The 136,600-nt window shown below is 53.6% G+C and overlaps 3 protein-coding genes across 4 annotated transcripts in view; 2 read left to right on the forward strand and 1 right to left on the reverse strand.

The window, feature by feature from the left end:
* Positions 1-56,350: 56,350 nt before the first annotated feature.
* Positions 56,351-64,776, reverse strand: LOC134346895 (claudin-7-like). The gene is made up of 4 exons (XM_063048719.1): positions 64,416-64,776; positions 60,218-60,382; positions 57,772-57,856; positions 56,351-57,369 (listed from the first exon to the last, which is right to left on the reverse strand). The coding sequence occupies exons 1-4, from the start codon at positions 64,636-64,638 to the stop codon at positions 57,201-57,203; spliced, it is 642 nt and encodes a 213-aa protein (XP_062904789.1). The 5' UTR covers positions 64,639-64,776; the 3' UTR covers positions 56,351-57,200.
* A 127-nt stretch (positions 64,777-64,903) lies between these two features.
* Positions 64,904-121,626, forward strand: elp5 (elongator acetyltransferase complex subunit 5). Of its 2 annotated transcripts, none has more exons than XM_063048718.1 (8): positions 64,904-65,321; positions 98,919-98,979; positions 101,276-101,356; positions 101,730-101,962; positions 102,617-102,816; positions 117,257-117,346; positions 120,362-120,462; positions 121,235-121,626. In XM_063048718.1, the coding sequence occupies exons 3-8, from the start codon at positions 101,313-101,315 to the stop codon at positions 121,338-121,340; spliced, it is 774 nt and encodes a 257-aa protein (XP_062904788.1). In that variant the 5' UTR covers positions 64,904-65,321; positions 98,919-98,979; positions 101,276-101,312; the 3' UTR covers positions 121,341-121,626. The 2 variants fall into 2 exon arrangements, with proteins under 2 accessions (XP_062904788.1, XP_062904787.1); XM_063048717.1 differs by lacking the exon at positions 64,904-65,321 and adding an exon at positions 91,920-92,023.
* Positions 121,627-129,975: 8,349 nt separating this feature from the next.
* The window catches only part of LOC134346249 (CTD nuclear envelope phosphatase 1), a 31,570-nt gene continuing 24,945 nt past the window's right edge, over positions 129,976-136,600 (forward strand). Inside the window, exon 1 of the mRNA XM_063047574.1 lies at positions 129,976-130,392. Within this exon, the coding sequence (XP_062903644.1) occupies positions 130,288-130,392 (105 nt within the window). The 5' untranslated portion in view covers positions 129,976-130,287. The remainder of the gene's footprint in view (positions 130,393-136,600) is intronic.

Raw genomic sequence — 136,600 nt, forward strand, 5'->3', positions numbered from 1 at the left:
TGGGATTTCCAGAGGGGGGAGGATCCCGGTTGGGTCAGGGATTTCGGGGGCAGGGTGGGTTGGGGTGCTGAGGTCCGAGGAGGGAAAAACAAAAACACAAGGGTTACTCTGGATTTCCAGCACCTGCAGTAAAACACACAGAAACGTTACTACAGGTCAGGCAGCATCTATGGAGGGGAGAAACGGTTGGTATTCAGTTCTGGTGGGGGAACTCGGCCCTGAAACATCGACTGTCTATTCCCCTCCATAGATGCTGCCTGACCTGCGTGTGTGTGTGTCTCTCTCTGTGTAGTGACGTGATGTTTTGCTGCAGTGGTACAGTGCAAGACATGAAAAAATAAGAATAGATATTGTAATAATATTAAGGGAGATTTGCCTCAATTATATTGATAATAAAATATATGTTTTATAATTTTACAAATACACTAGCTCTATGGGCCTGCCTGGGTGAGGGGTGGGTGGGGATGTGGGAGGGACGATGGTGTCGGGAGTGGGTTGTACCTACAGGAACCAGTGATTGCAAACACCCCACCCTCCTCCTCTGTGTCTCTCCTGGCAGTGGACATCGACGACAGTGTCCTGGAACAGTTCCTGGGCCGGGGGCCTGACAAGCCGACCTCTCACCTCTGACAGACCGGTGGTGGGAGGAGGAGGAGGTGCCTGGTCGAAGCCCGGGGACGTGGACGGGACGGTCCTGCCTGAAGACGCGGCGTGTGCGTGCACTGACAGGACCTCTGAGATCCTTGTGAGCTGGACTGCTCCCCTCTCCGCCCATCGGGACAGGACCGGTGGCTCTCCGCACCCGTGCACCTGGCTCCCGTTCAGCGATCGCGTGGCCCTGCCCTCTGCTTGCCGTTACCTGTGAACATTTTTACTGTTGGGGAACACTTTCTGCCGCTCCGGATGGGATTTAGGCCCCCTGACCCACCCCGACTCTGTGCTGCATGGTGTTGTTGATCGCATTCAGGGTAAATGGGAGGGGGGCAGTCTGCTTGTTGTTCTCCCCCACTGTTCCCTCGTTCCCTCCCACTGCAGCTGCGTCCCCCCACCCCTCCCAGTGAGACCCCGGCGGCTCCCGCTGCTCGGCGGACGGTCCCAGGGAGCCTGGACTGGCGGATTGTATGAACGTGGCTGCCTCTCCCCACGGGGCCAATAAATGGCTGCACGCTGAGGTGGTGTTCTGTTTGTGTTTGTTTTTGCTAGGGGACGGGTCACGGGCACGCTCACCCTCACTGGGGGTCGCAGACACACACGCGTCCCCTCCCTCCCTCCCTACACGCACACACCTCCACTCGCACCAGGGGACACTCCAAACTCCTCAGGACATAGAGCCGACGACATGACCAGGACGGGTCTTCAGAGCTGTTGATGCTGCTCTGCAGTTTGACCCTGTTCACCCTTTCTGCTACTGACCCCTCAGTGAGGACGGGAAGGGGAGAGACTGTCATCAATTCCTCACTCTTGCTGACATTGAGGGCAAAGTTGGTGTTGTGACCCCACTCAACCAGCTGATCCACCTTGCCCCCGTAGAAATTTGCTCGAGTTCCTCAAGTTTCCTCAAACTGGTAATGAAATATTGCTTCCGATGTGCCTTCTTTGTAATTGCACCAGCATGATAAACCATTCTGCCCATCGAGTCTGTGCCATTCCATCATGGCTGATTTATTCTCCCTCTCAACCCCATTCTCCTGCCTTCTCCCCGTTACCTTTGACACCCTGTCTAATCAAGAACTGATTAACCTCTGCTTTAAATACACCCAGTGACCTGTCCTCCACAGCCGTCTGTGGCAATGAATTTTGCAGATTCCCATCCTCTGGCGAAAGAAATTCCTCCTCATCTCTGCTCTAAAGGACAGTCCTTCTATTCTGAGGCTGAGCCATCCGGACTCTCCCACCATTGCAAACATCTTTCAATACTCAGTGGATTTCAGTGAGAATCTCCCCTTCATCCTGTAACCTCCAGCCAGTACCAGCACTTCTCCACCCCCACCCCACCCGTCACCAGACCCCTCGGCTGCAGAAGGAACAGGCAGAAACTCCGCAGCACTTGATCACCAGGATACAGGGGAGTGGGGTAGGTGGCTGGCATTGACCTGCTGGGCTGAAGGGCCTCAGCCAGTTTATTGTCATGTGCACAGGTACCCTGGGCGTAAATGCCAGGAAAGGCACCGCCCAGCAGCACTCTACGAATTAATTAACATTATTTAACATAAATTATGCATAATTTACATGGACTGCATCAAGAGATAAAAGTACATCTCTGGTTAGACCACAACCGAATGTTGTGCTCAGTCTGGTTGCTTTGTTACAGGAAGGTTTAGAGAGGTTGCAGAGGAGAGTTACAAGATGATACGAGGTACAGATCGAGAGCCTTTTTCCCTGGGTGGAAACTACGGCATCTTAAGATGTTTGGAGGGAAGTTTAGGGGTAGTTTTTTTTATACCGAGAGTGGAGGGTGTGTGGAACGCCCTGCCAGGGGTGGTGGTAGAGGCAGGTACATTAGGGTCTTAGGTAGGAGACACATGGATGATAGAAAAATGGAGGGCTATGTGGGAGGGAAGGGTTGGATGTATTATGAAGTCTCAGCATTATATCCTCTGTCTCCCTTCAGAACCCAGCAGCCCAGCTTGAGAGGCTAAATTTGTCATGATGTACACTGGCAATATCGGGACCCAAGTGTGGAGGAAAGGCAGGCTTCGATGTAGAGATAGTGATGAGGGTTTATTCATAACAATTCCAAAAGAGCATCAGTGGCTTGGCCAAGTGAAACCACGAGGTGTAACACTCTTCAAACAAGTACCCCGTGATTACTGCTAATCAGGCCTCCACTTAAATGATACAAGTAACACGGAGTCCCCAAGCCTATCAAAATAAACTTGTAACAGAAAGCACCAGGAGAGCGGATTAAAAAGAGTGAGTCGCTCAATGAGAACACAGGGAACTCAAAATGGTTTATTGCTGTTGTTAAACAACAGTTAACAAATTTGTGTTCTCTAAAAAGCTCGGACCCAATGCTCTCCGGTGCCCCACCAAGCCCAGAGAGCTCATTACAAAATTGGCTTCTGACTGCCCCAGCAGATGCCAGTGTTTCAGTATAAAATATATTCTTTCCCAAGAGTGTGGCAGGATACTACTAGGATTTTTTAGGTCTATCCTATATTGTCTCTGGTGCTCTCAGTACAGGAATCGAACAGATGCTAAAACAAAACCTGCAAGGTTTAAGCAGAACGCTAAAGATTTGTAGATTAGAACACTGGACAACAAATTGTTTCAGAAATGTTGCTTACTCAGAATCATTTTTGTTGTTACGATAGACCACTTGAAACTAAACACAAATATAATTTCACGCTACTTGTATCACATATGAATTTGAAAAAACAAGACGTTAACTTTGACTATAATGGGTTTCATTGCATAATGGTGTTGACACTTTGCAATAGTTCAACTAAGCTAAAAATGTTTAGTTGGTGATTTTCATTTGTACTCAGTGTCTGAGGCTTCTCACTTAAATGTCCAACAATAATCAGCCAGCATTAGTGGATTCCAGTTGCCCTGATACAGTTTCTCCATGACCACAAAGTCCTGGTGAAACCTTTCACAGACAGCACCAAGATTTGCAGGGAAGAAGTCTAAATGGGAATGCAGAAAATGAACCTTCAGTGATATGTGCGCTTCATGGTTTTATATGCTTGAAGCATGTTGTCAGCTGGCTGCACGTAGTTTGGTGATCTGTAGTTGCCAAGAAAATTTTGTACAACATCCTTGAATTTCTTCCATGTGATTTTCTCTGGTCCTACTAGAAATTCTTCAAATTGCCTGTTATTGATGACCTGTTTGAATTGTGGACCAACAGAAATGCCTTCCTTAATCTTGACCTCGGTTATTCTGACTTGAATTATGAATTGAAATAACAAATACAGGTGATTTTTAAAGCAATAGTAGTGTTAGGGAAATTTCACGGGGATTTTCATGATCAGTTGCCCAAACTCCATAAAATAGTAATCCAAAAATAATCAAGAATCAGAATCTTTGTTCCCAGTGCTATTTGTACAGAAACACCAAACCACACAGTGAAAAGCATCATTTACGTCAACGACCAGCACAGTCTGAGGGCGTGTCGGGGGGCAGCCCACAAGTGTCACAGTCTGAGGGCGTGTCAGAGGGGCAGCCCACAAGTGTCACAATCTGAGGGCGAGTCGGGGGGCAGCCCACAAGTGTCACAGTCTGAGGGCGAGTCAGGGGGCAGCCAACAAGTGTCACAGTCTGAGGGCGTGTTGGGGGGCAGCCCACAAGTGTCACAGTCTGAGAGCGTGTCGGGGGGCAGCCCACAAGTGTCACAAGGCTTCCATTGCCCACAACTTACTAACCGCAAGCCGCACATCTTTGGAATATGGAGGAAACCAGCGCCCCTGGGGAAAACCAGAGTGCCTGGGGGAAAGCAGAGCACCCAGAGGAAACCAGAACGCCCAGGTAAAACAAGAGCATCTGGGGGGGGGGGCAGAGAGCCCGGCGGAAACCAGAGCACCCAGAGGAAACCACTGCGTCCGGGGGAGAGCAGAGTGCCCGGAAGGAAACCAGAGCATCCGGGGGAAACCAGAGCACCAAGAGGAAAGCAGAGCGCTGGGGGGGGGGGATACCAGAGCCCCCGGGGGACACCAGAGCGTCCAGGGGAAACCATAGCCCCGGGAGAAAGCAGAGCGCTGTGGCGGGGGGGTGGGAATACTAGAGCCCCCGGGGGGAAACAAATCGCTGGGGGGGGGCGATGCCAGAGCCCCCGGGGGCAAGCAGAGCACCCAGTGGAAAGCAGAGCACCGGGGGTGGGATACCAGAGCCCCCGGGCGGAAGCAGAGCACCGGGGGCGGGATACCGGAGCGCCCGAGGGAAACCAGAGCACCGGGAGGAAAGCAGAGCTCCCGCGGGAAAGCAGAACATCCCAGGGAAACCAGAGCACTGGGGGGGGGGGGAAGCAGAGCACCGGGGGAAAGCAGAGCGTCGGGGGGGGTACCAGAGCCCCTGGGAGAAACCAGAGCATCCAGAGGAAACCACTGCGTCTGGGGGAAAGCAGAGTGCCCAGAGGAAAGCAGAGCCCCCGGGGGAATCCAGAGCCCCCGGGGAAAAGCAGAGCCCCCGGGGGAAAGCAGAGCACCCGGGGGAAAGCAGAGCATCCTGGGGAAACCAGAGCACCCAGAGGAAAGCAGAGCACCGGGGGGGATACCGGAGCCGCCGGGGGAAAGCAGAGCACCAGGAGGAAGCAGAGCGCCCGGGGGAAAGCAGAGCGTCCGGGGAGGGGGCAGAGAGCCCGGGGGAAACCAGAGCGTCGGGGGGGATACCAGAGCCCCTGGGAGAAACCAGAGCACCCAGAGGAAACCACTGCATCCGGGGGAAAGCAGAGCCCCCCGGAGGAATCCAGAGCCCCCCCGGGGGAAACCAGAGCTCCCGGGGGAAAGCAGAGCGCCCGCGGGAAAGCAGAGCACCCAGAGGAAAGCAGAGCGCCGGGGGGAGGAGGGGATACCAGAGTCCCCGGGGGAAAGCAGAGCGCCTGGGGGAAACCAGAGCACCCGGGGGAAAGCAGAGCGTCTGGGGGGGGGGGCAGAGAGCCCGGGGGAAAGCAGTGCGCCCGGGGGAAAGCAGAGCACCGGGAGGAAATCAGAGCGCCCGAGGGAAAGCAGAGCGCCCGGGGGAAAGCAGAGCACCTGGGGGAAACCAGAGCACCCAGAGGAAAGCAGAGCACCGGGGTGAGGGGTATACCAGAGGACCCGGGGGAAAGCAGAGCGCCCGGGGGAAACCAGAGCACCGGGAGGAAAGCAGAGCCCCCGGGAGAAAGCAGTGACCCCAGGGGAAAGCAGAGCGCCCGGGGGATAGCAGAGCATCGGGAAGAAAGCAGAGCCCCGGGTTGAGGGGTATACCAGAGGACCCGGGGGAAAGCAGAGCGCCCGGGGGATAGCAGAGCATCGGGAAGAAAGCAGAGCCCCGGGGTGAGGGGTATACCAGAGGACCCGGGGGAAAGCAGAGCGCCCGGGGGAAACCAGAGCACCGGGAGGAAAGCAGAGCCCCCGGGAGAAAGCAGTGACCCCGGGGGAAAGCAGAGCGCCCGGGGGATAGCAGAGCATCGGGAAGAAAGCAGAGCCCCGGGGGAAAGCAGAGAACCCAGAGGAAAGCAGAGCGCTCGGGGGAAACCAGAGCACCTGGGGGATAGCAGAGCACCGGGAGGAAAGCAGAGCATCTGGGGGAAACCAGAGCACCCAGAGGAAAGCAGAGCGCCGGGGTGAGGCGTATACCAGAGGACCCGGGGGAAAGCAGAGCGCCCGGGGGAAGCCAGAGCACCGGGAGGAAAGAAGAGCACCCGGGGGAAAGCAGAGATCCTGGGAGGAAAGCAGAGATCCCGGGAGGAAAGCAGAGCACCCGGGGGAAAGTAGAGCACCCAGAGGAAATCAGAGCCCCGGGAGGAAGAGGGGATACCAGAGTCCCCGGGGGAAAGCAGAGCGCCCGGGGGAAAGCAGAACACCGGGAGGAAAGCAGAACGCCCGGAGGAAACCAGAGCATCCGGGGTAAAACAGAGCACCCGGGGTAAGCAGAGCCCCCGGGTTAAACCAGAGCACCCGGGGGAAAGCAGAGCACCGGGAGGAAAGCAGAGCGCCCGGGGGAAACCAGAGCGCCCGGAGGAAAGCAGAGCCCCCGGGGGAAAGCAGTGACCCCGAGGGAAAGCAGAGCGCCTGGGGGAAAGCTGAGCCCCCGGGGGAAAGCAGAGCGCCCGGGGGAAACCAGAGCATCCAGGGGAAACCAGAGCACCCAGAGGAAAGCAGAACCCCCGGGAGAAGCAGTGCCCCCAGAGGAAAGCCGAGCGCCCAGGGGAAAGCAGAACACCGGGAGGAAAGCAGAGCGCCCAGAGGAAACCAGAGCATCCGGGGGAAAACAGAGCACCCGGGGTAAGCAGAGCCCCCGGGTTAAACCAGAGCACCCGGGGGAAAGCAGAGCGTCCGGGGGAAAGCAGAGCACCGGGAGGAAAGCAGAGCGCCCGGGGGAAAGCAGAGCACCGGGAGGAAAGCAGAGCACTTGGAGGAAACCAGAGCGTCCGGGGGAAACCAGAGCACCCGGGGGAAAGCAGAACGCCCGGGGGAAACCAGAGTACCCAGAGGAAAGCAGTGACCCCGGGGGAAAGCAGAGCGCCCGGGGGATAGCAGAGAATCCGGGGGAAACCAGAGCACCCATAGAAAAGCAGAGCGCCGGGGTGGGGGGTATACCAGACGACCCGGGGGAAAGCAGAGCACCGGGAGGAAAGAAGAGCACCCGGGGGAAAGCAGAGATCCCAGGAGGAAAGCAGAGAGCCCGGGAGGAAAACAGAGCACCCGGGGGAAAGCAGAGCACCCAGAGGAAATCAGAGCCCCGGGGGAAAGCAGAGCACCGGGTGGGGATACCAGAGCCCCCGGGGGAAAGCTGTGCACCGGGAGGAAAGAAGAGCACCCGGGGGAAAGCAGAGATCCCAGGAGGAAAGCAGAGCGCCCGGGGGAAAGCAGAGCATCCAGGGGAAACCAGAGCACCCAGAGGAAAGCAGAACCCCCGGGAGAAGCAGTGCCCCCAGAGGAAAGCAGAGCGCCCAGGGGAAAGCTGAGCAGCAGGAGGAAAGCAGACCGCCCGGGGGAAACCAGAGCACCCGGGCGAAAGCAGAGCGTCCGGGGAGGGGGCAGAGAGCCCGGGGGAAACCAGAGCGTCGGGGGGGATACCAGAGCCCCTGGGAGAAACCAGAGCACCCAGAGGAAACCACTGCATCCGGGGGAAAGCAGAGTGCCCGGAGGAAAGCAGAGCCCCCCGGAGGAATCCAGAGCCCCCCGGGGGAAACCAGAGCTCCCGGGGGAAAGCAGAGCGCCCGCGGGAAAGCAGAGCACCCAGAGGAAAGCAGAGCGCCTGGGGGAAGAGGGGATACCAGAGTCCCCAGGGGAAAGCATAGTGCCTGGGGGAAAGCAGAGCACCGGGAGTAAAGCAGAGCGATCGGGGGAAACCAGAGCACCCGGGGGAAAGCAGAGCACCGGGAGGAAACCAGAGCACCCAGAGTAAAGCAGAACCCCCGGGGGAAAGCAGTGACCCCGAGGGAAAGCAGAGCGCCTGGGGGAAAGCAGAGCGCCCGGGGGAAGCAGTGCCCCCGGGGGAAAGCAGAGCACCTGGGGGAAAGCAAAGCCCCCGGGGGAAGCAGTGCCCCCGGGGGAAAGCAGAGCGCCCTGGGGAAAGCAGAGCAGCGGGAGGAAAGCAGAGCGCCCGGGGGAAACCAGAGCATCCAGGGGAAACCAGAGCACCCAGAGGAAAGCAGAACCCCCGGGAGAAGCAGTGCCCCCAGAGGAAAGCAGAGCGCCCAGGGGAAAGCAGAGCAGCAGGAGGAAAGCATAGCGCCCGGGGGAAATCAGAGCATCCGGCGGAAAACAGAGCACCCAGTGGAAAGCAGAGCGCCCAGGGGAAAGCAGAGCAGCAGGAGGAAAGAGGAACACCCGGGTTAAAGCAGAGCGTCCGGGGGAAAGCAGAGCGTCCGGGGGAAAGCAGAGCACCGGGAGGAAAGCAGAGCGCCCGGGGGAAAGCAGAGCACCGGGAGGAAAGCAGAGCACTTGGAGGAAACCAGAGCGTCCGGGGGAAACCAGAGTACCCAGAGGAAAGCAGTGACCCCAGGGGAAAGCAGAGCGCCCGGGGGATAGCAGAGCACCGGGAAGAAAGCAGAGCGCCCGGGGGAAAGCAGAGCATCCGGGGGAAACCAGAGCACCCATAGAAAAGCAGAGCGCCGGGGTGGGGGGTATACCAGACGACCCGGGGGAAAGCAGAGCTCCCAGAGGAAAGCAGAGCCCCGGGGGAAAGCAGAGCCCCCGGGGGAAAGCAGAGCTCCCAGAGGAAAGCAGAGCCCCCGGGGGAAAGCAGAGCACCCGGGGGAAACCAGAGCACCCATAGAAAAGCAGAGCGCCGGGGTGGGGGGTATACCAGACGACCCGGGGGAAAGCAGAGCACCGGGAGGAAAGCAGAGCGCCCGGGGGCAACCAGAGCACCCAGAGGAAAGCAGAGCCCCGGGGGAAAGCAGAGCCCCCGGGTTAAACCAGAGCACCCGGGGGAAACCAGAGCACCGGGGGGAAAGCAGAACGCCCGGGGGAAACCAGAGTACCCAGAGGAAAGCAGAGCCCCCGGGAGAAAGCAGAGCACCCGGGGGAAAGCAGAGCACCCGGGGGATAGCAGAGCACCGGGAGGAAAGCAGAGCGCCGGGGGGAAAGCAGAGCATCCGGGGGAAACCAGAGCACCCAGAGGAAAGCAGAGCGCCGGGGTGAGGGGTATACCAGAGGACCCGGGGGAAACCAGAGCCCCCAGGGGGAAGCAGAGCACCGGGTGGGGATACCAGAGCCTCCGGGGGAAAGCAGAGCGCCCGGGGGAAACCAGAGCACCGGGAGGAAAGAAGAGCACCCGGGGGAAAGCAGAGATCCTGGGAGGAAAGCAGAGATCCCGGGAGGAAAGCAGAGCACCCGGGGGAAAGCAGAGCACCCAGAGGAAATCAGAGCCCCGGGGGAAAGCAGAGCCCCCGGGGGAAAGCAGAGCGCCCGGGGGAAAGCAGAGCATCCTGGGGAAACCAGAGCACCCAGAGGAAACCACTGCATCCGGGGGAAAGCAGAGTGCCCGTAGGAAAGCAGAGCCCCCCGGGGGAAACTAGAGCTCCCGGGGGAAAGCAGAGCGCCCGCGGCAAAGCAGAGCACCCAGAGGAAAGCAGAGCGCCGGGGGGAAGAGGGGATACCAGAGTCCCCGGGGGAAAGCAGAGCGCCCGGGGGAAAGCAGAGCCCCCCGAGGGAATCCAGAGACCCCCGGGGGAAACCAGAGCTCACGGGGGAAAGCAGAGCGCCCGCGGGAAAGCAGAGCACCCAGAGGAAAGGAGAGCGCCGGGGGAGGAGGGGATACCAGAGCCCCCGGGGGAAAGCAGAGCGCCCGGGGGAAATCAGAGCGTCCGGGGGGGGGGAGCAGAGAGCCCGGGGGAAACCAGAGCGTCGGGGGGGATACCAGAGCCCCTGGGAGAAATCAGAGCACCTAGAGGAAACCACTGCGTCCGGGGGAAAGCAGAGTGCCCGGCGGAAAGCAGAGCCCCCCGGGGAAATCCAGAGCCCCCTGGGGGAAACCAGAGCTCCCGGGGGGAAGCAGAGCGCCCGGGGGAAAGCAGAGCACCAGGAGGAAAGCAGAGCGCTCGGTGGAAACCAGAGCACCCAAGGGAAAGCTGAGCACCGGGGGCGGGGGATACCAGAGCCCGCGGGGGACAGCAGAGCGCCCGGGGGAAAGCAGAGCACCAGGAGGAAAGCAGAGCGCTCGGGGAAACCAGAGCACCCGGGGGAAAGCTGAACACCGGGGGCGGGGGATACCAGAGCCCGCGGGGGAATGCAGAGCGCCCGGGGGAAACCAGAGCACCCGGGGGAAACCAGAGAGCCCGGGAGGAAAGCAGAGCCTCCGGGGGAAACCAGAGCATCGGGGGGGGATACCAGAGCCCCTGGGAGAAACCAGAGCACCCAGAGGAAACCACTGCATCCGGGGGAAAGCAGAGTGCCCCTAGGAAAGCAGAGCCCCCCGGGGGAAACCAGAGCTCCCGGGGGAAAGCAGAGCACCCGCGGGAAAGCAGAGCACCCAGAGGAAAGGAGAGCGCCGGGGGGAGAAGGGGATACCAGAGCCCCCGGGGGAAAGCAGAGCGTCCGGGGGGGGGGGACAGAGAGCCCGGGGGAAACCAGAGCGTCGGGGGGGGGGATACCAGAGCCCCTGGGAGAAACCAGAGCACCCAGAGGAAACCACTGCGTCCGGGGGAAAGCAGAGTGCCCGGAGGAAAGCAGAGCCCCCCCGAGGGAATCCAGAGCCCCCCGGGGGAAAGCAGAGCATCCAGAGGAAAGGAGAGCGCCAGGGGGAGGAGGGGTTACCAGAGCCCCCGGGGGAAAGCAGAGCGCCCGGGGGAAAGCAGAGCACCGGGAGGAAAGCAGAGCGCCCGGGGGAAAGCAGAGCGCCCGGGGGAAACCAGAGCGCCCGGAGGAAAGCAGAGCCCCCGGGGGAAAGCAGTGACCCCGAGGGAAAGCAGAGCGCCTGGGGGAAAGCTGAGCCCCCGGGGGAAGCTGTGTCCCCGGGGGAAAGCAGTGTCCCCGGGGGAAAGCAGAGCACCAGGGGGAAACCAGAGCCTCCAGGGGAAACCAGAGCACCCAGAGGAAAGCAGAACCCCCGAGAGAAGCAGTGCCCCCAGAGGAAAGCAGAGCGCCCAGGGGAAAGCAGAACACCGGGAGGAAAGCAGAGCGCCCGGAGGAAACCAGAGCATCCGGGGGAAAACAGAGCACCCGGGGTAAGCAGAGCCCCCGGGTTAAACCAGAGCACCCGGGAGAAAGTAGAGCACCGGGAGGAAAGCAGAGCGCCCGGGGGAAAGCAGAGCGCCCGGGGGAAACCATAGCGCCCGGAGGAAAGCAGAGCCCCCGGGGGAAAGCAGTGACCCCGAGGGAAAGCAGAGCGCCTGGGGGAAAGCTGAGCCCCCGGGGGAAAGCAGAGCGCCCGGGGGAAACCAGAGCATCCAGGGGAAACCAGAGCACCCAGAGGAAAGCAGAACCCCGGGAGAAGCAGTGCCCCCAGAGGAAAGCAGAGCAGCAGGAGGAAAACAGAGCGCCCGGGGGAAATCAGAGCATCCGGGGGAAAACAGAGCACACAGCGGAAAGCAGAGCGCCGGGCGGGGGGGTGATGCCAGAGCCCCCAGGGGAAAGCAGACCACCCGGGGAAAGCAGAGCCCCCGGGTTAAACCAGAGCACCCGGGGGAAACCAGAGCATCCAGGGGAAACCAGAGCACCCAGAGGAAAGCAGAAACCCCGGGAGAAGCAGTGCCCCCAGAGGAAAGCAGAGCGCCCAGGGGAAAGCAGAGCAGCAGGAGGAAAGCAGAGAGACCGGGCGAAATCAGAGCATCCGGGGGAAAACAGAGCACCCAGCGGAAAGCAGAGCGCCGGCGGGGGGGGGGGGGTGATGCCAGAGCCCCGGGGGGAAAGCAGACCACCCGGGGAAAGCAGAGCCCCCGGGTTAAACCAGAGCACCCGGGGGAAACCAGAGCACCGGGGGGAAAGCAGAACGCCCGGGGGAAACCAGAGTACCCAGAGGAAAGCAGAGCCCCCGGGAGAAAGCAGTGACCCCGGGGGAAAGCAGAGCACCCGGGGGAAATCAGAGCACCGGGAGGAAAGCAGAGCGCCGGGGTGAGGGGTATACCAGAGGACCCGGGGGGAACCAGAGCCCCCAGGGGGAAGCAGAGCACCGGGTGGGGATACCAGAGCCCCCGGGGGAAAGCAGAGCGCCTGGGGGAAACCAGAGCACCGGGAGGAAAGAAGAGCACCCGGGGGAAAGCAGAGATCCTGGGAGGAAAGCAGAGATCCCGGGAGGAAAGCAGAGCACCCGGGGGAAAGCAGAGCACCCAGAGGAAATCAGAGCCCCCGGGGGAAAGCAGAGCGCCCGGGGGAAAGCAGAGCGCCCGGGGGAAAGCAGAGCATCCTGGGGAAACCAGAGCACCCAGAGGAAACCACTGCATCCGGGGGAAAGCAGAGTGCCCGTAGGAAAGCAGAGCCCCCCGGGGGAAACTAGAGCTCCCGGGGGAAAGCAGAGCGCCCGCGGCAAAGCAGAGCACCCAGAGGAAAGCAGAGCGCCGGGGGGAAGAGGGGATACCAGAGTCCCCGGGGGAAAGCAGAGCGCCCGGGGGAAAGCAGAGCCCCCCGAGGGAATCCAGAGACCCCCGGGGGAAACCAGAGCGCCCGCGGGAAAGCAGAGCACCCAGAGGAAAGGAGAGCGCCGGGGGAGGAGGGGATACCAGAGCCCCCGGGGGAAAGCAGTGCACCGGGAGGAAAGAAGAGCACCCGGGGGAAAGCAGAGATCCCAGGAGGAAAGCAGAGTGCCCGGGAGGAAAACAGAGCACCCGGGGGAAAGCAGAGCACCCAGAGGAAAGCAGAGCGCCCGGGGGAAAGCAGAGCATCCTGGGGAAACCAGAGCACCCAGAGGAAAGCAGAGCGCCGGGGGGGATACCGCAGCCGCCGGGGGAAAGCAGAGCACCAGGAGGAAGCAGAGCGCCCGGGAGGAAAGCAGAGCACCCGGGGGAAAGCAGAGCACCCAGAGGAAAGCAGAGCCCCGGGGGAAAGCAGAGCCCCCGGGGGAAAGCAGAGCTCCGGGAGGAAAGCAGAGCGCCCGGGCGAAAGCAGAGCGTCCGGGGAGGGGGCAGAGAGCCCGGGGAAAAGCAGAGAGCCGGGGGGGATACCGCAGCCGCCGGGGGAAAGCAGAGCACCAGGAGGAAGCAGAGCGCCCGGGAGGAAAGCAGAGCACCCGGGGGAAAGCAGAGCACCCAAAGGAAAGCAGAGCGCCTGGGGGAAAGCAGAGCCCCCGGGGGAAGCAGTGCCCCCGGGGGAAAGCAGAGCGCCCGGGGGAAACCAGAGCATCCAGGGGAAACCAGAGCACCCAGAGGAAAGCAGAACCCCCGGGAGAAGCAGTGCCCCCAGAGGAAAGCAGAGCAGCAGGAGGAAAGCAGAGCGCCCGGGGGAAATCAGAGCATCCGGGGGAAAACAGAGCACCCAGCGGAAAGCAGAGCGCCCAGGGGAAAGCAGAGCAGCAGGAGGAAACCAGAACACCCGGGTTAAACCAGAGCACCCAGGGGAAAAAAGAGAGTCCAGGGGAAAGCAGAGCACCGGGAGTAAACCAGAGCGTCCGGGGGAAACCAGAGCACCCGGGGGAAAGCAGAACGCCCGGGGGAAACCAGAGTACTCAGAGGAAAGCAGTGACCCCGGGGGAAAGCAGAGCGCCCGGGGGATAGCAGAGCATCCGGGGGAAACCAGAGCACCCATTGAAAAGCAGAGCGCCGGGGTGGGGGGTATACCAGACGACCCGGGGGAAAGCAGAGCACCGGGAGGAAAGAAGAGCACCCGGGGGAAAGCAGAAATCCCAGGAAGAAAGCAGAGAGCCCGGGAGGAAAACAGGGCACCCGGGGGAAAGCAGAGCACCCAGAGGAAAGCAGAGCGCCCGGGGGAAAGCAGAGCGCCCGGGGGATAGCAGAGCATCCGGGGGAAACCAGAGCACCCATAGAAAAGCAGAGCGCCGGTGTGGGGGGTATACCAGACGACCCGGGGGAAAGCAGAGCACCGGGAGGAAAGAAGAGCACCCGGGGGAAAGCAGAGATCCCAGGAGGAAAGCAGAGAGCCCGGGAGGAAAACAGAGCACCCGGGGTAAAGCAGAGCACCCAGAGGAAAGCAGAGCGCCCGGGGGAAAGCAGAGCATCCTGGGGAAACCAGAGCACCCATAGAAAAGCAGAGCGCCGGGGTGGGGGGTATACCAGACGACCCGGGGGAAAGCAGAGCACCGGGAGGAAAGAAGAGCACCCGGGGGAAAGCAGAGCTCCCAGAGGAAAGCAGAGCCCCCGGGGGAAACCAGAGTACTCAGAGGAAAACAGTGACCCCGGGGGAAAGCAGAGCGCCCGGGGGATAGCAGAGCATCCGGGGGAAACCAGAGCACCCATAGAAAAGCAGAGCGCCGGGGTGGGGGGTATACCAGACGACCCGGGGGAAAGCAGAGCACCGGGAGGAAAGAAGAGCACCCGGGGGAAAGCAGAAATCCCAGGAGGAAAGCAGAGAGCCCGGGAGGAAAACAGAGCACCCGGGGGAAAGCAGAGCACCCAGAGGAAAGCAGAGCGCCCGGGGGAAAGCAGAGCGCCCGGGGGATAGCAGAGCATCCGGGGGAAACCAGAGCACCCATAGAAAAGCAGAGCGCCGGGGTGGGGGGTATACCAGACGACCCGGGGGAAAGCAGAGCACCGGGAGGAAAGAAGAGCACCCGGGGGAAAGCAGAGATCCCAGGAGGAAAGCAGAGAGCCCGGGAGGAAAACAGAGCACCCGGGGTAAAGGAGAGCACCCAGAGGAAAGCAGAGCGCCCGGGGGAAAGCAGAGCATCCTGGGGAAACCAGAGCACCCATGGAAAAGCAGAGCGCCGGGGTGGGGGGTATACCAGACGACCCGGGGGAAAGCAGAGCACCGGGAGGAAAGAAGAGCACCCGGGGGAAAGCAGAGCTCCCAGAGGAAAGCAGAGCCCCGGGGGAAAGCAGAGCTCCCGGGGGAAAGCAGAGCTCTGGGAGGAAAGCAGAGCGCCCGGGCGAAAGCAAAGCGTCTGGGGAGGGGGCAGAGAGCCCGGGGGAAACCAGAGCGTCGGGGGGGATACCAGAGCCCCTGGGAGAAACCAGAGCACCCAGAGGAAACCACTGCATCCGGGGGAAAGCAGAGTGCCCGGAGGAAAGCAAAGCCCCCCGGAGGAATCCAGAGCCCCCCGGGGGAAACCAGAGCTCCCGGGGGAAAGCAGAGCGCCCGCGGGAAAGCAGAGCACCCAGAGGAAAGCAGAGCGCCTGGGGGAAGAGGGGATACCAGAGTCCCCAGGGGAAAGCAGAGCGCCCGGGGAAAAGCAGAGCACCGGGAGTAAAGCAGAGCGATCGGGGGAAAGCAGAGCACCGGGAGTAAAGCAGAGCGATCGGGGGAAACCAGAGCACCCGGGGGAAAGCTGAGCATCCGGGGGGGCAGGGAGCCCGGGGGAAAGCAGTGCACCCGGGGGAAAGCAGAGCACCGGGAGGAAATCAGAGCGCCCGAGGGAAAGCAGAGCGTCGGGGAGAAACCAGAGCACCCGGGGGAAAGCAGAGCGCCTGGGGGAAACCAGAGCACCCAGAGGAAAGCAGAACCCCCGGGGGAAAGCAGTGACCCCGAGGGAAAGCAGAGCGCCTGGGGGTAGGAGAGCCCCCGGGGGAAGCAGTGCCCCCGGGGGAAAGCAGAGCGCCTGGGGGAAAGCAGAGCCCCCGGGGGAAGCAGTGTCCCCGGGGGAAAGCAGATCGCCCTGGGGAAAGCAGAGCAGCAGGAGGAAAGCAGAGCGCCCGGGGGAAACCAGAGCATCGAGGGGAAACCAGAGCACCCAGAGGAAAGCAGAACCCCCAGGAGAAGCAGTGCCCCCAGAGGAAAGCAGAGCGCCCAGGGGAAAGCAGAGCAGCAGGAGGAAAGCAGAGCGCCGGGGGGAAAGCAGAGCATCCGGGGGAAACCAGAGCACCCAGAGGAAAGCAGAGCGCCCGGGGGATAGCAGAGCATCCGGGGGAAACCAGAGCACCCTTAGAAAAGCAGAGCCCCCGGGGGAAAGCAGTGACCCCGAGGGAAAGCAGAGCACCTGGGGGTAGGAGAGCCCCCGGGGGAAGCAGTGCCCCCGGGGGAAAGCAGAGCGCCTGGGGGAAAGCAGAGCCCCCGGGGGAAGCAGTGCCCCCGGGGGAAAGCAGAGCGCCCGGGGGAAACAAGAGCAGCAGGAGGAAAGCAGTGCGCCCGGGGGAAATCAGAGCATCCGGGGGAAAACAGAGCACCCAGCGGAAAGCAGAGCGCCCAGGGGAAAGCAGAGCAGCAGGAGGAAAGCAGAACACCCGGGTTAAACCAGAACACCCAGGGGAAAGCAGAGCACCGGGAGGAAAGCAGAGCGCCCGGGGGAAAGCAGAGCACCGGGAGGAAAGCAGAGCACTTGGAGGAAACCAGAGCGTCCGGGGGAAACCAGAGCACCCGGGGGAAAGCAGAACGCCCGGGGGAAACCAGAATACCCAGAGGAAAGCAGTGACCCCGGGGGAAAGCAGAGCACCCGGGGGATAGCAGAGCATCCGGGGGAAACCAGAGCACCCATAGAAAAGCAGAGCGCCGGGGTGGGGGGTATACCAGACGACCCGGGGGAAAGCAGAGCACCGGGAGGAAAGAAGAGCACCCGGGGGAAAGCAGAGATCCCAGGAGGAAAGCAGAGAGCCCGGGAGGAAAACAGAGCACCCGGGGGAAAGCAGAGCACCCAGAGGAAAGCAGAGCGCCCGGGGGATAGCAGAGCATCCGGGGGAAACCAGAGCACCCATAGAAAAGCAGAGGGCCGGGGTGGGGGGTATACCAGACGACCCGGGGGAAAGCAGAGCACCGGGAGGAAAGAAGAGCACCCGGGGGAAAGCAGAGATCCCAGGAGGAAAGCAGAGAGCCCGGGAGGAAAACAGAGCACCCGGGGGAAAGCAGAGCACCCAGAGGAAAGCAGAGCGCCCAGGGGAAAGCAGAGCATCCTGGGGAAACCAGAGCACCCAGAGGAAAGCAGAGCGCCCGGGGGAAAGCAGAGCGCCCGGGGGATAGCAGAGCGTCCGGGAGAAACCAGAGCACCCGAGGGAAAGCAGAGCGCCTGGGGGTAGGAGAGCCCCCGGGGGAATCAGTGCCCCCGGGGGAAAGCAGAGCGCCTGGGGGAAAGCAGAGCCCCCGGGGAAAGCAGTGCCCCCGGGGGAAACCAGAGCATCCAGGGGAAACCAGAGCGCCTGGGGGAAACCAGAGCACCCAGAGGAAAGCAGAACCCCCGGGGGAAAGCAGTGACCCCGAGGGAAAGCAGAGCGCCCGGGGGAAACCAGAGCATCAAGGGGAAACCAGAGCGCCTGGGGGAAACCAGAGCACCCAGAGGAAAGCAGAACCCCCGGGGGAAAGCAGTGACCCCGAGGGAAAGCAGAGCGCCTGGGGGTAGGAGAGCCCCCGGGGGAAGCAGTGCCCCCGGGGGAAAGCAGAGCGCCTGGGGGAAAGCAGAGCCCCCGGGGGAAGCAGTGTCCCCGGGGGAAAGCAGAGCCCTGGGGAGCAGAGCAGCGGGAGGAAAGCAGAGCGCCCGGGGGAAACCAGAGCATCCAGGGGAAACCAGAGCACCCAGAGGAAAGCAGAACCCCCAGGAGAAGCAGTGCCCCCAGAGGAAAGCAGAGCGCCCAGGGGAAAGCAGAGCAGCAGGAGGAAAGCAGAGCGCCGGGGGGAAAGCAGAGCATCCGGGGGAAACCAGAGCACCCAGAGGAAAGCAGATCCGGGGGAAAGCAGAGTGCCCGTAGGAAAGCAGAGCCCCCCGGGGGAAACTAGAGCTCCCGGGGGAAAGCAGAGCTCCCGCGGCAAAGCCGGGGTGAGGGGTATACCAGAGGACCCGGGGGGAACCAGAGCCCCCAGGGGGAAGCAGAGCCTCCGGGGGAAAGCAGAGCACTGGGAGGAAAGAAGAGCACCCGGGGGAAAGCAGAGATCCTGGGAGGAAAGCAGAGATCCCGGGAGGAAAGCAGAGCACCCGGGGGAAGGCAGAGCACCCAGAGGAAATCAGAGCCCCGGGGGAAAGCAGAGACCCCGGGGGAAAAATGAGCGCCCGGGGGAAAGCAGAGCATCCTGGGGAAACCAGAGCACCCAGAGGAAACCACTGCATCCGGGGGAAAGCAGAGCCCCCCGGGGGAAACTAGAGCTCCCGGGGGAAAGCAGAGCGCCCGCGGCAAAGCAGAGCACCCAGAGGAAAGCAGAGCGCCGGGGGGAAGAGGGGATACCAGAGTCCCCGGGGGAAAGCAGAGCGCCCGGGGGAAAGCAGAGCCCCCCGAGGGAATCCAGAGACCCCCGGGGGAAACCAGAGCTCACGGGGGAAAGCAGAGCGCCCGCGGGAAAGCAGAGCACCCAGAGGAAAGGAGAGCGCCGGGGGAGGAGGGGATACCAGAGCCCCCGGGGGAAAGCAGTGCACCGGGAGGAATGAAGAGCACCCGGGGGAAAGCAGAGATCCCAGGAGGAAAGCAGAGTGCCCGGGAGGAAAACAGAGCACCCGGGGGAAAGCAGAGCACCCAGAGGAAAGCAGAGCGCCCGGGGGAAAGCAGAGCATCCTGGGGATACCAGAGCACCCAGAGGAAAGCAGAGCGCCTGGGGGAAGAGGGGATACCAGAGTCCCCAGGGGAAAGCAGAGCGCCCGGGGAAAAGCAGAGCACCGGGAGTAAAGCAGAGCGATCGGGGGAAAGCAGAGCACCGGGAGTAAAGCAGAGCGATCGGGGGAAACCAGAGCACCCGGAGGAAAGCAGAACGTCCGGGGGGGGGGCAGAGAGCCCGGGGGAAAGCAGTGCACCCGGGGGAAAGCAGAGCACCGGGAGGAAATCAGAGCGCCCGAGGGAAAGCAGAGCGTCCGGGAGAAACCAGAGAACCCGGGGGAAAGCAGAGCGCCTGGGGGAAACCAGAGCACCCAGAGGAAAGCAGAACCCCCGGGGGAAAGCAGTGACCCCGAGGGAAAGCAGAGCGCCTGGGGGTAGGAGAGCCCCCGGGGAAAGCAGTGCCCCCGGGGGAAAGCAGAGCGCCTGGGGGAAAGCAGAGCCCCCGGGGGAAGCAGTGCCCCCGGGGGAAAGCAGAGCGCCCGGGGGAAACAAGAGCAGCAGGAGGAAAGCAGAGCGCCCGGGGGAAATCAGAGCATCCGGGGGAAAACAGAGCACCCAGCGGAAAGCAGAGCGCCCAGGGGAAAGCAGAGCAGCAGGAGGAAAGCAGAACACCCGGGTTAAACCAGAACACCTAGGGGAAAGCAGAGCACTTGGAGGAAACCAGAGCGTCCGGGGGAAACCAGAGCACCCGGGGGAAAGCAGAACGCCCGGGGGAAACCAGAGTACCCAGAGGAAAGCAGTGACCCCGGGGGAAAGCAGAGCGCCCGGGGGATAGCAGAGCATCCGGGGGAAACCAGAGCACCCATAGAAAAGCAGAGCGCCGGGGTGGGGGGTATACCAGACGACCCGGGGGAAAGCAGAGCACCGTGAGGAAAGAAGAGCACCCGGGGGAAAGCAGAGATCCCAGGAGGAAAGCAGAGAGCCCGGGAGGAAAACAGAGCACCCGGGGGAAAGCAGAGCACCCAGAGGAAAGCAGAGCGCCGGGGTGGGGGGTATACCAGACGACCCGGGGGAAAGCAGAGCACCGGGTGGAAAGAAGAGCACCCGGGGGAAAGCAGAGATCCCAGGAGGAAAGCAGAGCCCCCGGGGGAAGCAGTGCCCCCGGGGGAAAGCAGAGCGCCCTGGGGAAAGCAGAGCAGCGGGAGGAAAGCAGAGCGCCCGGGGGAAATCAGAGCATCCGGGGGAAAACAGAGCACCCAGCGGAAAGCAGAGCGCCCAGGGGACAGCAGAGCAGCAGGAGGAAAGCAGAACACCCGGGTTAAACCAGAGCACCCAGGGGAAAGCAGAGCGTCCAGGGGAAAGCAGAGCACCGGGAGGAAAGCAGAGCGCCCGGGGGAAAGCAGAGCACCGGGAGGAAAGCAGAGCACTTGGAGGAAACCAGAGCGTCCGGGGGAAACCAGAGCACCCGGGGGAAAGCAGAACGCCCGGGGGAAACCAGAATACCCAGAGGAAAGCAGTGACCCCGGGGGAAAGCAGAGCGCACGGGGGATAGCAGAGCATCCGGGGGAAACCAGAGCACCCATAGAAAAGCAGAGCGCCGGGGTGGGGGGTATACCAGACGACCCGGGGGAAAGCAGAGCACCAGGAGGAAAGAAGAGCACCCGGGGGAAAGCAGAGATCCCAGGAGGAAAGCAGAGAGCCCGGGAGGAAAACAGAGCACCCGGGGGAAAGCAGAGCACCCAGAGGAAAGCAGAGCGCCCGGGGGAAAGCAGAGCGCCCATAGAAAAGCAGAGCGCCGGGGTGGGGGGTATACCAGACGACCCGGGGGAAAGCAGAGCACCGGGAGGAAAGAAGAGCACCCGGGGGAAAGCAGAGCCCCCGGGGGAAAGCAGAGCACCCGGGGGAAAGCAGAGCTCCGGGAGGAAAGCAGAGCGCCCGGGCGAAAGCAGAGCGTCTGGGGAGGGGGCAGAGAGCCCGGGGGAAACCAGAGCGTCGGGGGGGATACCAGAGCCCCTGGGAGAAACCAGAGCACCCAGAGGAAACCACTGCATCCGGGGGAAAGCAGAGTGCCAGGAGGAAAGCAGAACCCCCCGGAGGAATCCAGAGCCCCCCGGGGGAAACCAGAGCTCCCGGGGGAAAGCAGAGCGCCCGCGGGAAAGCAGAGCACCCAGAGGAAAGCAGAGCGCCTGGGGGAAGAGGGGATACCAGAGTCCCCAGGGGAAAGCAGAGCGCCCGGGGAAAAGCAGAGCACCGGGAGTAAAGCAGAGCGATCGGGGGAAAGCAGAGCACCGGGAGTAAAGCAGAGCGATCGGGGGAAACCAGAGCACCCGGGGGAAAGCAGAGCATCCGGGGGGGGCAGAGAGCCCGGGGGAAAACAGTGCACCCGGGGGAAAGCAGAGCATCGGGAGGAAATCAGAGCGCCCGAGGGAAAGCAGAGCGTCCGGGAGAAACCAAAGCACCCGGGGGAAAGCAGAGCGCCTGGGGGAAACCAGAGCACCCAGAGGAAAGCAGAACCCCCGGGGGAAAGCAGTGACCCCGAGGGAAAGCAGAGCGCCTGGGGGTAGGAGAGCCCCCGGGGGAAGCAGTGCCCCCGGGGGAAAGCAGAGCGCCTGGGGGAAAGCAGAGCCCCCGGGGGAAGCAGTGCCCCCGGGGGAAAGCAGAGCGCCCTCGGGAACGCAGAGCAGCGGGAGGAAAGCAGAGCGCCCGGGGGAAATCAGAGCATCCGGGGGAAAACAGAGCACCCAGCGGAAAGCAGAGCGCCCAGGGGACAGCAGAGCAGCAGGAGGAAAGCAGAACACCCGGGTTAAACCAGAGCACCCAGGGGAAAGCAGAGCGTCCAGGGGAAAGCAGAGCACCGGGAGGATAGCAGAGCGCCCGGGGGAAAGCAGAGCACCGGGAGGAAAGCAGAGCACTTGGAGGAAACCAGAGCGTCCGGGGGAAACCAGAGCACCCGGGGGAAAGCAGAACGCCCGGGGGAAACCAGAATACCCAGAGGAAAGCAGTGACCCCGGGGGAAAGCAGAGCGCCCGGGGGATAGCAGAGCATCCGGGGGAAACCAGAGCACCCATAGAAAAGCAGAGCGCCGGGGAGGGGGGTATACCAGACGACCCGGGGGAAAGCAGAGCACCGGGAGGAAAGAAGAGCACCCGGGGGAAAGCAGAGATCCCAGGAGGAAAGCAGAGAGCCCGGGAGGAAAACAGAGCACCCGGGGGAAAGCAGAGCACCCAGAGGAAAGCAGAGCGCCCGGGGGAAAGCAGAGCATCCTGGGGAAACCAGAGCACCCATAGAAAAGCAGAGCGCCGGGGTGGGGGGTATACCAGACGACCCGGCGGAAAGCAGAGCACCGGGAGGAAAGAAGAGCACCCGGGGGAAAGCAGAGCCCCCGGGGGAAAGCAGAGCACCCGGGGGGAAAGCAGAGCTCCGGGAGGAAAGCAGAGCGCCCGGGCGAAAGCAGAGCGTCTGGGGAGGGGGCAGAGAGCCCGGGGGAAACCAGAGCGTCGGGGGGGATACCAGAGCCCCTGGGAGAAACCAGAGCACCCAGAGGAAACCACTGCATCCGGGGGAAAGCAGAGTGCCCGGAGGAAAGCAGAGCCCCCCGGAGGAATCCAGAGCCCCCCGGGGGAAACCAGAGCTCCCGGGGGAAAGCAGAGCGCCCGCGGGAAAGCAGAGCACCCAGAGGAAAGCAGAGCGCCTGGGGGAAGAGGGGATACCAGAGTCCCCAGGGGAAAGCAGAGCGCCCGGGGAAAAGCAGAGCACCGGGAGTAAAGCAGAGCGATCGGGGGAAAGCAGAGCACCGGGAGTAAAGCAGAGCGATCGGGGGAAACCAGAGCACCCGGGGGAAAGCAGAGCATCCGGGGGGGGCAGAGAGCCCGGGGGAAAACAGTGCACCCGGGGGAAAGCAGAGCATCGGGAGGAAATCAGAGCGCCCGAGGGAAAGCAGAGCGTCCGGGAGAAACCAGAGCACCCGGGGGAAAGCAGAGCGCCTGGGGGAAACCAGAGCACCCAGAGGAAAGCAGAACCCCCGGGGGAAAGCAGTGACCCCGAGGGAAAGCAGAGCGCCTGGGGGTAGGAGAGCCCCCGGGGGAAGCAGTGCCCCCGGGGGAAAGCAGAGCGCCTGGGGGAAAGCAGAGCCCCCGGGGGAAGCAGTGCCCCCGGGGGAAAGCAGAGCGCCCTGGGGAAAGCAGAGCAGCGGGAGGAAAGCAGAGCGCCCGGGGGAAACCGGAGCATCCAGGGGAAACCAGAGCACCCAGAAGAAAGCAGAACCCCCGGGAGAAGCAGTGCCCCCAGAGGAAAGCAGAGCGCCCAGGGGAAAGCAGAGCAGCAGGAGGAAAGCAGAGCGCCCGGGGGAAAGCAGAGCCCCCCGAGGGAATCCAGAGACCCCCGGGGGAAACCAGAGCTCACGGGGGAAAGCAGAGCGCCCGCGGGAAAGCAGAGCACCCAGAGGAAAGGAGAGCGCCGGGGGAGGAGGGGATACCAGAGCCCCCGGGGGAAAGCAGTGCACCGGGAGGAAAGAAGAGCACCCGGGGGAAAGCAGAGATCCCAGGAGGAAAGCAGAGTGCCCGGGAGGAAAACAGAGCACCCGGGGGAAAGCAGAGCACCCAGAGGAAAGCAGAGCGCCCGGGGGAAAGCAGAGCATCCTGGGGAAACCAGAGCACCCAGAGGAAAGCAGAGCGCCGGGGGGATACCGCAGCCGCCGGGGGAAAGCAGAGCACCAGGAGGAAGCAGAGCGCCCGGGAGGAAAGCAGAGCACCCGGGGGAAAGCAGAGCACCCAGAGGAAAGCAGAGCCCCGGGGGAAAGCAGAGCCCCCGGGGGAAAGCAGAGCTCCGGGAGGAAAGCAGAGCGCCCGGGCGAAAGCAGAGCGTCCGGGGAGGGGGCAGAGAGCCCGGGGGAAACCAGAGCGTCGGGGGGGATACCAGAGCCCCTGGGAGAAACCAGAGCACCCAGAGGAAACCACTGCATCCGGGGGAAAGCAGAGTGCCCGGAGGAAAGCAGTGCCCCGCGGGGGAAACCAGAGCTCCCGGGGGAAAGCAGAGCGCCCGCGGGAAAGCAGAGCACCCAGAGGAAAGCAGAGCGCCTGGGGGAAGAGGGGATACCAGAGTCCCCAGGGGAAAGCAGAGCGCCCGGGGAAAAGCAGAGCACCGGGAGTAAAGCACAGCGATCGGGGGAAAGCAGAGCACCGGGAGTAAAGCAGAGCGATCGGGGGAAACCAGAGCACCCGGGGGAAAGCAGAACGTCCGGGGGGGGGCAGAGTGCCCGGGGGAAAGCAGTGAACCCGGGGGAAAGCAGAGCACCGGGAGGAAATCAGAGCGCCCGAGGGAAAGCAGAGCGTCCGGGAGAAATCAGAGCACCCGGGGGAAAGCAGAGCGCCTGGGGGAAACCAGAGCACCCAGAGGAAAGCAGAACCCCCGGGGAAAAGCAGTGACACCGAGGGAAAGCAGAGCGCCTGGGGGTAGGAGAGCCCCCGGGGGAAGCAGTGCCCCCGAGGGAAAGCAGAGCGCCCGGGGGAAAGCAGAGCCCCCGGGGGAAGCAGTGTCCCCCGGGGGAAAGCAGAGCGCCCAGAGGAAAGCAGAACCCCCGGTAGAAGCAGTGCCCCCAGAGGAAAGCAGAGCGCACAGGGGAAAGCAGAGCAGCAGGAGGAAAGCAGAACACCCGGGTTAAACCAGAGCACCCAGGGGAAAGCAGAGCGTCCAGGGGAAAGCAGAGCACCGGGAGGAAAGCAGAGCGTCCGGGGGAAAGCAGAGCACCGGGAGGATAGCAGAGCACTTGGAGGAAACCAGAGCGTCCGGGGGAAACCAGAGCACCCGGGGGAAAGCAGAACGCCCGGGGGAAACCAGAATACCCAGAGGAAAGCAGTGACCCCGGGGGAAAGCAGAGCGCCCGGGGGATAGCAGAGCATCCGGGGGAAACCAGAGCACCCATAGAAAAGCAGAGCGCCGGGGTGGGGGGTATACCAGACGACCCGGGGGAAAGCAGAGCACAGGGAGGAAAGAAGAGCACCCGGGGGAAAGCAGAGATCCCAGGAGGAAAGCAGAGAGCCCGGGAGGAAAACAGAGCACCCGGGGGAAAGCAGAGCACCCAGAGGAAAGCAGAGCGCCCGGGGGAAAGCAGAGCATCCTGGGGAAACCAGAGCACCCATAGAAAAGCAGAGCGCCGGGGTGGGGGGTATACCAGACGACCCGGGGGAAAGCAGAGCACCGGGAGGAAAGAAGAGCACCCGGGGGAAAGCAGAGCTCCCAGAGGAAAGCAGAGCCCCGGGGGAAAGCAGAGCTCCCGGGGGAAAGCAGAGCCCCGGGGGAAAGCAGAGCCCCCGGGGGAAAGCAGAGCACCCGGGGGAAAGCAGCGCTCCGGGAGGAAAGCAGAGCGCCCGGGGGCAACCAGAGCACCCAGAGGAAAGCAGAGCCCCGGGGGAAAGCAGAGCCCCCGGAGGAAAGCAGAGCGCCCGGGCGAAAGCAGAGCGTCTGGGGAGGGGGCAGAGAGCCCGGGGGAAACCAGAGCGTCGGGGGGGGATACCAGAGACCCTGGGAGAAACCAGAGCACCCAGAGGAAACCACTGCATCCGGGGGAAAGCAGAGTGCCCGGAGGAAAGCAAAGCCCCCCGGAGGAATCCAGAGCCCCCCGGGGGAAACCAGAGCTCCCGGGGGAAAGCAGAGCGCCCGCGGGAAAGCAGAGCACCCAGAGGAAAGCAGAGCGCCTGGGGGAAGAGGGGATACCAGAGTCCCCAGGGGAAAGCAGAGCGCCCGGGGAAAAGCAGAGCACCGGGAGTAAAGCAGAGCGATCGGGGGAAAGCAGAGCACCGGGAGTAAAGCAGAGCGATCGGGGGAAACCAGAGCACCCGGGGGAAAGCAGAGCATCCGGGGGCGGGGGCAGAGAGCCCGGGGGAAAGCAGTGCACCCGGGGGAAAGCAGAGCACCGGGAGGAAATCAGAGCGCCCGAGGGAAAGCAGAGCGTCCGGGAGAAACCAGAGCACCCGGGGGAAAGCAGAGCGCCTGGGGGAAACCAGAGCACCCAGAGGAAAGCAGAACCCCCGGGGGAAAGCAGTGACCCCGAGGGAAAGCAGAGCGCCTGGGGGTAGGGGAGCCCCCGGGGGAAGCAGTGCCCCCGGGGGAAAGCAGAGCGCCTGGGGGAAAGCAGAGCCCCCGGGGGAAGCAGTGCCCCCGGGGGAAAGCAGAGCGCCCTGGGGAAAGCAGAGCAGCGGGAGGAAAGCAGAGCGCCCGGGGGAAACCGGAGCATCCAGGGGAAACCAGAGCACCCAGAGGAAAGCAGAACCCCCGGGAGAAGCAGTGCCCCCAGAGGAAAGCAGAGCGCCCAGGGGAAAGCAGAGCAGCAGGAGGAAAGCAGAGCGCCCGGGGGAAATCAGAGCATCCGGGGGAAAACAGAGCACCCAGCGGAAAGCAGAGCGCCCAGGCGAAAGCAGAGCAGCAGGAGGAAAGCAGAGCACCCGGGGGAAATCAGAGCATCCGGGGGAAAACAGAGCACCGGGGGGAAAGCAGAACGCCCGGGGGAAACCAGAGTACCCAGAGGAAAGCAGAACCCCCGGGAGAAAGCAGTGACCCCGGGGGAAAGCAGAGCACCCGGGGGATAGCAGAGCACCGGGAGGAAAGCAGAGCGCCGGGGGGAAAGCAGAGCATCCGGGGGAAACCAGAGCACCCAGAGGAAAGGAGAGCGCCGGGGTGAGGGGTATACCAGAGGACCCGGGGGAAACCAGAGCCCCCAGGGGGAAGCAGAGCACCGGGTGGGGATACCAGAGCCCCCGGGGGAAAGCAGAGCGCCCGGGTGAAACCAGAGCACCGGGAGGAAAGAAGAGCACCCGGAGGAAAGCAGAGATCCTGGGAGGAAAGCAGAGATCCCGGGAGGAAAGCAGAGCACCCGGGGGAAAGCAGAGCACCCAGAGGAAATCAGAGCCCCGGGGGAAAGCAGAGTCCCCGGGGGAAAGCAGAGCGCCCGGGGGAAAGCAGAGCATCCTGGGGAAACCAGAGCACCCAGAGGAAACTACTGCATCCGGGGGAAAGCAGAGTGCCCATAGGAAAGCAGAGCCCCCCGGGGGAATCTAGAGCTCCCGGGGGAAAGCAGAGCGCCCGCGGCAAAGCAGAGCACCCAGAGGAAAGCAGAGCGCCGGGGGGAAGAGGGGATACCAGAGTCCCCGGGGGAAAGCAGAGCGCCCGGGGGAAAGCAGAGCCCCCCGAGGGAACCAGAGACCCCCGGGGGAAACCAGAGCTCACGGGGGAAAGCAGAGCGCCCGCGGGAAAGCAGAGCACCCAGAGGAAAGGAGAGCGCCGGGGGAGGAGGGGATACCAGAGCCCCCGGGGGAAAGCAGAGCGCCCGGGGGAAATCAGAGCGTCTGGGGTGGGGCAGAGAGCCCAGAGGAAACCAGAGCGTCGGGAGGGATACCAGAGCCCCTGGGAGAAACCAGAGCACCTAGAGGAAACCACTGCATCCGGGGGAAAGCAGAGTGCCCGGCGGAAAGCAGAGCCCCCTGGGGGAATCCAGAGCCCCCTGGGGGAAACCAGTGCTCCCGGCGGGAAACAGAGCTCCCGGGGGAAAGCAGAGCACCAGGAGGAAAGCAGAGCGCTCGGGGGAAACCAGAGCACCCGGGGGAAAGCTGAGCACCGGGGGCGGGGGATACCAGAGCCCGCGGGGGACAGCAGAGCGCCCGGGGGAAAGCAGAGCACCAGGAGGAAAGCAGAGCGCTCGGGGGAAACCAGAGCACCCGGGGGAAAGCTGAGCACCGGGGGCGGGGGATACCAGAGCCCGCGGAGGAAAGCAGAGCGCCCGGGGGAAACCAGAGCACCCGGGGGAAACAAGAGAGCCCGGGAGGAAAGCAGAGCCTCCGGGGGAAACCAGAGCACCCGGGGGAAAGCAAAGTGCCCGGGGGAATGCAGAGCGTCCGGGGGAAACCAGAGCACCGGGGGAAAAGCAGAGCACCGGGGGGAAAGCAGAGCGCCCGGGGGAAACCAGATCACCCAGAGGAAAGCAGAGCCCCTGGGGGAAAGCGAGCCCCCGGGGGAAAGCAGAGCACCAGGAGGGAAGCAGAGCGCCCGGGGGAATCCAGAGCACCCAGGGAAAGCAGAGCATCCGGGGGGTGGAGGGATACCAGAGCCCCTGGGAGAAACCAGAGCACTCAGAGGAAACCACTGCGTCCGGGGGAAGGCAGTGCGCCGGGAGGGGGGGTACCAGAGCCCCCGGGGGTAAGCAGAGCGCCGGGGGGGAGCCAGAGCCCCCGGGGGTAGGCAGAGTGCACGGGGGAATCCTGAGCATCCGGGGGAAGGCAGAGAGCCCGGGGGAAACCAGAGCACTGGGGGGGATACCAGAGCCCCTGGGAGAAACCAGAGCACCCAGAGGAAACCACTGCGTCCAGGGGAGGCAGAGTGCCTGGAGGAAAGCAGAGCCCCCCGGGGGAATCCAGATCCCCCGGGGGAAACCAGAGCTCCCGGGGGAAAGCAGAGCACCCGTGGGAAAACAGAGTACCCAGAGGAAAGGAGAGCGCCGGTGGGGGGGCGGGGTGAGGGGATACCAGAGCACCCGGGGGAAAGCAGAGAGCCCAGGGGATAGCAGAGCACCGGGAGGAAAGCAGAGCACCCGGGGGAAAGCAGAGCACCCAGAGGAAAGCAGAGCGCTGGGGTGGGGGGTATACCAGAGGACCTGGGGGAAACCAAAGCCCCCGGGGGGAAGCAGAGCACCGGGTGGGGATACCAGAGCCCCCGGGAGATAGCAGAGCGCCCGGGGGAAACCAGAGCACCGGGAGGAAAGAAGAGCACCCGGGGAAAAGCAGAGATCCCGGGAGGAAAGCAGAGCACCAAGAGGAAATCAGAGCCCCGGGGGAAAGCAGAGCACCGGGAGGAAAGCAGAGCGCCTGGGGGTAAGCAGAGCATCCTGGGGAAACCAGAGCACCCAGCGGAAAGCAGAGCGCCGGGGGGGATACCGGAGCCCCCGGGAGAAAGCAGAGCGCCCGGGGGAAGAGGGGATACCAGAGCCCCCGGGAGAAACCAGAGCACCCAGAGGAAACCACTGCGTCCGGGGGAGGCACAGTGCCCAGAGGAATCCAGAGCCCCTGGGGGAAAGCAGAGCACCCGCGGGAAAGCAGAGCACCCAGAGGAAAGCAGAGCGCCGGGGGGAAGAGGGGATACCAGAGTCCCCGGGGGAAAGCAGAGCACGGGAGGAAAGCAGAGCACCGGGGTGGGGGGTATACCAGAGGACCCGGGGGAAACCAGAGCCCCCGGGGGGAAGCAGAGCACCAGGAGGAAAGCAGAGCGCCCGGGGAAGAGGGGATACCAGAGTCCCCGGGGGAAAGCAGAGCGCCCGGGGGAAAGCAGAGCGTCGGGGGGGGACACCAGAGCCCCTGGGAGAAACCAGAGCACCCAGAGGAAACCACTGCGTCCGGGGGAAAGCAGAGTGCCCGGAGGAAAGCAGAGCCCCCCGGGGGAATCCAGAGCCCCCTGGGGGAAACCAGAGCTCCCGGGGGAAACCAGAGCACCCGCGGGAAACCAGAGCACCCAGAGGAAAGCAGAGCACCGGGGGGAGGTGGAATACCAGAGCCCCCGGGGGAAAGCAGAGTGCCTGGGGGAAAGCAGAGCGCCCGGGGGAAACCAGAGCACCCAGAGGAAAGCAGAGCGCCGGCGGGGGGTGGAATACCAGAGCCCCGGGGGAAACCAGAGCATCCAGAGGAAAGCAGAGCGCCGGGGGAGCGATACCAGAGCCCCCGGGGAAAAGCAGAGCACCCAGAGGAAAGCAGAGCGCCGGGGGTGGGGCGGGATACCAGAGCCACTGAGGGGAAGCAGAGAGCCCGGGAGGAAAGCAGAGCCCCCGGGGGAAAGCAGAGCACCGGGGGGAAAGCAGAGCACCGGGGGGAAAGCAGAGCACCGGGGGGGTGTGGGATACCAGAGTGCCCGGGGGAAACCAGAGCACCCGGGGGAAAGCAGAGCGCCCGGGGGGGCGGTGCCAGAGTCCCCGGGGGAAAGCAGAGCACCAGGAGGAAAGCAGAGTGCTCGGGGGAAACCAGAGCAACCGGGGGAAAGCAGTACGTCCGGGAGGAAAGCAGAGCACCCGGGGGAGAGCAGAGCGCCCGGGGGAAACCAGAGCACCCAGCGGAAAGCAGAGCCCCGGGGGGAAAGCAGAGCCCCCTGGATAAACCAGAGCACCCGGGGGAGAGCAGAGCGCCCGGGGGAAAGCAGAGCCCCCGGGGGAAAGCAGAGCCCCCTGGATAAACCAGAGCACCCGGGGGAGAGCAGAGCGCCCGGGGGAAAGCAGAGCCCCCGGGGGACACCAGAGCACCAGGAGGAAAGCAGAGCCCCGGGGGGAAAGCAGAGCCCCCTGGATAAACCAGAGCACCCGGGGGAGAGCAGAGCGCCCGGGGGAAAGCAGAGCCCCCAGGGGACACCAGAGCACCAGGAGGAAAGCAGAGCCCCGGGGGGAAAGCAGAGCCCCCTGGATAAACCAGAGCACCCGGGGGAGAGCAGAGCGCCCGGGGGAAAGCAGAACGCCCGGGGGAAACCAGAGCACCCAGAGGAAAGCAGAGCCCCGGGGGGAAAGCAGAGCCCCCGGGGGAAAGCCGAGCGCCCAGGGGAAACCAGAGCATCCGGGGGGTTTGTAGATTAGAACACTGAACAACAAATTGTTTCAGAAATGTTGCTTACTCAGAATTATTTTTTGTTGTTACGATAGACCACTTGAAACTAAACACAAATATAATTTCACGCTACTTGTATCACATAGGAATTTGAAAAAAAAACAAGACATTAACTTTGACTATAATGGGTTTCATTGCATAATGGTGTTGACACTTTGCAATAGTTCAACTAAGCTAAAAATTGTTTAGTTGGTGATTTTCATTTGTACTCAGTGTCTGAGGCTTCTCACTTAAATGTCCAACAATAATCAGCCAGCATTAATGAATTCCAGTTGCCCTGATACAGTTTCTCCATGACCACAAAGTCCTGGTGAAACCTTTCACAGACAGCACCAAGATTTGCAGGGAAGAAGTCTAAATGGGAATGCAGAAAATGAACCTTCAGTGATATGTGCGCTTCATGGTTTTATATGCTTGAAGCATGTTGTCAGCTGGCTGCACGTAGTTTGGTGATCTGTAGTTGCCAAAAAAATTTTGTACAACATCCTTGAATTTCTTCCATGTGATTTTCTCTGGTCCTACTAGAAATTCTTCAAATTGCCTGTTATTGATGACCTGTTTGAATTGTGGACCAACAGAAATGCCTTCCTTAATCTTGGCCTCAGTTATTCTGACTTGAATTATGAATTGAAATAAGAAATACAGGTGATTTTTAAAGCAATAGTAGCGGTAGGGAAATTTCACGGGGATTTTCATGATCAGTTGCCCAAACTCCATAAAATAGTAATCCAAAAGTAATCAAGAATCAGAATCTTTGTTCCCAGTGCTATTTGTACAGAAACACCAAAACACACAGTGAAAAGCATCATTTATGTCAACGACCAGCACAGTCTGAGGGCGTGTCGGGGGGCAGCCCAGAAGTGTCACAGTCTGAGGGCATGTCAGAGGGGCAGCCCAGAAGTGTCACAGTCTGAGGGCGAGTCGGGGGGCAGCCCACAAGTGTCACAGTCTGAGGGCGTGTCAGAGGGGCAGCCCAGAAGTGTCACAGTCTGAGGGCGTGTCGGGGGGCAGCCCACAACTGTCACAAGGCTTCCATTGCCCACAACTTACCAACCGTAAGCCGCACATCTTTGGAATATGGAGGAAACATATGGAGGTGTATGATCTTGTCGTACAGCTACAGATTGGCAGGTATGATATTGTGGCCATCACTGAGACCTGGCTAAAGGATGCATGTCTCTGGGAGCTGAACGTCCAAGGATACACGGTGTATCGGAAGGATAGGAAGGTAGGCAGAGGGGGAGGCGTGGCTTTATTGGTAAGAAATGATATTAAATCATTAGAAAGAGGTGATATAGGATCGGAAGGTGCAGAATCTTTATGGGTTGAGCTAAGGAATAGCAGGGGTAAAAGGACCCTGATGGCAGTTATATACAGGCCTCCAAACAGCTGCAGGGATGTGGACTACAAATTACAACTGGAAATAGAAAAGGCTTGTCAGAAGGGCAGTGTTATGATAATTGTGGGGGATTTTAACATGCGAGTGGATTGGGAAAATCAGGTCGGCACTGGATCTCAAGAGAGAGAATTTGTAGAATGTCTGCGAGATGGCTTTTTAGAACAGCTTGTTGTTGAGCCCACTAGGGGATCGGCTATACTGGATTGGGTATTGTGTAATGAACCGGAGGTGATTAGAGAGATTGAGGTGAAGGAACCCTTAGGAGGCAGTGATCATAACATGATTGAGTTCACTGTGAAATTTGAAAAAGAGAAGCCGAAATCTGATGTGTCGGTATTTCAGTGGAGTAAAGGAAACTACAGTGGCATGAGAGAGGAACTGGCCAAAGTTGACTGGAAAGAGGCACTGGCGGGAAGGACGGCAGAGCAGCAGTAGCTGGAGTTTATGTGAGAAGTGAGGAAGGTGCAAGACAGGTATATTCCAAAAAAGAAGAAATTTTCGAGTGGAAAAAGGATGCAACCGTGGTTGACAAGAGAAGTCAAAGCCAAAGTTAAAGCTAAGGAGAGGGCATACAAGGAAGCAAAAATTAGTGGGAAGGCAGAGGATTGGGAAGTCTTTAAAGCCTTACAAAAGGAAACCAAGAAGGTCATTAAGAGAGAAAAGATTAACTATGGATAGAAACTAGCAAATAATATCAAGGAGGATACTAAAAGCTTTTTCAAGTATATAAAGAGTAAAAGACAGGTGAGAGTAGATATAGGACCGATAGAAAATGATACTGGAGAAATTGTAATGGGAGATGAGGAGATGGCAGAGGAACTGAACAAGTATTTTGCATCAGTCTTCACTGAGGAAGACAGCAGGATATGGACACTCAAGGGTGGCAGGGAAGAGAAGTGTGTGCAGTCACAATTACACAGAGAAAGTACTCAGGAAGCTGAATAGTCTAAAGGTAGATAAATTTCCTGGACCAGATGGAATGCACCCGCGTGTTCTGAAGGAAGTAGCTGTGGAGATTGCGGAGGCATTAGCGATGATCTTTCAAAAGTCGATAGATTCTGGCATGGTTCTGGAGGACTGGAAGATTGTAAATGTCACTCCGCTATTTAAGGAGGGGGCAAGGAAGCAAAAAGGAAATTATAGACCTGTTAGCTTGACATCGGTGGTTGGGAAGTTGTTGGAGTTGATTGTCAAGGATGAGGTTACAGAGTACCTGGAGGCATATGACAAGATAGGCAGAACTCAGCATGGATTCCTTAAAGGAAAATCCTGCCTGACAAACCTATTACAATTATTTGAGGAAATTACCAGTAGGCTAGACAAGGGAGATGCAGTGGATGTTGTATATTTGGATTTTCAGAAGGCCTTTGACAAGGTGCCACACGAGGCTACTTAACAAGATAAGAGCCCATGGAATTACAGGAAAGTTATATACGTGGATAGAGCGTTGGCTGATTGGCAGGAAACAGAGAGTGGGAATAAAGGGATCCTATTCTGGTTGGCTGCCGGTTACCAGTGGTGTTCCACAGGGATCAGTGTTGGGGGCCGCTTCTTTTTACATTGTACATCAACAATTTGGATTATGGAATAGATGGCTTTGTGGCTAAGTTTGCTGACGATATGAAGATAGGTGGAGGGGCCGGTAGTGCTGAGGAAATGGAGAGTCTGTAGAGAGACTTGGATAGATTGGAAGAATGGGCAGAGAAGTGGCAAATGAAATACAGTGTTGGAAAGTGTATGGTTATACACTTTGGCAGAAAAAATAAACGGGCAGACTATTATTTAAATGGGGAAAGAATTCAAAGTTCTGAGATGCAACGGGACTTGGGAGTCCTCGTACAGGATTCCCTTAAAGTTAACCTCCAGGTTGAGTCAGTAGTGAAGAAGGCGAATGCAATGTTGGCATTCATTTCTAGAGGAATAGAGTATAGGAGCAGGGATGTAATGTTGAGGCTCTATAAGGCGCTGGTGAGACCTCACTTGGAGTACTGTGGGCAGTTTTGGTCTCCTTATTTAAGAAAGGATGTGCTGACGTTGGAGAGGGTACAGAGAAGATTCACTAGAATGATTCCGGGAATGAGAGGGTTAACATATGAGGAACATTTGTCCGCTCTTGGACTGTATTCCTTGGAGTTTAGAAGAATGAGGGGAGACCTCATAGAAACATTTCGAATGTTAAAAGGCATGGACAGAGTGGATGTGGCAAAATTGTTTCCCATGATGGGGGAGTCTAGTATGAGAGGGCATGACTTCAGGATTGAGGGCGCCCTTTCAGAACAGAAATGCGAAAAATATTTTTTAGTCAGAGGGTGATGAATCTATGGAATTTGTTGCCACGGGCAGCAGTGGAGGCCAAGTCATTGGGCGTATTTAAGGCAGAGATTGATAGGTATCTGAGTAGCCAGGGCATCAAAGGTTATGGTGAGAAGGCGGGGCAGTGGGACAAAATACGATAAAATGGATCAGCTCATGATAAAATGGCGGAGAACACTCGATGGGCCGAATGGCCTACTTCTGCTCCTTTGTCTTATGGTCTTATGGAAACCAGCGCACCTGGGGAAAACCAGGGTGCCCGGGGGAAAGCAGAGCACCCAGAGAACACCAGAGAGTCCAGGGGAAACCAGAACAGCCGGGGGGGGCGGCGGGGCAGAGAGCCCGGGGGAAACCAGAGCACCCAGAGTAAACCACTGCGTCTGGGGGAAGCAGAGTGCCCGGGAGGAAACCAGAGCATCCGGGGGAAACCAGAGCACCCACAACAAAGCAGAGCGCCGGGGGGGGGGGAGAACACCAGTGCCACCGGGAGATACCAGAGCTCCCAGAGGAAAGCAGAGCGCTAGGGGTGGGATACCAGAGCCCCTGGGGGAAAGCAGAGCACCCAGAGGAAAGCAGAGAGCCGGGGAGGTGGGATACCGGAGCCCCCGGGGGAAACCAGAGCACCAGGAGGAGAGCAGAGCGCCTGGGGGAAACCAGAGCACCTGGGGGAAAGCAGAGTGTCCGGGAGGGCGTCAGACAGCCCGGAGAAAATCAGAGCGCCGGGGGAGATACCAGAGCCCCTGGCAGAAACCAGAGCACCCAGAGGAAACCACTGCGTCCGGGGAAAGCAAAGCACTGGGGGGAAAGCAGAGCACCCGGGGGAAAGCAGAGCCCCCGGGGGAAAGCAGAGCACCCGAGGGAAAGCAGAGAGCCCGGGAGGAAAGCAGAGCCCCTGGGGGAAACCAGAGCACCCAGAGAAAAGCAGAGCGCCGTGGGGGTTGATACCAGAGCCCCCAGGGGAAAGCAGAGCACCAGGAGGAAAGCAGAATACCTGGGGGAAACCAGAGCACCCAGAGGAAAGCAGAGCCCCCGGGGGAAACCAGAGTGCCCAGGGGAAACCAGAGCATCCGGGGGGTTTGTAGATTAGAACACCGGACAACAAATTGTTTCAGAAATGTTGCTTACTCAGAATTATTTTTTGTTGTTACGATAGACCACTTGAAACTAAACACAAATATAATTTCACGCTACTTGTATCACATAGGAATTTAAAAAAAACGACATTAACTTTGACTATAATGGGTTTCATTGCATAATGGTGTTGACACTTTGCAATGGTTCAACTAAGCTAAAAATGTTTAGTTGGTGATTTTCATTTGTACTCAGTGTCTGAGGCTTCTCACTTAAATGTCCAACAATAATCAGCCAGCATTAGTGGATTCCAGTTGCCCTGATACAGTTTCTCCATGACTGCAAAGTCCTGGTGAAACCTTTCACAGACAGCACCAAGATTTGCAGGGAAGAAGTCTAAATGGGAATGCAGAAAATGAACCTTCAGTGATATGTGCGCCTCATGGTTTTATATGCTTGAAGCATGTTGTCAGCTGGCTGCACGTAGTTTGGTGATCTGTAGTTGCCAAGAAAATTTTGTACAACATCCTTGAATTTCTTCCATGTGATTTTCTCTGGTCCTACTAGAAATTCTTCAAATTGCCTGTTATTGATGACCTGTTTGAATTGTGGACCAACAGAAATGCCTTCCTTAATCTTGGCCTCAGTTATTCTGACTTGAATTATGAATTGAAATAACAAATACAGGTGATTTTTAAAGCAATAGTAGCGGTAGGGAAATTTCACGGGGATTTTCATGATCAGCTGCCCAACCTCCATAAAATAGTAATCCAAAAGTAATCAAGAATCAGAATCTTTGTTCCCAGTGCTATTTGTACAGAAACACCAAACCACACAGTGAAAAGCATCATTTACGTCAACGACCAGCACAGTCTGAGGGCGTGTCGGGGGGCAGCCCACAAGTGTCACAGTCTGAGGGCGAGTCGGGGGGCAGCCCACAAGTGTCACAGTCTGAGGGCGAGTCGGGAGGCAGCCAACAAGTGTCACAGTCTGAGGGCGTGTCGGGGGGCAGCTCACAAGTGTCACAGTCTGAGAGCGTGTCGGGGGGCAGCCCACAAGTGTCACAAGGCTTCCATTGCCCACAACTTACTAACCGTAAGCCACACATCTTTGGAATATGGAGGAAACCAGCGCACCTGGGGAAAACCAGAGTGCCCAGGGGAAAGCAGAGCACCCAGAGGAAACCAGAGCGCCCAGGGAAAGCAGAGTGTCCGGGAGGAAATCAGAGCATCTGGGGGAAACCAGAGCACCCAGAGGAAAGCAGAGCACTGTTTTGGGGGACACCAGAGCACCAGGAGGAAACCAGAGTGTCCGGGGAAAACCAGAGCCCCAGGGGAAAGCAGAATGCCGTGGTGGAGGGGATACCAGAGCTCCCGGGGGAAAGCGGAGTGCCGGGGGGGGGCGATACCAGAGCCCCCGGGGGAAAGCAGAGCACCCAGAGGAAAGCAGAGCGCCGGGGGTGGGATACCAGAGCCCCCGGGGGAAAGCAGAGCACCAGGAGGAAAGCAGAGTGCCCGGGGGAAACCAGAGCACCCGGGGGAAAGCAGAGCACCCGGGGGAAACCAGAGCACCCAGAGGAAAGCATAGCCCCCGGGGGAAAGCAGAGCACCAGGAGGAAAACAGAGCACCCGGGGGAAAGCAGAGCGTCCAGGGGAAAGCAGAGAGCCCGGGAGGAAAGCAGAGCCCCTGGGGGAAACCAGAGCACCCAGAGAAAAGCAGAGCACCGCGGGGGTTAATACCAGAGCCCCCGGGGGAAAGCAGAGCACCAGGAGGAAAGCAGAGCACCCGGGGGAAAGCAGAGCATCCAGGGGAAACCAGAGCACCCAGAGGAAAGCAGAGCACCGGGCGAGGGGGAATGCCAGAGCCCCCGGGGAAAGCAGAGCACCAGGAGGAAAGCAGAGTGCCCGGGGGAAACCAGAGCACCCGGGGGAAAGCAGAGCGCCTGGGAGGAAAGCAGAGCCCCCGGGGGAATCCAGAGCACCCGGGGGAAAGCAGAGCACCTGGGGGAAAGCAGAGCACCCAGAGGAAAGCAGAGCCCCCGGGGGAAACCAGAGCACCTGGGGGAAAGCAGAGCACCCGGGAGGAAAGCAGAGCCCCCGGGGGAAACCAGAGCACCCAGAGGAAAGCAGAGTCCCTGGGGGAAAGCAGAGCACCCAGAGGAAAGCAGAGCCCCTGGGGGAAAACAGAGCACCCAGGGGAAAGCAGAGTGCCCAGGGGAAATCAGAGCATCCGGGGGGTTTGTAGATTAGAACACTGGACAATAAATTGTTTCAGAAATGTTGCTTACTCAGAATTATTTTTTGTTGTTACGATAGACCACTTGAAACTAGACACAAATATAATTTCACGCTACTTGTATCACATAGGAATTTGAAAAAAACAAGACATTAACTTTGACTATAATGGGTTTCATTGCATAATGGTGTTGACACTTTGCAATAGTTCAACTAAGCTAAAAATTGTTTAGTTGGTGATTTTCATTTGTACTCAGTGTCTGAGGCTTCTCACTTAAATGTCCAACAATAATCAGCCAGCATTAATGAATTCCAGTTGCCCTGATACAGTTTCTCCATGACCACAAAGTCCTGGTGAAACCTTTCACAGACAGCACCAAGATTTGCAGGGAAGAAGTCTAAATGGGAATGCAGAAAATGAACCTTTAGTGATATGTGCGCTTCATGGTTTTATATGCTTGAAGCATGTTGTCAGCTGGCTGCACGTAGTTTGGTGATCTGTAGTTGCCAAAAAAATTTTGTACAACATCCTTGAATTTCTTCCAACAAACATACATCAAAGTTGCTGGTGAACGCAGCAGGCCAGGCAGCATCTATAGGAAGAGGCGCAGTCGACGTTTCAGGCCGAGACCCTTCGTCAGGACTAACTGAAGGAAGAGTGAGTAAGGGATTTGAAAGCTGAAGGGGGAGGGGGAGATGCAAAATGATAGGAGAAGACAGGAGGGGGAGGGATGGAGCCGAGAGCTGGACAGGTGATAGGCAGAAGGGGATACGAGAGGATCATGGGACAGGAGGTCCGGGAAGAAAGACGGGGGGGGGGTGACCCAGAGGATGGGCAAGAGGTATATTCAGAGGGACAGAGGGAGAAAAAGGAGAGTGAGAGAAAGAATGTGTGCATTAAAAAGAGTAACAGATGGGGTACGAGGGGGAGGTGGGGCCTAGCGGAAGTTAGAGAAGTCAATGTTCATGCCATCAGGTTGGAGGCTACCCAGACGGAATATAAGGTGTTGTTCCTCCAACCTGAGTGTGGCTTCATCTTTACAGTAGAGGAGGCCGTGGATAGACATGTCAGAATGGGAATGGGATGTGGAATTAAAATGTGTGGCCACTGGGAGATCCTGCTTTCTCTGGCGGACAGAGCGTAGATGTTCAGCAAAGCGGTCTCCCAGTCTGCGTCGGGTCTCACCAATATATAAAAGGCCACATTGGGAGCACCGGACGCAGTATATCACCCCAGTCGACTCACAGGTGAAGTGATGCCTCACCTGGAAGGACTGTTTGGGGCCCTGAATGGTGGTAAGGGAGGAAGTGTAATTTCTTCCATGTGATTTTCTCTGGTCCTACTAGAAATTCTTCAAATTGCCTGTTATTGATGACCTGTTTGAATTGTGGACCAACAGAAATGCCTTCCTTAATCTTGGCCTCAGTTATTCTGACTTGAATTATGAATTGAAATAACAAATACAGGTGATTTTTAAAGCAATAGTAGTGGTAGGGAAATTTCACGGGGATTTTCATGATCAGCTGCCCAAACTCCATAAAATAGTAATCCAAAAGTAATCAAGAATCAGAATCTTTGTTGCCCAGTGCTATTTGTACAGAAACACCGAGCCACACAGTGAAAAGCATCATTTACGTCAATGACCAGCACAGTCTGAGGGCGTGTCGAGGGACAGCCCACAAGTGTCACAGTCTGGGAGTGTGTCGGGGGGTGGCCCACAAGTGTCACAGTCTGAGGGTGTGTCGGGGGGGCAGCCCACAAGTGTCACAGTCTGAGGGTGTGTCGAGGGGCAGCCCACAAGTGTCACCAGACTTCCGTTGCCCACAACTTACTAACCAGGGGAAAACCAGAGCATCCAGGGGAAGCCAGAGAGCCCGGGGGAAACCAGAGCATCCAGGAGAAACCAGAGCATCCGGGGAAACCAGAGAGCCCGGGGGGAAACAGAGCGTCTGGGAGAAAGCAGAGTGCCCGGGGGAAACGAGAGAGCCCGGGGAAAACCAGAGAGCCCGGGGGAAACCAGAGCACCTGGGGGAAATGAGAGAGCCCAGGGGAAACCAGAGCAGCCAGAGGAAACCAGAGCATCCAGAGGAAACCAGAGCAGCCCGGTGGAAATGAGAGAGCCCTGGGGGGGGGAACGGAGCAGCCCAGGGTGGAAACCAGAGCATCCGGGGGAAACCAGAGAGCCCGGGGGAAAGCAGAGCACCCGGGGGAAACCAGAGGACCTGGGGGAAACCAAGCATCCGGGGAAACCAGAGAGCCCGGGGGAAACCAGAGCGTCCGGGGGAAAGCAGAGTGCCCGGGGGAAAGCAGAGCGCCCGGGGAAACCAGAGCGTCCGGGGAAACCAGAGAGCCTGGGGGAAAGCAGAGCGTCCGGGGGAAAGCAGAGCGCACGGGGGAAATGAGAGAGCCCGGTGGAAACCAGAGCAGTCAGTGGAAACCAGAGCGCCCGGGGGGGGGAACCACAGCCCCTGGGTGTGTCCAGAGCACCTAGGGGAAAGCAGAGCACCCAGGGGAAAGCTGTGCACTCTCTGGGAGAGCGTGCAAACTCCTCAGAGGCAGTATCGGGAATTGAACCCTGGTGGCTCATCGCTGGTGCTGCAAAGTGCCCGGTTAACTGTGACGCCACTGTTGCACACTGCCGGACAGCATGGTGCAAACAGAAAGGACTCGTGCCAAGCCAATTCAACATCCACCGAAACCAGTCCCATCTGACTGCAGGGTACGAGGGGAGAGATTTAACAGCGATCTGAGAGGTTGCTTCTTCACACAGAGGGTGGTGAGCACCTGGAATGAAACGCAGGACAAAACTGGGTACGGTGGCATTCGGATAGGTAAATGGAGGGGAGGGGCTTGGGCAATGGGCCAGCAGGGATGTGTAGGGCAGAATGTCCATTTCCATGCTGTGAGACTCCGACTGATGTCCAGATCCCTTTACTCCTGTGTACTGAAGAGCCCAATGGAGAGCCTCTTCGGTTTCTGGTTCCTCCACCTCCCGAATCAGGTAGCCTGCACTCTCTGTGTGGGGGAGAAATTGCCCCGTAAATGTCCTATAAATGTACCCCTCACACCTTTAATGCACACCGCCTGTTATTAAGTATTTCGACCCCGGTTGTTTGTCCTGGCCAAGGCCTGTCAGTCAGTCAGCATTCGCGATGCCCATGGAGGAACCCCGCTGAGCGGCACAGGAGGAGGGGCTGCAGCTCGGTGCTGACCACAGCACGGGGTTTGTCCACTACCACAGAAGGAGGGGCTGGGTTGGTGAGGGAGCCCCTCCCTATTGATTTATTTTATTGAGATAGACCGCAGAGTAAACCCTTCGAGCTGCACCACCCATAAATCGCCCAATTTAATCCGATCCTATACAGTGACCTACCAACCTACCAGCCAGGACTGTGGGAGGAAACCCAGGCGGTCACGGGGAGAATGTACAAACTCCTCGCAGACAGTGACAGAAATTGAACCTGGATCGCTGTGCTAACCACTACACTACCTTGCCACTCGAGCTGTGGTGTCTTTGTCGCAGTGTACCACCCCAGTGGCAACAGCCCTGCTGGTTTGAAGGAATGTTTCTGGGATCGAAAGGCTTGTCATATGACGAGTGTTTGATGGCTCTTGGCCAGTGCTCACTGGAATTCAGAAGAATGAGGAGTGACCGCACTGTGACCTATCGAATGGTGAAAGGCAGAGGCAGAGAGGATGTTCCCTACTGTGGGAGAGTCTAAGACCAGAGGACACAGCCTCTGATTGGAGTGACGTCCATTCAGAACGGGGATGAGGAGAAATTCCTTTAGCCAGAGGGTGGTGAATCTGTGGAATTCATTGCTATGGACAGCCCTGCAGGCCAGGTCATTGGATCTATTTAACAGAGAGATCGATAGGTTCTTGATTAACGAGGGCATCAAATGTTATGGGGAGAAGGCAGGAGAATGGGGTTGAGAGGGAAAATTGATCAGCCATGATGTTGGCGGCGTCAATGAGTCAAGTGGCCAAATTGTGCTGCTATGTTACGGTCCTATCAGGCCTAACCAGAGTCTTAAAGCCACCGTCAAGGCTGACGTCCCTTCTCCCACCCAAACCAGTTGGGTGAGTTTTATGTTCAAACACTGTGAACTATTTCTTTATAACCTACACTTCTGTTTACTCTGTGGCATTCAAACAAGTGAGGAATTTATTACCTTGTGTACAGAACAATAAACTAATCTAATCATAAAGATAACGTGTTTGATGATAAGATACAGAGTAAACGTTACTTTTTATTAGAATGTTAGTTTGAAATTTCTGTGTCTATACATTTTTGAACTTCTTATGAATAACTTGGAGTTAATATGATCAGACACAAAGTGAATCTCCCTCCACACTGTCCCATCACACACTCCTGGGTTCAGACACAGAGTGAATCTCCCTCCACACTGTCCCATCACACACTCCCGGGGTCAGACAGAGTGAATCTCCCTCCACACTGTCCCATCACACACTCCCGGGGTCAGACACAGAGTGAAGCTCCCTCCACACCGTCCCATCACACACTCCCAGGGTCAGATACAGAGTGAAGCTCCCTCCACACCGTCCCATCACACACTCCTGGGTTCAGACACAGAGTGATCGGAAGTGTCAGTATTACAGTTGAACAAAGGGGACTATGGACCCATGAGGGAGGAGCTGGCCAAAGTTGACTGGAAAGATACCCTAGCAGGGATGACAGTGGAACAACAATGGCAGGTATTTCTGGGAATAATACAGAAGGTGCAGGATCAGTTCATTCCAAAGAGGGAGAAAGATTCTAAGGGGAGTAAGGGGCGACCATGGATGACAAGGGAAGTCAAGTTCAGTATAAAAATAAAAGAGAGGAAGTATAACATAGCAAGGATGAATGGGAAGCCAGAGGATGGCAGACTTTTAAGGAGCAACAGAAGATAACTAAAAAGGCAATACGGGGGGAAAAGATGAGATACGAAGGTAAGCTAGCCAAGAATATAAAGGAGGAGAGTAAAAGCTTCTTTAGGTATGTGAAGAGGAAAAAATTAGTTAAGACCAAAGTTGGGCCCTTGAAGACTGAAAAGGGTGAAATTATTATGGGGAACAAGGAAATGGCAGACAAGCTGAACAGGTACTTTGGATCTGTCTTCACACAAACAATCTCTCAGATGTAATAGTGGCCAGAGGACCTAGGGTAACAGAGGAACTGAAGGCACAAAATGGTGTTGGGTGAACTGATGGGACTGAAGGTTGATAAATCCCCAGGGCCTGATGGTCTGCATCCCAGGGTACTGAAGGAGGTGGCTCTAGAAATCGTGGACACATTGGTAATCATTTTCCAATGTTCTATAGATTCAGGATCAGATCCTGTGAGGGTAGCTAATGTTATCCCACTCTTTAAGAAAGGAGGGAGAGAGAAAACAGGGAATTATAGACCAGTTAGTCTGACATCAGTGGTGGGGAAGATGCTGGAATCAATTATAAAAGATGAAATAGCAGCATATTTGGATAGCAGTGGCAGGATAGGTCCGAGTCAGCATGGATTTACGAAGGGGAAATCATGCTTGACTAATTTTCTGGAATTTTTTGAAAAAGTAACTATGAAAATGGACATGGGAAAGCCAGTGGATGTAATGTACCTGGACTTTCAGAAAGCCTTTGATAAGGTCCCATAGGAGGTTAGTGTGCAAAATTAGAGCAACTGGTATTGGGAGTAGGGTACTGACATGGATAGAAAATTGGTTGGCAGACAGGAAACAACGAGTAGGGATTAATGGGTCCTTTTCAGAATGGCAGGCAGTCACTAGTAGGGTACCGCAAGGCTCGGTGCTGCAATCGCAGCTATTTACAATATACATTAATGATTTAGATGAAAGGATTAAAAGTAACATTAGCAAATTTGCAGATGACACAAAGCTGGGTGGCAGTGTGAAATGTGAGGAGGATGTTATGAGAATGTAAGGTGACTTGGACAGGTTGGGTGAGTGGGCAGATGCATGGCAGATGCAGTTTAATGTGGATAAATGTGAGGTTATCCACTTCGGTGGCAAGAACAGGAAGGCAGATTACTATCTGAATGATGTCAAGTTAGGAAAAGTGGAAGTACAATGAGATCTAGGTGTCCTTGTTCATCAGTCACTGAAAGTAAGCATACAGGTACAGCAGGCAGTGAAGAAAGCTAATGGCATGCTGGCCTTCATAACAAGGGGAATTGAGTATAGGAGCAAAGAGGTCCTTCTGCAGCTGTACAGGGCCCTGGTGAGACCACACCTGGAGTACTGTGTGCAGTTTTGGTCTCCAAATTTGAGGAAGGACATTCTAGCTATTGAGGGAGTGCAGCGTAGGTTCACGAGATTAATTCCCGGGATGGCGGGACTGTCATATATTGAAAGATTGGAGCAACTGGGGTTGTATACACTGGAATTTAGAAGAATGAGAGAGGATCTGATTGAAACATATAAGATTATTAAGGGATTGGACACGCTAGATGCAGGGAACATACTCCCGATGTTGGGGAAGTCCAGAACCAGAGGCCACAGTTTAAGAATAAGGGGTAGACAATATAGAAACATAGAAAATAGGTGCAGGAGTAGGCCATTCGGCCCTTCGAGCCTGCACCGCCATTCAGTATGATCATGGCTGATCATCCAACTCAGAACCCTGTACCAGCCTTCCCCCGAGACCCCCTGATCCCCATAGCCACAAGGGCCATATCTAACTCCCTCTTAAATATAGCCAATGAACTGGCCGCAACTGTTTCCTGTGGCAGAGAATTCCACAGATTCACCAGTCTCTGTGTGAAGAAGTTTTTCCTAATCTCGGTCCTAAAAGGCTTCCCCTTTATCCTCAAACTGTGACCCCTCGTTCTGGACTTCCCCAACATCGGGAACAATCTTCCTGCATCTAGCCTGTCCAATCCCTCTAGAATTTTACATGTTTCAATAAGATCCCCCCTCAATCTTCTAAATTCCAACGAGTACAAGCCTAGTTGATGCAGTCTTTCATCATATGAAAGTCCTGCCATCCCAGGAGTCAATCTGGTGAACCTTCTTTGTACTCCCTCCATGGCAAGGCTGTCTTTCCTCAGATTAGGGGACCAAAACTGCACACAATACTCCAGGTGTGGTCTCACCAAGGCCTTGTACATCTGCAGTAGTATCTCCCTGCTCCTGTACTCGAATCCTCTTGCTATGAATGCCAGCATACCATTTGCCTTTTTCACCGCCTGCTGTACCTGCATGCCCACTTTCAATGACTGGTGTATAATGACACCCAGGTCTTGTTGCACCTCCCCTTTTCCTAATCGGCCACCATTCAGATAATAATCTGTTTTCCTGTTCTTGCCACCAAAGTGGATAACCTCACATTTATCGACATTAAATTGCATCTGCCATGAATTTGCCCACTCACCTAACCTATCCAAGTCACCCTGCATCCTCTTAGCATCCTCTTCACAGCTAACACTGCCGCCCAGCTTCGTGTCATCCGCAAACTTGGAGATGCTGCATTTAATTCCCTCATCCAAGTCATTAATATATATTGTAAACAACTGGGGTCCCAGCACTGAGCCTTGCGGTACCCCACTAGTCACCGCCTGCCATTCTGAAAAGGTCCCGTTTATTCCCACTCTTTGCTTCCTGTCTGCCAACCAATTCTCCATCCACATCAATACCATACCCCCAATACAGTGTGCTGTAAGTTTGCACACTAATCTCCTGTGTGGGACCTTGTCAAAAGCCTTATGAAAATCCAAATATACTACATCCACTGGTTCTCCCCTATCCATTCTACTAGTTACATCCTCAAAAAATTCTATGAGATTCATCAGACATGATTTTCCTTTCACAAATCCATGCTGATTTTGTCCGATGATTTCACCACTTTCCAAATGTGCTGTTATCACATCTTTGATAACTGACTCTAGCATTTTCCCCACCACCGATGTCAGGCTAACCAGTCTATAATTCCCCGGTTTCTCTCTCCCTCCTTTTTTAAAAAGTGGGGTTACATTAGCCACCCTCCAATCCTCAGGAACTAGTCCAGAATCTAAAGAGTTTTGAAAAATTATCACTAATGCATCCACTATTTCTTGGGCTACTTCCTTAAGCACTCTGGGATGCAGACCATCTGGCCCTGGGGATTTATCTGCCTTTAATCCCTTCAATTTACCTAACACCACTTCCCCACTAACATGTATTTCCATCAGTTCCTCCATCTCACTGGACCCTCTGTCCCCTACTATTTCCAGAAGATTATTTGTGTCCTCCTTAGTGAAGACAAAACCAAAGTAGTTATTCAATTGGTCTGCCATGTCCTTGCTCCCCATAATCAATTCACCTGTTTCTGTCTGTAGGGGACCTACATTTGTCTTAACCAATCTTGTTCTTTTCACATATCTGTAAAAGCTTTTACAGTCAGTTTTTATGTTCCCTGCCAGTTTTCTCTCATGATCTTTCTTCCCCTTCCTAATTAAGCCCTTTGTCCTCCTCTGCTGGACTCTGAATTTCTCCCAGTCCTCAGGTGAGCCACTTTTTCTGGCTAATTTGTATGCTTCTTCTTTGGAATTGATACTATCCCTAATTTCCCTTGTCAGCCACGGGTGCACTACCTTCCTTGATTTATTCTTTTGCCAAACTGGGATGAACAATTGTTGTAGTTCATCCATGCGATCTTTAAGTGCTTGCCATTGCATATCCACTGTCAACCCTTTAAGTATCATTTGACAGTCTATCTTAGCTAATTCACGTTTCATACCTTCAAAGTTACCCTTCTTAAAGTTCAGAACCTTTGTTTCTGAATTAACTATGTCACTCTCCAACTTAATGAAGAATTCCACCAATTATGGTCACTCTTACCCAAGGAGCCTCTCACAACGATCGCTAATTAACCCTTCCTCATTGCTCAAAACCCAGTCCAGAATAGCCTGCTCTCTAGTTGGTTCCTTGACATGTAGGTTCAAAAAACCATCCCGCATACATTCCAAGAAATCCTCTTCCTCAGCACCCTTACCAATTTGGTTCACCCAATCTATATGTAGATTGAAGTCACCCATTATAAACTGCTGTTCCTTTATTGCACACATTTCTAATTTCCTGTTTAATACCATCCCCAACCTCACTACTACTGTTAGGTGGCCTGTACACAACTCCCACCAGCGATTTCTGCCCCTTAGTGTTATGCAGCTCTACCCATATCGATTCCACATCTTCCCAGCTTATGTCCTTCCTTTCTATTGCATTAATCTCCTCTCTAACCAGCAATGCTACCCCACCTCCTTTTCTTTCATGTCTATCCCTCCTGAATATTGAATATCCCTGAATGTTGAGCTCCCATCCCTGGTCACCCTGGAGCCATGTGTCTGTGATCCCAACTATATCATAATCATTAATAACAATCTGCACTTTTAATTCATCCACTTTGTTACGAATGCTCCTTGCATTGACACACAAAGCCTTCAGGCTCACTTTGACAACACTCTTAACCCTTATACAATTATGTTGAAAAGTGGCCCTTTTTGATTTTTCCCTGGATTTGCCAGCCTGCCACTTTTACTTTTCACCTTACTACTTTTTGCTTCTACCCTCATTTTACACCCCTCTGTCTCTCTGCATTTGTTCCCATCCCTCTGTTGTGAACTAACCTCCTCTCTCCTAGTGTCTTTAATTTGATTCCCACCCCCCACAACCATTCTAGTTTAAAGTCTCCTCAGTAGCCCTCGCAAATCTCCCCGCCAGGATATTGGTCCCCCTAGGATTCAAGTGTAACCCATCCTTTTTGTACAGGTCACGCCTGTGCCAAAAGAGATCCCAATGATCCAAAAACTTGAATCCCTGCCCCCTGCTCCAATCCCTCAGCCACGCATTTATTCTCCACCTCATTGCATTCCTACTCTCACTGTCACATGGCACAGGCAGTAATCCTGAGATTACTACCTTTGCGGTCCTTTTTCTCAACTCCCTTCCTAGCTCTCTATATTCTCCTTTCAGGACCTCATCCCTTTTCCTACCTATGTCATTGGTACCTATATGTACCACGACCTCTGGCTCCTCACCCTCCCACTTCAGGATATCTTGGGCGCGATCAGAAATATCCCAGACCCTGGCACCAGGGAGGCAAACTACCATCCGGGTCTCTGGACTGCGTCCACAGAATCGCCTATCTGACCCCCTTACTATCGAGTCCCCTATCACAACTGCCCTCCTCTTCCTTTCCCTACCCTTCTGAGCTACAGGGCCAGACTCTGTGCCGGAGGCACGGCCATTGTCGCTTCCCCCGGGTAAGCTGTCCCCCCCAACAGTACTCAAACAGGAGTACCTATTGTCAAGGGGCAGAGCCACAGGGGTACTCTCTATTACCTGTCTCTTCCTCTTCCCCCTCCTAACCGTGACCCACTGGTCTGCCTCCCGTGGCCCCGGTGTGACCACCTGCCTGTAACTCCTCGCTATCAACTCCTCACTCTCCCTGATCAGACGAAGGTCATCGAGCTGCAGCTCCAGTTCCGTAACGCGGTCCCTTAGGAGCTGTATCTTGGCGCACCTGGCGCAGATGTGGACGTCCGGGAGGCCTGGAGACTCCAGGACCTCCCACATCCGACACCGAGAACAACAAGCTGCCCTCACACTCATACTTCTCCTCTCCTCAAATAACAACAAAAAATGAATACCAAACCCTCTTTGCCTCGCCCGTTTATGCCTAAGCCCTATTCCTATTTAGAACGGAGTTGAGGAAAAACTTTTTCACCCAGAGAATTGTGGATCTGTGGAATGCTCTGCCTCAGAAGGCAGTGGAGGCCAATTCTCTGGATTCTTTCAAAAAAGAGTTAGAGCTCTTAAAGATAGCGGAGTGAAGGGATATGGGGAGAAGGCAGGAACTGGATACTGATTGTGGATGATCAGCCATGATCACAGTGAATGGCGGTGCTGGCTCGAAGGGCCGAATGGCCTACTCCTGCACCTATTGTCTATTGAAGCTCCCTCTACACCATCCCATCACACACTCTCGGGGTCAGATACAGAGTGAAACTCCCTCTACACCGTCCCATCACACACTCTCGGGGTCAGATACAGAGTGAAACTCCCTCTACACCGTCCCATCACACACTCTCGGGGTCAGACACAGAGTGATCCTCCCTCCACACTGTCCCATCACACACTCCCGGGGTCAGACACAGAGTGATCCTCCCTCCACACTGTCCCATCACACACTCCCGGGGTCAGACACAGAGTGAAGCTCCCTCCACACTGTCCCATCACACACTCCCGGGGTCAGACACAGAGTGAAGCTCCCTCCACACTGTCCCATCACACACTCCCGGGGTCAGATACAGAGTGAAGCTCCCTCCACACTGTCCCATCACACACTCCCGGGGTCAGATACAGAGTGAAGCTCCCTCTACATCGTCCCATCACACCCTCCCTGGGTCAGATACAGAGTGAAGCTCCCTCTACACCGTCCCATCTCACACTCTCGGGATCAGATACAGAGTGAAGCTCCCTCCACACCGTCCCATCACACACTCTCGGGGTCAGATACAGAGTGAAACTCCCTCCACACCGTCCCATCACACACTCTCGGGGTCAGACACAGAGTGAAGCTCCCTCTACACCATCCCATCACACACTCCCGGGGTCAGACACAGAGTGAATCTCCCTCCACACCATCCCATCACACACTCCCGGGGTCAGATACAGAGTGAAGCTCCCTCTACATCGTCCCATCACACACTCTCGGGGTCAGATACAGAGTGAAGCTCCCTCTACATCGTCCCATCTCACACTCTCGGGGTCAGATACAGAGTGAAGCTCCCTCTACACCATCCCATCACACACTCTCGGGGTCAGATACAGAGTGAAGCTCCCTCTACATCGTCCCATCTCACATCCTCGGGGTCAGATACAGAGTGAAGCTCCCTCTACATCGTCCCATCTCACATCCTCGGGGTCAGATACAGAGGGGCGCTCCCTCACCACCCCATCACACACTCCCGGAAAGGGTTTGGATCGCTCAGCAATTCCCGTTGTCTGTTGGTGAAGAGTGAGAGATAACATGGCTCTGTGTCCTGGGCAGCTTTTTCTACCCACCTCTGTCCCCGGGAGAGTGACTGTGACTCGGGGAGCGGGTTCAGACCTGTTCCTTCTCCTCTAGCTCTCATTACCCCTACCCTGTCCCATTTCCACACCCTCACACCCTCCCCCTCCCTCCTTCCATGTCCCAACTTCTGTCTCACTGGAGCGCGGTATTAATCGCCCCTGACACGGGCAGGTTGAGTAGTCTACTGTGTAGTCCTGTGGGACATGCGGGTGAGCAGGATTTTGACCCAATGACCATTTCCACACTTCCCTGTACCTACCCCAGTGTTTCCTTCCTCCTCAGTCTTTTTCTCTCTGACTCTCTCCCTCTATGTGTCTCTTTTCTTTCTCTTGTACTGTCTCTGTCCATCTAGCCCTGTGTTTTCTCTCTCCTCTCTCTCACTTTCTCTCTATTTCTCTCTCTGTCTCACTCTGTCACTATTTTTCTCACTCTATATCTTGCTCTTTCCCGCTCTCACACCTCCTCACTCTCTCCCTCCCTCGCATGCACACACATACCCACACCGTTCAGTTCCCCACAGCCCCTCACCCCTGTCTCACGCACATGCCCACACGCCCACCCACACACACACACACCCACCCACACACACACACACTCACAGATACACACACACACACACACACACACACACACACAAACACACACACACTCACAGATACACACACACACTGTCAATTCCCCACAGCCTTCTCCCTCTCACACACCCGCACACTGCCAGCCACACCTGATTGTTCTCTCTACTGTCTATTTGCCAAGCTCTGACTAATGGGGATTTAAACTGCCGCTCCCAAAGTTTCTGAATGTGAAAGCACTGATGGGAAAGGGGCGTTTTTTCCGAGCAGGGGAACAAGCCAGGCCTGTTCCGGCAGCCGCCATGAGTTACTGCATGGCTTGGAACACTTGCAGTGAGACTCAGGATGGGAAAACCAGGTCAGGTAGGAACAATTGACCTGGTAGGTCAATGGTGAGTGAGCAGGGTGGCTCTTTCACATCAGTCGGTGGCCCAGGCTTCCAGCCCCAATCTCTTTGCTCTGTCTTCCCCGGTTCCAGTATCCAGCACAGTACACAGAGAACAGGAATTCTGCAGATGCTGGAAATTCAAGCAACATACATCAAAGTTGTTGGTGAACGCAGCAGGCCAGGCAGCATCTATAGGAAGAGGCGCAGTCGACGTTTCAGGCTTCCTATAGATGCTGCCTGGCCTGCTGCGTTCACCAGCAACTTTGATGTACAGTACACAGAGACCGCTCGGCCCCTCTTTATGCACCCTCCGTCACTGGGACTTGAGAGGTCTCCCGTGATGGGTCTCAGCACCAAACTTGCTTTTGATGTCAACAATATGTGCAGGAGAAACATAACGACCATATCCGAGCAGAATTAGGCCGTTTGGCCCATTTAGTCTCACCTTCCCAATCAGGAACCTATTTACCTCTGGTTTAAATATACCAATGTTTTGTACTGTCTGTGGCAACGAATTCCACAGATTCACCACCCTCTGGCTAAAGAAATTCCTCATCTTTGTTCTAAATGCATTCTGAGGTTATGACCTCAGATCCTACATGCTCCCACTATAGGGAACATCCTCTCCGCATCCACTCTATCTGTGTCCTCAGATCCGAGACACCCCCACTACAGGAAACATCCACTCTATCTAAGCCTTTCAGTATTCCATAGATTTCAACGTGATCCCCCCACCCTCCATTCTTCTGAACTCCAGCAAGTACAGGCCTAGAAACATCATACGCTAACCCTGTCATTCCCAGAGTCATTCTCCTCTGGATCCTCTCCATTGCCAGCACAACCCTTCTTGGATGAGGAATCCCAGTCTGCTCACAATGCAGTACTCCCAAGTGTGTTCTGACATTACATCCTTGCCTTTATAGTCTAGTCCTGTGGAAATGAATGCTAACATTCAATTTGTCTTCCTCACCACCCACTCAAGCTGCAGGTTGAAAAATCATGGAACAGGAGAGGCCCTTCAGTCCAAGATGTTATACTGACCCTTTAACCTACCCCAAGATCAGCCTAACCATCCCTCCCACATTGCCTCCATTTTTCTCTCATCCATGTGCCTAGCTAAGAGTCTCTTAAATGCATCAGCCTCTGCCACCACCCCTGGCAGTGACTGCCACACACCCATCACCCTCTGCGTAAAAAACCTACCTCTGACACTCCTCCAAACATCTTAAAAGCATGCCCTCTTGTATTGGCAATTTCCATCCTGGGGAATGTTCACTCAAGCCTCTAATCTTGTACACCTCTATCAAGTCACCTCTCACCCTCCTTCGCTCCAGAGAGAAAAGGCCTAACTCACTCAACCTTTCCTCATCAGACATGCTCTCTAATCCAGGCAGCATCCTGGTAAAACTCCTCTGCACGCTCTCTAAAGCTTCCACATCCCTCCTGTAATGAAGTGACCGGAACTGAACACAATACTCTTTAAGGGAATCCTCTACTAGGACTCCCAAGTCTATTTGGCCTCTGATCTCTGAATTGAGATACAGTGTGGAACAGGCCCTTCTGACCCTGAGCCGCATCGCCTGGCAACCCCAGTTTAATCCTAGCCTAATCACAGGACAACTTACAATGACTAATTAACCAGTACACCTTTGGGCTGTGGGAGGAAACTGGAGCACCCGGAGGAAACCCACGCAGTCACGGGGAGAACGTATGGGCTCGTTACAGACAGCGGCAGGAACTGAACTGGAAATGTGAAGCATTGTGTTAACCACTACGCTACTGTGCTGCCACAATCCCAAGAATTTTTGGGGCAGGGTGGGAGTATTTCCTGATGCAGCCTGAAACATCGACAATTCCTATCCCCCTAGGGATTAACACGCAAACGGGAAAAAAAAACAAGTGAATATCACAGAGAATATTAAACACCAAACTGTAGAGCCCTTGAAGCAGTCTAGGAATGTTCAGTTTAAATTGAACTGAACTGAACTGAACTGAACTAGACTGTTTCAAGGACTCTGCGGTTTAATGTTTTATAGTCTGTGTGTTATTCGCTCGCCTTTTGTCATTTGCACACATATCTCTGTGGAGATTTGTTCTTTTGCCCATTGTGGGATTTTTTGTGTGTTGGGTGTTTGATGTTTTCTTTGAATTAGTTCCATGGTGTTTCTTTGTCTGCTGGCTGTCTGTGGGAAGATGATTTTCAGGGTTACATACAGCACGTGGCCAAGTGGTTAAGGCATTGGACTAGCGACCCAAAGGTCGTGAGTTTGAGCCCCAGCCGAGGGAACGTGTTGTGTCCCTGAGCAAGGCACTTAATCACACATTGCTCTGTGACGACACTGGTGCCAAGCTGTATGGGTCCTAATGCCCTTCCCTTGGACAACACGGGTGTCGTGGAGAGGGGAGACTTTCCAGGAGCAGATCCACGGTCTCGCAAGACTAACGGATGCCTTTATTATTTATTTATACTGCAAACATGCTCTGATAATACATGTACTGTACTTCGAATTGTTACTCGGCCCGCTGAGTTCCCACAATAGATTGTTGCTCCGGATTCCAGCATCTGCTGTTCCTTTGTCCAACACCATATAAGTTACGGCAAAGCAGTGACAGAACGAACAGGGCTCAGGAATTTATTCCACTAGAAAGAGTGTGCAGAAGATTACTTACCAGGATGCTGCCTGACTTACAAGGAGTTATGAGGGTGAGGGCTTTGCTCCGTGGAATGTAGGAGACTGAGACCGGTGGGGTGCTCTGATACAGGTATACAGGGAGAGAGCACAAAGTCTTTTATCCCCCCAGCAAGGGGGCACAGGTTGAAGATCACCAGTGAAGGATTTATAAGGGACATTGGGGCAGATCCTTCATGCAGAGTCTGGTGTGAGTTTGTAATGAGCTGATGGAGGTAGGGGTCCAGACAGGCATGTTAACAATATTAAAAGCCCTTTAGACAAGTACACATCTAGAGAGTCTCCCACCCTCTCTCTTTCTCGTTAGAGTCTCCAACTGTTCTGTCTAGAATCCTCTCTCTCTCTGAGTCTCCCATGTTCGGTCTCTTTGTCTCAAGTCTCCCCCTCTCTCTCTCCAGTCTCCCTTTCTCTGTCTCCCTGTCAAGTGAGCCTCTCCCTCGTCTCTCTTCTCTGTCTAGTCACCCACCCTCTCTCTCTCTCTCTGTGGATACTCCTTCTCTGTCTCCCTCCACCTCTCTCTGTCTGTCTCTAGAATCTTCTCTGTCTAATGTCTCCCCCTCTCTGATTAGTCTCCCCCCTGTCCAGTCTCTCTCTCTCTCTCCTTCCTCTCCCCCTCGAGTCTGCCCCTCACTCTCTCTGCTCTCGAGTCTCCCCTTTGCCTCCTCTCCATCTCCAGAGTGTCTGCCTTTCTCTATCTGTCTAGAGAGTCACCCTGTCTGTCTGATGTGTCTGCCTCTCTGTGCAGGGTCTCCCTCTCTCTCTCGCTCTCTATCCAGAGAATCTACCCATCTCTCTGCTTCAAGAGCCTCCCTCTCCCTCTCGTTCTCCCTCTGTCTGTCTGAGAGTCTCCACCCTCTCTCTCTGTCGAGTATCCATGTTTCTCATCTAGAGTCTACTCTTTTCTCTGTCTAGAGACCCTCCCCCACTCTCTCTCCATCTTGAGATTTTCTGCTTCTCTGTCTGTTTAATGTGTCTCCCTCTGTCTAGTCTCCCCCCATCTATCTAAAGACTACCCATCTCTCCCCCTAGAGAGTTTTCCACCCTCTCTCTATTGAGAATCTTGATGTTTTGCTCTCTGTCTAGTCTCCCCCACTCTCTCCCTCCATCACCAGACTCTCCCCCTCTCCCTGACTGCCTCAAAAATTTCACTCTCTCTCTGTCCAGAGGGTCCTCCTGTCTAGAATTTACACCCTCTGTCTTGAGAGACTTCCCCCTTTCTCCCCATCTCAAGAGTCTCCCCATTTCTCCCTCTCCCTGCCTAGTGTCTCCCACTTTATCTCCAGGCTCTTGCCAACTCTGTCTCTGTCTCATCAGTCTCCTGCTCTCTATCTGGTCTACCCATCTCAGTTTCACTGGTTTCCTCCTGTCTGTCTCGAGAGACTCCCCCTCTCCCTTGAGTCTGCCCCCTCTCTTACACCTCTCTCTTCCCAACTCAAGTTTCCCCTTTTCTCTATCCATCTCCCTCTCGGTCTTCAGTCTCTTTATCTAGAGAGTCTCACTCCCTTCTCAGGTCTGTGTCTCCCCCCCCCCAAGAGCTCCCCTTCACTCTTGCTCTGTTTTGAGAGTGTCCCCCCTTTCTCTAATCCCCTCCCCCTCTCTGACCAATGTGTCTCCTTATCAGAGTCTCTCCCCTCCCCCTCTGTGGCCAGGGTGTCAGAGTATGTGAGTGTGTCTCTGTCTAAAGAGTATCCCACCATCTTTCTCTCCCCATCTAGAATTTCCCATCTCTCACTGTTTAGAATCTCTGTGACAGGAGTCTCTCTCGCTCTAGCCTTTCCCTCTCTTTGTCTGGATCTCTCTGTGTCCATCTAGATACCCTCTCACTCTCTGTCTCAAGAGCCTACCAGTCAAGAGCCTCCTAATATCTCTCCCTCTCGAGTCTGCCCCCTCTGCTCCCCTTTGTCCTCTCTGCTTTGAGTCTCCCCCTCTCTCTATGCATTTAGAGTCTCTCTGTAAGAGTATCCCACTTTCTTTGTCTCACCATCTCGCTCTGTTCCGAGACTGTCCATCTCTATCTCCTGAGCCTACCCAACTGTTTCAAAAGTCTCCCCCTCTTTGTCTCAGAAGTCTCTCTCTAGTCTCCCTCTTTCTGTCTACGGTCTACCCTCTGTCAGGAAAATCTCCCTCACTCTTCTCCCTTCCAGTCTCCTCCTCTCTCTATCTAGAGTCTCTCTCTCCCTCTAAAAAGTATTCCACTTTCTGTCTAGAGTCTCACCATCTGTCTCAAGAGACTCCATCCCTCTTTGTCTCAAGTCTCTCTCCCTCCATCTGTCTAATCACTTTCTCTCCCTCTGTCCAGAGTCTCACTGTCTACAGAACCTCTCTCTATCTCAAGACATTCCATTCCTCTGTCTCGTCTCTATCTGGAGTCTACCCATCTGTTTCACAAGTATCCCCCATCTCAGCACTCTCTATCCCTGTCTGGAAAGTCTCCCTCACTCTCTCCCATCTCAAGAATCTCCTCCTCTCTATATCCGTCTGGTCTCCCCTCACTCTCTCTGTCCAGAAAATATCTCTGTGTCTAGAGACTGCCCCCACTCTGTCTCGAGTCCCCACCCATTCTCTTGCCATCTATCCATCTCTCTAGTCACTCTCTCTGCTCAGAGTACCACCCCACCCCCCGTCCATGGTGTGTCTGTGTGCGATAGTCCCCCAGTGACAATCTCTCTTGAGCCTGGCTCCGTCTCTAGTCTCCCTGTCTCCCTCCATCTGTCGAGTCTTTCTGCCCCATCTCTCCATCTGTCTTGAGTCTCTCCCCCCCCCAATTGAAAGTCTGCCTCTCCTCCTCTCTCTCTGCCAAGAGTCTCTCTCTCTGAAGTCTAACACAACCTCCCCCCCCCCACTGTCTCAGGTGTGTACCCTGTGTCTGTCTTGAGTCTCTAACTCTCTTCTCCCCCCCCCCACCTCAATGGTCTCCCTCTCCATCCATTGCAAGAGTCTCTCTCTGACCCCCTCCTTGTCTCTCCTACTGTCTAGAGTCCCCTCCCCTCTGTCTCTGCCAAGAGTATCCCTCTTCCCCCCCACCCCCTAATCTGACTGGAGAGTCCCCTGTGTCTTCAGTCTATTTCTCTCCCCCCTCCACTGGTCATGAGAGAGCACAACTCTTGAGACTATCTTGACCATCTCTCCCTCTGACACAAAAGTCTCTCTCCCTCTGTCAACATGGAGAGGATCTCCAGAGAACACAAGTCTTTCTGTCCCCCCCCCCATCTCTCCTCCTCCACCCTCCTCCCCATCTATCGAGAGATGAGCAGCAACTCAAACCCCAACATCTGCCTGTCAGTGCCAACAGCAGACCCACCCCTGCCCAGGGCACGCAGAGAACTCAAAACATCACACCATCAGCAGATTATGAACTTTATTTAAGAAAAGAAATGTACATGCACATATATTAAATAAAACCGGATAACTCTTTAAAACCCCTCAAGTATAGGCGGGAGTATTGACAAGATACACCCCGCCTTCCACTGAAGGAATCTGACCCCACCCGGGATGTCACAGGCCACGAACTGTAACCTTTCAGAGAAGCGGGAGTGGGCGGGGAGAAAGAATGCGGTCCCCACTCTCAAAGTGGACCCACCATTATCCCCGGGAGCGATTCTCTCCCTCAGCAGAGTGGATAATGGACTGTATTATTCCATCTTGGAGGTGCTGAGGGCAGGATAGGGGTATCAGAGACGATCGAAACAGTTTGGTGAGAGTAGCTGGTTGCCAGTTCCAAGATAATGGAATCAGGATTAGTCCATCTTTTTTCCTAGCATGAAGAGCGGCCCCACCTCCTTCCAAAGATACATTCAGACACGGCATGGTGCCAAGGCCTGAGTCTTCTCAGGCCAAGCTAGCTTGCCAAGTCTCTCAGTTTGAAACTTGTCCCTCAAGTACCCTTGCCAAACACATCATTATTTTTTTTAAATCGCAGAATCAAATCTCATCCGGAGCCATCCGAAGCACAAAAATTAAATCCTGCACAAACTGTCAAAAACCCAGTCCCTCCCCTAAGTTTAAAAAAAACCTCTAAACAAAAAAAAAATCCGCAAGGTAAATGCTTAAAATAAACCAAAGCACAAAATGTACAACGTTCCGTTTAAATTCACAAACATTCCTTCTTCATTCAGCACGTCACAGAGAATCTTTGATCAACAGTTCCCGGAGATGCTCCTTTTCACAAATGACCCCCGACCTGCGACACCGACTGGTCCTCACACAAACTCCTTGTTGCTGGAGGCCTTGGAGCGAGCCTTGGATTTCGGGTAGGACGCGGGGTAGCCACCACCCTTACCGGGACAGGAGCAACTCAACATCCCACCGCCGATCAGCACCAGAGCCGCCCCAGCCCAGTTGACAAAGATCGCAGACCCAAACTCGTACCTGAAAGGAAACGATGTTACAGCACCGGTCAGAGTCAGAGGCACAGGACGAGGTTACACACACCACAATCCCATTGTGGGGAGCCCCAGATCGCTCAGACCCCAGAGCCTTCCCATTTCCCCAATATTCACCCTCTGCTTGCGCTAGCCTGGAAACACACAGCTCAGGCTCCCACTGTTATCAGACTAGCCCCCTCCCACCCTGGGAAACATTCTTCCCCATCTCCTGCACCTACAGCCCAAGCCCTCGGTGGGACAGGCACCAGGTACCAAGCACAAACCAGCCTGGCACTGAGGAGTTTTGCAAGAGGCTGCCAGTCCCACCGGGAGGTGCCCAACCCCTGCCACCTCAAGCCTCCCTTCCCCTCCCCTCCCCACCATGCAGTCATCGGGAAGGACTTACTTTGTGTTGACAGGAGTGAATGGGTTGTAGAAGTCTTTCACAATCTGATTGCCATACCAGGAGGCGCCAATCAGTACACAGAGACCTGTGGAGGAGAGGCAAGAAGTTACAGGGGGTTTAAGACAGAAACATCCTTACCCCAAGAAGTGACAATTTCTCTTAATTATGGAGTTAAAGCCCTCAATTTCCTTCCCACAGGGAGTAGAAGGGCCAAATGGCACACAAGACACTCAAAGTATAAACAGGAACATGGGGTGGGGGCAGACTGGAGGAGAGAGGGAGGGAGGGAGAGGGAAACAGATCAGATCAGAGTCAACCTCAGGACTTTGTGACCTCTCTAAACACAGGCAATATCTGTGTGACCTCTCTAGACACAGGCAAGGTCCAGGAGAACTGGAGTAGCCAGCGTTGTTCCTTTATTCAAGTGAACCAGGGTTAATCCTGGAAACCAGGGATCTTCACAACAGTGGTGGAGAGGAATCTTAAGGATACAAGCATTTGGAAACCCATAGTCTAATTATGGCGAGCCAGCATGGCTTTGCTCATCCAGAAGATTAAGAAGAATGGATTCCACAGCAAATGGATGGTTTAGATTCAGAACTGGCTTACGCAGACCACAATCCCATCGTGGGGAGCCATTCAGCCCATACAAGACAGAGGGTCTTGGGTGAGGGACTAATCCGAGCTGCGGGTCTCTGATTAGTGGAGTTCCGCAGGGATGTGTGCTGGGACATCACAAACACGTAAATGACCCAGGTGAAAATGCAGATGGGCGGGTTAGTTTGTAGATTTTAGCAAGATTGGAGCTGTAAATAGTGTAGAAGACTGGCAAAGAATACAGCACACTATAGATCAGTTGTATACATAGGCTGAGAAATGGCGGATGGAGTTTAGCCCAGGTAAGTGTGAGGTGTTGCACTTTGCAAGGTCAGATGCAAGGAGACGGTACACTGTTAGGGGCAAGATTCTTGATTCTACACAGGTAGATAAGGTGGTTAAGACTTGTGGAATGCTTGTTTTTATTAGTCAAAGCACCGAGTTCAAGGGTCAGGAGGTTGTGTTGCAACTTTATAAACTCTAGTTAGGCCATATCTGGAGTATTGTGTACAGTCCTGTTGCCCCCTTTATAGGGAGAACGTTGAGACTTTGGAGAGGGTGCAGAAGAGGCTGAGGGGAGATCTGGTTGAGGTTTACAAGATTGAGAGGCATAGATAGAGTAGACAGGGAGCATCTTTTCCCTCCCAAGCATGGAAATGCCTAATACCAGAGGGTATTTAAGGCAAGAGGGGGCAATTTTAAAGGAGATGTAAGGGGCAAGTTTGTTTGTTTGTTTTTTTTATATATAAAAGGTGGTGGGTGCCTGGGTGGTGGTAGAGGGTTTTAACAGACATTTAGATAGGCACATGAATGTGCAGGAAATGGAAGGATGTGGCAGAAGGGATTAGTTTAGTTGGCCAGTTGAATTGGTTCAGCACAGCACTGTGGGCCGAAGGGCCTGTCCTGTGTGTTCTATTGTGCACGTGCTCTCTCAGTGCAGGACCGTGTGGTGACTCTTGTAGGCCAACTCTGCACATCCATAGGCTGCATTCGTTTCAACACACTCCATATTTCCATGTCCACGAAATGAACCCAAGGGCAGGGGAAGTCTTTCAGTGAAAGGGAAATTTATTCTCCCAGGTTGTGCAGCTGAACTGGAGTTCAGAAGATTGACGAGGGATCTCATTGAAACCAACTGAATAGTGAAAGTCTTGGATAGAGGGGATATCTCCTATAGTGGACAGTCTAGGACCAGAGGGCACAGACTCGCAATAGATGGATGTCCTTTAGAACAGATGAGGAGGAATTTCTCAATCCAGAGGGTGGTGAATCTGTGGAATTCATTACCACAGATGGCTGTGGAGGCCAAGTCGTTGGGTATATTTAAAATGGAGGTTGTTGGCTTCTTGATTAGTCAGAGCACCAAGGGTTATGGAGAGAAGGTAGGAGAATGGGGTTGAGGGGCATAATAAATTGGCCATGATGGAATGGTGGAGCAGACTCAATGGGCCGAATGGCCTGATTCTGCTATGACTTAAGGTCTATGGATATGATAGGTCAAGGCACACAGACTGCAAAGAGGGGGCCCAATTACCCTTCTTCCCCCCCCCACTTGGTTTGGAGCCGAGGTGGAGGTCCGTGCGGGCAGGAGGCACAAGGCCTGGAGACCAAAGCAAAGTCATTGCGTCCTGAGGTCGAAACACATCCCTGGGGCGTTTGGTAGCCAACACAGACTGTACATATCACTATAGGGCACGACAGCAAAAAAATCATTCAGCCCATCTCATTCAACAAACAAACAACTATGAATCTGAACTATTTGGGGGGTGTAAATTGCACCCTCTCCCACACCCCCCAACTCTGTCTGGGAGGCTCCCCCCGCTGGGTGGGGGACAGGAGCAGTGCTCACCTGCCAGGATGAAGGCGATGCCCCCGCCCATGGCGATGCGGGCTTTCCGGGTCTTGTCGTCACTCCCACACTTGGTGCACTTCATGCCCACAGTGCTGATGCCAAGGGCCAGGACACCCACCACGATACCCACCACCATTAACGCTCGGGTTGCCTGCAGCGATGCTGGAAGAGAAGGAGAACTTGTTAGAACCCAGACCAGAGATCACCGGGTGCACGGGGGGGGGGGGGTGTAATGGAGTCTTGTGGGCCATAAAGGAAAGGAAAAAACAGGCTGTTTGGCCTCTCAAGTCCTTTCTGTCATTCTGATTTATCATGGCTAATTTATTTTCCCTCTCAACCCCATTCTCCACCCTCACTCAAGAACCTCTGAACCTCTACTTTAAATATACCCAATAACGTCCTCCACAGCCACCTGTGGCAATGAATTCCAGATTCAGGCTAAAGAAATCCCTCCTCAGCTCTGTTCTAAAAGGACGTCCCTCTATTCTGGGGCTGTACTCTCTGGTTCTACTACAGGGAGCATCCTCTCCCTCTCGGCCTTTCAACATGCAGTAGTTTTCAATGAGATTTCATCACCCCCACCCCCCCAACCACCTTTCATTTTTCTAAACTCCAGTGAGTACGGGCCCAGCGATATCAAACACTCCTCATACATTAACCTTTCCAGTCCTGGGATCATCCTCAGGAACCTCCTGCCAGCACAAGAGGACCAAAACAGCCCACAAAATCTGCTCACACCCATTACCCAGTACCCCATGTCTGTTTGGACCTCCATCCCCAAATCCAGAAAGCACATGCCTGTGGTATCTTGGTGCCCACTTACAGCCCTTCCCCCAAGAGGATTGCAGGAGATGGTCCCTATACCCAACTCCCCCCATTCTGAGGTTGGGCAGGATTACGACTCGGAGCTATAGGTCAAGGATGAAAGGTGAAATATTTAAGGGGAGCCTGTGATTGAACTTCTCCACTCAGAAGCTGGTGCAAGCATGGAATTAGCTGCCAGCAGTAGTGGTGGACGTGGGTTTGATTGCAACATTTAAGAGAACTGTGGATGGGAGGGTGGTGCAAGCATGGACTAGATGGGCCAAAGGGCCTCTGTCATTGCCCTCCAACCAATGGTTCAACTCCATGAATCAGCCCATAGCCCTGGCCCCAGCCCCTTTGCAGAAGGAAGGCAGATCAGTGGTGGCACATCAAAACCTACAGTAAAAGGAGACTTGCATCAATGACCAGCGATGACAGTTGAGATTGTGCTGGGGGCAGCCTGCCCGTGACGCCATTCTTCTGGCAATAGAGCAATATGTCTTCAAAATGTGGGAGGAAACCAGAGCACCCAGAGGAAACCTACATCGTCACAAGGAGATCGTGGGGAGAATGTACATACCAGCAGGAATTGAACTCCAATCGCTGATGCTGTAAAGCACCTCACTACCCGTGCTGGTATTCTACTATATTAAATACAATCTGCTGCCCCATTTCTGGGAAAGAACAGAATTAGTCTTCCAAGAGATGGTCCACAGGGGAACTACATACCACATCAATGAGGAAAAGTGTACCCACATCTGTCTAGTACAAGAGTTAGAGCAGCCTTTGTCTAACCAGGCAACTCTATAAATAGAAGGTGACACAGTGCCTTTGGAAAAGTAACCAAAGGCAAGACTGATCTAGAGAACAATTCAAATCACACCCCATGCAAATTAAACCCAGTCAACTAAAAAAAACAGGAAACTAAAAACCAAACCATAAGGCCATTGGATTATCCCTCAAAATTCAGGGCGGGAAGTAACTGCATTCTCTTCCCAATCTCACTCCAAGCACTGCAGCAACTCCAGATGCCTCTGTTAGACATGCTGCAAGTGGGTGAATGTTGGAGCTGATTACCTGCGGTTGGAGGGGAAGTGGAACCAAGGCAAGGGGAACAGTGTGGTCACAGTCTAACTACCAGTTTATACTTTACTGGATTTCAACACTCCTGGTTAACCAGTTAACCTTCCACAGTCAGCATGAAGCAAGCAAGACAGTGGGGGAAGTAATTGGCTGGTACAAACATCCAGCTCTTCACACAACTGGAATGGGCACTTTGCAATCAAACAAAATGCCAGAGGAACTCGGCAAGTCAGGCAGCATCTATGGAGAATGACATCTCAACGTAAAATGTTGACCGTTGACCCCCCCCCCATTAATGCTGCCCAAGCTGTGGAGTTCCTCCCGTGTTTTTATGGGCAGCTCAAGACTTCCAGCACCTGAGCCCGAGCCAGGGACAGGAGGACAAAGGCCCCAGCTCTGAGACACACTTTCCTGTTTCCATGTATGCACCGCAGATAATCTGAATGTGATCATTTCAGAGATTAACCTCGTGTCTTGTTCATGTACAGCTGCAAAGTGTTATCAGAGGGGGAAGAAAATAGAGGCGGGGGGGTGCTCAGAACATTACAGCACAGTACAGGCCCTTCGGCCCACAATGTGCTGGCCTTTTAACCTACTGCAAGACCAATCTAACCCTTTCCTCCACCTTCCGATCGAAATGCCCCCGATGTATCCACCTCCTCCACAACCCGTTGTCAGTGCGTTCCATGAACCCACCAAATTTGGTGTAAAAAAAACCCTCTAAATTTCACTCACCCCCCCCCCACACTTTCCTCCAATCATTTTAAAACAATGCCTCCCTCGGATTAGCCATTTCTGCCCTGACGGGAAAAAAAGTGTCTGGCTATCTAATTGATCTACACCTCTTATCGCCTTAGACATCTCAATCTAGAAATACTTGAAATTTCTTTCCAGAAACCTGCAATACTGGGAAGTGACTTCTCTCCTTGTTCCGCACTGGGAGAGAGCGCTCCCCGCCTTGCGGGGGCCGGAGAACCGCTCAGCTGGCCGCAGTTCCCCCGCGGGTCACCGCCTTAACCCTTCTCCACCTCCGTAAAGGATCTTCACTGAAACCGCCCGCAAGGTGGCGGGGTGGGCTCCGCTGCGCACCTGGGGCGCCACGTCCTGGGTCTAAACCCTCCCTCCTCCCCACCGCATAATTGGCCATGTCCGCTCGGGTATTTCCTCGTTCAAATCGGACTCAGCATCCCCCCCCATCCCCTCCCGCTCCCTCTCAAAACAGGAACTCTCTCCAACAGTTCAGGAGACACAGCAAGAGGGTCCAGGGCTGGGGTAGGGGCAGCTTACATGAAGGCTCGCAGTTACGGGGCAAACTAGCTTGGGGGGGTTCACAGGACCCCCAAATCAAACAGGAAACGAGGAGATATTCCTCTCTCCCTAAACACCTACCCTCCGGGGGGGGGGGAAGAGAAGAGGAGAAAGAAACTCAGTCGGAGAGAAGTGAGGATCATTTTCCGCGGGTGGGGACGCGAAGGGAACCGAGGAACGGACGGGAGACCGGAATCTCGCTCCGATCTACCTGTCGGAGACGCACCCAGAGCCCCAGGAAAGCGGAGGGTGGAGGTTAAGCGGCTCCGGAACGAACGCACAACAGCCAGGACCCTCTCAGTACATAGTTCACCCCCCAAAACCAAATCCTTAAAGGGACAGGTAACACCACCACCCATCGGCCACGAGAAGATCCTCTCCACGGCCAGCTCTGGTCTCCCGCGAACGCCCGTTAAGGACCTGTGGTATCATTTTCATTCCTAATCTGGCCCCAAGCGCTTTTATCAACAGTTGTGTAAGTTTAACCAACGCGATAAGACAAAATAAATAGGAAAAATGCCTCAACGGAACGAGTCTGCAAAAATCAGAGCGCTTTCCCAATTTCTAAACAATCGGATTCCGCGACGCAGACGGGACGGGTCCGGGACAGAATAGGTGCCTGCCCCCGACCCCAGATTCCTTTGTTTTATTCCCAGACTCGGGGGGGGGGGAAGAGAACTCCAGTAAAGTAGATCACACCGGGGGTAGGGAATGGGCCTTAAAACACGTTTGATAACTTGCCACCTTCAATGTAGAGGATTAACAATTTATGGAGTGTTTGGGTAAAATAACACCGGGGGAGGGAGGTGAAGAGAGCTGCTTAACCGCCAGGGGGATCTTGTTCAAACAAACAGAAACCCGCTTCATTGTTTACCCCTCCCGCCCATGACCACTACAAACCCCAGCACAGACCCACGTAAACGGGTCCAAACCGGTTCTAACCGTATCACTGACCCTAGTAACACAGCCCAGAGGTCTAACACCTGCGCCACTCGCTCACCTCCCAGCGCTAGGATGGAGTCGTACACCTTGCACTGCATTTGTCCGGTGCTCTGAAACACGCAGTTCATCCACAGTCCCTGGTACACCGCCTGCGCCGTGATAATGTTATCACCAGCGTAACTCGACATTTTCCACTGAGGCATGATGGTGCTGGCCACCACGGCGATCCAGCCGAGCAAGGCGAGGACAAACCCCAACATCTGAAGCCCCGCGTTCGCCATCGGTTCCCTCTCTCTCGCTACCGGCGCCGAAATTAACCTGAAATCAACGAGCTGACGAAAAGTTGTGGAGTGCTGGAGCCGACCCTTTTCTGATCTGTTCCGTACCAACGCCGCTTTCTTCTACCTGCAATAGCCCCACCTTCACCTGTTTTTAACTGGAGGAGCCGCGGGGGCGCGCCCCGCCTCCTCGGGGACGCGCGTCGGGTTTCGGTTGGGAAACCGCCCGAGTTTCGGCACGGAAGGCATCCACTGCGCGCTCCCGTGGTTTCAGCCAACGTAACAGACAAAACAACCGTAAAAAACACACACACACAGACATGCTGCCGACATTTCCTTCATAATATTAAGGATTTGTTGAACTTTAGACTCCGCCACTGTTTAGAGCCCGGAGGAACGGCAAGATCCCACGGGGTGTCAGCCACGTGACGATGACCCCAATCACCTGGTTTCGCCGATGATTCAGGGGTTGGAGGAGGGGTCCGGCGGAGAGGGTTCTCCTTCAGCGCAGGAAGGCGCCTCTCGCCTCCGACCGAATTTTATCGAGACCACAGGAGCTCGATGAGAGTCCCGGACACACTCCACTCTCCCCCCGACCCCGAATAAGCTGGCTTCCTCAAACCCATCCCTTCACCTCCCGGGTGAGGAGGGGAGGGGTCACCGACACCCTAACTTCACTCTGACCGGTGAGTTTCAAGTTAACTTAGTTTGGGGACAAGTTTGGATTGTTTGTAGGAACCAGGTGCAATCTCATGAAACTGAGTGGCGGCGGTGTGCAAATAATTGCAGGGTTGGGTCCAGTTTAGAGAGCGGATGAATGAAGGGAGAGAGGAGGAGAGTCACCTGTCAGATTTCACTGAAACCTACTCAGTGTTGAAAGGCCCACACGTAGGTGGGAGTGAGGAGGTTTCTTGAGTTGCAGAACACAACAGCACAGAAACTGCCATAGTGCCCTAGGCACCAAATTGTTATTCTGGCTGGTCCTATTGATTCACATCTAGACCATAGCTCTCCCTGACCCTCCTGGCCATGTACTTATCCAGACTTCTCTTAAACGTTGCAATCAAACCCACAACTGCCACTTCCGCTGGCAGCTCGTTCCACACTCTCACAACCCTCTGAGTGAGAAAGTTCCCTCTCTGATTCCCCTTAAATATTTCAGCTTCCCCCTTAACCTATGAGTTCAGGCCTCTGCCATTCTCAGTGAAAAATACCTGCTTGCATTTACCCAATCGATACCCCTCATAATTTTGTATACCTCTATCAAATCTCCTCTCATTCTCAACATTCCAGAGAATGAAGTCCTAATCTATTCAACTTTTCCCTGGAACTTATGTTTTCAAGTGTTGTGGGGGAGTCTAAGCCCAGAGGGCACAGCCCCAGAATAGAAGGACGTCCCTTTATAACAGAGATGAGGAGAAATTTCTTTTAGCAGAGGGTGTTGAATCTGCGAAATTCATTGCCATGGACGGCTGTGGAGGCCAAGTCATTCGGTGTATTTAAAGCAGAAGTTGATAGGTTCTTGATTAGTTGGGGTGTCAAAGGTTACTTTATACTTTATTGTCGCCAAACAATTGATACTAGAACACACAATCATCACGGCGATACTTGATTCTGTGCTTCACACTCCCTGGAGTACAAGTCGATAGTAAATATTAAATTATAAATCATAAATAGAAAATGGAAAGTAAGGTAGTGCAAAAAAACCGAGATGCAGGTCCGGATATTGGAGGGTATGGCCCAGATCAAGGTCAGGATCCGTTCAGCAGTCTTATCACAGTTGGAAAGAAGCTGTTCCCAAATCTGGCCGTACAAGTCTTTAAGCTCCTGAGCCTTCCTGGCTGGATGGGTCGTGTCCTTGATTATCCTGGCAGCACTGCTCCAACAGCGTGCGGTGTAAAGTGAGTCCAAGGACGGAAGATTGGTTTGTGTGATGTATTGCGCCATGTTCACAATCTTCTGCAGCTTCTTCTGGTCTTGGACAGGACAACTTCCATACCAGGTTGTGATGCACCCTAGAAGAATACTTCCTACGGTGCATCTATAAGAATTAGTGAGGGTTTTAGGGGACAGGCCAAATTTCTTTAGTTACGGGTAGAAGGCAGGAGAATGGGGCTGAAGGGGAAAATAAATCAGCCATATTAGAATACAGTAGTGGAGCAGGCTCAATGGGCTGAATGGCCTAGTTCTGCTCCCATGTTTTATGGTCTTTCCTCAGTCTGGAACGGTGAATTGACAAGAGTTTGATGGTGGGGAGGGGGAAGGAATCATGGGGTCATATGGCATGGAATCAGGTCTTCAAACCAGGTCATCTCTGCTGACTGAGTTCCTAGTCTACGTTTAGCCCATAATCCTTCAAAACCTTTCCAATCCGTGTAATCGTCCAAGTACCTTTGAAATGCTGTTCTTGTTCCTGTCTCAACCACTTCCTCTGGCACTCGTTGCACACACCTAGCTTCCTCTGTCCCTCAGATTCCCCTAAACCTCTCCCCGCGAAAGGTGAAACATTCAAGGGGAGTGTGGAATGAGCTGCTGGTGGAGGTGGTTCAGTTTCAACATTTAAGAGACATTTGGTTAAGTACAGGGATGGCAGGGGTGTGCAGGGCTATGGTACTAGTGCCGGTTGACAGGACTAATGGCTAGTATAGACTGGATGGGCTGAATGGCCTGTTTCTGTGCTGTAGTGCTCTTTCACTCACACAAACCTGTGCCCTCTAATTGTCTCCATCCAACTTATCTATGCCAGAGAAGAAGATGAAGAAAGCCCTTAACTCTGAGTGAAGTCATTGGGACACTGTCGTGATGGCATTTTTTTTTAGCAGGCTTTCTAATTTTTACGAGGCCGAGTTACTAGCTCGATGCTCAACCCAGCACAGATGGAAAGCATGCAAGGGAGCCGGCTGGATTTGAACTCGGGAGCCTTCGCTCCGAGGTCCGACGCTGATGCCACTATGCCACCAGCCGGCTTATCTATACCCATAAGGACCTTATAAACCTGCGTAAAGCCACCCTTCAGCCTCCTTCACTCAGAGGAAACAGTCCCAACCTGTCTGGTCTCCCATTATAATCCATTTATTCACTACATGAAACATACAGTGAAATGCATTGTTTGCGTTATCAGCTAGACACTTGCAAATTGCTACCGATGTACTGTGGAGGGCGTTCTCACTGGCTGTATCACCGCCTGGTGTTGGGGGGCCTCTGCAGGGGGTTGCAAACTCAGCTGGCTCCCTCATGGGCACGAGCCTCCCCAGCACAGCGAACATCTTCAGAAGGGATGCCCCAAAAAGCTGGCATCCATCATGAAAAACCCTCAACCACCCAGGACGTGCCCTCTTCTCATTGCTACCATCAGGATGAGGTACAGGAGCCTGAAGGCACACACTCAGCGATTCAGGAACAGCTTCTCCTCTGCCATCCGATTCCTGAATGGACATTGAACCCATGAACACCACCTCACCAGTTTTCCTCTCTTTTTGCACTAGTTATTTAATTACATATATGTGTACACTTACTAGAATTTATAGTTTTTTTATTGTGTGTGGCAATGTACCGCTGCCATAAAACCACAAATTTCACGACATATTGCCAGTGATATTAAACCTAATCCTGGAACCTTAAGATGTGCTGAGGGCAGCCCTGCAAGTGTCAATGTACGTCCTCAAGTGTTTGGCAGAACAACAACAGCAGAACAAGCCCCTTCCTTTCTTCCTGTCCATCCACCCACCCACGCACAGGCCACTTCCGGGCTCCAGCCTCCAGTGAAGCTGTGATAAATGGGAATTCTCCTGCTTTCTCTCCATAAGCTTTCAATTGCCCTGGAACATAAACTCTCTCCCGTCCCCGCAGATGCTGCTTGACCTGTTGCGTGTTTCTGACTTTATTCTGGTTCCGATCCAGGTGTTTGTGGCCACGGGGGGTGGTGTTTGCCAGCCACTCTGGGCATGCCCTCTGGCACTCTTGCACATCTGTCCAGCTGTGTGGCCTCGTCAGGGCAGCTTGGAGCCACCAGGTCCTTCGGTTTTATTATTGTCACAGTGAAGAACCTTTCCACGCCACCCATACAGATTGGCCGTCACAGTAGCGTAGTGGTTAGCACAACGCTTTACGGTACCAGTGACCCGGGTTCAATTCCCACCACCGTCAGTAAGGAGTTTGTATGTGCTCCCCGTGATTCATAGTAAGTCAATAGAATATGCGAACCTGGGTTCTGTATATAGCCATACCAAATTCGTATGCAAGTGCATGATGTCAAATGTTTTGGGGGAAAACAAACAGCAATTGAAATTCAAATTCAAATTCAAGGTTCAAAGTAAATTTATTATCAAAGTAACTATTTTTCTATCAAAAGAGACTTTTTTCCCCAGGGCTAAAGGCTAATGTTGGGGGGGGGGAATGATTTGAAGGTGATTGGAGGAAAGTATAGGGGAAGATGTTTGGTGAAAATTTTCTTACACAGAGAGTGCAGAGCATGTGGAACATGCTGCCGTGGGCGGTGGTAGACGTAGGTATTTATTTATTTTCTTGACTGTTTATTGAGATAGGGTGCAGAATACTCCCTTCGAGCTGCTCTACCCAGAAACCCTCCGATTCAACCCTAACCTAATCACAGGACCAATTAAGCTACTAACCCATGTGTCTTTGGACTGTGGGAGGACTCTGGACCGCCCAGAGGAACCCCACAGGGTTACGGAGAACACACAAATTCCTTACGGGCAGCAGCGGGAAACATTTAAGAAACTCTTAGATAGGCACGTAGATAACAGGTAAATGGAAGGGAAGGATTAGATGGATTTTAGAGTAGATTAAAAGGTTGGCACAGCTTCGTGGACCCAAGGGCCTGTGCTGCTCTCTGTTCTATCTGTATATTACTGTTCACAATACTCTGCCTAATATGCAATTTATTGTGTTCCAGTTGTGTTTGTCCCTGTAAAAATTATCTATGATTTACAGTTAATTTACGTTTTTCTTGTGAATGGCTGCTTATCTGATGTTCTATGCCTGAGATGCTGCAGCAAATAGGTTTTTCACTTGTGCTGACATGTACTTGTTCAGATGATGGCAAATTTGAATTTGGCTTCGGTTTGCTGCATATTTCTGCCTCTCTCTCTCTCTCTCTTTACTGTTCTTTCTTGTTTTCCATCTCTTTCTCCGTCTCTCCCTCATCCTGCCAAGATGTTTCACCCCCCCACCCCCACACGCATGTGACTGACGCGTAACTGAAACTGTAGTGTGTGTAAACAGAAAGGCGCTCTTCCCCACGACGTCAGCAGATTCCCTGTGGAGAGCACCCTGAGTCACTCCCTCTGGGTGACGGTGCAGTGTTCTCAGAGTGATGTCACCAGGATCCCTCACCATTGGCCAAGGCTTCTCGTCACCTCCAAGATCACCCTCTGTCACCTTCTTCCCCCACCCCTCAACCCCCCGTGATCTCTTCTACCATCGCAGCACGATCACGTAGCGGCCAGTGCCAGTTCAATTCTCACCGCTGCCCGCAAGGGGTTTGTACGTTCTCCCGGTGACCGTGTGGGTTTCCTCCAGGTGCTCCGGTTTCCTCCCACAGGCCAAAGACCTATGGTCAATTGGTCACAGGGGTGTAATCGGGCGGCGCGGACTCGTTGGGCCGTATCTCCGTAAAAAATACTGGGAATTGTAAACAAGAAACTCTGCAGTTGTGGGCGGGCTACGTTAGCTCCGGAAGTTTGACAACACTTGCTGGGCTCTCCCCGGCACAATCCTCGGACTGTGTTGATCAGTGACACAGTATGTTTCGAAGGAGATGAAACAAATAAAGCCAATGGTAAATCAGCAACTCCCGCCCCCCCCCCCGCCAGTTCCCGTTGCTCTGACACTGGCAATCCTCAAACCCCTGGGTCCTCGGCTCCAGAATTTTTCCACCTGCTGGGATATGTTGGGGATTCTGCCCCCGTCCCATGATTGTGTGCTGGACTCTTCCCAGCGTATTGACTGCCCGCCCCCGGGATGAGCTTAACGTGGCGATTTGACAAACAAGCATTGAGAGGGACTCAGAGTTTCCAAGCGAGCCAATCTGTATACAGGTACATCAAAAGGTTCCGGAAGGTTGGTCAGAACTGGGAGAACCGGACCTTCCACATTGACACTGGTTTTTCACCTGCATGATCTTATCCAGGCTGCAAGTGGGTGGGAATAGGAAACCATGGTAACCGGGGCCGTCCCACCAGTCGAACCATAGCAACCAGCAGGCTCTGCGTCTGAGTGGCAATGGCCGGCCTGTAATCAAACCGAGGATTGTAATCAAAACATAACAATCAGAGCCTGTAATCAAACCGAGGATTGTAATCAAAACATAACAATCAGAGCCTGTAATCAAACCGAGGATTGTAATCAAAACATAACAATCAGAGCCTGTAATCAAACCGAGGATTGTAATCAAAACATAACAATCAGAGCCTGTAATCAAACCGAGGATTGTAATCAAAACATAACAATCAGAGCCTGTAATCAAACCGAGGATTGTAATCAAAACATAACAATCAGAGCCTGTAATCAAACCGAGGATTGTAATCAAAACATAACAATCAGAGCCTATAATCAAGTCAGGGACAGTAATAAAACTATAATCAGCCTGTAAATGTCATAATCATGCCTGAGACTCGTATTAAGCTGTAACAACCATGGTCCGTCATTAAGCCTAATCAGTCAGCTCCATCATGGGTACTGGCCTCCCCAGCATCCAGGACATCTTCAAGGAGCGATGCCTCAAAATGGCGGCATCCATCATTAAGGCCCCCATCACCCAGGACATGCCCTCTTCTCATTGTTACCAACAGGAACCTGAAGGCCCACTCAACGATTCCTTAGCCAGAAGGTGGTGAATCTGTGGAATTTGTTTCCACAGGTGGCTGTGGAGGCCAAGTCATTGGGTATATTTAAGGCAGAGGTTGATAGATCCTTGATTAGTCAGGGCACGAAGGGATACTGGGGGAGAAGGCAGGAGATCGGGGCTGAGAGAGAAATGGAGCAGCCATGACAATCTGGTGGAGCAGACTCGATGGGCCAGATGGCCTATTGCTCTATGGATTCAGGAACAGCATCTTCCCCTCTGCCATCCGATTTCTGAATGGACAATTAACCCATGAACACTACCTCACTGCATTTTTTGTCTTTTTGAGTTACTTACTTAATTTGACTTTTTTAATATACACAGTATATACATATGTATATACTTGTCACTGTAATTTACAGTTTTTAATATTGTACTTGGCAAAGTTGCTTAACAACAAATTCCATGATATATGCTTTTGGTGTTAAACCTGAGTCTGATTCAATCAGAGATTGTGACCAAGTTCTATCAACTTGTGTCTCTAATGAAGTCAAGAACCTTGATCCTCTGATTGAATCGTTGCTTGTAATTGATCTTGGCTCTGTAACTGAACACAACTTGTAATTGTATTTCTGCTCTTGACACGACGCCAAGCTCTTCTCCCATCTTCTCCTACTCCAAGCTCAGCTCTCTGGCAAGAATCCCCCACCCCACACCAATGACCTCTTCACCCACTTCCAACCCTCCTCATCACCTTGGATAGCCCGCTCTGGTTCTCCACCTGTGCTGGACCTGTTCACCTCAGATTGCCAACAATACATCAACCATCTCAACATCAGCTCTCCTCTCTCCTTACCCTCTCTGCACCATCCCAACTTCGCCATTGGACCCGCAGACAAAGTTGCAGTGTGATGCACTGACCTCTACTTGCTGAGGCCAGGCGACATCTCTCAGACACTCCTAAGTCCTACCACTTGAAAAGGACCCCACTCCACACCATCGGAAAACTGTTTCCGACACCATCACTAACCTCAACCACTCTGGAGAACTCCCAACCACTGCCATCAAACACATCATTTCATTACCCTGTGCTGCTCGCTTCTAACCAAGATCCACAAACTTAACTGTCCAGCTAGGCCTACTGTCTCTGCCTGCTCCTGCCCCACTGAACTCGTGTCCTCATGTCTCGATTTGATTCTATCCCCCGGTTCAGTCCCTTCACACCTACACCTACGATGTTTCACATCCCCTCAGTCTCCTCAGTTACTTACAATTCCCTGTCCCTGACCACCTCATCTTCACCATGGATGTTCAGTCCCTGTACACTTCTGTCCCCTGTCAAGAAGGCCTCAAATTTCTCCACTTCTTTCTCAACAAATGACCCAACCAGTTCCTCTGCACCGCCACCCTCTTCCATCTGGCAGAACTGGTCCACACCTTCAGCAATTCCACCTTTGGTTCCTCAACCTCAACAATTTCTCCTTTGGTTCCTCTCCCTCAGCAGTTCCTCCTTCCGTTCCTCCCACTTTCCCCAGGCTTGTGGGGTTACCCACATGGGCCACAGCTATGCTGCATAGAACAGTGCATGTTCCAAGCCTTCCCTGATGATAATCCACTACTGTGCTACATTGATGTCTGCATTGGTGCTGCTTCATGCACCCGTGCTAAGCTCATCAATTTCTGCCTCCAACTTCCACCCTGTCCTTAAATTCATTCAGTCCATTTCTGACACCTTTCTGGATCTCTCTACCTCCATCTCTGGAGGCAAACTGTCTACCAACGTTTTATATAAACTTACTGATTCCCATGGCTATATTGACTGTACCTCTTCCCACCCTGTCTCCTGTAAAAAATGCTAGTCCCTTTTCTCAGTTCCTCCTTCTGCGCTGCATTGGTTCCCAGGATGAGGCTTTCCTTTCCAGGACACTTGAGGTGTCCTCATTGTTCAAAGTTCAGGGTTTCCCTTTCCCCACCATTGTTGTTGCCCTCACCTGCATCTCCTCCATTTCCCGAACATCCATGCTCACTCCATCTTCCTAATGCCTTAACAGGGATAGAGTTCCGCTTGTCCTCACCCACCACCCCATCAGCCTCTGTATTCCATGTATCTTTCCCCACAACTAATGCCATCTTCAACGGGACCCTACCACCAAATACTTTATTTCCCCCTCACCCCCACCAACTCTTCACTTTCTGTAGGGGTATCTCCCCTACCTGATTTCCTTCTGTTCGTCCCTTCCCACTAATCTCCCTCCCAGCATGTATCCCTGCTAGTGACAGAAATGTCACACCTGCCCGTTCACCTCCACTCAGGACTCCAAACAGTCCTTCCAGGTGAGACAACTCGTCACCTGCGAATCTGCTGGGGTTCTCTGTTGCATCTGGTGCTCGCGATGTAAATTGGGGGATGGCTTTGTCGAGCAACTTGCCCCAGCCGGGAAAAGCGAAACTTCCCACCAATCAACCACTTTAATTCCGCTTTCCGTTCCGACATGTCGGTCCATGGCCTTCAATGCCACCCTCCGGGTGGAGGAGCAGCACCCCATATTCCATCTGGGTAGCCTCCATCCTGATGACACGAGTATCGATTTCTCCTTCCAGCAATTTTCTTCTCTTCTTTTCCTTTGCCCTCCCTCTTCCTCCTTCTTTCATTCCCCACTTGACCTCATACCTCTTCTCCTCACCTTACCATCACCTCCCCCTAAATCTCTTCCCCCTTCCCTTTCTCCCATGGTCCACTCTCCTCTCCTTTCAGATTCCTTCCTCTCCAGCCCTTGACCTTTCCCATCCACCTGTCACCTTCTGGCTATCCTCCTTCCATCTTTTTATTCTGGCGTCTTCCCCCTTCCTTTCCAGTCCTGAAGAAGGGTCTCGGCCCAAAACGTCGACTGTTTATTCATTTCTGTAGATGCTGCCTGCAGCATTTTGTGTGTGTCGCTCTGGTTTTCCAGCATCTGCAGAATCTCATGTCTGTAATTGAATTACTGTTCTTCACCAGTCTTGGACCCGTTAGTGACCAGGGCTTGTAACATAAACCAGGATTACAAGCAAGGTCTCGGGGGCAGTCACTCGGACGAGGAGGGCCAACTCCCACAGGTCAGGATAACTTCCGGAGTTTCACTTCCTGGATGACATCTGTGCGCTGGTTCCCCTGAACAATTCCCTCTCCCTGTACAGACTACAGATACTGGAAAGTAACACTCACAACACGCTGGAGGAACTCAGCAGGTCAGGCAGCATCCGTGGAAACGATCAGTCAACGTTTCGGGCCGGAACCCTTCGTCAGGACTGAGGAGGGAGGGGGCAGAGGCCCTATAAAGAAGGTGGGGTGGGTGGGAAGGAGAAGGCTGGTAGGTTCCAGGTGAAAAACCAGTAAGGGGAAAGATCAAGGAGTGGGAGAAGGGATACAGGGAGATGATAGGCAGGAAAGGTGAAGAAGGAATAGGGGAAAGCACAATGGGTAGTAGAAGGAGGCGGAACCATGAGGGAGGTAGTAGGCAGCTGGGGGAGGGGGCAGAGTGAAATAGGGAGGGGAAGGGAATTACCGGAAGTTGGACAATTCAGTGCTCATACCAAGGGGCTGGAGACTACCCAGGCGGTATATGAGGTGTTGCTCCTCCAACTCGAGTTTAGCCTCACCATGGCAGTAGAGTGGATAGTGGAAACTGGAGCCACACACCATCAAATGGAGGAACTCAGCAGGCCGAGCAGCATCTGTGGGGATAAATAACGTTTTGGGCCGAGACCCTTCATCGAGACCTCGTTCATTCATTCAGCCTGCTTCCTGTACACTCATGAATGTGTGGCCAGATTGAGCTTGAACTCCACCCGCAAATCTGTTGGTGATACCAGCATAACAGGCCATCTCAGGTCATGATGAGTCAGAGCACGGGAAGGAGACAGAGAGTTGTCATGACAGCAACCTTTCCCTCAAGGTCAGGAAAAGAGCTGCTCATTAAGGGGAGCAGAGGACATGCTCCTGTCTACATCAGTGGTCCTGAGTTCGAGAGGGTTGAGAGCTTCAGGGTGCTTGGTGTGAACATCACCAACGGCCCGTCCTGGTCCAATAATATTAATGTCATGGCCAAGGAGGATTACCAGCATCTCAACTTCCTCAAGAGGCTGAAAACAATTGGCTTGTCCCCTTTGACCCTTACCAATTTTAAGTGATGCACCATAGAAAGCATCTGATCTGAATGCACCATGGCAACCACTCTGCATGTGACCACATGAGACTGCCGAGAGTTATGGACACAGCACACACATCATGGAGACTAGCCTCCCTACCAATAGTCTCTGTCGACACTCCTCACTGCCTCAGTAAGGCAGCCAGCAGAATATAAGATCCCACCCACCCCGGACATTCTCTCTTCCCCCTCCTCCCATCGGGCAGAAGATACAAAAGCCTAAAAGTACCTGCCTACAGACTCAAGAACAGATCTATCCCACTGTTATCAGACTATAGAATAGTTCCCTGGGTCAAGATGGACGCTTAACCTCACAATCTAGCTCATTATGATCTTGCACTTTATCGTTCTGGGGTGGTGGGGTGGAGATAAGTCTCTACCAAAGGAGGTGTAAGACACTCCTTCCCTCCGCTAGTCTGCAGGTCACCCTCGGGTAATGTGTAGCATCTGCTTAGCCCCCTGACCAGGGTCACATGAAGCCATGGAGCAGGTGGTGGATGGTCATACGAGCAGCTGGTGCACGTGACAAGTCCTGGTTATGTGACCACTGACACCAGGCAGACAATCTTGAAGAGCATTGATAATGACTGGGGTCACCCATCTTCTAAAGACTCCGCTCAGAGGAAGGCAATGGCAAACCACTTCTGTAGAAAAATTTTCCAAGAACAATCATGGTCATCACGATCGCCCACATCGTACGATATGGCACAAAACAAACCTTACTGTCTACCTGCACTGCACTTTCTCTGTAGCTGTTACACTTTATTCTGCATTCTGTAATTGATTTACCTTGTTATATTTCATCAGGAGTGTGAGGAGACTTAGTGTATAACCAAAGATTCTTGAAAATTTGTACAGACGAAGAGCTTCTGACTGATAACTCAGTTTAACATGGGAAAAATACGTTATCCACAGTGCAGGGAGGAGACCAACTCAGTGTGTTACTTAAATGGTGAGAGGTCAGTGTCCACGAACAGCCCTTGCTGATAGGATACGTGCAGGGGAGTGAAGCAGTGGAACAGTTTATTGACTTTCCGCAGGAGAGTCTGAGGACAGGAACAAGGGCGTCTTCCTAAAGTTCTACACGGCCTTGGTGGGACCACATCTGGAGTGTTGTGGATAGGTTTGGTCTCCCGACTGAACAGAGCCTCCATGTGCTGTTGACGTCACTGTGGTCAAATTTGCAGATGTTAACAATGTGGGTGGAGGCGTGGATCAAATTGTTAACGACTTATAAAATAAAGTAACTGGGACCGGAACACACGGACTCTTACAACTCAAGCATTCTTTTTATTTTCCTTGTGCACAAGGAGACCAGTGTGGCCCCTGTCACCCACGCTGTTCTGGTTTGAACAGAAAACTACTATTTTTACACAGACAACAGGAATTCTGCAGATGCTGGAAATTCAAGCAACACACATAAAAGTTGCTGGTGAACGCAGCAGGCCAGTCCTGACGAAGGGTCTCGGTCTGAAACATCGACTGCACCTCTTCCTAGAGATGCTGCCTGGCCTGCTGCGTTCACCAGCAACTTTTATGTGTGTTATTTTTACACAGAATTGGCTTATCAGTTACGGATGTTGGACATTTGGTAAGTTAGAAAAACAATTGTCTTAGTTGTTCGGTGCGTTTCACATCCTTCAGTTATTGTTATCTCATCTGTCTCTGACACCCCCTATCTTGTAAAGGGAAGCTATGTGTTAGGAAGGCCTTTCAGTAAAAGTCTCACAACAGAGGCCTCGCTCGTCCGATTTTAGAGCACTATGCCGCAGTCACCCCAGCCCATTCTGTCTCTAGTAAGCAGAGGTGTCGCTGGCAGTCTCACTTCAAAGGTTGCACCTGACCACAACCGACCCAGGCTATCCTTTCCTGGAGGTTGTCTTTAACCCTCGCCTTACCTCCACACTTTCTCCTCATTGTCCTGTAGATAGAAATACGTAAATCTTACTGAATCTCAATAGGGCAGAGTCTCTGAAACCCCACGACCGTTTCATTAAGAATGGTTGGCTGTTGATGTCAGGGATGTACGGGCAACACTCCTGGCACGTTCCAGCTCTCAGACAACAGAAAGTCAAGTACTAGTTGACTTTGAAGGGCCACGGCGTGGATTGCCAGCGTTCCGGCAGTAGTATCGTCTGGATCCTGTCACCTAGCACGAAGGCCATGAAGTCCGCGTTAATGCTCTCACGAGCCCATCTGGCAGGTCCCCAGGACAGGAACACTATAATCCAGAAACACTCAGTCTCCATAGTCCTTCGATGGCAGCTCTACGCAGTGGCATGTCGAGGGTGGCGGGCAGGTTGTACATCTACTCCTCCATGACTTCGCTTCAGAGCACAGATCCCATTTTAGAAGGGCTACCCCTGGCAGCCAGGGATAGGCCTGTTGGCCAGATATCCAATAAGTACCATTGACAGGATTCAGAGGGTCGCCAGTAGTGTAGACATTTCACGGACTGTTACCCAAGTCTAGACCCGTCCCTTGATGGTTACAGTAACATCCCCCCCCCCCCATCCCCATGAAGCAGCTTCAGAGTGGGGTGGGGGGGGTTAAGCAATTGTTGTGAGTCGTTTGATAAAATAGCTACACTGGCAAGAGTCATTGCTACGGGCAGTGCAGGCCCATCCTCCATTCACACTTCTAATTTTGTTATCACGGTCTCAAACTCGTTATGATCCAGGGGTACAAACGCATTGGCAAGCCACCTTCTGAATGTATAGGCCCTCTCTAGTACACTCCCAACAGCCTGACCCCTCAGGACACGACGTATAGTCATAACTAGGGTGAAGCCAAGTGTTTGGAGTACTACTCTTGTGAGATGCTTCTGCATTTAAGCGGAAAACAAATGGCCAGATTACCCAAAATTTATAATGCACAGTGATGGTAAATCGCAAGTGATGGAGAGTTCAGTCCATTGGTCCTAATCATCAACGTTGTTCTGGCCACATGTTTTCTAGTCTGGTGGCACCACTGGCTTAACGTGTCAGGTGTGTAATCATGTCGGCGTTTCTTGGACCTTTAAAGAGCTAGATGTAGTCAGCAGTACTTGGAATGGGGCTGCAGGGAGCTCTTCCATAAGTAGGCTGTCAGTGGTACTCAATCTCCCGGTTAGTAGGGGTTCCCATCCTTTTTATGCCATGCACCAAAACAGTGGATCCCAGGCTGGGAATCCCCTGTTCTACAGCCAACACAATCTTCTGGGCTTCAAGTACCTATTGACGGGAACCTTTAAGAGCTTGTGTGAGTGCTATACAATAATACAACATGCTTCCAGTCATAATATGTCCATCTGTCTCATTAAAAAGGAAGGGGTGACTGGCAAGTGCTGGAGAGGTAGTAATGCAGGACAAGGAAAAGGAGGATGAACTGAATAAGTATTTCACTAGCAGTATGGAGGAAGTTCCAGGTGTCAAGGGTTATGAAGTTACCATGACTAGAGAGAAAGTTCTTGGGAAACTGAAAGTTCTGAAGGTAGATAATCACCTGGACCAGATGCACTACACCCCAGGGTTCTGAAAGAGGTTGTTGAAGAGATTGTGGAGGCATTAGTAATGTTCTTTCAAGAATCACTAGTTCCTGGATTGGTTCCAGAGAAATGGAAAATTGCAAATGTCATTCCACTCTTCAAGAAAGGAGAGAGGCAAAGGAAAGGAAATTATAGGCCCATTAGCCTGACTTCTGTGGTTGGGTAGATGTTGGAGTCGATTTTTAAGGATGTGGTTTTGGGGTATTTAGCCAAAGTTAACACGTTTCCTTAAGGGAAAATCTTGCTTGACAGATCTGTTTGAATGCTTTGAGGAAATAACAAGCAGGATAAACAAAGGAGAATCAGTGGATGTTGTGTATTTGGATTTTCAGAAGGCCTTTTGCTATGTTTTGTGACTTCAAAATATTACACTAATTCAAAGGAAGACATTGGAGTCTGAAATGTGAGTCTAACTTTGCCTTTTACTCTAATTGATGATGTATGCAATTAATATATTTTTACATACAACAGTCCTTCCAGGTGAGGCAACACTTCCCCTGCTGGGGTTGTGGATTGTATCCAGTGCTCCCAATTCCTCTAGTGAGGTCCATTGTAAATTGGGGAATTGCTTCATCGAGCACCTCTGCACCATCTGCCACAAGCATCACTTCCCGATGGCCAAACATTCCCATTCTGACATGTCAGTCCATGGTCTCCTCTTGTGCCAAGATGAGGCCATCATCCGGCTGAAGGGGCAACACCTTGTATTCTGTCTGAGTAGCCTCCAACCTGTTGGCACGAATATTGATTTCTCCTAGTAATCTAATTTCCTGCCCCCCCCCCCATTCCCCACTCTGACCTTTTTCCCTCTTCTCATCTATTAATTCCCCCGGATCCCCTCCTCCTTCCCTTTCTCCTGTCGTCCTATCAGATTCCTTCTTCTCGGGCCCTTGACCTTTCCCAGCCATTTGGCTTCACCTGTCACCTTCCAGCTAGCCTTCTTCCCCCACCCCCAATTTTTATTCTGGTGTCTAACCCCGCCTTCCTTCTCAGTCCTGAAGAAGGGTCTCAGCCTGAGATGTCGACTATCTCTTCCTCTCCATAGATGCTGCCTGACCTGCTGAGTTCCTCCAGCATTTTGTGTGTGTTGCAATATATTTACAATATTACTTAAATGTGACTGAAATATTAAATACAAACACTTCTCCCTGCTTAGCTATAAACTCCAACTCAACAGAGAATACATCTCAACTATTACATGGTATACTATATAACACAACTACTGTATACAGGCATCCACAGTATAGAAAATGTTAAATTGGCACGTTCAGACCTAAAGATTTAATCACTTTCAAGGATTTCTTACTCTTGTGGGATAACACCTTTCCTGCCCGGGAGGTTGGGGGTCACTCTGTTTGGCAGGTGAGACTTGTGCTTTGAAAGCAATCTCATGTTCTGAAGTCTCTTCCATGGTGGTTGTAGGAATTGACTCTGAGACTGCAGGAAGTGGTTCTGACAGCAGTAGCCATCTTACTTTTTCTTCTTTTTTCTTCTAGTTTGTGCATCTTGATCTTGGGAAGGTGTATTTAGTTCACTGGAGTATTCCCTTATTAATCCCTCTATTGCTTACAATCTGATCCCTCCTCGTGGTTTCCTCATCTACATTATCTGAATGAATCCTCTGTTTTTGTACCTCCATTGACTCCTTTCTTTTTGGCCTTCCATTCATCCAGCTGGGCTTTGGTCTTTGCATTTGCTGTTACATGCAGCTCTCTGCCTCCCACTTGAAGTTCATGCAACAACCTTAATGCACGCAGAGTAGATTCTGGTTTCGTTACACTCACAAAAGCCGAATGCTTGCAAATTTCCTGAAGCTGCTTGAACTCTGTTCCAGCTTAAAACCAAGCCACATTTCACAAGTAACTGCCTTATTACCAGTAACACATCAGAAGCTTTCTCCAATATGTTGCCGACAAAAACCGTTTTAGTCAGACCACTGCTTTCATCACTTTCATGATTCCTCTGAGCAGCTTGGTCCTTCCTTGGTCCAATACGCTTTCCGACCAGAGGCTCAGAGGTTGGCATCGACACCTGTTTGTCCGCGATTGGCATAGGTTCATGGTGCTCAGTGTGGAGACATTGGTAGCATCACCCAGTGCCTTAATTTACTTCCAGGTGACTCAATTGCAGGGGATGTAGCATGCAAATGCTGGATGGATCTCCAATCAAGTTGTAGTTGTCTCAGCCAATCACATCCCCACAATGCTGGCTCTCCTGTTGGTTGTTGTATTTCACTGTACGAATGTCATTCCCACAGGAGTTAGCTTTTCTCCAGTATATGTTCCTAGTTGGATCTCTGTAGGCTTCAGTTTAGTATCTTGAAATGTCATTCAAACTCATTTTGTGGAGTGACTAAAACAGCAGAGCCAGTGTCTAATTTTGTTTCAATTAATTTGCCACATTGCTTGCCTATTGTTAGTTTTCATTGTAAATCTTAAGGCTGCTCAGTCCTGTGTCACCTTCTTCATTATCAGATTTTTCATCAACAGCATGCAGATCAGTGCTCTATTTGAAACTGCAACTTGACTTTTTAGCTTTTTCTCTTCCCTGAGCAGTCCATTTATTTTTGTCTCCCTGACATTTCTCTGTATGTGTCCTACTTTGTTGCAGTTTCTATAAGTTTCACCTTTTAAACCTGCATTGGTCTGGTATATGTGAGCCCCTGCCACAACAATAACACAATTTGTTTGGTCAGACCAGTTTCTGTTTAGATATTGCAATTTTGTTCAAGCTCACTTTCATTCATGAATGCCACTCAGTTGTGTCTGTTGATTGTTCCCGTTGATACAGTGATTTCAACTGCTCTTTTAAATGTGAGTTGTACTTCATTTAGGAGCTGTTATCTTGTAAGAAAAATGATTTCTTGTAAGATTCCACAAACTAAATGATCTTTCAGTGTATCATTAAGCCCATCACTGAACTGACAATGCTCAGACAATGTCAATTCAGCCACATAGGCTGAAGTGGACTTCCCTTCTTTTTGATTCCACTTATGAAACCTAAAGCGTACTGCAATCAATGACGGTTTTGATTCTAAATGTTCCTACATTACTTTGACAACATCAGCAAAACTAATTTCTGCTTGTTTGGTTGGAACAGCCAAACTTTGAAGCAAACTGTATGCCTTTAAACCCAATGCACTCAACAAAATTGGCACTTGTTTCTCATTTGCTATTTCATTTGCTTCAAAATATTGTTCAATTAGCTCTGTATACATGAGCCAATTATTCCTTGTGGAATCAAACACACCAATCTTTCCGATGTAGCCAACATTTCTGCTATTTTTACGATTATTATCACCTGGTACTCATTCCTTATGAACCTGCGAATTCTACCCTTTTCTTACTTGACCATATCTTCCCTTTTGAATAATATGTACTGGGCTGCGTGTTTTACTTTCTGCGTTTTTTTTTTAGTTCAAACATCTCACTGCGCTTCAACCGGCCAATAGCCATCTTGGTTTCATTTTTAAAATACCTCGCCGACAATGTTATGTTTTATAACTTCAAAACATTAAGCTAATTCAAAGGAAGTCTGAACTCTAGGTCCAATTTCGTCCTTTACTTTAGGTGAGGCACACACATATTGTGTTGTGGCATGATGACGTATGCAATTCATTTATTTTTACATATAACCCAGAATTAATTACTTAAATGAACAACAATGCTTGATCAAACTATATATATATAGATAGATGTTTACTCAAATATTACTGAAATATTAAAATCACAATTCCTTAACAAGCTACGAGCCCATGGTGTTACTGGAAAGATAAAGCAGGGGCTGATTGGCAGGAGGCAAAGAGTGGGAAGAAGGGGAACCTTTGCTGATTGGCTGCTGGTGACTAGTGGTGTTCCACAGGGGTCTGTGTTGGGACCGCTTCTTTTCACGTTATATGTCAATGATTTGGATGATGGAATTGATGGCTTTGTGGCCAAGGTTGCGGGCAGGTAGTGTTGAGGAAGTAGAGAGGCTACAGATGGACTTGAGACAGATTAGGAGAACGGGCAAAAAAGTGGCAGATGGAATAAAGTGTCGGGAAGTGTATGGTCATGTACTTTGGTAGCAGGAATAAGAGTAGATTGTTTTCTAAATGGAGGGAAAATTCAAAATCCGAGGTACAAAGGGACTTGGGAGACTTTGTGCAAGATTCCCTGAAGGTTAACTTGCAGGGTGAGTCTGTGGTGAGGAAGGGAAACGCAATATTAGCATTCATTTCAAGAGGACTAGAATGTAAAAGTAAGGATGTGATGATGTTGAGGCTTTATAAAGCACCAGTGAGACCTCACTTGGAATATTGTGAGCAGTTTTGGGCCCCTTGTTTAAGAAAGAATGTGCTGACGTTGGAGAGTTCACGCAAGTGATCTTGGGAACGAGAGGGTTAACATATGTGTGACTGTCTCTAGACCTGTACTTGACGGAGTTTAGAAGGATGAGCAGGGGTCTCATTGGTTACTCAATAGCTTGGACAGAATGTTTCCAATAGCGAGAGATTCTAGGACCAGAGGGCACAGCCTCAAAAGAAAGGGATGCCCTTTTAGAACTAGGGTGAGGAGGAATTTCTTCGGCTAGAGGGCGGTGAATGTGTGAAATTTGTTTTAGGAATCTGCTGTGTATCAGGGTCAGAGGTCCAGCCTGTTCTTCCTCACTGCCACCATCCCATCGTTTCAATCTCTGTGACCACTTTCCAATGACTCAAGGCCCCAGGCTGGAGTTGCCAACTTGCGTTGCTGCAAGAGGCTCAAATTCTCATTTATTGTCATTCAGCCGTCTACATGTACATCACTGAACAAAACAACGTTGCTCTGGACTGAGGTGCACAACACAGTACATATAACTCACACACATAACATGCTACAAATAATATGGTTAAAGTTAAAAAGTTAACAGTGTAATGCTGCTGGCACTGCTAATGGCCGGGGGTGCTGTTTCCAACCATAAGAGTCCTGATGCTACATTACCTCCTGCCTGATGGTGGGGGTGAAAGAGGTTGTTGTATGGATGGGAGGTATCAGGGTCCTGTGTGCACAGCGTTCCTGGCAAACATCTCCACTGGGTGGAAGAGAGGCAGTCCTCGCAATCCTTTGTAGGGTCTTGTCCAGGAATTCCTGTGCCAGATGGGGATGCAGCTGGTCAGAACAACCCAATGGTGTTCCTGGAAAAAAATGGTTAAAATGGGGAGGGAGGGCTTGCCTCGGTCTCCTCAGGAAGTGGAGATGCTGCTGTGCTTTCTTGACCAAAGAGGAAGTGGTGTTCAGGGACCAGGTGAAATCATCCATTATGTGCACTCCTTCCCCTAACTCTCTCCATGGAGTGTGTGTGCAGCAGGGAGTGGTCAGCCTGCCCCTTCCTAAAGTCCACAGTCATCTCTTTGGTCTTGTCCACAGTGAGACTCAAGTTGTGGTGCTTGCCACTCACCCTCTGTGTATGCTGACTGGCCATTGTTGCTGATGGAGTCGATCACTGTTGTGTCATCAGTGAACTTGATGAGCTGGATCTGGCCGTGCAGTCAGTCAGCAGCGGGCTGAGTACGCAGCCCTGGGGAGTGACAGCCAGCATTCAGGGGGCTGAGCACGCAGCCCTGGGGAGTGCCGGTGTTCAGTGTGACGGAGCTACTGTAACACGGACTGTCTGGATGTCCAGGATCCAGTTACAGACAGATGTTGAGACCCACGAGAAAACCTTTTTAAAAACTGTGATACAATAGTTCTGATGTTGTACAGGAGTGAGATATATCAGCCAGATGAGTAGTCTTGCATTCAACATCAACATAACATAAGAAATAGGAGCAGATGTAGGTCATCTGCCCTGTCGATCCTACTCCACCATTCAACAAGAGCGTGGCTGATCTGGCCATGGACTCATCTCCTCCTACATGCCTTTTCCCCAGAACCCTTAATTCCCCTAAATCTATCCAACCCTGTCTTAAATAGATTTACTGAGATAGCCTCCACTGTTTCATTGAGCAGAGAATTCCATAGATTCACCACTCTTGAGAAAAGTAGTTCCTCCTCATCTCCATCCTAAATCAACTCCCCCAAATCTTGAGGCTATGTCCCCTAGTTCTAGTATCACCTACCAGTGGAAACAACCTTCCTGCCTCTATCTTATCTATCCCTTTTATAATTGTATATGTATCTATAAGATCTCCTCTCATTCTTCTGAATTCCAGTTAGTACAGCTCCAGGCAACTCAATCTCTCCTGGTAGTCTAACCCCCTCAGCTTTGGGATCAACCTGATGGACCTCTGCACCACCTCCAAAGCCAGTATATCCTTCCTCACGAAGCCCTGACGAAGGGTCTCGGCCTGAAACGTCGACTGCACCTCTTCCTAGAGATGCTGCCTGGCCTGCTGCGTTCACCAGCAACTTTTATGTGTGTTGCTTGAATTTCCAGCATCTGCAGAATTCCATAGAACCATAGAAACTACAGCACAGAAACAGGCCTTTTGGCCCTGCTTGGCTGTGCCGAACCATTTTCTGCCTAGTCCTACTGACCTGCACACGGATCATATCCCTCCATACACCTCCCATCCATGTATCTGTCCAATTTATTCTTAAATGTTAAAAAAGAACCCGCATTTACCACCTCGTCTGGCAGCTCATTCGATACTCCCACCACTCTCTGTGTGAAGAAGCACCCCCTAATGTTCCCTTTAAACTTTTCCCCCCTCACCCTTAACCCATGTCCTCTGGTTTTTTTCTCCCCTTGCCTCAGTGGAAGAAGCCTACTTGCATTCACTCTATCTATACCCATCATAATTTTATATACCTCTATCAAATCTCCCCTCATTCTTCTGCGCTCCAGGGAATAAAGTCCTAACCTATTCAACCTTTCTCTGTAACTGAGTTTCTCAAGTCCCAGCAACATCCTTGTAAACCTTCTATGCACTCTTTCAACCTTATTTATATCCTTCCTGTAATTTGGTGACCAAAACTGAACATAATACTCCAGATTCGGCCTCACCAATGCCTTATACAACCTCATCATAACATTCCAGCTCTTATACTCAGTACTTCGATTAATAAAGGCCAATGTACCAAAAGCTCTCTTTACAACCCTATCTACCTGTGACGACACTTTTAGGGAATTTTGTATCTGTATTCCCAGATCCCTCTGTTCCACTGCACTCCTCAGTGCCTTACCATTAACCCTGTATGTTCTACATTAGTTTGTCCTTCCAACGTGCAATACCTCACACTTGTCTGTATTAAACTCCATCTGCCATTTTTCAGCCCATTTTTCCAGCTGGTCCAAGTCCCTCTGCAGGCTCTGAAAACCTTCCTGACTGTCTACTACACCTCCAATCTTTGTATCATCAGCAAACTTGCTGATCCAATTTACCACATTATCATCCAGATCATTGATTTAGATGACAAATAACAATGGACCCAGCACTGATCCCTGTGGCACACCACTAGTCACAGGCCTCCACTCAGAGAAGCAATTCTCTACCACCACTCTCTGGCTTCTTCCATCGAGCCAATGTCTAATCCAATTTACCACCTCTCCATGTATACGTAGCGACTGAATTGTCCTAACTAACCTCCCATGCAGGACCTTGTCAAAGGCCTTATTGAAGTCCATGTAGACAATATCCACTGCCTTCCCTTCATCCACTTTCCTGGTAACCTCCTCGAAAAACTCCAACAGATTGGTCAAACATGACCTACCACGCACAAAGCCATGTTGACTCTCCCTAATAAGTCCCTGTCTATCCAAATGCTTGTAGATTCTGTCTCTTAGTACTCCCTCCAATAACTTACCTACTACCTAATTCCTGTTTATATCCTTCCTCAAGTAAGGAGACCAGAACTGCACACAGTACTCCAGGTGCGGTCTCGCCAGTACCCTGTACAGTTACAGCATAACCTCCCTGCTCTTAAATTCAATCCCTCTAGTAATGAAGGCCAACATTTCATTTGCCTTCTTGATAGCCTGCTGCACCTGCAAACTAACTTTTTGTGATTCATGCACAAGCACTCCCAAGTCCCTCTGCACAGCAGCATGCTGCAATATTTTACCATTTAAATAAGAATCTGATCTTTCAATTTTTCCTTCCAAAGTGGGTAACCTCTGATTTACCAATATTGTACTCCATCTGCCGGACCCTTGCCCACTCACTTAACCTAAATGTATCTCTCTGCCTATTCTCTGTATCTTCTGCACAATTTGCTTTTCCACTCAATTTAATATCATCGGTAAACTTAGATACACTACACTCAGTACCCTCTACCAGATCATTAATGTATATCGTGAACAGTTCCGGGCCCAGCACCGACCCCTGCGGTACACCGTTCACCACTGATTGTCAGCCAGTGTAACACTCATGTACCCCAACTCTCTGTATCCAATCCTCTATCCATGTTAATACATCACCCCCAACTCTATGCATCCTTATCTTTTGGATAAGCCTTTTATGCAGCACCTTATCAAATGCCTTCTGCAAATCCAAGTAAATAACGTCCATCTGTTCCCCTCTATCCACTACGCTCATTATATATCCTCAAAAAACTCCAGTAAGTGTGTCAAACAGGACCTGCCTTTGCTGAATCCATACTGGTCTGCCTGATGGATCCATTTCTTTCCAAATGCCTCGCTATTTCTTCATTATTGATAGCTTCAAGCATTTTCACAACTACAGATGTTAAGCTAACTGCCTTTAGCCTACATCCTGTTTTGAACAGTGGTGTGACATTCGCCATCTTCCAATCTGTCATGATCTGTCCAAAGTCCAGAGAATTTTGGTAAATCATCACCAAAGCTTCTACTGCAACTTCTGCCCTTTCCTTCAGTACCCTGGATGCATTCCATCAGGACCAGGGGACTTGTCTATCTTCAGGACCAGGGGACTTGTCTATCTTCAGGCCCACAAGTTTGCTCAGCACTTCCTCTTTAGTGATAGCTATTGTATCGAGGTCCTCACCTCCCATCGCATCCAAATCATCTCTCTTTGGCATGTTAGGCGTGTTCTCCATCATGAAAACCGACACAAAATAGTTATTCAAAGCCTCCGCCATTTCCTCATTACCTAATCTCAGTCCCCCTTCTTGTCCTCCGAGGGACTTACGTTCACTTCAGCCACCCTTTTCCACTTTATATAATTATAAAAACTTTTCCCATCCATTTTTATAGTTTGTGCTCATTTAGCTAGTTTATTTTCATAATCTATCAGCCCTTTCTTTATTGCTCGCTTAGTGGTTCTTTGCTTTAAAGTTTTCCCAATCTTCCAGTTTCCCACTACTTTTGGTGACTTTGTATGCATGAGCTTTTAGTTTTGACGCCTTCTTTCATTTCCTTAGTTATCCACAGCTGGCTCTTCCCACCCTTACTGTCCTTGCTTTTAACTGGAATATACTTTTGTTGAGCACCATGAAAAATCTCTTTGAAAGTCTACCACTATTCGTCAACCATATAGCCTGTGTTCCCATTCTACACTATCCAAATCCTCCCTCATCCCATTGTAGTCTTCATTGTTTAGGCATAATTCACTGGTTTTAGATCAAACTATCGCACCCTCCATTTGTATGAGAAACTCAATCATACTGTGATCACTCTTTCCAAGAGGATCCCTAACTACAAGGTCACCAATTTTACCTGCCTCATTGCACAGGACCAGAACTAAGATAGCACGTTCCCTTGTAGGTTCAGTAACAATGCTGTTTAAGAAAGCCATCATGGATGCATTCTTTGAAGTCCTCAAGACTGCCCCGACCAACTTGATTCACCCCATCTATGTGCAAGTTAAGGTCCCCCATGATGACTGCTGTTCCATTCTCACATGCCTCGGATATTTTCTGTTTATTGTCTGTGTCTCTGTAATGTTATTACTCGGTGCCGATAGACAATTCCCACCAGTGATTTTTTCCCTATACTATCCCTAATCTCTACCCAGATGGATTCAACATTCTGCTCTTAGATCTTATATCATCTCTCACTATTGCCCTCATCTCATCTTTAATTAAGTGTGCTACCCCACCTCCCTTACCTTCCTGCCTATCCTTCCGTATTACCTGATATCCTGGGATATTTAATTCCCAATTCTCCCCACCCTGCAACCATGTCTCTGTAATGGCCACTAAATCATACCTCTGTGCTGATTTGTGCCACAAGTTCACTAACCTTGTTTGAAATACTACAGGCACTCAAATAAAGTGCCCTTACACTTATTGTGCTTTTAAAATCGTGTAAACTTTTTCTCTTTTGCACTTGACTTTTCTTCACTCCACTCTTACTTTTCTCTTTTTTATCTTTATCCACACTTTTCTTTTTTCAGTTCTCCAATCAGTTGAACCCACCCCCCGACTATTTATTTTAAAGCCCTATCCATAGCCATAGTTATGCCATTCGCTAGGATCCAGGTCCCATCACAGTTCAGCTCCCTCCTTCCCCAGTATTGGTGCCAATTTCCCATGAATTCAGACCCACTTCTCCCACACCAATCCTTGAGCCACATATTTAACTCTCTAATCTTCTTCACCCTATGTCAATTTGCACGTGGCTGAGGTAGTAATCCAGAGATTACCACCTTTTTGTTTCTGCCGTTTAATTTAGTCTCAAGCTGCTCAAATTCCCTCAGCAGAACCTCTTTCCTCATTCTACCCACGTGGACCATGACGACTGGATCTTTCCCCTCCCACTGCAAATTCCTCTGCAGGTCAGATAAGATGTCGCAAACATGGGCATCAGGCAGGCAACATAGCCTTCGGGACACTCTATTCTCACGACAGAGAACTCTTGTCTATTCCCTTGGCTGTACTATCCCCAATTACCATTACACTTCCCTTCTTTCCCCCCTTTTGAATGGCTCCCTGAACTATGGTGCCACAGTTAGGTTGCTCATCCTTCCTACAGCCCCCACTTTCATCTATACAGGGAGCAAGAATCTCAGACCTGTTGGACAAGCTCAAGGGCTGAGGCTCCTCCAGCACTGTTTCTTGGATCCCACTACCCACCTCACTCGCAGTCACACCCTGACCACAGACCGAGTTTGAGGCAGCTCATCTAATGAGTGTGACTACCTCCTGAAATAGAGAATCCAGGTAACTCTTCCCCCTCCCTGATGTCAGTAAGAACAAAGAGCTGATTGTGGACTTCAGAAAGGGTAAGACAAGGGACCACACATCAGTCATCATAGAGAGATCAGAAGTGGAAAGGGTGAGCAATTTCAAGTTCCTGGGTGTCAGCATCTCTGAGGATCTAACCTGCACCCAACATATTGATGCTGCTACAAAGAAGGCATGACAGTTGCTATATTTCATTAGGAGCTTGAGGAGATTTGGTGTGTCACCAAAAACACTTGAAAATTTCGACAGATCCCCCCTCATCCTTCTAAATTCCAGCGAGTACAGACCCAGAGCCATCAAACATTCCTCATATAATAACCCTTTCATTCCCAGAATCATACTTGTGAACCTCCTCTGAACCCTCTCCAATGCCAGCACATCTGTTCTTAGATAAGGAGCCCAAAACTGTTCACAATACGCAAGATGAGGCCTCACCAGTGCCTTATAAAGCCTCAGCATCACTTCCCTGCTCTTATATTCTAGATCTCTTGAAATGAATGCCAACATGGCATTTACCTTCCTCACTACCGACTCTACCTACAAATTACCCTTTAGGATTTTCTGCACAAGGACTCCCAAGTCCCTCAACATCTCAGATTTTTGTATTTTCTCCCCGTTTATCAAATAGTCTGCACATTTTTTTCTACTACCAAAATACATGACCTTGTATTTTCCAACATTGTATTTCATTTGCCACTTTTTTGCCCATTGCCCTAATCTAAGTCCTTCTGCAGCCTACCTGTTTCCTTAACACTACCTGCCCTTCCACTAATCTTCATATCATCTGCAAACTTGGCAGCAAAACCATCTATTCCATCATCCAAATCATTTATTTTCAGCATTAAAAAGAAGCAGTCCTAACACTGACTCCGGCAGAACACCACCAATTGCTGGCAGCCAACCAGAAAAGGATCCTTTTATTCCCACTCGCTGCCTCTTACCAATCAGCCAATGCTCTAACCATGCCAGTAACTTTCCTGTAATGTCATGGGCTCTTAACTTGGTAGGCACTGACCCCTCGGTTAATGTTAAAGATTGGGAACCCCTGATCTAAACGTCATCCCTTTGGAAATCTGATGCCAGATGCTCCTGTGAGATTTCAGTTGCCGGGATTACGGTTTACCAATACACCCTCACTTTCTGGAAGGTTAAATCAGCCAAGGTTTACTGTTTGGCCGATGCCCACCATTCTCCTCAGTCACTGCTCAACCCCCTCTCTCCCAGGATGCCTCCAGCACACTCTTGACTTCGAATTGGGCCTGCTGTGCTTAATTATTCCTTATTTCTTGTTGGAAAACATTGTTCTGGGGTCATCATTATGAAACAGTTGAACATATAGAATTACAGTGTGAAGCAAATCAAATGTAGGCTTCGTTACAATCTTTGAGGTTGATAGTTTTAATTTTAAAAACTTTGGTAAGTACTGGGAGCGACTTTAATTCACAGCATTGTCTTTCATTACTTACAATCTATAGGGTTTTTGGGTAATTTAGCCTTCTTTTGAAAGAGAAGTAGTGCGGGTTTTCCCCAGGTCTCTACACTAGAGTCCAGTCCAGTTGGTGGCGATAATGCACATTTAAATTGGGCTGTTAAGCGTCATTAAAAGTGAAAAGAGGAGGAGAGTGTTGCCCGGGGCAACTGCGAATTGTTAGGCGCGGCGCGGGCTTCCCCTAAGCAATGGAGGACCCCGGATCTGATGACGCAATAGTTCCGCGCCATCACCCGGGCGCCCGGCCGGTGGCGGGTGTGATGTTGTCGGGTCTAAGCGGCGGCTCCGGGCCGGAGGGTCTGGTGATACTGTCAGGTATTGGGGCTAGTGGCCGTACATCGGGGGGGGGGTCGTACACCGCGGTCAAGGGTTGACAGGTGCTGGAATTGGGGTTAGTAGGCGTCGGAGTTACGCGGGTCATAGGTGTCGGGGTTAGGGGTCACATCTCCCAGGTCATGAGGGTTGTGGGTTGTTACAGGCACTGGTGTCAGAGACATCGGAGATCATGGATACCTGGGGTCAGAGGTACCAGGGTCAGGGGTCACGGGTCACAGCTCCCAGGTCACGAGGGTTGTGCGTCGTTACAGGGACGCTGGAAATCGTGGGTACCTGGGGTCGGGTGTCAGATGACAGGTACTGGGTACATGGAGGTGGTGGATGGTGACAGACACCAGGGATCGCAGGGGTTACAGATACAGGAGCGGGGTAGGGTGTCACGTGTCATAAATACCTCGGGTTACAGATTCTGGGTCACAGGAATGGGGTCAGTGGTCACAGATGCCATGGTCTGCGTCATGAGTATCGATGGGTCAGAGGAACTTTGTAGATGTTACGCGTCAGACCCATTCTCTTGAGCACTTCAGTGGACAGGTGTAAAACAATGTGAATTTCCCCAAACATTTTCGGCTGAGTGACTGGGGTGGGGGTGACCTTAGTCTGCCCTGCCCGTATCCCTTTTTATCTCCACCCTCTCGATTCTATGCTTTCCCTTCACCCCTCTCCCACTGGGCAGAAAGCACATACCACCAGGCCCAAGGACTGCTTATATCCCACCGTTATCAGACTCTTAAACTCCTTATACAATATGATGAACTTTTGGTCTCACAATCTACCTTGTTATGATCTTGCATTTTATTGCTTACAGGTACTGCACTTTCTCTGTAGCTGTTACACGTTATTCTGCATTGTTATTGTTTTACCTTGTACTGTGTAATAAAAGACTAAAGATTACCTGTCACATATACATGAAAACAGTGAAATGCATTGTTTGTGTCAATGACCAACACAGTCCGAGGATGTGCTGGGGACAGCCCGCAAGAATCACCAGCATCGCATGCCCACAACTTACAAAATCAGGTTTATTATCATCGGCATGTGTCACGAATTTTGTTAACTTAGCAGCAGCAGTTCAGTGTAATGCATGTTAATATAGAAAAAAGAAAATGAATTATAGTAAATATATATGTATATTAAATAATTACATTAAAAATAATGCAAAAACAAATCATATATTTTTTTAAAATGAGGTAGTGTTCATGAGTTCAATGGCTATTTGGGAATCAGATGGCAGAGAGGAGAAGCTGTTCCTGAATCACTGAGTGTGTGCCTTCAGGCTTCTGTACCTCGTTCCTGCTGGTGACAGTGAGAAAACGGCATGCCCTGGGTGCTGGAGGATGCTGCCTTTCTGAGACATCACTCCTTGACGATGTCTTGGGTACTACATTGGCTAGTACCTATGATGGAGCTGATTAACTTTACAGCTTTCTCTAGCTTTCGGTCCTCTGCAGTAGCCCCCGCCCACACCCCCATACCAGACAGTGATGCAACCTGTCAGAATGCTCTCCACTGTACATCTGTAGAAGTTTGAGTATTTTTGGTGACAAACCAAATGTCCTCGAACTCCTAATGAAATAGAGCCACTGCCTTTATAGCTGCATCGATATTTTGGTCTAGACTAGGACCTGAGATCTTGATACACCCAGGAACTTGAAGCTGTTACCTCTCTCCACTTCTGATTCCTCTATGAGGATTGGTATATGTTCCTTCTTCTTACCCTTCCTGAAGTCCACAATCAGCTCTTTCATCTTACTGATGTTGAATGCCAGGTTGTTGCTGTGGCACCATTCCACTAGTTGGCATATCTCACTCCTGTACGCCCTCTCGTCACCACCTGAGATTCTACCAACAATGGTTGTATCGTCAGCAAATTTATAAATGGTATTTGAGCTATGCCTAGCCACACAGTCGTGGGTATAGAGAATAGAGCAGTGGGCTAAGCACACATCCCTGAGGTGTGCCAACATTGAACATCAGCGAAGAGGAGATATTATCACCTACCCGAATGTGGTCTTCCGTTAGGAAGTTGAGGATCCAATTGCAGAGGGAGGTACAGAGGCCCAGGTTCCATAGCTTACCAATCAGGATTGTAGGAATGATGGCATTAAATGCTGAGCAAGAGTCAATGAACAGTATCCTGACGTAGCACGGTAGGCATTCTTTATGGTGGTGAAGAAATGGTCATGTGTGTTGTTTCCTCTGGTATTGCAAGTGATTTGTTGAAAATAAATATTTAGTGATTTCTTTTATCAGGCCGGCCTAGTGAAAATCCCCCAAAATGATGGTGAAGGCGTCAGTGTGTACTGTTTCGTGCATGTTGATCCTACTGCTCTGTTTGACATTGGCCTGAGGTGGATGTATACCGCTACCAAAATGATCGCAGAAATCTCCCACGGCAGATAAAATGAACGACACTCAATTGCGAGATAGAAACCATAGAAACTACAGCACAGAAACAGGCCTTTTGGCCCTTCTTGGCTGTGCCGAACCATTTTCTGCCTAGTCCCACTGACCTGCACACGGACTATATCCCTCCATACACCTCCCATCCATGTATCTGTCCAATTTGTTCTTAAATGTTACAAAAGAACCCGCATTTACCACCTCGTCTGGCAGCTCATTCCATACTCCCACCACTCTCTGTGTGAAGAAGCCCCCCCTAATGTTCCCTTTAAACTTTTCCCCCCTCACCCTTAACCCATGTCCTCTGGTTTTTTTCTCCCCTTGCCTCAGTGGAAAAAGCCTGCTTGCATTCACTCTATCTATACCCATCATAATTTTATATACCTTTATCAAATCTCCCCTCATTCTTCTACGCTCCAGGGAATAAAGTCCTAACCTATTCAACCTTTCTCTGTAACTGAGTTTCTCAAGTCCCGGCAACATCCTTGTAAACCTTCTCTGCACTCTTTCAACCTTATTTATATCCTTCCTGTAATTTGGTGACCAAAACTGTACGCAATACTCCAGATTCGGCCTCACCAGTGCCTTATACAACCTCATCATAACATTCCAGCTCTTATACTCAATACTTCGATTAATAAAGGCCAATGTACCAAAAGCTCTCTTTACGACCCTATCTACCTGTGACGACACTTTTAGAGAATTTTGTATCTGTATTCCCAGATCCCTCTGTTCCACTGCACTCCTCAGTGCCTTACCATTAACCCTGTATGTTCTACGTTGGTTTGTCCTTCCAACGTGCAATACCTCACACTTGTCTGTATTAAACTCCACCTGCCATTTTTCAGCCCATTTTTCCAGCTGGTCCAAGTCCCCCTGCAGGCTCTGAAAACCTTCCTCACTGTCTACTACACCTCCAATCTTTGTATCATCAGCAAACTTGCTGATCCAATTTACCACATTATCATCCAGGTCATTGATATAGATGACAAGTAACAATGGACCCAGCACTGATCCCTGTGGCACACCACTAGTCACAGGCCTCCACTCAGAGAAGCAATTCTCTACCACCACTCTCTGGCTTCTTCCATCGAGCCAATGTCTAATCCAATTTACCACCTCTCCATGTATACGTAGCGACTGAATTGTCCTAACTAACCTCCCATGCGAGACCTTGTCAAAGGCCTTACTGAAGTCCATGTAGACAATATCCAATGCCTTCCCTTCATCCACTTTCCTGGTAACCTCCTCGAAAAACTGCAACAGATTGGTCAAACATGACCTACCACGCACAAAGCCATGTTGACTCTCCCTAATAAGCCCCTGTCTATCCAAATGCTTGTAGATTCTGTCTCTTAGTACTCCCTCCAATAATTTACCTACTACTGACGTTAAACTCACTGGCCTATAATTTCCCGGATTACTTTTCAATCCTTCTTTAAACAACGGAACAACATGAGCCACTCTCCAATCCTCCGGCACTTCACCCGTAGACAGCGACATTTTAAATATTTCTGCCAGGGCCCCCGCAATTTCAACACTAGTCTCCTTCAAGGTCCGAGGGAACACTCTGTCAGGTCCCGGGGATTTATCCACTTTAATTTTCCTCAAGACAGCAAGCACCTCCTCCTTTTTAATCTGTACAGTTTCCATGGTCTCACTACTTGATTCCCTCAATTCCATAGATTTCATGCCAGCTTCCTTAGTAAATACAGACGCAAAAAACCTATTTAAGATCTCCCCCATTTCCTTTGGTTCCGCACAAAGCCGACCACTCTGATGTTCAAGAGGACCAATTTTATCCCTTACAATCCTTTTGCTCTTAATATACTTGTAAAAGCTCTTTGGATTATCCTTCACTTTGACTGCCAAGGCAACCTCATGTCTTCTTTTAGCCCTCCTGATTTCTTTCTTAAGTATTGTCTTGCACTTCTTATACTCCTCAAGCACCTGATTTACCCCCTGTTTCCTATACATGTCATGCAACTCCCTCTTCTTCTTTATCAGAGTTCCAATATCCTTTGAGAACCAAGGTTCCTTATTCCTATTCAATTTGCCTTTAATCCTGACAGGAACATACAAACTCTGCACTCTCAAAATTTCCCCTTTGAAGGCTTCCCACCTACCAATCACATCTTTGCCAGAGTACAACCTGTCCTAATCCACACTTTTTAGATCCTTTCTCATTTCTTCAAATTTGGCCTTCTTCCAGTTCAGAACCTCAACCCTAGGACCAGATCTATCCTTGTCCATGATCAAATTGAAACTAATGGTGTTATGATCACTGGAACCAAAGTGCTCCCCTACACAGACTTCCGTCACTTGCCCTAATTCGTTACCTAACAGGAGATCCAATATTGCATCCCCTCTAGTTGGTCCCTCTATATATTGATTTAGAAAACTTGCCTGAACACATTTTACAAACTCTAAACCATCTAGACCCCTAACAGTATGGGAGTCCCAATCAATGTATGGAAAATTAAAATCCCCTACCACCCACAAGTTTATGTTTCCTGCAGTTGCCTGCTATCTCTCTGCAGATTTGCTCTTCCAAGTCTTGTTGACTATTGGGTGGTCTGTAATACAATCCCACTAATGTGGCCATACCTTTCCTGTTTCTCAGCTCCACCCATAAGGACTCAGTAGACAAGCCCTCTAATCTGTCCTGCCTGAGCACTGCTGTAATATTTTCCCTAACAAGCAATGCTACTCCCCCACCTTTCGTTCCTCTGCCTCGATCACATCTGAAACATCGGAACCCTGGAATATTAGGCTGCCAGTCCTGCCCCTCCTGTAGCCAAGTTTCACTAATTGCTACAACATCATAATTCCACGTGTCAGTCCACGCCCTCAACTCATCCGCCTTCCCCGCAATACTCCTAGCATTGAAATATATACACCTCAGAAGATTTTTACCACCACTCACAACCTTTCTATCAGCGGATTTGCTTAAACCTTCAACATCATTTATTTTCACCCCAGCCACACTGTCAGCTCTGGCACTCTGGTTCCCAGCCCCCTGCAAATCTAGTTTAAAGCCTCCCCAATAGCACTAACAAACCTCCCTGAAAGGATATTGGTCCCCCTGTGGTTCAAGTATAACCCGTCTCTCTTGTACAGGTCACACCTGCCCCAGAAGAGGTCCCAATAATCCTGAACTCTGAAACCCTGCCCCCTACACCAGTTCCTCAGCCACTTGTTCCTCCTCCAGAGCATCCTATTCCTACCCTCACTGGCACATAGCATAGGTAGCAATCCTGAGATTACCACCCTTGAGGTCCTGCTTTTCAACTTCCTACCAAGCTGTGTATACTCACTGTCCAGGACCTCCTCACTATTCCAGTCTGGTGAGCAGAGTTGAGACAACACCAAGAGGAGGTGATCATGAAGCCTATTCCTCCACCTCTGCTTTTGAGTGACTGCATAGTCCTATCCTAACGGTGCAGAGTAAACCAGTCAATCTGAACCTCACCTGTACCAGTCTCTTTGGACTGTGGGGGGGAACGGAGCACCCAGAGGAAACGCACGCGGTCACAGAGAGAGCGCACAAAGGCCTTGGAGGTGGCAGGCGGGAACTGGGCTTCAATGACAATAACTGGCACTGTAAAACGTTACACTACCCACCAATCCGTACAAACAGTGTGCAAGGCAAGCATATCACCATATCTCAGTAACAATAATAAACCAATTCCAGTTCCAGTCCTCTCTGTCCAGGAAACTGGTGTTCTCCTCTGGGAACAGGGAACGTTGGAGGGAGGGGAGACTGAAATGAGGGATTCAAAATCAAGAAAGAATATTGGAAAGAGATTGACTGGGGATGGAGTTTACGTTAGACGGGAAAACATTCACATGGACCTTTGCTATTTGTGCATGGCTTGTTGTTTTTGTTTTGTATATTTCCTACTGTAACCTGGAGTGATTTTTAAATGCTGGGTGGCGTGGCGCGAGGGCTCAAAGAAGGGTCTGTTCCAATAAATAATAAAACAAATTTTTCCCTGATAATAAAGCTGCTTCTCGTTCCGTGCTGTCACTCTTCCAGGAGAACAGAACTGAGAGCATCCTGTTCTGTTAGGGAGATGGATGGCAATGTTTTGTATAGATGTTCTCTGTGTACCCAGGGCGTGTCCTCTTCTCAGTGTAACCACCGGGAAGGAGGTACAGGAGCCTGAAGGCACACGCTCAGTGATTCAGGAACAGCTTCTTGCCCTCTGCTGTCAGATTTCTGAATGGATATTGAACCCATGAACACCATCTCACTGTTTGCTCTAACTTATTTTATATGTTTCTGATTGTGAATTGTAGTATATTTTTATGTCCTTGCACTGGACTGCTGCTGCAAAGCATCAAACTTCCCCACAACTGTCAGTGATCCTGACGTGAGCTGGAAGGTGGGTCTGATTGGATCAGAGTGAGGATCACAGGGTGGTGGCTGACTGCTGATTATTGCTTGTCTCCTTACCTCCTGCTGCAGACAGCCTGGAGTGTGAGGGCCGGAGCCTGCTGAAGAGTCTGGTGAAGAGTGCGGCTCTGCGGTAAGCTCCAGGTCTGGTGGCGGTGTTGGAGTCCGGGGGGAGGGTGGGGGTCACCAAACAACCCAGAGCAGAACTGTTACACGTTGGCATTGCATTGCCCCTGGAGGCATTGAACTAGATTCTGTGAGAGGGTGCAGAGGAGATTTATCAGGATGCTGCTGGGGTTAAAGAGTGGTCCTATGAGGAATGGTTAAGCAAGCTAGGGTTTTTCTCTTTGAAGCAAAGAAGGATGAGAGGTGACTTGATAGAGGTGGAGAAGAAATGGCATAGATCGAGTAGACAGCCGGACTTTTCCCAGAGTGGAAATGGCTATATAGGGAGTATAACTAGATGAAAGTATGGAGGGGATGTTGGAGGTAGGTTTATTACACAGAGAGTGCCGGGTATGGGGAACATGCTGCCGGGGAGGTGGTACAGGGAGATATATTTAAGTAACTCATAGGCAGACACATAGATGAGAGGAAAATGAAGAGCTATGTGGGAAGGAAGGGTAGATTGATCTTTGAGTTGGTTAAAGGGTTAGCACAACATTGGGGGCTGAAGGGCCTGTGCTGTCTGGATCTAGATCCAGAGGCAACTTCAAAATTAAATGTACACACACAAAATGCTGGAGGAACACAACGGGTCAGGCAGTATCAATGGAAAAGAGTGAACAGCTGACAGTTCGGTCTGAGACCCTTCGTCAGGACCGGAAAGGAAGGAGGGTAGCTGAAGGTGATGGGTGAAGCCAGGTGGGTAGGAAAGGTAAAGGGCTGGAGAGGAAGACAAGGAGAGCAGACCACATGTAAAACTGACTTCCAGGCTAAACTGAGAAAAGACTGCAAAGAGGAGAAGGTTATCAGAAATGGGGGCATTGAATTTGCAAAGTTCTTTCGATATCTGTTGCATTTCTTACTTGGATGGGATATGGCACAGGGGGTGATATTTGGTGCTGGGTGGGGTGGGCTCAGGGTTTACTATTTGGAGCTGGGTGGTGTTTGTGATGATAAACCCGTTCCTGATTGACAAGTTGGGTGCAGTTTGTAGCTTTGCACTTCATGGGAAATGTTTCAGCTTTTCAGGCCGATTTGCAAGGGTGATGTCAGAGCTGTTGTTAAAGGTGAAGCAACTGCTGGAGTAATTGGAAGTGGGAGAGGCTAAGGCAAGATTAAATTGGAGTGTTTCTGTCAGCGGGGTGGATGATAAGGTTGGTATGGAAGTAATTGTAGAGATGCTGAAATTAAAATAATTGGCAGAAGCAGGATTTCTTAACTGTGATTGTGAAAGGGCAGAGTAATTTACTTGGAGCTTCTGAAAAGTTTGTCAATGGGGCTAGAAATACCAGTGTTAACTGCTAGTGCCAGTGAGTTACCAGTGGTAACAGATGGGGCCAGTGAAATCCTTAACCAGCAATGCCAGTGAAGTGCCAGCATTAAACGCCCGTGCCAGTGTTTAACCATGAATGTCGGTGTTATATGTGAGTGTCAGTGATGGACAACAGTGCCAGTGTTGGTGATGCCAGTGAAATGCCTGTGTTAAACAGCAATACCAGTGCCAATTAAATGTCTGCTAAATAACAGTGCCAGTGTGAAACAATGCTGCCCATGTTAAGCAACAGTGCCATTCAAATGACAGTGTTCAATGAGAATGCAGTGTTTTTTTAAAGCCCACCGAACCTTCTGCAGCACAGGCTGCTGGCAGCAGCTGCCCAGGGTCCTCTGTCCTGGGACAGTCTTTCAAGTTGTCCCGGGGTGTCGCCCATCTATGAACATCCTTCTGCCAGGGGAAAGGTCTTTGGAGCTTCTGTTGGCGTTTTGGTAGCTCAGGGTTTTTACGGGATGGGGTTGCTAACTCCAAACCCATGTGTTAGGGTATGTCCTGGATGGTGAAAGTATTTAATAATTGATGTCACCTTCTTGTGGTTACTGATTTTTGAAAATGTCCTCAATGCTGGGGAAGCTGGTGCCCATGATGGAGCTGGCTGAGGCAGCTTTTTCTGATCCTGTGCTGAGGCCTCTCCGTGAGTGCTGATGCAGCCAGTCAGAATACTCTGCACGGTACACCTGTAGAGATTGGCTGGAGATTTTCTCAAACTCCTAATGAAACATGGCTGCTGTCTGGCCTTCTTTGTGGCTGCATCGATACGTTGGGCCCAGGACTGAAACTCAGAGATATTGACACCCAGGAAGCTGAAACTGCTCACCCTTTCCACTGCTGATCCCTCAAGGACTGGTGTCCGAAGTCCCCAATCAGCTGAAGGGCCTGCATGAGGTTGAGAGGCCAGTGACATTGTGTGTTGTTTTGCCACTCTTTGCAGGGAGGAGTGTGTCCATGTGGCCACCCTCGAGCTCTCCATGTTGGAGTTCTGCGAGGGGCTGGATGACAGCGTGAAGGCGAGGTGAGTTGGTGGGGTACGTATCGCCTGGTCATGAGGATCAGGGCAATACCGGGTAGCAACAAACCAGGACTCTGGTTCAAGCGGCGTCTGTGGGGGCGGAACTGCCGACTTTACAAGTCAGGCTCTGCTAGAGGGGAGGGTTTGAGTCAGGCCAGTCGGTGATGGGAGGATTGAGCAGGGGGTGAGGGTGAGGGCAGGAGTATGATATGTGGATCCTGGGACTGTGATGGTGATGGGCAGGTCTGGTGGGAGTTGGCCACTGTGCTTGTCTCCTGGTGAAGGGTGTGGGAGGAATCGGCTGCGATTGGGAATGAGGATAGGTGGGGTTCATGCGAGGTTGGGAACGGTCTGACTCTTGCCCCTCCCTGCTCAGGCTGAGATTTGAGGATGGTTTCAGCGACCCCCTACACTGGGAGCAGAGTGATGCCTTCCCCCTGGAGCGGTTCACCGGCCCGGAGCTGGTGTCCTGGCTGGAAATGGACCTGGGATCGGCAGGAAAGCACTGGATGCTCGTTCTGGATTCCCTCAGCCAACTCCTGCAGGCAAGAGGGGCCGCGACCCTCTGCCGGGACCTACACGCATTCCAGCGGAGAGCCGCCTCTGCAGGTCAGTGAGCCTCGATTGGTGGGGTACAGGTCATCGAGTCATCATCTGGGGTGCAGGATCATGACACCCAGGTCACTGGTCAGAGACCCTTCAGTGCTGTGGTCATGTTGAGCCTCCTGCCCCAGGTCAAAGATCAGGCATTTCACATCACAGGCAGGGAAAGCTGTGCCCCTGCTGGGGTCACAGGTCACTGGCTCTTAAGACAGATCAGAGGCTACTTGATTCCTGATGGAGTTCATCAAGTGTTGACTCAAGTCAGAGGTCATTGCTTTCTGTCAAAGGTAACTGAAATTGTGCATATTGCTGGTCAAAGGTCACTGATTCTGATCAAAGATTAGTGATACTCGGTCTATGTTACAGGTCAGAGGTCATAAGTGACCAGCTCTTGATGTAGGTCACAGGTCATAGATTCCAGGCAAAGGTCACTGACTCACTCCCTCAGGTTGTAGGTCATCTCATTGACATAGGTCAGAGGTTACAGATTCCTGTGAGAGGTCACAGATCCCTTTGTCAGGCCCATGAAGCTCAGAATCGGTTCCACTTTGGGAGGAGAGGATGGTCGGGGAGGGACAGCAGGTGAAGAGTTGTGAGTGCTGGAGGGCAATCTGCTTGGGATTCAGTGGGACCCAGAGCCTCCCTCTGCTCTCTCCTCAGGTCTGGGGATAGGCCGGGTGCTGGGCCTGCTCCACGCTGACCTTCACCAGCCCCAGGAACTGGACGTCGTGGCCCAGATGGCGAGTGCCGTGGTATCACTTACCCCTATCGCCCAGGGTCACCGTTTGTGCCAGGAATTTACAGCACACGCCATTGCCACCTGCTCCCACAGAAGGAAGTCAGGCAAAGTCCACCGAACGGTTAGTGTTTCTCCCACTCGAACCCTTCCTCCATCCCTCCCTCTGCCCACCAGAAACCTTCCCCTCTCCCACTCGAGCCCTTTCCCTCTCCCTCTCCTCCCACTCGAACTCTTCCTCTCCTCCCACTGGAACCCTTCCCCTCTCCCTGCTCCCACTCGAACCCTTCCCCTCTCCCACTCAAACCCTTCCCCTCTCCCTGCTCCCACTCGAACCCTTCCCCTCTCCCACTCAAACCCTTCCCCTCTCCCTCCTCCCACTCGAACCCTTCCCCTCTCCCACTCGAACCCTTCCCCTCTCCCTCCTCCCACTCGAACTCTTCCCCTCTCCCACTCGAACCCTTCCCCTCTCCCTCCTCCCACTCGAACCCTTCCCCTCTCCCACTCAAACCCTTCCCCTCTCCCTCCTTCCACTCGAACCCTTCCCCTCTCCCACTCGAACCCTTCCCCTCTCCCTCCTCCCACTCGAACTCTTCCCCTCTCCCACTCGAACCCTTCCCCTCTTGCTCTCCTCCCACTAGAACCCTTCCCCTCTCCCACTCAAACCCTTCCCCTCTTCCTCTCCTCCCACTAGAACCCTTCCCCTCTCCCTCCTCCCACTCGAACCCTTCCCCTCTCCCACTCAAACCCTTCCCCTCTCCCTCCTCCCACTCGAACCCTTCCCCTCTCCCACTCGAACCCTTCCCCTCTCCCTCCTCCCACTCGAACTCTTCCCCTCTCCCACTCGAACCCTTCCCCTCTTGCTCTCCTCCCACTAGAACCCTTCCCCTCTCCCACTCAAACCCTTCCCCTCTTCCTCTCCTCCCACTAGAACCCTTCCCCTCTCCCTCCTCCCACTCGAACCCTTCCCCTCTCCCTCCTCCCACTCGAACCCTTCCCCTCTCCCACTCAAACCCTTCCCCTCTCCCTCCTCCCACTCGAACCCTTCCCCTCTCCCACTCGAACCCTTCCCCTCTCCCTCCTCCCACTCGAACTCTTCCCCTCTCCCACTCGAACCCTTCCCCTCTTGCTCTCCTCCCACTAGAACCCTTCCCCTCTCCCACTCAAACCCTTCCCCTCTTCCTCTCCTCCCACTAGAACCCTTCCCCTCTCCCTCCTCCCACTCGAACCCTTCCCCTCTTGCTCTCCTCCCACTAGAAACCTTCCCCTCTCCCTGCTCCCACTCGAACCCTTCCCCTCTCCCTCTCCTCCCACTCGAACCCTTCCCCTCTCCCTCTCCTCCCACTCGAACCCTTCCCCTCTCCCACTCAAACCCTTCCCCTCTCCCTGCTCCCACTCGAACCCTTCCCCTCTCCCTCTCCTCCCACTCGAACCCTTCCCCTCTCCCTCTCCTCCCACTCGAACCCTTCCCCTCTCCCACTCAAACCCTTCCCCTCTCCCTCCTCCCACTCGAACTCTTCCCCTCTCCCACTCGAGCCCTTTCCCTCTCCCTCTCCTCCCACTCGAACTCTTCCTCTCCTCCCACTGGAACCCTTCCCCTCTCCCTCCTCCCACTCGAACCCTTCCCCTCTCCCTCTCCTCCCACTCGAACTCTTCCCCTCTCCCTCTCCTCCCACTCGAACCCTTCCCCTCTCCCTCTCCTCCCACTCGAACTCTTCCCCTCTCCCACTCAAACCCTTCCCCTCTCCCTCTCCTCCCACTCGAACTCTTCCCCTCTCCCACTCAAACCCTTCCCCTCTCCCTCTCCTCCCACTCGAACCCTTCCCCTCTCCCACTCAAACCCTTCCCCTCTCCCTCTCCTCCCACTAGAACCCTTCCCCTCTCCCTCTCCTCCCATTCGAACCCTTCCTCACTCCCACTCGAACCCTTACCCTCTCCCACTCGAACCCTTCCCCTCTCCCACTCAAACCCTTCCCCTCTTCCTCTCCTCCCACTCGAACCCTTCCCCTCTCCCTCTCCACCCACTCGAACCCTTCCTCACTTCCACTCGAACCCTTCCCCTCTTCCACTCGAACCCTTCCCCTCTCCCACTCAAACCCTTCCCCTCTTCCTCTCCTCCCACTCGAACTCTTCCTCACTTCCACTGGAACCCTTCCCCTCTCCCTCCTCCCACTCGAACCCTTCCTCACTCCCACTCGAACCCTTGCCCTCTCCCACTCGAACCCTTCCCCTCTCCCACACAAACCCTTCCCCTCTTCCTCTCCTCCCACTCGAACCCTTCCCCTCTCCCTCTCCACCCACTCGAACCCTTCCTCACTCCCACTCGAACCCTTCCCCTCTTCCACTCGAACCTTTCCCCTCTCCCACTCAAACCCTTCCCCTCTTCCTCTCCTCCCACTCGAACTCTTCCTCACTTCCACTGGAACCCTTCCCCTCTCCCTCCTCCCACTCGAACTCTTCCTCACTCCCACTGGAACCTTTCCCCTCTCCCTCTCCTCCCACTCAAACCCTTCCCCTCTCCCACTCAAACCCTTCCCCTCTCCCTCTCCTCCCACTCGAACCCTTCCCTCCTCCCACTCAAACCCTTCCCCTCTCCCTCTCCTCCCACTCGAACTCTTCCCCTCTCCCTCCTCCCACTCGAACCCTTCCCCCTCCCACTCGAACCCTTACTCCCACCCTCTCTCCACCCACACAAACCCTGCCCCTCTCCCTCTCTTCCCACTCGAACCCTTTCCCCTCCCTCTCCTCCCACTCGAACCCTTCCCCTCTCCCTCCTCCCACTCAAACCCTTCCCCTCTCCTTCCTCACACTCGAACCCATCCCTTCTCCCTCCTTCCACTCGAACCCTTCCCCTCTCCCTCCTCCCACTCCAACCCTTCCCCACCGCCCACACAAACCCTTCCCCTCTCCCTCTCCTCCCACTCGAACCCTTCCTCTCTCCCACTCGAACCCTTCCTCCCTCCCTCTCTCCGCCCACACAAACCCTTCCCCTCTCCCTCTCCTCCCACTCGAACACTTCCTCTCTTCCTCCTCCCACTCGATCCCTTCCTCACTCCCACTAGAACCCTTCCCCTCTCCCTCCACCCACTCGAACCCTTCCCCTCTCCTTCCTACCACTCGAACCCTTCCCCTCTCCCTCCACCCACTCGAACCCATCCCTTCTCCCTCCTTCCACTCAAACCCTTCCCCTCTCCCTCCTCCCACTTGAACCCTTCCCCACCGCCCACACAAACCCTTCCCCTCTCCCTCTCCTCCCAGTCGATCCCTTCCTCACTCCCTCTCTCCACCCACACAAACCCGTCCCCTCTCCCTCTCCTCCCACTCGAACCCTTCCCCTCTCCCTCCTCCCACTCGTTCCCTTCCTCACTCCCACTCGAACCCTTCACCTCTCCCTCCTCCCACTCAAACCCTTCCCCTCTCCCTCTCCTCCCACTCGAACCCTTCCCCTCTCCCTCCTCCCACTCGTTCCCTTCCTCACTCCCACTCAAACCCTTCCCTTCTCCCTCCTCCCACTCGAACCCATCCCCTCTCCCTCCTCCCACTCGAACCCTTCCCCTCTCCCACTCGAACCCTTCCTCCCTCCCTCTCTCCGCCCACACAAACCCTTCCCCTCTCCCTCTCCTCCCACTCGAACCCTTCCTCTCTCCCTCCACCCACACGAGCCCATCCTCACTCCCACTAGAACCCTTCCCCTCTCCCTCCTCCCACTCGAACCCTTCCCCTCTCCCTCTCCTCCCACTCGAACCCTTCCCCTCTCCCACTCAAACCCTTCCCCTCTCCCTGCTCCCACTCGAACCCTTCCCCTCTCCCTCTCCTCCCACTCGAACCCTTCCCCTCTCCCTCTCCTCCCACTCGAACCCTTCCCCTCTCCCACTCAAACCCTTCCCCTCTCCCTCCTCCCACTCGAACTCTTCCCCTCTCCCACTCGAGCCCTTTCCCTCTCCCTCTCCTACCACTCGAACTCTTCCTCTCCTCCCACTGGAACCCTTCCCCTCTCCCTCCTCCCACTCGAACCCTTCCCCTCTCCCTCTCCTCCCACTCGAACTCTTCCCCTCTCCCTCTCCTCCCACTCGAACCCTTCCCCTCTCCCTCTCCTCCCACTCGAACTCTTCCCCTCTCCCACTCAAACCCTTCCCCTCTCCCTCTCCTCCCACTCGAACTCTTCCCCTCTCCCACTCAAACCCTTCCCCTCTCCCTCTCCTCCCACTCGAACCCTTCCCCTCTCCCACTCAAACCCTTCCCCTCTCCCTCTCCTCCCACTAGAACCCTTCCCCTCTCCCTCTCCTCCCACTCGAACCCTTCCTCACTCCCACTCGAACCCTTGCCCTCTCCCACTCGAACCCTTCCCCTCTCCCACTCAAACCCTTCCCCTCTTCCTCTCCTCCCACTCGAACCCTTCCCCTCTCCCTCTCCACCCACTCGAACCCTTCCTCACTCCCACTCGAACCCTTCCCCTCTTCCACTCGAACCCTTCCCCTCTCCCACTCAAACCCTTCCCCTCTTCCTCTCCTCCCACTCGAACTCTTCCTCACTTCCACTGGAACCCTTCCCCTCTCCCTCCTCCCACTCGAACTCTTCCTCACTCCCACTGGAACCTTTCCCCTCTCCCTCTCCTCCCACTCGAACTCTTCCCCTCTCCCACTCGAGCCCTTTCCCTCTCCCTCTCCTCCCACTCGAACTCTTCCTCTCCTCCCACTGGAACCCTTCCCCTCTCCCTCCTCCCACTCGAACCCTTCCCCTCTCCCTCTCCTCCCACTCGAACTCTTCCCCTCTCCCTCTCCTCCCACTCGAACCCTTCCCCTCTCCCTCTCCTCCCACTCGAACTCTTCCCCTCTCCCACTCAAACCCTTCCCCTCTCCCTCTCCTCCCACTCGAACTCTTCCCCTCTCCCACTCAAACCCTTCCCCTCTCCCTCTCCTCCCACTCGAACCCTTCCCCTCTCCCACTCAAACCCTTCCCCTCTCCCTCTCCTCCCACTAGAACCCTTCCCCTCTCCCTCTCCTCCCACTCGAACCCTTCCTCACTCCCACTCGAACCCTTACCCTCTCCCACTCGAACCCTTCCCCTCTCCCACTCAAACCCTTCCCCTCTTCCTCTCCTCCCACTCGAACCCTTCCCCTCTCCCTCTCCACCCACTCGAACCCTTCCTCACTTCCACTCGAACCCTTCCCCTCTTCCACTCGAACCCTTCCCCTCTCCCACTCAAACCCTTCCCCTCTTCCTCTCCTCCCACTCGAACTCTTCCTCACTTCCACTGGAACCCTTCCCCTCTCCCTCCTCCCACTCGAACCCTTCCTCACTCCCACTCGAACCCTTGCCCTCTCCCACTCGAACCCTTCCCCTCTCCCACTCAAACCCTTCCCCTCTTCCTCTCCTCCCACTCGAACCCTTCCCCTCTCCCTCTCCACCCACTCGAACCCTTCCTCACTTCCACTCGAACCCTTCCCCTCTTCCACTCGAACCCTTCCCCTCTCCCACTCAAACCCTTCCCCTCTTCCTCTCCTCCCACTCGAACTCCCCCTTCCCCTCTCCCTCCTCCCACTCTTCCTCACTCCCACTGAACCTTTCCCTCCCTCTCCTCCTTCCCCTCTCCCACTTCCACTCGAACCCTTCCCTCCTCCCACTCAAACCCTTCCCCTCTCCCTCTCCTCCCACTCGAACCCTCTCCCTCCTCCCACTCGAACCCTCCCCCTCCCACTCGAACCCTTACTCCCACCCTCTCTCCACCCACACAAACCCTGCCCCTCTCCCTCTCTTCCCACTCGAACCCTTTCCCTCTCCCTCTCCTCCCACTCGAACCCTTCCCCTCTCCCTCCTCCCACTCAAACCCTTCCCCTCTCCTTCCTCACACTCGCCCACCGCCCCCCTCTCCCTCCACCCACTAGAACCCTTCCCCTCTCCCTCTCCTCCCACTCGAACCCTTCCTCACTCCCACTCGAACCCTTACCCTCTCCCACTCGAACCCTTCCCCTCTCCCACTCAAACCCTTCCCCTCTTCCTCTCCTCCCACTCGAACCCTTCCCCTCTCCCTCTCCACCCACTCGAACCCTTCCTCACTTCCACTCGAACCCTTCCCCTCTTCCACTCGAACCCTTCCCCTCTCCCACTCAAACCCTTCCCCTCTTCCTCTCCTCCCACTCGAACTCTTCCTCACTTCCACTGGAACCCTTCCCCTCTCCCTCCTCCCACTCGAACCCTTCCTCACTCCCACTCGAACCCTTGCCCTCTCCCACTCGAACCCTTCCCCTCTCCCACTCAAACCCTTCCCCTCTTCCTCTCCTCCCACTCGAACCCTTCCCCTCTCCCTCTCCACCCACTCGAACCCTTCCTCACTCCCACTCGAACCCTTCCCCTCTTCCACTCGAACCCTTCCCCTCTCCCACTCAAACCCTTCCCCTCTTCCTCTCCTCCCACTCGAACTCTTCCCCTTCCACTCCCTTCCCCTCTCCCTCCTCCCACTCGAACTCTTCCTCACTCCCACTGGAACCTTTCCCCCTCCCTCTCCTCCCACTCAAACCCTTCCCCTCTCCCACTCAAACCCTTCCCCTCTCCCTCTCCTCCCACTCGAACCCTTCCCTCCTCCCACTCAAACCCTTCCCCTCTCCCTCTCCTCCCACTCGAACCCTTCCCCTCTCCCTCCTCCCACTCGAACCCTTCCCCCTCCCACTCGAACCCTTACTCCCACCCTCTCTCCACCCACACAAACCCTGCCCCTCTCCCTCTCTTCCCACTCGAACCCTTTCCCTCTCCCTCTCCTCCCACTCGAACCCTTCCCCTCTCCCTCCTCCCACTCAAACCCTTCCCCTCTCCTTCCTCACACTCGAACCCATCCCTTCTCCCTCCTTCCACTCGAACCCTTCCCCTCTCCCTCCTCCCACTCCAACCCTTCCCCACCGCCCACACAAACCCTTCCCCTCTCCCTCTCCTCCCACTCGAACCCTTCCTCTCTCCCACTCGAACCCTTCCTCCCTCCCTCTCTCCGCCCACACAAACCCTTCCCCTCTCCCTCTCCTCCCACTCGAACACTTCCTCTCTTCCTCCTCCCACTCGATCCCTTCCTCACTCCCACTAGAACCCTTCCCCTCTCCCTCCACCCACTCGAACCCTTCCCCTCTCCTTCCTACCACTCGAACCCTTCCCCTCTCCCTCCACCCACTCGAACCCATCCCTTCTCCCTCCTTCCACTCAAACCCTTCCCCTCTCCCTCCTCCCACTTGAACCCTTCCCCACCGCCCACACAAACCCTTCCCCTCTCCCTCTCCTCCCAGTCGATCCCTTCCTCACTCCCTCTCTCCACCCACACAAACCCTTCCCCTCTCCCTCTCCTCCCACTCGAACCCTTCCCCTCTCCCTCCTCCCACTCGTTCCCTTCGTCACTCCCACTTGAACCCTTCCCCTCTCCCTCCTCCCACTCAAACCCTTCCCCTCTCCCTCTCCTCCCACTCGAACCCTTCCCCTCTCCCTCCTCCCACTCGTTCCCTTCCTCACTCCCACTCAAACCCTTCCCTTCTCCCTCCTCCCACTCGAACCCATCCCCTCTCCCTCCTCCCACTCGAACCCTTCCCCTCTCCCACTCGAACCCTTCCTCCCTCCCTCTCTCCGCCCACACAAACCCTTCCCCTCTCCCTCTCCTCCCACTCGAACCCTTCCTCTCTCCCTCCTCCCACTCGATCCCTTCCTCACTCCCACTAGAACCCTTCCCCTCTCCCTCCTCCCACTCGAACCCTTCCCCTCTCCCTCTCCTCCCACTCGAACCCTTCCCCTCTCCCACTCAAACCCTTCCCCTCTCCCTGCTCCCACTCGAACCCTTCCCCTCTCCCTCTCCTCCCACTCGAACCCTTCCCCTCTCCCTCTCCTCCCACTCGAACCCTTCCCCTCTCCCACTCAAACCCTTCCCCTCTCCCTCCTCCCACTCGAACTCTTCCCCTCTCCCACTCGAGCCCTTTCCCTCTCCCTCTCCTCCCACTCGAACTCTTCCTCTCCTCCCACTGGAACCCTTCCCCTCTCCCTCCTCCCACTCGAACCCTTCCCCTCTCCCTCTCCTCCCACTCGAACTCTTCCCCTCTCCCTCTCCTCCCACTCGAACCCTTCCCCTCTCCCTCTCCTCCCACTCGAACTCTTCCCCTCTCCCACTCAAACCCTTCCCCTCTCCCTCTCCTCCCACTCGAACTCTTCCCCTCTCCCACTCAAACCCTTCCCCTCTCCCTCTCCTCCCACTCGAACCCTTCCCCTCTCCCACTCAAACCCTTCCCCTCTCCCTCTCCTCCCACTAGAACCCTTCCCCTCTCCCTCTCCTCCCACTCGAACCCTTCCTCACTCCCACTCGAACCCTTGCCCTCTCCCACTCGAACCCTTCCCCTCTCCCACTCAAACCCTTCCCCTCTTCCTCTCCTCCCACTCGAACCCTTCCCCCTCTCCCTCTCCACCCACTCGAACCCTTCCTCACTCCCACTCGAACCCTTCCCCTCTTCCACTCGAACCCTTCCCCTCTCCCACTCAAACCCTTCCCCTCTTCCTCTCCTCCCACTCGAACTCTTCCTCACTTCCACTGGAACCCTTCCCCTCTCCCTCCTCCCACTCGAACTCTTCCTCACTCCCACTGGAACCTTTCCCCTCTCCCTCTCCTCCCACTCAAACCCTTCCCCTCTCCCACTCAAACCCTTCCCCTCTCCCTCTCCTCCCACTCGAACCCTTCCCTCCTCCCACTCAAACCCTTCCCCTCTCCCTCTCCTCCCACTCGAACTCTTCCCCTCTCCCTCCTCCCACTCGAACCCTTCCCCCTCCCACTCGAACCCTTACTCCCACCCTCTCTCCACCCACACAAACCCTGCCCCTCTCCCTCTCTTCCCACTCGAACCCTTTCCCTCTCCCTCTCCTCCCACTCGAACCCTTCCCCTCTCCTTCCTCACACTCGAACCCATCCCTTCTCCCTCCTTCCACTCGAACTCTTCCCCTCTCCCTCCTCCCACTCCAACCCTTCCCCACCGCCCACACAAACCCTTCCCCTCTCCCTCTCCTCCCACTCGAACCCTTCCTCTCTCCCACTCGAACCCTTCCTCCCTCCCTCTCTCCGCCCACACAAACCCTTCCCCTCTCCCTCTCCTCCCACTCGAACACTTCCTCTCTTCCTCCTCCCACTCAATCCCTTCCTCACTCCCACTAGAACCCTTCCCCTCTCCCTCCTCCCACTCGAACCCATCCCTTCTCCCTCCTTCCACTCAAACCCTTCCCCTCTCCCTCCTCCCACTTGAACCCTTCCCCACCGCCCACACAAACCCTTCCCCTCTCCCTCTCCTCCCAGTCGATCCCTTCCTCACTCCCTCTCTCCACCCACACAAACCCTTCCCCTCTCCCTCTCCTCCCACTCGAACCCTTCCCCTCTCCCTCCTCCCACTCGTTCCCTTCCTCACTCCCACTCGAACCCTTCCCCTCTCCCTCCTCCCACTCAAACCCTTCCCCTCTCCCTCTCCTCCCACTCGAACCCTTCCCCTCTCCCTCCTCCCACTCGTTCCCTTCCTCACTCCCACTCAAACCCTTCCCTTCTCCCTCCTCCCACTCGAACCCATCCCCTCTCCCTCCTCCCACTCGAACCCTTCCCCTCTCCCACTCGAACCCTTCCTCCCTCCCTCTCTCCGCCCACACAAACCCTTCCCCTCTCCCTCTCCTCCCACTCGAACCCTTCCTCTCTCCCTCCTCCCACTCGATCCCTTCCTCACTCCCACTAGACCCCTTCCCCTCTCCCTCCTCCCACTCGAACCCTTCCCCTCTCCCTCTCCTCCCACTCGAACCCTTCCCCTCTCCCACTCAAACCCTTCCCCTCTCCCTGCTCCCACTCGAACCCTTCCCCTCTCCCTCTCCTCCCACTCGAACCCTTCCCCTCTCCCTCTCCACCCACTCGAACCCTTCCCCTCTCCCACTCAAACCCTTCCCCTCTCCCTCCTCCCACTCGAACTCTTCCCCTCTCCCACTCGAGCCCTTTCCCTCTCCCTCTCCTCCCACTCGAACTCTTCCTCTCCTCCCACTGGAACCCTTCCCCTCTCCCTCCTCTCACTCGAACCCTTCCCCTCTCCCTCTCCTCCCACTCGAACTCTTCCCCTCTCCCTCTCCTCCCACTCGAACCCTTCCCCTCTCCCTCTCCTCCCACTCGAACTCTTCCCCTCTCCCACTCAAACCCTTCCCCTCTCCCTCTCCTCCCACTCGAACTCTTCCCCTCTCCCACTCAAACCCTTCCCCTCTCCCTCTCCTCCCACTCGAACCCTTCCCCTCTCCCACTCAAACCCTTTCCCTCTCCTCCCACTAGAACCCTTCCCCTCTCCCTCTCCTCCCACTCGAACCCTTCCTCACTCCCACTCGAACCCTTGCCCTCTCCCACTCGAACCCTTCCCCTCTCCCACTCAAACCCTTCCCCTCTTCCTCTCCTCCCACTCAAACCCTTCCCCTCTCCCTCTCCTCCCACTCGAACCCTTCCCCTCTCCCTCCTCCCACTCGTTCCCTTCCTCACTCCCACTCAAACCCTTCCCTTCTCCCTCCTCCCACTCGAACCCATCCCCTCTCCCTCCTCCCACTCGAACCCTTCCCCTCTCCCACTCGAACCCTTCCTCCCTCCCTCTCTCCGCCCACACAAACCCTTCCCCTCTCCCTCTCCTCCCACTCGAACCCTTCCTCTCTCCCTCCTCCCACTCGATCCCTTCCTCACTCCCACTAGAACCCTTCCCCTCTCCCTCCTCCAACTCGAACCCTTCCCCTCTCCTTCCTACCACTCGAACCCTTCCCCTCTCCCTCCTCCCACTCCAACCCTTCCTCTCCACCCACACAAACCCTTCCCCCTCCCTCTCCTCCCACTCGAACCCTTCCCCTCTCCCTCCTCCCGCTCGAACCCATCCCTTCTCCCTCCTTCCACTCGAACCCTTCCCCTCTCCCTCCTCCCACTTGAACCCTTCCCCACCGCCCACACAAACCCTTCCCCTCTCCCTCTCCTCCCACTCGAACCCTTCCCCTCTCCCTCCTCCCACTTGTTCCCTTCCTCACTCCCACTCGAACCCTTCGCCTCTCCCTCCTCCCACTCAAACCCTTCCCCTCTCCCTCTCCTCCCACTTGAACCCTTCCTCTCTCCCTCCTCCCACTCGATCCCTTCCTCACTCCCACTCGAACCCTTCCCCTCTCCCTCCTCCCACTCAAACCCTTCCCCTCTCCATCCTCCCACTCCAACCCTTCCCCACCGCCCACACAAACCCTTCCCCTCTCCCTCTCCTCCCATTCGATCCCTTCCTCACTCCCTTCCACCCACACAAACCCTTCCCCTCTCCCTCTCCTCCCACTCGAACCCTTCCCCTCTCCCTCCTCCCGCTCGAACCCATCCCTTCTCCCTCCTTCCACTCGAACCCTTCCCCTCTCCCTCCTCCCACTCGAACCCATCCCTTCTCCCTCCTTCCACTCGAACCCTTCCTGTCCTCCCACTCGAACCCTTCTCCTCTCCCTCTCCTCCCACTCAAACCCTTCCCCTCTCCCACTCGAACCCTTCCTCCCTCCCTCTCTCCACCCACACAAACCCTTCCCCTCTCCCTCTCCTCCCACTCGAACCCTTCCTCTCTCCCTCCTCCCACTCGATCCCTTCCTCGATCCCACTCGAACGCTTTCCCTCCTCCCATTCGTACCCTTCCCCTCTTCCTCCTCCCACTCGAACCCTTCCTCACTCCCACTTGAACCCTTCCCTTCTCCCTCCTCCCACTCGAACCCTTCCCTTCTCCCTCCTCCCACTCGAACCCTTCCCCTCTCCCTCCTCCCACTCGAACCCTTCCCCTCTCCCTCTCCTCCCACTCGAACCCTTCCCCTCTCCCTCTCCTCCCACTCGAACCCTTCCCCTCTCCCTCCTCCCACTCAAACCCATCCCCTCTCCCTCCTTCCACTCGAACCCTTCCCCTCTCCCTCCTCCCACTTGAACCCTTCCCCACCGCCCACACAAACCCTTCCCCTCTCCCTCTCCTCCCAGTCGATCCCTTCCTCACTCCCTCTCTCCACCCACACAAACCCTTCCCCTCTCCCTCTCCTCCCACTCGAACCCTTCCTCTCTCCCTCCTCCCACTCGATCCCTTCCTCACTCCCACTCGAACCCTTCCCCCTCCCTCCTCCCACTCGAACCCTTCCCCTCTTCCTCCTCCCACTCAAACCCTTCCCCTCTCCTTCCTCCCACTCGAACCCTTCCCCTCTCCCTCCTCCCACTCCAACCCTTCCCCACCGCCCACACAAACCCTTCCCCTCTCCCTCTCCTCCCACTCGATCCCTTCCTCACTCCCTCTCTCCACCCACACAAACCCTTTCCCCTCCCTCTCCTCCCACTCGAACCCTTCCCCTCTCCCTCCTCCCACTCGAACCCATCCCTTCTCCCTCCTTCCACTCGAACCCTTCCTGTCCTCCCATTCGAACCCTTCCCCTCTCCCTCTCCTCCCACTCAAACCCTTCCCCTCTCCCACTCGAACCCTTCCTCCCTCCCTCTCTCCACCCACACAAGCCCTTCCCCACTCCCTCTCCTCCCACTCGAACCCTTCCTCTCTCCCTCCTCCCACTCGATCCCTTCCTCACTCCCACTCGAACCCTTCCCCTCTTCCTCCTCCCACTCGAACCCTTCCCCTCTCCCTCCTCCCACTCGAACCCTTCCTCACTCCCACTCGAACCCTTCCCTTCTCCCTCCTCCCACTTGATCCCTTCCACTCGAACCCTTCCCCTCTCCCTCCTCCCACTCGAACCCTTCCCCTCTCCCTCCTCCCACTCGAACCCTTCCCCTCTCCCTCTCCTCCCACTCGAATCCTTCCCCTCTCCCTCCTCCCACTCAAACCCATCCCCTCTCCCTCCTCCCACTCGATCCCTTCCTCACTCCCACTCGAACCCTTCCCCTCTCCCTCCTCCCACTCGTTCCCTTCCTCACTCCCACTTGAACCCTTCCCCTCTCCCTCCTCCCACTCAAACCCATCCCCTCTCCCTCCTCCCACTCGAACCATTCCCCACCACCCACACAAACCCTTCCCCTCTCCCTCTCCTCCCACTCGAACCCTTGCCCTCTCCCTCTCCTCCCACTCGAACCCTTCCCCACCGCCCACACAAACCCTTCCCCTCTCCCTCTCCTCCCATTTGAACTCTTCCCCTCTCCCTCTCCTCCCACTCGAACCCTTCCCCTCTCACTTTCCTCCCACTCGAACCCTTCCCCTCTCCCTCCTCCCACTCGAACCCTTCCCCTCTCCCTCTCCTCCCACTCAAACCCTTCCCCTCTCCCTCTCCTCCCACTCGAACCCTTCCCCTCTCCCTCCTCCCACTCGAACCCTTCCCCACTCCCTCTCCTTCCACTCGAACCCTTCCCCTCTCCCTCTCCTCCCACTCAAACCCTTCCCCTCTCCCTCTCCTCCCACTCGAACCCTTCCCCTCTCCCCCTCTGCCACTCGAACCCTTGGCAGAGGTTAGGCGTTTACTGGGAGTGGGAGGACGAGGTTATAGTGGGAGCGGTAGAGGGTATAGCGGGAGGGGGGAGGGGATGAGGTGTGGAGGCGAGGGAGGTGATGACGGTTGTAGAGGGAGGGAGGGGTTGAGGGGCATAGTGGGGAGGGAGAGGTGAGCATTATAGTGGGAGGGGTGAGGGTTATAGTGGGAGTGGTGAGGGGTTTAGTGGGGAGGAAGGGGGTGAGGATTGTAGTGGGAGGGGTGAGGGGTGTATTGGGAGGGTGATGGGTGTGTTGAGAGGGAGTGGGAGATGATGTGGGTTGGGGTTTCACAAGATCACAAGACAAAGCAGCAGAAGTAGTCCATTCAGCCCATCGAGTCTGCTCCATCACTCCACCTTAAGCTAAACTATTCTCCCATCTAGTTCCAGTTTCTGGCTTTTTCCCCATATTGCTTGATACCCTGACTAATTAGATACCTATTAATCTCCTCCTTAAACACCCTCAATGATCGGGCATCCACAGCTGTATGTGACAATGAATTCCCTAAATCCACGACACTCTGGCTAAAAACATTTCTCCTCATCTCCGTTTTAAATGGGTACCCTCTAATTCTAAGACTGTGGCCTCTTGTCCTGGACTCACCCACCAAGGGAAACAGCCTTTCCACATCTACTCTGTCCAACCCTTTCAACATTGTAAATGTTTCTATGAGATCCCCTCTCATTCTTCCATACTCTAATGAATACAGTCCAAGAGCTGACAAACGCTCCTCATATGTTAGCCGCTGCATTCCAGGAATCATCCTGGTAAATCTTCTCTGGACCCTCTCGAACATCAGAACATCCCTTCTAAGATAGGGGGCCCAAAACTGCACACAGTATTCCAGCTGAGGTCTCACCAGTGCCCCACAGATCCTCATCAACACCTCCTTACTCTTATACACTATTCCTCTTGAAATGAATGCCAACATAGCATTCGCTTTCCTCACCGCTGATCCAACCTGGTGGTTAACCTTCAGGGTGTCCTGCACGAGGTTGGTAGGTGGATGTGATGGAGGAGTTGAGTTAGAAGGTGGGGTAGTTGAGGTAAGGAGGCAGCGAGTGCAGGATAACCCCTTTCTGCCCTCCGCCGCAGGTGGAGTGTTTCACTGTGGAGGACGATCTCAGACTCAGGACGGCGGTGGTCCCATTCCCGGACGAGGCGCCAACAGAGACATCGGTAAAGGTACCGGGGCTCCCGACCCCTCCACCCAATCCGGCAGGGAGAGTGCTGTGTCCTGATGTCCGAGCTCCCATCTGCACTGTCTCTCCCTCACACCCTCAGAGTCAGCAACACCCCGTCCCTGTAATTCCTCACTGGCACCTTCCCCTTCGTCCTCACTCTCCAATCCTCCCTTCACCCAGTCTTCCTCACTTTCCAATCCTCCCTTCAACCAGTCTTCCTCACTCTCCAATCCTCCCTTCACCCTGTTCTCCTCTGTGACCCCCCACCCCGTTCTCCTCTGTGACCCCCCCACCCTGTCCTTCTCTGTGACCCCCCCACCCCCTTCCCCTCTGTGACCCCTGTTACGTACCCCGTAACTGGATTGCCAAACCAGCAGAAATGGAACACTCGTTGGAGTCTGGATTACTGAGAACTAATAAAGTTTTATTAAAGAAACAAATAATACAGTGCTCTAGTCGTAAGGATATAAATGTAACAGGTTAGCAATGATAATGCACACATGTACACAGAACTAGGGTAATAGGAATCAACCAAGCTCTATCGCAGTCTAGGAGTAAAATGATCAGTCTTAAGTGACGCAGAGTTCAGTTCAGCTTAGTACAGTTCACAGTAATCGCTGTTGTCGTACCGTTGGAGAGGGAGAGAGAGAGGGGGCGGGATGCAATTTGGTTCAGGCAGACCCTTGATGTCTCCACAGTTAGCTTTCGGGCAGACCCTTTTTGATGTCTTCTATCCTGCTGTGGTCACCGACTGTGACCCCTCCGTTCCGGATACGACCGTTCTTCCGCGGTGAACCGGGCACCCAGGCAAGGGCGGACACACACACCAGGTTCCCGCCAATCGTACCTTTACACCCTGTGAGCCTATGGTCGGTTCCCACGAACCGGACCTCCAAACTCCCACCACTTGTGGGGGCACACTGCTCTTTCCAGGGTCTTGTTATCTCGTGGTCTCGTGGTGTGCTGTGCCTTAGCGAACCTGCTCTTTTTATCCCCCTGCTGGGGTATCACCTGTCCATCAAACATCAAACTTCAAACAGTTCAGCTTCAAAGTAACCGGTCTGTCAATATTCTAAATTGTGTTTCTTTTCCGTTAATTCCTCTCTCCTCTCTTATTGGCATTTTAAATGTTTCTCCATTGTCTCTCTTACCTCTCTCATTAGCATCAATCATCCGATAGCTTGGTTTGGCTTCGCACCCCCCACCCCGTCCTCCCCTGTGACCCCTCCCACCCCGTCCTCCTTTGTGACCCCCCCATCCCGTCCTCCCCTGTGACCCCCCCACCCCATCCTCCTCTGTGACCCCCCACCCTGTCCTCCCCTGTGACCCACTCCCACCCTGTCCTCCCCTGTGACCCCCCACCCTGTCCTCCCCTGTGACCCCCCCACCCCATCCTCCTCTGTGACCCCCCACCCCATCCTCCTCTGTGACCCCCCACCCTGTCCTCCCCTGTGACCCCCCACCCTGTCCTCCCCTGTGACCCCCCCACCCTGTCCTCCCCTGTGACCCACTTCCACCCCGTCCTCCCCTGTGACCCCCCCACCCTGTCCTCCCCTGTGACCCACTTCCACCCCGTCCTCCCCTGTGACCCCCCACCCCGTCCTCCTCTGTGACCCCCCACCCCGTCCTCCCCTGTGACCCCCCACCCCGTCCTCCCTTGTGACCCACTCCCACCCCGTCCTCCCCTGTGACCCACTCCCACCCCGTCCTCCCCTGTGACCCCCCACCCTGTCCTCCCCGTGACCCACTCCCACCCCGTCCTCCCCTGTGACCCCCCACCCCGTCCTCCCCTGTGACCCCCCCACCCCATCCTCCTCTGTGACCCCCCACCCCGTCCTCCCCTGTGACCCCCCACCCTGTCCTCCCCTGTGACCCCCCCACCCTGTCCTCCCCTGTGACCCACTTCCACCCTGTCCTCCCCTGTGACCCCCCCACCCTGTCCTCCCCTGTGACCCACTTCCACCCCGTCCTCCCCTGTGACCCCCCCACCCCATCCTCCTCTGTGACCCCCCCACCCCATCCTCCTCTGTGACCCCCCACCCCGTCCTCCCCTGTGACCCCCCACCCCGTCCTCCCTTGTGACCCACTCCCACCCCGTCCTCCCCTGTGACCCACTCCCACCCCGTCCTCCCCTGTGACCCCCCACCCTGTCCTCCCCTGTGACCCCCCACCCTGTCCTCCCCTGTGACCCACTCCCACCCCGTCCTCCCCTGTGACCCCCCACCCCGTCCTCCCCTGTGACCCCCCCCACCCCATCCTCCTCTGTGACCCCCCACCCCGTCCTCCCCTGTGACCCCCCCACCCTGTCCTCCCCTGTGACCCACTTCCACCCCGTCCTCCCCTGTGACCCCCCCACCCCATCCTCCCCTGTGGCCCACTTCCACCCCGTCCTCCCCTGTGACCCACTTCCACCCCGTCCTCCCCTGTGACCCCCCACCCCATCCTCCCTTGTGACCCACTCCCACCCCGTCCTCCCCTGTGACCCACTCCCACCCTGTCCTCCCCTGTGACCCCCCACCCTGTCCTCCCCTGTGACCCCCCCACCCCGTCCTCCCCTGTGACCCCCCCACCCCGTCCTCCCCTGTGACCCACTCCCACCCCGTCCTCCCCTGTGACCCCCCACCCTGTCCTCCCCTGTGACCCCCATCCCATCCTGCTCTGTGACCCCCCACCCCGTCCTCCCCTGTGACCCCCCACCCTGTCCTCCCCTGTGACCCCCCCACCCCGTCCTCCCCTGTGACCCACTCCCACCCTGTCCTCCCCTGTGACCCCCCACCCTGTCCTCCCCTGTGACCCCCCACCCTGTCCTCCCCTGTGACCCCCATCCCATCCTGCTCTGTGACCCCCCACCCCGTCCTCCCTTGTGACCCCCATCCCATCCTCCTCTGTGACCCGCCCCCTACCCACTCATCCCCCCCCCATTCCACAGCTTCTTGGTGCCTCCCTCCCATCTGTGTCCCACACTGTCTTGCCACACCCCACATGTCCCTGTTCTGTGATTCTCTCTGCCCGTTAGGTGGACCCCACCGCAGACCTGACCTTCAACCTGCGGCTGACAGCAGAGGAGCAGCAAGCAAGGTCATCTGTCCCACTGCCCTACCACCTCTCTCCTGCCAGGTATGTGTCCGGGGAGGCAGGGGCAGGTGTCGTGTCTCTCCATCAAAATAAACCTGGTCTCCCCTTCTCCACCCCTGGTCCTTCCCTTCCCTCCCAACCTGTTGCTCAATGCAGCTCTGTCTGAACTGGTGGTCACTTGAGGGAGGGAAAACGGATGGCAGTGGGGGTGGCAAGGGGGTGAGGGAGGGGATGAGCCCAGAAAGTGTGCATTGCCCAGAACTGACTGACTGACTGACTGTCTGTCTCTCTCCCCTCCCTCTGTCACTATCCATCACTCTCTCCCCTGTCCCTCTGCATCTCTCTCTCTCTCTCTTCCTTTGTGTGTCTCTCTCACCCCCTCCCCCCTCTCCCATTGTCTCTATCCATCACTCTCCCTGTCCCTCTGCATCTCACTCTCTGTCCCTCTGTGTGTGTCTCTCTGTCTCCATCTGTCCCTTCCCCTCCCTCTGTCACTATCCATCACTCTCCCTGTCCCTCTGTGTGTGTCTCTGTCTCCATCTGTCCCTTCCCCTCCCTCTGTCACTATCCATCACTCTCCCTGTCCCTCTGTGTGTGTCTCTGTCTCCATCTGTCCCTTCCCCTCCCTCTGTCACTATCCATCACTCTCCCTGTCCCTCTGTGTGTGTCTTGCTATCTCTATATGTCCCTTCCCCTCCCATTGTCTCTATCCATCACTCTCTCCCCTGTCCCTCTGCATCTCTCTCTCTGTCCCTCTGTGTGTGTCTCTCTTCCCCCCCGCCCCACTTCTCCCAATCGCTCTCTGCCGGAGCAGGAAGGCTGCCCTCTTACAAGGAGATAGCAAGGCAAAGATTCACTACCAGCCCGATGCCAGCGACGATTTTGACGAGGAAGATCCTGATGATGACCTGGACATCTGAGGAATCCACTGGACTTGTACTGCCTCCACTATCTGCACTCCCCTTCACCCTCAGTGATGTGGTCAGGATGTTGAGTCATTGTGCCACTGTCATGGACTTTCCCATTATTGGGATCGCCCCCGGTAACTACAACGAGGACAGAGAAACTGGAATGAGAATCCACTGCTGACCACTGAGATCTCTGATGGCAGCTGCCCACCACTTCCCTGGATCCTCGTTTCTCCCTCTGCTCCAAACTTTGGGACCTTCAGCCTCTTCTGGTGTTAAATAAAATATTCGCGTTTTATTACAGATTTCTTGTTTTGAACAGCACATACTCCCAGGGTCAGACACAGAGTGAAGCTCCCTCCACACCGTCCCATCACACACTCCCGGGATCAGACATAGAGTGACCCTCCCTCTACACTGTCCCATCACACACTCCCGGGGTCAGACACAGAGTGAAGCTCCCTCCACACTGTCCGATCACACACTCCCAGGGTCAGACACAGAGTGAATCTCCCTCCACACTGTCCCATCACACACTCCCGGGGTCACACAGAGTGAAGCTCCCTCCACACCGTCCCATCACACACTCCCGGGGTCAGACACAGAGTAGAACTCCCTCCACACCATCCCATCACACACTCCCGGGGTCAGACACAGAGTGAAGCTCCCTCCACACCGTCCCATCACACACTCCCGGGATCAGACATAGAGTGACCCTCCCTCTACACTGTCCCATCACACACTCCCGGGGTCAGACACAGAGTAGAACTCCCTCCACACCATCCCATCACACACTCCCGGGGTCAGACACAGAGTGAAGCTGCCTCTACACCGTCCCATCACACACTCCCGGGGTCAGACACAGAGTGAAGCTGCCTCTACACTGTCCCATCACACACTCCCGGGGTCAGACACAGAGCGACCCTTCCTCCACACTGTCCCATCACACACTCCCGGGGTCAGACACAGAGTGACCCTCCCTCTACACTGTCCCATCACACACTCCCGGGGTCAGACACAGAGTGAAGCTCCCTCCACACCATCCCATCACACACTCCCGGGGTCAGACACAGAGTGAAACTCCCTCCACACCGTCCCATCACACACTCCCGGGGTCAGACACAGAGTGAAGCTCCTTCCACACCGTCCCATCACACACTCCCGGGGTCAGACACAGAGTGAAACTCCCTCCACACCGTCCCATCACACACTCCCGGGGTCAGACACAGAGTGAAGCTCCCTCCACACCGTCCCATCACACACTCCCGGGGTCAGACACAGAGTGAAGCTCCCTCCGCACCGTCCCATCACACACTCCCAGGGTCAGACAGAGTGAATCTCCCTCCACACCGTCCCATCACACACTCCCGGGGTCAGACACAGAGTGAAGCTCCCTCCACACTGTCCCATCACACACTCCCAGGATCAGACACAGAGTGAAGCTCCCTCCACACCGTCCCATCACACACTCCCGGGGTCAGACACAGAGTGAAGCTCCCTCCACACTGTCCCATCACACACTCCCAGGGTCAGACACAGAGTGACCCTCCCTCCACACCGTCCCATCACACACTCCTGGGGTCAGACACAGAGTGAAGCTCCCTCCACACCATCCCATCACACACTCCCAGGGTCAGACAGAGTGAAGCTCCCTCCACACTGTCCCATCACACACTCCCAGGGTCAGACACAGAGTGAAGCTCCCTCCACACCGTCCCATCACACACTCCCGGGGTCAGACACGGAGTGAAACTCCCTCCACACTGTCCCATCACACACTCCAGGATAGGATATAGGGTGAACTCTCTCCCCGAGATGGGTGAAGCTGAAGGATGGAGAGATTGATTGTAAGTGATCTGAGAAAGCATTGTAAAAATGGAGAGCAGGGGATTTTCTTTTTGGGTGAATTTCTGCATTTGTGTGGTTTGTGAATGCGATAGGAGAGAAGCAGAGTGGAGGAAGACGTTAGCACCTAGAGCCTCACAGTGACCTGTGTGCCAAAAAGGAAGGAAGACTGATTATTCTGTCGTTAATGTTCGGCATGTGTGAGTTGAGTTGATAGAGGAACTCTGCTATTTTCTCATGGTGTGTTCCAATCAGACCACCGGCATGACTTTTCCACAGCCTTTCTTCACTGTCTCCTGGTGCTGAGCTGGGTCCTTGGACAGGAGGCTCTTCCTTATTCTCCCATCTTGGATGCCAACAGTCAACATTTGGGTAAGTACTGTATCACTTTCGAGTTTTCTTCGGGAATTTTGTACATCCCTCTGCTGCTAGAGGCAGTTTTGTGATGAAAATCTGTCTTCTTCTTGCTCCCTGCCTACATAACAGCTAACACCGGTGAACTCCCTCCCCGCCCCCTGCCGAGGCCATTTGAATGAAGAGATTTTGTCGGCGTCTGGAATGTTGTGAGGTCTTGGCTAGGGTGGAGAAGCCTGTCAAAGCTGCAAGAAGTTATGGGCACAGCCACCTTCCTGACATTCACCCCCACAGGCCCCTCTTCCTTGTGGTGTGAGCAGAGTGGCATGGTGTAATGCCAGAGACCCAGCTTTGGTTCAGTTGCTGCCACTGTCTGTAAGGAGTTTGCACTCCTCCCTGTGACTGTGCAGATTTCCTCCCAATTCCAGAGAGGTACTGTTAGGTTGCGGGCAGGCTATGTTGGTGTCAGAAGCGTGCCAACACTTGCAGGCTGCCCCCAGCACAATCCTCGGACTGTGTTGGTCATTGAAACACACGTCCCAACAGTCGTACCACCCTCTGAGTGAAGAAATTCCCCTTAATATTTCACCTTTCATCCTTAACCTATAAACTCTCGTTTGAGTCTCGGCCAACCTCAGTGGAAAAAGCTTGCTTGCTTTCAACTTATCTATACCCCTCATAATTTTGGACACCTCTATCACATCTCCACTCATTTTCCTATGCTCCGGGGAGTAAAGGCTTAAACATTCTGCAGATGCTGGAAATTCAGAGCAGAACACACAAAATGCTGGAGGGACTAGGCTGGTCAGGCAGTATCCATGGAAAAGAGTTTTGGTCGACGTTTTGGGCCGAGACCCATCAGGGCTGGAAAGGAAGGGGGAAAGATGCCGGGATTAAAAGTTGGGGGTGGGTGGAAGGCAGACAAGCTGGAAGGTAACAGGTGGGTGAGAAAGGTAAGTGGCTGGAGAGGAAGGAATCTAGTAGGAGAAAGTGAAGGAAGAGAGGCACGAGGGGAAGGTGATAGGCAGCTCAGGAGAAGAGGTGAGGGAGCAGAGGGTGTAAGTACTGGGAGGAGAAATCGATATTCATGCCATCAGATTGGAGACTGCCCAGACTAAGCTGGAGATGTTACTTCTCCACCCTGAGGGAGGCCTCATCTTGGCGGAAGAGGAGTCTGTGGATCAACATGTCGGAATGGGGATGAAAGTTAAAATGGTGGGCCACTGGGAAGTTCCACTTTAGGCAGGCGGAGCAGATGCACTTGCCGAAGCTGTCCCTCGACTTACTTTTGGGTCACACCATTGTAGAGGGGGCTGCATTGGAAGCACCGCAACAGCTCCACTGGTGAAGTGTTGCCTCACCTGGGCCCTGCGTGCAGGTGGTGAATGGGCAGACGTAGCATTTCTGTCACTTGCAGGGATCTATGCCAGGAGCGAGATTACTGGGAAGGGAAGGGAGTTATCCCGTGGAGAGTGGAGAGTTGGGGGAGCAGAGCCACAGGTGTGTTTGGTGGTCGGAGCCTGCTGAAGATGGGTGTAGAAGTGTTGGATGTTGAGGTGGTAGGTGAGGACAAGAAGAACTCTATCCTGTTTAGGCTGGGGGAAGATGGTGAGAGTGCAGATGTCTGGGAAATAGAGTCATAGAAAAGTACAGCACAGAAAAATTGTGTGCAGTTTTGGTCCCCTAATCTGAGGAAAGACATCTTTGCCATAGAGGGAGTACAAAGAAGGTTCACCAGATTGATTCCTGGGATGGCAGGTCTTTCATATGAAGAAAGACTGGATGAACTGGGCTTGTACTCGTTGGAATTTAGAAGATTGAGGGGGGATCTGATTGAAACGTATAAGATCCTAAAGGGATTGGACAGGCTAGATGCAGGAAGATTGTTCCCGATGTTGGGGAGGTCTAGAACGAGGGGTCACAGTTTGAGGATAGAGGGGAAGCCTTTTAGGACCGAGGTTAGGAAAAACTTCTTCACACAGAGAGTGGTGAATCTGTGGAATTCTCTGCCACAGCAAACTGTTGAGGCCAGTTCATTAGCTATGTTTAAAAGGAAGTTAGATATGGCCCTTGTGGCTACAGGGGTCAGGGGGTATGGAGGGAAGGCTGGGTTCTGAGTTGGATGATCAGCCATGATCATAATAAATGGCGGTGCAGGCTCGAAGGGCCGAATGGCCTACTCCTGCACCTATTTTCTATGTTTCTATGAAACAGGTCCTTCAGCCCATCTAGTCTGTGCCAAACCATTTAAACTGTCTACTTCCATTGACCTGCACAAGGACCATAGCCCTCCATACCCCTACCATCCATGTACCTATCCAAATCTCTCATAAACATTGAAATCAATTTTGCATGCACCACTTGTAGCTCGTTGCCACTCTCACCACCCTCTGAGGGAAGAGGTTTCCTCTCATGCTCCCCTTAAACTTTTCACCCATGACCTCTAGTAGTCTACCCAACCTCAGTGAAAGAAACCTACTAGCATTTACACTGTCTATACCCCTCATAATTTTGTATACCTCTATCAAATCTCCCCTCATTCTCCTTCATTCCAGGGAATAAAGTCCCAACCGATTCGATCTGTCCTTATAACTCAGGTCCTCCGGACCTGACAACATCCTCATAAGTTTTCTCTTTCAACCTTATTGACACCTTTCCTCTGGGTAGGTGACCAAACCTGCACACAGTCCTCCAAATTAGACCTCGCTGTCTTACACAACTTCAACATAACATCCCAAAATGGAGGAGATGCGAGTGAAGGCAGCATCAATGGTGGAGGAAGGGAAACCCTGTTCTTGGAAGAAGGAGGATGTTTCTGATGTTCTGGAAAGAAAAGCCTCATCCTAGGAAAAGATATGATGGAGGTGAAGGAACTGGGAAAAGGGAATACTGCAGCACTTTTACAGGAGATTGGGTGGGAAGAGGTATAGTCAATATAACCATGGGAATCAGTAGGTTTATAACAGATGTCAGTAGACAACTTGTCTCCAGAGATGGAGACAAAGATTGAGAAAGGGGAGGGAAGTGTCAAAAATGGACCAAGTCAATTTAAGGACAAGGTGAAAGTTGGAGGCAAAGTTGATGAATTGGACAAGCTCAGCATGGGTGCAGGAAGCAGCACCAATGCAGTCGTCAATGTAGCAGAGGAAGAATTGAGGAGTATAACCGGGGAAGGCTTTGAACATAGACCGTTCTATGTAGCCAACAAAGAGGCAGCCATAGCTGGGGCTCATGGCTACCTGAGATAAAGTGTTGAGGATGAGAGCTAGTTCCACCAGATGCAGGAGGGTGGTGGTGGAGAGGAACTGGTTGGGTCATTTATTGAGAAAGAAGTGGAGAACTTCGAGGCTTTCTTGATGGGGTACAGAAGGTTACAGGGACTGACTGTCCATGATGAAAACGTGGTGGTCGGGGCCAGGGAACTGAAAGTTGTTGAGATTGAGATCATGTGAAGTGTCGTGGATGTAAGTGGGAAGGGACTGAACCAAAGGAGATAGAATGGAGTCAAGGTTTGTGGACACGAGTTCAGTGGGGCAGGAGCAGGCAGAGACAATGGACCCATCTGGACAGTCCAGTTTGTGGATCTTGGGTAGGAGGTAGAAGCGAGCAGTGTGGAGTAAGGGAACTGAGGTTGGTGGCGGAGGATGGGAGTGACCCAGAGCGGATGGTGTCAGAGACAGTGTCCTGATGCTCGGGAGTGGGGTCTCTTCAAGGGGTAGGTATGCAGGGGTGTCTGAGAGTTGCCGCCTGGCCTCAGCAAAGTGGGGTCAGTGCACCAGACTACAACAGCATCGTGTTTGGGGGTTTGATGGTAAGGTTCAAAATAAAACTGTTATCAAAGTACACATAAAGAGCGTCACCAAGTACAACCCTGAGATTCATCTTCCCGTGGGCATGCTCAATAAACCTAGAATAATAACCATAACAGAATCATTGAAAGACAGCAATCAGCTAGAGTACCAAAGGCACAAAAATAAATAAATAAGCAATACGAATGGAGAACGTGAGATGAAGAGTCGCTGAAAGTGAATCCAAAGGTTGTGGGAACTTTTCACTGATGGGGTGAGTGAAGTTACCCTCTCAAGTTCACTTGGAATTGGTGCAGATTGCGAGGAGGGCCATGTGATCAGAAGGTACCTTGCTGAAGACAGAACATTCTGCCTCAGAGAGGGGAGGTTGGAGGGAATGGTGAGAAACAAGGCTGGGATTAGAGCTGTGATCAGGGGAGGGGGATGAGAATTGATGGTGTCAGGAGGGGGTGGGAGGAAGATGGAGGCTCTGTTGACCCAAGAAGTGACGGGGGAGCCTGAGGGTCTCGGGGTTGGAGTTTGGTGGGGGGGGCGAAGAGGAGCCCAGCAACCCACCTGCAGTGAGAACAGTCGGAGCCAGAGGGGTGGGGGCAGCTGAGGTGTGGGCTGGGGCTGGGGCTGGGGCTGCACAGTGCGCTGTCTGGCGTTGCAGAGGGTGAGATCTGTGAATTGAGGTCCAAGCTGGGGCAGCAGAGGCCATGATGGAGGTGTCTCTGGGTTGGCAAAGGCAGGATCCACAGTCTGGAGATTGGCAATCTGCCGATCCTTCCTGGTTAAAGGATGAAATGTCAGAGATGTCCATGGCAGGTGCAGAAGAGAAAGGCCTGGAGCTGTGGCGGAGACTGAGATTGGGCCTACAAGTATTTCCACATAGGGGAGAGGATTTGGACAGAGAAGCAGTTAATCGAAGGTGGAATCCTTGGTGGATGAAAACTGGGAGGCCTGAAAACGGAGCTGGAAACCGTGTGGAACAAGGTGGCAGCAAAGACAAGCTCCCAGGAAGGATTGCGGCTTTGGTAGTGAGACTGGGTGAGCACATGGTCAAAGAGTCAGACGGCAGTAGAGATCAGTAAGGGGGAGCAGGAAGAGAGAGTCTCCCTGAATTCCTGATGAAGAGAGGATTTAAACTTCTTCAGGGTAGGCACACCTCAAAGAGACTACACAATGGAGCACCAAATATCGATTTAACCTATAATGTACAAATACTTCTGTACCCACTTTACGTACATACATTCAGTCTATGCATATACATTAATCTTCGTATTTGTATTTATTGTGTTCTTTATCTTGTGCTTTTTCGTGCTGCATTGAATCCGGCATAACAATTATTTCATTCTCCTTTACAATTGTGTACTGATCTTGGATGGTGGGGTGGAGATTCGTCCCTACCAAAGGAGGTGTGAGGTGCTCCCTCTCTCTGCTAGCCTGCAGGTCACCCTTGGGCAAGGTGTAGCATCTGCTTAGGCCCCGATCAGGGTCACGTGAAGGTTTAGGGAGCAGGTGGTCAATGGTTGTTTGAGCAGCCGATGCACATCACAAGTCCTGGTTATGTGACCACTGATGCCAGGCAGACAATCTCCGAAGAGTATTGATAATGGCTGGGGTCACCTGTCGTATAAAGGCACTGCCCAGAAGAAGGCAATGGCAAACCACTTGTGTAGAAACATTTGGCAAGAACAATGATGGTCATGGAAAGACCATGATCGCCCACATCATACAACACCGCACATAATGGTGATGTCATACGACATGGCATGTAATGGTGATGTCATACGACATGGCACATAATGATGTCATATCACATGGCATATAATGGTGATGACTGTTGAAGGTCTATAAACAATCTTGAATCTTTCACTATAAACGCAGATCTCAAGTCCTGGCAACGTCCTTGTACATTTTTCAAGTTCATTGATTAGTAAATCACAACTTAATAAACCCTAAACATGAAACATTCTGCAGAATCTGGAAATCCAGAGCAACACATACAAAGTGCTGGAGGAACTCAGCAGATCTGGCAGCATCTATGGAAGTGAGTAAGCAGTCGATGTTCCGGGCCGAGACCGTTCTTCGGGACTGGAAAGGAAGGGCAAGAGCCCAGAATAAAAAGGTGTGGGAGGTGAAGGATAGGGGAAGCACGGTAGTGTAGTGGTTAGCACAATGCAGGAGACGTGGGTTCGATTCCCACCGCTGCCTGCAAGAAGTTTGTAAACCCATGAGAGCGTGGGTTTCCTCCCACATTCTAAAGACATACTGGTTGGCTGGTCATTGTAAATTGTCCCGTGATCAGGTTAGGATTAAATCGGGGGCGGTGTGGCTCGAAGGGCCGGAACTGTATCTCAACAAACAAATAAACAAACAACATGACTTTAAGGCTCATAGAAATGAAAGAGGATGTCGGCCGAGGCTCATGGGATGTGTACTAGTGAGGGCAGCCGCCGAGGTTCATGGGATGTGTACCAGTGTGAGCAGTCCGCCGAAGCTCATGGGCTGTGTTCGAGGGCGGGAAGTCCGCCGAGTCTCATGGGATGTGTCCCGGGGGGTGGGGGAGCGTCCGCTGAGGCTCATAGGCTGAGTACCAGGGAGGGCAGTCCGCCGAGGCATATAGGATGTGTACCAGGGAGGTTAGTCCGATGAGCCTCAAGGGGCGGGGAGGTGTTCCAGAGAGGGTTTTCCGCCGAGGTTCTCGGGAGGTGTACTGGAGAGAGGTTCACGGGAGGAAGGTTGATTTACCGGATGTGACGTGTGCTCCGTGCTGTTCCACAGAGCTTCCGCTGAGCGATGGCGGCTCTCAGGCAGGTTCCGGTTTCAGTTTGGCCTCGCTGAGGGCCCGGGCGGTCGCCTAAGCGGGCTCGGCTCCGTCAGCGGCGGCCGTAAGTGGGGCGTGGGAAAGAGCCGGCGTCCTCAGTCCCGTCAAGCTGGAGAGGCCGGGGAGCCTGGGGCGGACGGCGATGATGATGAAGAACCAGTGTCTGCTGGGGCTGAAAACGTTCGTGGCGTTCGCGGCCAAAGTCTGGAGCTTCATCGTTTACATCTTACGGCGGCAGATCCGCACCGTGAGTCCGGGGGGAGGCTGGGGATTCGTACCGTGAATCCGGGGTGTGGGGAGACTGGAGTCCGTAATGCGAGGCTGGGGGTTCTACACCGTGAGTTCGGGGGGAGGGGGAGAGACTTGAGTCCGGGAGGAGTCTGGGGATTCGTACTGTGAGTCCGGGGTGGGGTGGGGTGGGGGAGACTGGGGTCCGTACCTTGAGTCCGGGGAGGGGTAGGCTGGGGGTTCTACCCCGTGAGTCGGGGGAGGTGGGGATCCTCACCGTGTCTGGCTGAGAGGTTCCGTACCATCAGTTCTGGGCTGGAGGGATCTGTACCGTGGGTCTGGTGACAGGACAGTGACCTGGGTGGGGAAAGGATACTTGCTGTGGGGCGGGGGGTGGGGGAAGTGTCCTGTCCCCTGAGTACTAGGGATCTGTACTTTGACTTGGGAGCGGTATCGTGAGAGTGTAGTTGATACGTACCAAGAGGTTTTTGTATTGGGAAGAGGGGCTCGGGAACACTGATACGGGGTAGACACCAGAAGGAATAACATGACATCCGAATCCTCCCCCGCCCCAGCACAGAGAGTCTCTGTACCCATGGCAACTAGTCCCATCCCAAGCCTCCTGGAAGTAATACTATTTTTCAGCACTGAATCTCATACAGTTCCTATGTAACACCCTCAAACGCCATCCGAACACGACTGCGGACGCTGTCTCTGCTGCCCTTGCTCTGCACCTCATGAACAGCTTCTGAGGGCCAGAAATGTTAACGTGAAAAAAAACAGCGTCTTTTCCATTTCAGTAGGGCCCTCCCCTCATTCATTCATCAGCTCACTCACAACATCTGGCAGCCTGCTCCATCAGATCTGATTGCGAATGTCTCCCTCTGAACCATGTCCTGTAAGGGTCTGTAACTACGACGCTGGGGTTCAGACCAAGCATGGACGGGCAACTGACACCATGCACCCGCTCCGGCACAGATAGGCGTGTGACATTGGGGTCTACTCCCCCTAGGGACAAGTCTGTGACACTGGTATCTATTCTCAGTGCAGAAAGGTGTGTGATACTGGGGTCTAATCCCGATACGGACAGGTGTGTGACACTGGGGTCTGATCCCGGTATGGACAGGTGTGTGACACAGGGGTCTCTTCCTGCTACGGACAGGTGTGTGACACTGGGGTCTGATCCCGGTATGGACAGGTGTGTGACACTGGGGTCTGATCCTGGTATGGACAGGTGTGTGGCACTGGGGTCTGATCCCGGTACGGATAGGTGTGTGGCACTGGGATTAGATCCTGAAATGGACAGGTGTGTGAGACTGTGTTCTTCTGTTGTTGCGGACAATGTGTGACACAAGAACCAGTACCCCCTGCGGACAGGTGTGTGACACTGGGGTCTGATCCCTGTATGGAGAGGTGTGTGACACTGGGGTCTAATCCCGGTGTGGACAGGTGTGTGACACTGGGGTCTGATCCCGGTGTGGACAGGTGTGTGACACTGGGGTCTGATCCTGGTATGGACAGGTGTGTGACACTGGGGTCTGATCCTGGTATGGACAGCTGTGTGACACTGTGGTCTGATCCTGGTACGGACAGGTGTGTGACACTGGGGTCTATTTCCGGTACGGACAAGTGTGTGACACTGGGGTCTAATCCCGGTACGGACAGGTGTGTGACACTGGGATTTGATCCTGGTATGGACAGGTGTGTGACACTGGGGTCTGATCCTGGTATGGACAGGTGTGTGACACTGGGGTCTAATCCCGGTACGGACAAGTGTGTGACACTGGGGTCTAATCCCAGTACGGACAGGTGTGTGACACTGGGGTCTATTTCCGGTACGGACAAGTGTGTGACACTGGGGTCTGATCCCGGTATGGACAGGTGTGTGACACTGGGGTCTGATCATGGTATGGACAGGTGTGTGATACTGGGGTCTAATCCCGGTACGAACAGGTGTGTGACACTGGGGTCTATTCCCGGTATGGACAGGGGTGTGACACTGGGGTCTATTCCCGGTATGGACAGGTGTGTGATACTGGGGTCTGATCCCGGTATGGACAGGTGTGTGATACTGGGGTCTGATCCCGGTATGGACAGCTGTGTGACACTGGGGTCTGATCCCGGTATGGACAGGTGTGTGACACTGGGATCTGATCCCGGTATGGACAGGTGTGTGACACTGGGGTGTGATCCCGGTATGGACAGGTGTGTGACACTGGGGTCTGATCCCGGTATGGACAGGTGTGTGACACTGGGATCTGATCCCGGTATGGACAGGTGTGTGACACTGGGGTCTGATCCCGGTATGGACAGGTGTGTGACACTGGGATCTGATCCCGGTATGGACAGGTGTGTGACACTGGGATCTGATCCCGGTATGGACAGGTGTGTGACACTGGGGTCTGATCCCGGTATGGACAGGTGTGTGACACTGGGGTCTGATCCCGGTATGGACAGGTGTGTGACACTGGGATCTGATCCCGGTATGGACAGGTGTGTGACACTGGGGTCTGATCCCGGTATGGACAGGTGTGTGACACTGGGGTGTGATCCCGGTATGGACAGGTGTGTGACACTGGGGTCTGATCCCGGTATGGACAGGTGTGTGACACTGGGGTGTGATCCCGGTATGGACAGGTGTGTGACACTGGGGTGTGATCCCGGTATGGACAGGTGTGTGACACTGGGGTCTGATCCCGGTATGGACAGGTGTGTGACACTGGGGTGTGATCCCGGTATGGACAGGTGTGTGACACTGGGGTGTGATCCCGGTATGGACAGGTGTGTGACACTGGGGTCTGATCCCGGTATGGACAGGTGTGTGACACTGGGGTCTGATCCCGGTATGGACAGGTGTGTGACACTGGGGTCTGATCCCGGTATGGACAGGTGTGTGACACTGGGGTCTGATCCCGGTATGGACAGGTGTGTGACACTGGGGTCAAATCCTGGTACGGACAGGTCTATACAACTGAGGTGTAATCCCGGGGTGGACATAGTTGCAACACTGGGGTATTATCCCAGCATGAACATATATGGTATCCTGAGGTATAATTCTGGCATGGACAAATTTGTTACACTGGGGTATGCTCCCGGCGTGGACAGCATTTAACACCTTGAACTGATTTCTGTGTTCAAGGCCATGTGATACTGGGGTCCCACCCTGGCATAGAGGGGTTTGTAATACTGGGTTCTGCCCTGGCATGGAGGGGTGTGTAATGCTGGATCTGATCCTGGCATGGAGGGGATTGTAATACTGAGTCTGACTTTGGCATGGAGAGGGTTGTAATACTGGGATCTGCCCTGGCATGGAGAGGGTAGTAATACTGGGATCTGCCCTGGCATGGAGAGGGTTGTAATACTGGGATCTGCCCTGGCATGGAGAGGGTTGTAATACTGGGATCTGCCCTGGCATGGAGAGGGTAGTAATACTGGGATCTGCCCTGGCATGGAGAGGGTTGTAATACTGGGATCTGCCCTGGCATGGAGAGGGTTGTAATACTGGGTCTGACCCGGGCATGGAGAGGGTTGTAATACTGGGTACTGCACTGGCATGGAGAGGTTGTAATACTGGGTACTGCCCTGGCATGGAGAGGGTTGTAGTACTGGGTTCTGCCCTGGTATTGAGGGGTGTGTAATGCTGGGTCTGACCCTGGCATGGAGGGGATTGTAATACTGAGTCTGACTTTGGCATGGGGAGGGTAGTAATACTGGGTTCTGCCCTGGCATGGAGAGGGTTGTAATACTGGGATCTGCCCTGGCATGGAGAGGGTTTTAATACTGGGTCTGACCCGGGCATGGAGAGGGTTGTAATACTGGGTCTGACCCTGGCATGGAGGGGATTGTAATACCGGGGCTGACCCTAGCATGGAGGAGTTGTAATACTGGGTTCTGCCCTGGCATGGAGGGGGTTGTAATACTTCGTTCTGCCCTGGCATGGAGAGGGCTGTAATACTGGGTCTGACTCTGGCATGAAGGGGGTTCTAATACCAGGTCTGCCCTGGCAAGGAGAGGGTTGTAAGACTGCGTTCTGTCCTGTCATGGAGAGGCTTGTAATACTGGTCAGACCCTGGCACGGAGGGGGTTGTAATACTGGCTTCTGCCCTGGCACAGAGAGGGTTGTAATAGTGCATTCTGCCCTGGCATGGAGAGGTTGTAATACTGGGTCTGACCCTTGCATGGAGTGGGTTGTAATACTGGGTCTGACCATGGCATGGAGGGGGTTGTAATACTGGGTTCTGCCCTGGCATGGAGGGTGTTGTAATACGACATTCTGCCCTGGTATGGAGAGGGTTTTAATACTGGGTCCGTCCTGGGCATGGAGAGGGTTGTAATACTGGGTTCTGTCCTGTCACGGAGATGCTTGTAATACTGGCTTCTGCCCTGGCATGGAGAGGGTTGTAATACTGGGTTTTGCCCTGGTAGGGAGAGGGTTGTAATACTGGGATCTGCCCTGGCATGGAGAGGGTTGTAATACTGGGTTCTGCCCTGGTATTGAGGGGTGTGTAATGCTGGGTCTGACCCTGGCATGGAGGGGATTGTAATACTGAGTCTGACTTTGGCATGGAGAGGGTAGTAATGCTGGGTTCTGCCCTGGCATGGAGAGGGTTGTAATACTGGGTTCTGCCCTGGTAGGGAGAGGGTTTTAATACTGGGTCCGACCCGGGCATGGAGAGAGTTGTAATACTGGGTCTGACCCTGGCATGGAGGGGGTTGTAATACCGGGGCCGACCCTGGCATGGAGGGGTTGTAATACTGGGTTCTGTCCTGGCATGCAGAGGGTTGTAATACTGGGTTCTGTCCTGGCATGGAGGGGGTTCTGCCCTGTCATGGAGAGGGTTGTAATACTGGGTCTGACCCTGGCATTGAGAGGTTTGTAATACTGGGTTCTGCCCTGGCATGGTGGGGGTTGTAATACTGGGTGCTGACCCTGGCATGGAGAGGGTTGTAATACTGGGTCTGACCCTGGCATTGAGAGGTTTGTAATACTGGGTTCTGCCCTGGCATGGAGAGGGTTGTAATACTGGGTCTGACCCTGGCATGGAGGGGTTTGTAATACTGGGTTCTGCCCTGGCATGGAGAGGGTTGTAATACTGGGTCTGACCCTGGCATGGAGGGGTTTGTAATACTGGGTCTGACCCTGGCATGGAGAGGGTTGTAATACTGGGTCTGACCCTGGCATGGAGGAGTTTGTAATACTGGGTTCTGCCCTGGCATGGAGAGGATTGTAATACTGGGTCTGACCCTGGCATGGAGGGGTTTGTAATACTGGGTCTGACCCTGGCATGGAGGGGTTTGTAATACTGGGTCTGACCCTGGCATGGAGAGGGTTGTAATACTGGGTCTGACCCTGGCATGGAGGGGGTTGTAATACTGGGTCTGACCCTGGCATGGAGAGGGTTGTAATACTGGGTCTGACCCTGGCATGGAGAGGGTTGTAATACTGCGTTCTGCCCTGGCTTCAGATTCAGATTCTGGTGTGTAATGGTGTGTATCACTGGGGTCTGTTCCCAGCACGGAAGGGCGTGTGCCACCGGGGTCCGATCCCGATCGGTTCGCCTGTGCGGCTGACAGGATTGTGTGAGAACTGGCATACTGTTACTTTGTTCTGCCTTTAAGCTGCGGAAGTGTGTTGTGATGAAAGGAAGTGGGCATGTTGGGAAATGAAACTCTCAGTTGTTCTGAGGTTTGTCTGGACTGTCACCAGGACTTTCCTCGTGGGCTGCAAGACCTGTGTGTTAATGTGGTCGGCGTAGTTCCCCTCACTGCTCTGCTGGAGCTGAATAATGCTGTCTTCAGCACTATTGAGGGTCACCTCCTGCCACAATCCTGGGGGCAATGAGGATGGATTGCTGCCTTTCCAGGGACATCTCCTCTTCCCACTGAGTCAGAATGTCGTGGGTTCGAAGTTGACTTGAAAGTGAACCCCTCGAGTAATTGGTGTATCGAGCTGCGAACCATCAGAAATATCGGCCTTCCGTTGAGATGGTCTGATCTGGCGCCTTGGTGCCCAGTCTCGGTGCAGACAGCAGTGTGGCAGAAATGTGTGTCTGTAGGTCAAGTGGCAGTCACTATAGGTCAGGGCATCTTCAGAATGCCTTAAGAAGGAGGCGTACAAGATTAAAGGCTTGCACCATTGGGAGCGTGCCGCCTTCTCCTCAGGGACGAGGCACGGGGCCTGCACACTCTCAACCAGTTTCTCCCCTCTGCCATTAGACTTTGGATCG

Source organism: Mobula hypostoma, chromosome 5 (genome assembly GCF_963921235.1).
Source record: "Mobula hypostoma chromosome 5, sMobHyp1.1, whole genome shotgun sequence".
In the NCBI taxonomy this organism is placed as follows: domain Eukaryota; kingdom Metazoa; phylum Chordata; class Chondrichthyes; order Myliobatiformes; family Myliobatidae; genus Mobula; species Mobula hypostoma.

What these genes read in the sequence shown, in the direction of transcription:
- elp5 (XM_063048717.1), top strand. Translation starts at nt 91,969, where the DNA reads ATGTTGTCGGGTCTAAGCGGCGGCTCCGGGCCGGAGGGTCTGGTGATA. An exon ending in GTGAAGAGTGCGGCTCTGCG is followed by an intron (nt 98,980 to 101,275) that starts GTAAGCTCCAGG and finishes CACTCTTTGCAG; the next exon opens with GGAGGAGTGTGTCCATGTGG. An exon ending in CAACAGAGACATCGGTAAAG is followed by an intron (nt 117,347 to 120,361) that starts GTACCGGGGCTC and finishes TCTGCCCGTTAG; the next exon opens with GTGGACCCCACCGCAGACCT.
- LOC134346895 (XM_063048719.1), bottom strand. Translation starts at nt 64,638, where the DNA reads ATGGCGAACGCGGGGCTTCAGATGTTGGGGTTTGTCCTCGCCTTGCTC. An exon ending in CTCCATCCTAGCGCTGGGAG is followed by an intron (nt 60,383 to 64,415) that starts GTGAGCGAGTGG and finishes CTTCTCTTCCAG; the next exon opens with CATCGCTGCAGGCAACCCGA. An exon ending in TTCACTCCTGTCAACACAAA is followed by an intron (nt 57,370 to 57,771) that starts GTAAGTCCTTCC and finishes GTTTCCTTTCAG; the next exon opens with GTACGAGTTTGGGTCTGCGA.